We start from the raw sequence: 113,533 nt of genomic DNA, 5'->3' as shown, positions 1-113,533 counted from the left end.
GCCTGCTAGTGTATCCACCACTCCTCCCAATTTTGTGTTATCAGCAAACTTGCTGAGGGTACACTCTTAACTCTTCATCCAGGTCGTTGATGAAGAAGTTAAACAAGACTGGGCACAGTACTGACCCTTGGGGGACACCGCTAGTTACCAGCCTCCAACTAGACTCAGCGCCGCTGATGACAACCCTCTTGAGTTCTGCCATTCAGCCAGTTCTCAATGCACCTCACTGTCCACTCATCCAGCCCACACTTCCTGAGCTTCCCTAGGAGGATATTATGGGAGACAGTGTCGAAAGCCTTGCTGAAGTCTAGGTAGACAACATCCACGGCCCTCCCCTCATCTACCCAGCCAGTCATGCCATTGCAGAAAGCTATCAAATTGGTCACGCATGATTTCCCCTTGGTGAATCCATGCTGACTACTCCTGATAACCTTCCTTTCCTCCACTTGCTTGTTGATGACCTCCAGGATAAGCCGCTCCATCACCTTTCCCAGGATGGAGGTGAGGCTGACCGGCCTGTAGTTCCCTGGGTCCTCCTTCTTGCCCTTTTTGAAGATTGGAGTGACATTGGCCCTTCTCCAGTCCTCGGGCACCTCTCCTGTCCTGCAGGACCTCTCAAAGATGATGGAGAGTGGCTCAGCAATGACATCCGCCAGCTCCCTCAGCACTTGTGGGTGCATTCCATCGGGGCCCATGCATTTGTGGACATCCAGATCACTTAAGCGATCCCTCTCGCAGTCCTCCTCGACCAAGGGAAAGTCATCCTCTCTGTAGGCTTCTTCTCTTACCTCTGGGGCCTGGGATTCCTGAGGGCCTGCCTTGGCACTGAAGACTGAAGCAAAGAAGGCATTCAGTAGCTCTGCCTTCTCTGCATCCTCCGTCACCAGGACACCTGCCTCATTCAGCAGCGGCCCCACGTTGTCCCTAGCCTTCCTTTTGCTGCTGATGTAGTTGAAGAAGCCCTTCTTGTTGTTTTTGACATCCCTTGCCAGCTTCAATTCCAGGTGGGCTTTGGCCTTCCTCGTCGCATCCCTGCATGCTCTCACCACATTTTTGTACGCTTCCCAAGTGGCCTGTCCCTCTGTCCACATTCCATGGACCTTTCTCTTCCACCTGATCTCCGCTAGAAGCTCCTTGTTTAACCATGCAGGCCTCCTGCCTCCTTTGCTAAATTTCTTTCTCAGGGGGATGCACCACTCCTGAGCGTGGAGGAAGTGACGTTTAAACAGCGACGAGCTCTCTTGGACCCTCCTGCCTTTGAGAGCCTTGGCCCACAGGATTCCTCCCAGTAGCTCTTTGAAGAGGCCAAAGTTAGCCCTCCTGAGGTCCAAGGTTTTGATCCCGCTTATCGCCCTGCTTCCTCCGTGCAGGATCCTGAACTCCACCATTTCGTGGTCACTGCAGCCGAGTCTACCTCCAACCTTCACATCCTCCACCAGTCCCTCCTTGTTTGTTAATACAAGGTCCAGCAGCGCGCCTTTCCTTGTTGGTTCCTCCACCACTTGCATCAGAAAGTTATCATCGATGCTCTGTAGGAACCTCCTGGATTGCACCTGCCTAGCTGTACAGTCTTCCCAGCTGATGTCAGGGTGGTTGAAGTCCCCCATGAGAACTAGGGCCTGTGACTGTGAGGCTGCTTGCAGCTGCCTGTAGAAGGCCTCATCAACTTTCTCCTCCTGGTCAGGTGGCCTGTAGTACACACCCACCATAATGTCACCCTTAGGAGCCTGTCCCTTAATTCTAACCCATAAACTCTCGACTTGTTCCTCATTTGCCCCCAGGCCAAGCTCAATGCATTCCAGTTGCTCCCTCACATATAGAGCAACTCCATCACCTCTCCTTGTTGGCCTGTCTTTCCTGAAGAGTCTGTAGCCACCAATGACAGCATGCCAGTCATGCGAGTTGTCCCACCACGTTTCTGTGATGGCGACCAAGTCGTAGCCGTCCTGCTGTATAATGGCTTCCAGCTCCTCCTGTTTATTGCCCATAGTATGTGTGTTGGTATAGACACACTTGAGCTGGGCTGTCAATCTCACCCCTGGCCCTGGCACGCCAAGCCTGGGCTCATCCCCAGTGAGCTGGGCGATGTCCCCTTCCCCCTTCGAACCTAGTTTAAAGCCCTCTCAATGAGCCCTGCCAGCTCGTGGCCAAGAATTCTTTTTCCCCTTTGAGATAGCTGAGTTCCACCTGTCACCAGCAGGCCCGGTGCTGTGTACACCTCCCCATGATCAAAGAAGCGAAAATTTGACCGATGGCACCAGTCCCTGAGCCACCTGTTAACCAGGTGAGTTTTCCTGCCCCATTCAGTGCTGTTTCCTGCAACTGAAGGGATGGAGGAAAACACCACCTGCGCCCCTGATCCCTCAACCAGTCGCCCCAGTGCCCTGAAGTCCCTTTTGATGGCCTTGGGACTTCTCTCTGCGATCTCATCCCCGCCAACCTGCATTACCAAGAGGGGGCAATAACCAGAGGGCCGCACCAGACCGGGGAGTTTCTTCGCAACATCCCTAACCCGGGCCCCAGGGAGGCAGCAGACTTCCCTGTGGGATGGGTCCGGTCGGCAGATCGGGCCCTCTGTTCCCCCCAGAAGGGATTCACCTATGACAATGACCCTCCTTTTTTTCTTAGCCGAGGCAGTCGTAATATGTGGGGCTGACTGACTCGTCCTGGGCAACCCCCTGGATGGAGCTTCACCTTCGCCCACATCCTCTGTGGCCGGTCCCTCACATTCCAGAGCCCCGTATCTGTGGCTTAATGGCAACTGGGCAGGTGAGGGAGGCCGGGAGGGGATTCGCTTGCCACCCCGAGCAGGGACCCATTTCCATTCCCCCCTGTCTCCTAGGGCCCCTCTTTCTGCTCAGTGGCAAGAGGGAAATTCTCAGAACTGACTTAGGCATGGTACATAAGAACTCTGAACATGCTTAATTAAATTTCTTGAAAATGTAATTTAATGAGTAGGCTGGAATGCAATGATGAACATGTTGGCATAAACTCCTGTAAAAGAAGAGGAGACGGGAACAGGCATTTCAAAAGCACGAAAGGACTTGGGAGCCATAGACCTGACATGAAGTCTCCCAAGCGGAAGGGAGCTTTTAATTTTTTGATCCTAAAATCCCAGAAAACAGGCATGAAGCATGCAAAAAACCCAACAAGCAGTCTGTGAATTTCATAATTTTGATTGTCTACCTAATTGGACTTAGTGTTTTTGCTATATTTGCATTGCTATTATGAAATTGGTTTAAAACAATAAAAACTCGTGAATAATTTTTTTAATTCATCCTCCTGTGGCTTTGTATAGCTCACCCTTGTGCTAAACAGCTAAAGCATATAATTCATCACAGCAACACTGGCAGAGAATCACTGATGTCCTTCAGAAAGATCCAGGGAAATGCGGAATACCAAAGACAGAATAATTTTGTTGCTTGCAACTGGTATTGCTTGTATCTGGCAGCAGGCCAGGCCAGAATCTGAAATGCTGTTGCTGCTGTAAATAGGATGAAAGGGATTCGTAATCCATCTTCATGCCCACTGTAGCTAGGAAAATCATAAGCAGAAAAGGCAATTAAAAAAAAACAACTGGATAAAGCATTAAAAATGTGGAAGATACTCATTTTTTGTGTTGATATTTATAGATTAATTGTGATGACTAGCCATTTGGGGCTTGGTTAGCAACTAACTAACCATTAGTTGTTGAATATAGATAATATTGAATGTAGGCAGTATGACTAGTTAATACAGGTATTGAATACAGGTATTGAATTATAGTGAATACAGGCCTCTTGTTCAGAACAAATGACTTCTCACTAGACTTCTCCATCGACTGCTCCATCCAGAATGATGCTATAACGTACTTGAATCAGCTGCTGCACTGGCATAAATTGAGATATTGCGCAATACCGGCATAGGGATTAATTGATGGAAGTTTGTTAATCTAAAACCTACAAACAATGTGTTTAAGGTACTGTCCTCTATATTAACAGTTGATGCGGTGCAGATAAACGGTGCGGTACTTCAGATTCCCTTGGACAGGACAAATGTATGAACCACCTGAGCAAGAAGTAACGTTTTGCAGTTTTCTTCTGTCTCTGTAAAGCAAGTCTGGTGTCTTCACTGCTTGCTTGGAGGCGACAGTCGCTGAAACAGCGTGTTTCATTCAGGAGCTGGATGGGGAAGTAGAGGGCTTGAAAGGAACGGCCCTAGCTTCAGAGCTTAGCTGAGGGGAGGGCTGCTTCGGAAAGGAGGGTGGAAACCTTCAGAAACTGAATCAGGTCATCCTGATATTCCCAGAGGTACCAACAGGGATAAAGCCGCCGGGCTTATTCAGATGAGTGGAACCCGTGCTCATTTAATTGTTACACACAAATATCGATGGGAAATTCCTGATGCATAGAAAAACTGCTGTTGATTTGCGCTGCGCTGTAGCAATGGCTGTGGCACACAGGGAAGGAACCGTTACAATGGCTGCATCCAGGGTGATGGATAAAACAGATTCCCCGAGTTGCCTGAACAAAGACGGCATTCAGATTCGGAAAGGGAAAATCTTCATGGCATTGCTTTGAATACCACGACCTGGTGAAGAAGGGGGGACTTAGAGAATGCGCGATGAGATAAACGAGGGAGCCAAAGCGACGTGCTGCTTGCTTTAGCCAGGAGCGCAGCACGGTGTGAAACCTGGCTGTGAGATTCAGACTTAGACACTCAATTGCTGCGAAAGACCAAAGGCTGGTGAAAACCGTGAGAGTACGAAATACCAAAGAAGCTCCCTTTTGGCTCCTTCAGCCTTCACCTTTTCTGGTGCTTTCCCTCAGAATAGGCTGTATGGTACTGACTGCCTTGCACGTTGGACCGGGTGCATCAACCTGTAGACACATCTCTCTACGTATACACCGGAGGTAGTTACTTGCATCCAGACTTGCAGAAAAGCTTTGTTCGAAATCCGGGAGTTCATCCTAAAGAGATCGTGGCTCAGAGCAGTTCCGCAGATCTGGGTAGCCAAGAGTGCCTGTTCAGGCTGCGGTTTGCAGGAGCAAGGTGGATATTTGTTCCCTCCCTCCACTGCCCCAAGGGTGGCCGGCGGTGTGACTAAGATCTCTGTATTAGAGCACGAGTGTGGATGTAGTCAGGGTCCAGCTGAAGGTTTTTACCTTAACATGTGTTGGAATAGTCTCCTGCATACAAGATAGGTTGTGTACCAGCACATACTTCCCTTTGCTCGCAATTATCTGCAGTCATGTCATCAAAATATTTTTAATGCAGATAAAATTAAATGTCAGTTTGTTTCAGTGCTGGGAATATTCATGGTCTCCTTGTACTTTTTAATGCATTTGTCAAAATAAGCTATGGTTTTGCTGGAGGCTGGCTGCTTTTCTTACTGCATGCTCACCTACTTGGAGAAATGAGAAGCCCAAGATCACTTTCAGAGCTTGTCTCCCATGCCCTGGACTCTGAAGTGACCTGAAGTCTTTTCACTGTTCCTTTTTTCAAGTGCTCGCGAGTCATCTGCTGAGAAGTGGCCGCTCACCTTTTACAATTTAGTGTTACAGTTCTTTGAGTGAACGTCTTTTGGTGTCACTTGTCATACTGTGACTAGCTGCAACCCCCTCGAGGGGGTTTTCTTGAGCATTCTCTGGCTGCTGCGCCGTTACTGACACCCCTTTTGTGTCTCGGGCAGGCAGCGGAGAATGGGCTTCCGTGGACGCAGCTGAAGTTGAAGGTGTATAAAAGCAGCAAGTCAGGCTTTGTTCATGGCAAATTGTTTTTAACAACACAATTTTCCAAGGCTGTGAAATATTGAAATGTTAAAGGGAGAATATAGTGCGATGAAAGGAACGTTTAGATATACTTCACGCCACTAGCCGATTTCAGAGATTTTACGAATTTGTTAAAATTCTTTGTTTTAGTATACCTGCTTGGATTTGAGCTCACAGCTGCCTTGTGGAGAAATACTGGGTGAATAACAGAAGTGGTTGCTGGTGAATCACAGGAATGTGATTTGCAATGTGGTGAATTAACTCTTCTGTATAGTAAAATAAAATGCTCCATTACTACAATGTGAAGCTTTAACTGCTCATGTTGTGGATATAGGTGTGTTTCAACAAGGTCTCAAAATAAGTTAATTATTGCTTATGGGCTAGCAACAAGTATTTTATAAGCAATTTAAATAACAAAAAAAAACCAGTAAAGCCTGGGAAGGTGGAGAAGATGCTGAGTAAACAAGCATTGAATGTTTGATTAGAAAAAAATGTTATTTGAAGGAGATATTTTGGTTAAGGACATCTTTCTCCAGAAGACATATGCTACTGGGAGGAAAATTTCACGCAGATTGTTCAGGATCTGGCAGTTTTATATTAAATGCTGCATTTATTCTTAGTAGATTTTACTAACGTTGTTCCGGAAAACTGCTTTTTGAAGGACAAACGTGATATCTGTGGACTTGTTTCTACTGCTTCTGCATAATCCGCAATTTCATAGTCACAATATGTATATTAGTCTTCGGCAGAAAAAAAAAATGCGGTGGCCAAATAATTTTGACATATCCTTTAATCAGAGGCAATGTGTGCTGCTTCTGAACATCCATCTCTGCTGACTTTAAAGTTAATTTCTATTGCTAGGATAGCAAGTGAATTTTGTTCTGTCTCTGTAGAGTTTAGTGATACAAATATATTGTAGAGAAATAAGGCTGAATGTATCTTTGAAACCTGTAAATAGAATGGATGTTCTATCAAAATAAATTTGGCCTCCGTGTTGAACGTGACTGCTTTGAAAACATTTTTATTGTCCCAGTTACACAAGCATCATATAGGGACGAAGAAAAATCTTCCCCTTACAAAAAATCGTAATTCAAAATAGAAACAGATCTTCTTAGTGTTAGACTCAGAAAGAGACCTAGGCAACTCATGCTGCTTCCAGGCACCTGATCGTATCATCAGGGGTTTTTTTATGATTTTTTAATGCAAAATGGGATGCTTCCAGTGAGGGGCGAGAAGTGCCAACATCTCCGCCCACAGTCTTACGTGTCACAGAATTTGGGCAAGGAGGAGGTAGGGATTTGTGCCCACTCCATCAGAGGAGGGAGTTGGAACTTGGGTGCTTGGGTTTCTGGCTGCGCCTCCCGAGTCGAGCTGTGAAGGCAGTGCAGGCAGACCGAAGTCACCCACGAGCTGCGTCCCGAGCTGCCCGCCACTGCGAAGGCTGAGGTGCCTCTGAGCAGAGCACGTGCCTTTGGGAACTTTGGGCACCGCTGATTGGGACAGCAACTTGGAGACAACGTTCTTGGCTTAATTACCTGAATTTGTTAAAATCCTGTTTAGGGTAAGTCTGAGCCTTTACAGCTTGAAGTGTATAAATTCTTGCAATGTATGCATCAGCTTACTGGAATTCTCTTGATTGGAATTAAATAACCTTAAACCAACATCCTTTTCATCTTCTCACGATTTGCAGTAGTTCAACTTCTTTTTGGCAGTAAAAAAGCTAGAATATTCTATTACTCATGTTGTGCCTCCATACTGTGCTTCAAGGATGCTTTGACTGATGAAGACAGCTTTCTGGATGTTTTTTCCCTTGCTGTTTTTATCACCGAAACTGTCAGTCCTCTCCTGAGACAAAGTAAAGAGTGAGATCAATCACCGTGTAGTCGGCGGGAAGGCAAGAACAGTGACGGAGCCAAACCTGGTCTGTGGGTGAACAGACAGGGGAGGGATGTTTCAGATAGTTGAAGCAGAACCATGGGCCTGCTCAGACAGGTTGAAGGACTGCACGAGGGACGTTTACACAGGCTAGCGCTGGGCTGGAGGGGCTAATCCTCTGGGCAACCCCTGTCGTCAGTGGAAAGGAGGAGAAGCCCACCCAGTTGGAGCAGGTGAAGTAGGGTTTGCTCTCAGTTGCTTTATCTCTTTGTGTTCACCATGCAGGGAACCTTCTAGCAGCCCAGCACAGCGACACGAGCTGCCTCCCTGCTGGCCGCACCATCTGAGGTGTGGTGTGACAGCTACTGCAAGGTGGGAGGAGGCGGTGGTGGGGAATGCTTCCTTGGGAAGGGTTGGGTTCACTTGTACCACAGAGCAGATTCTGCTCCTTTCTTTCTGTCCTGCACCTTTCAGGCTCACGAGTTTACTGTGGTTCTAGAGCTGGAGAAAGGGTCAGTTTCTAACTGGGGCCTTAAGTCCATTTTAGTTGAAGTAATAAAAAAAAATGTTCAGAGGTGGTGATCGTTGGGGTTTCAGTCCAGTTCATTCCATGGCTACCACCAGGAAATACCAGTTTGGAGAGGAAAGTGGCATCACATCTTCCTGTGCCAGAAGTGAAACCTGTCAACTGAAATAAGGTAGGCAGTTAAAAACTAAAAAGGCTTCACAAACACGTTTCAAGAATCCCTGGGGTCCATAATACTTGATGTTAGAGGGAGAGACACCCAAGAGAACATTCGATGCATAAAAGGGTTGAGAGTCATTTGAGAGCAAGTTCTGTTGTTCCTAGTGGTAGATGGCTTTTGGTCTAGCAGTAAAAAGGTGCAATGAACCTTAGTGTTCAGAAGTTGGAGCTAGTTCAAAGCAAGAAAGTGCACATCTTTACCAGTGAAAGGAAGTGGTTTTACCCAAAGGGACTGAGCAGAAAAGATGGGGGAGTTTTACGTCGTGAGTATCCCGAGCTGTCTGCTCTGCTCTGCTGCTGCAGGTGACGGCTCTTACAAGAGCCCACAGAAGGAGGTGAGGGGCTGCATCTCAAGGACTTGAAAGTGAGTCTGGTAGTCAAACTCATCTTCACTGTTAGCTGGAGCTGCTGCTCTGGGGAGGGGGGAATTGTATCACACTAAATTACCGTAGCAGTGTTTGCCAGAACCGGTGGGTTGTGTCCTCATTACACCGTGAGAATGATGTGAAACGCCTGGTTGACTCTGACTACCTGTCACCTGGTGAAATAGGTGCGATGAAGCAGGCTGGAGTAGTTCTCAAAAGCAGGGTGGTGAGATCAGCTAACCTTGTGCTTTTAACTGTGTCCTAGCTCCAGTTGTTTCCAGTCTGGACCAGCCTCTGTGTGACAAGGATAGTTGGGTACCTGTGCCAGGGAGATAATTAGGTACTGATCATTTGAACACAACGTATAACGAAGTGCATGCTAGGATACATCACGCGTGATGCGTGAGCGTTAACTTGAGCCAGCAATGCACCCTTGCGGCACAAGCAGCCAAAGGCACCCGGGGCTGCAGGAGGGGGAGCGCTGGCAGCAGCTGAGGGAGGTGACCCTTCTCTGCTCAGCGCTGGTGGGGCACGTCAGGAGCACTGGGACCAGGTCTGGGCTCCCCAGTGCAAGAGAGGTGTGGACAAACTGGAGCGGGCCCAGTGAGGGGCCGTGAAGGTGATGAAGGGGTTGAGGCATCCAACGCACAAGGAGAGGCTGAGCAAGCTGGGACTGTTCAGCTTGGAGAAGAGAAGGCTCAGGGGGGGTCTCGTCAACGCTTGTAAACACCTGATGTGGGGAGTAAAGGAAAAGGAACGAAACTCCTCCCAGTGGTGCTCAGAGACAAGACAAGGAGCAATGAGCATGCTTTGAAATGCAGGAAATTCCATGTAAACATCAGAAAACACTTTTTACTGTGCAGGTGATCAAAGAAAATAAGTTTTCCCAAGGAGATTTTGGAGTCTCCATCCTTAGAGATGCTCAAAACCTGACTGGACATGGTCCTGGACAACCCTGTGGTTGAGCCTGCTTGAGTTGGGGGGAGAGGTGTGGACTAGGTGATTGTACTGGGTTTGTGTGGCAAGGTTTTGGTAGTGGGGGGGCTACACAGGTGGGTTCTGTGAGAAGCTACCAGAAGCTTCCCCCATGTCCGACAGGGACAATGCCACTGGCTCCAAGACAGACCTACCGCTGGCCAAAGTCGAGCCCATCAGCAATGGTGGTAGCGCCTCTGAGACAGCATATTTAAGAAGGAGAGAAAAACCTGCACAACTGCAGCCAGAGAGAGGAGTGGGAATCTGTGAGAGAAACAACTCTGCAGACACCAAGCTCAGTCAAGAAGGAGGGGGAGGATGTGCTCCAGGTGCCAGAGTAGAGTCCTGCAGTCCATGGAGGTCCACAGTGGAGCAGATCTCCACCTGCAGCTCATGGAGGACACCACGCCGGGGCAGGTGGATGCCTGAAGGAGGTTGTGACCCCATGGGGAGCCCGTGCTGGAGCAGGCTCCTGCCAGGATCTGTGGCTGCGTGGAGAGAGGAGCCCACACCGGAGCATGTTTGCTGGCAGGGCTTGAGACCCCATGGGGGACCCACGCTGGAGTAGCCTGTTCCTGAAGGACTGCACCGCATGGGAGGGACCCATGCTGGGGCAGTTTGTGGAGATCTGTCTCTCATGAGAGGGACCTCATGCTGGAACAGGGGCAGAGTGTGAGGAGTCCTCCCCCTGAGGAGGAAGGAGCAGCAGAGACAGCGTGTGATGAACTGACTGTAACCCCCATTCCCTGTCACCCTGCACGGCTCGGGGGGAGGAGGTAGAGAAAATCAGGAGTGAAGTTGAGCCCTGGGAAGAAGGGAGGGTGGGGGGAAGGTGTTTTGAGATTTGGTTTTGTTTCTCATAATGCTGCTTTGATTTGACTGGTAATAAAGTAAACTAATTTCCCTGAGTCAAGTCTGTTTTGCCTGTGACGGTAACTGGTGAGTGATCTCTCCCTGTCCTTATCTCAACCCAGGACCCTTTCGTTGTATTTCCTCTCCCCTGTCCAGTTGAGGAGGGCAGTGATAGAGCAGCTTTGGTGAGTGTCCCGCCAGGCTAAGACACAACGATGATCTCCAGAGGTCCCAGCAACCTCAGCCGTTCTGTGATTCTGTGATACCATGGTGCGTGTGACATGCGAGGAGTGCTGGGGCTGACGACACTGGTGCTAGTAAGATACCTTGTCATTTGGATTCTCACGTATGCGGTGTTTTGTTTAGGACTGTTCAGTGTGACATCAGCACCCAGCTGCTGCTGAGTAACCCCTTGGGGTTTCTTCTGATGGGGTTCTTTCTCCACGTCCTGTTGCATTTTAGGACTCAGCCCCAGATCTAGGTATTTGATTATGTTTTTTCTTCTTAGATGCATGAGCTGGCATGTGGGCTCACATCTGCGTTAACAAAACTGGACATTTTGTTATCTCAGCAAACAATCTGTCAGTCTGTATAATAGAACTGTTGTTTTCCGTGTTGGCAATTTGTGGGTCATATTGCAAATTTTATGTGTGGTGATGCCATGTTTTCATCAAGGGCAGTGATAAAAGTATTGAAAAAAGTTGTGGCAAAACAGATCCCTGCATAAGCTCACAAAATATGCAGTCCTTTGGAATGAAGACACTTTAACTATAGTATATTTCTATGACCTGGTTGTTAACCAGTTTTAAAAATTATCATTTAATATGTGTAACATCATTGATTTTGTTTAGAGTTATTTTCTTATGTGAGATTATGCCGTGTGTTTGGTAAAGACGCTATTTCAGCCACAATCTTCACTATCAGCCTAACGCTTAACCTCGTCAGAACAGTATCAAATTTGTTTGACGGTCTGAGTTCTGGGAAAACGCGTCAACTGAGATTAATACGTCTGTAATCCGTTAATTCTGTCACCAGCGTCCCGTGTCAGCATGGCTGCTCGTTTGCCTGATGACGCTTGCCGGCGAAAGCTGCCTGTGGTTACCCAAGCCGCTGTGTTTATTGCCTGAAAACCTTGGTTCGGCACGAACTTTCCCCAGACGAAAAAAAAGAGTCTGAAATTCAGATTATCGCGGTACGGTCGCCGGGCGGCCTGGCGGCGGACGCACGGGTTGCCGTGGAGGCCGTGCTGCCTTCAGTGCCTTCACCCTCCTCCGGTCCCGCGAAGGCGATGGACGGGGGTTGTCGCTCCCCCCCGTCCCCGCAGTGCCGCGGGGCGCTGGCGGGGGCGGGGCCTGGCGGGGCGGGGCGGGCGCAGTACCGCGGCCGTGCTGTAGGTGGGGCTGCAGCCCCGGCGGCGGTAGCGAGCGGGGCCGGGGCCGCCTCGGCGGGAGCAGAGCCGGGACGGGCCGGGACGGCCGGGGCCTACCCCGGCCCGGCGCCGGCGCGCTCGCGGGGCCGCGGCTTTCTCGTCGTGCTTGACGAGCAGACCTTGTCGTCTGGTCTGCCTTCCCGTGGCGGCCGGCCAGCGTGCGCGGCGGAGGCCGGCGCGGCGGGGCGAGGGGGTGGTTCTGTGGCCTGAAGGTGCGTCCGCCCGCAGGTCCCCGGGGCTGTTTCGGAGGTCTCAGCCTCCCATCGTACTGCGCTGGCGGGGAGCTGCGTCATCGCGCTCCGGCACGGAGGTCTCTGTTACGGAGCTGGAGGAGGGGATGGAGTTTGTTAGGGCTTTACAGAATCATAGGTTGGAACAGACCTCTAAGAGCATCGAGTCCAACCATCCACCCAACACCACCCTGGGTGCTAAACCACATCCCGAAGTGCCACATCTACACGTTTTTTGAACACCTCCAGGGATGGGGACTCCACCACTTCCCTGGGCAGCCTGTGCCAATGCCTGACCACTCTTTCAGTAAAGAAATTTTTCCTAATATCCAATCTAAACCTCCCCTGACACAACTTGAGGCCATTGCCTCTCGTCCTGTCGCTAGTTACCTGGGAGCAGAGACCAACACCTGCCTCACTACAGCCTACTTTCAGGTAGTTGCAGAGAGCAATAAGGTCTCCCCTCAGCCTCCTCTTCTCCACACTAAACAGCCCCAGCTCACTCAGCCGCTCCTTATAAAACTTGTTCTCTAGACCCCTCACCAGCCTCCTTGCCCTTGTCTGGGCACGTGGAGGGTATGTGCTCCCGCTCCCGGGGTTTGGCTGCTGGGCTTGGGGCTGGCTCCGTGCCTGTGCAGCCAAGAGTGGCCGTGGGGAATGATACCTGTGAACGTAGTGAATGTAGCAGATATAGCCCATGGAGATCAAAGTTATCACTTTAAGTCCTCAGAATCGTTGCACTACAGATTAATTAGAACCCAAGCAAGTCTTGCCCCTTTGTGAATAATTGGGAAGGCTGTAAGATGCAATGGCTTTAAACTAAGGGAGGGTAGATTTAGACTAGATGTAAGGAAAAAATTTTTTACCATGAGGGTGGTGAAACACTGGAACAGGTTGCACAGAGAGGTGGTAGATGCCCCATCCCTGGAAACAGTGAAGGCCAGGTTTGACGGGGCTCTGAGCAACCTGATCTGGTTGAAGATGCCTCTGCTCACTGCAGCGGGGTTGGGCTAGATGACCTCTAAGCTCCCTTCCAACCCAAAGCATTCTATGATTCTGTGAAGGTAAGAGACTCCTGAACAATCCCACTTAGACAGCTCAGCCTTGGGAGAGCAGATGCGCAGAACCGTGGAGATAAGGAGGTTACAAGATGACTGTAAGACCGGAACGGAACAACCTTGAAGGACACGATATACGTGATCTTAGAACTGAGTTTGCACAGAAGCAAAAGTCAACCAGCAGACACCATGATGAAGAGCAGGAGCCTTCATCTGAAGACCCCCGGTGACCACCCAGAGGCACCAACAGACATGCATGAAGGATATTAACATATGCTAATGAGCTCTCAGAAAAAACATGAATATGATAAGCATTTCTCGGAAATATAATGAATATGTGTGTTAACAGAGCATGAATACCTAGTAGTTGTGTCTTTTCGGCATGCACACGTGGGCAGAGCTATCTCCTGTGTGTCCAGCGCTGCAATAAAGAATGTCTGGTTTCTAAAACTCCAAATCTTAAGTTTTAGAGAGTGAATTATTTTGCCACTTTCCGGTAACAGGAATTGGCAGGGGGGCTCTCAGGTGTGCTGAGGAGGGCTTGCAGCCAGGGCCCACCCTTGCTGTGGGGAGCTGCTTTCAGCCATGTGTCACTGACCGGCAGATGGGACCTCTCGACTCATCCGTAGGCAGCCGGCTGTGGACCAGCCTGGTGACCAGGGCTGGCCCCAGCCAGTGGGACCTACTGAGGGCCCCACTGTCACCCTTGGGGATGGGGTAACCCCATGTGGCAGCGCACGCAAGGCGAGCATGGGACAGGGAGCAGCTCTCCAGAAAAGGCCTGGTGAAGCCTGGAAAAGTTCCTGGTGGGCAGCAGCTTGAACCCGAGTCAGCGGTGCGCCTTGGGATCCCCGGTACATGACAAACACCGAAAACCTGGAGTGAGTCCTGCAGAGGAGCACCGAGCGAGGGAGGGGCTGGAGCATGGAATGGTCGAGGAGAGGCTGAGGCCTGGAGAAGAGACGTTTTGGGGAGAACTTACTGCTGGCTATGGTTACCTGCTGGGAGGGTGCGGAGAAGGTTGATCCAGACTCTTCCCTGAGGTGCCCGGTGGAAGGATGAGAGGTAGCTGGACACATGTTCCTACAGGGGGAATTCTGACCAGATGTTGGGAGAAAATTGTTCACCATGAGGATGGCCAAACACTGGAGCAGGCTGCCTGGAGAGGTCACAGAGTCTCTGTCCTTGGAGATATTCAAACCTTGACTGCAGGCAGCCCTGAGGAACCTAATTCAGCTGCCCCTACTTGGAGCAGATCGTCTGGCTGACGATCTCCAGAAGTCCCTTCCAAACTATGCTGGTCTGTGAGTCTGTGATGCTGGAATTGTGTAGCTGTATCCAAACCGGCTGCACTCCCTGGCCTGTGCTGCCTCCCGAATCATCCACGGGCATCCCTGGGGAGAGGGGGAAAGCCCCTGCGCTGGTCACGGTCACGGCTGAACAGTGGAGGAGACAGAGTTCCAGTGTCTGGAATGGTTTAAGTAAATAAACACAGTTTCCAAAAATAGAGACATAAAATGTAAGTATGGAAAATAAAAATGCTGCTTTATTTCCATGCAAATACTGTTAGCTTGTTCATTCGATTAATTTCATTTATGGCAATAGTTACAAATGTGAAATCCTGATCCTTCTCGGGCTGCATGCTGGGCAGGTATCACCGAAGGCTTGTGCACACCATTACGACTATATGCAAATATCTTTTCATTAGCAGTGGTATTTCATTTGCACTTTTGTAGATCAAAAACCCTTATTGAAACTGAAATTTCAGAACCAAACTAAAGAGTTCTTAACGTTTGACTGATTTTCTGTAATAATACATATATCTAATTATTAATTCCTTATTCCTGGGTAAGATCCATTCATATCAAGATTTATAAAACATGATGACTTTTAGGATTGCTCAATTTTTTGCATACAGAAGACAGTATTTACTTTATAGATATTTTTAAGCAGGTTTTCTGGAAATACAGGAAGCTGAGAATCTTTCCTGTGCCTTCAAAGTTCACAGTGTCATTCCTAGGGGGGGAACATAATCCCAAGGAACTGAAAATACCCTGCCATCAGCCTTTCTCTGTTTAATCTATTAGCCACTCAGCTGTATAATGTATTATCTGACACACAGTGATAAGCAGCTTAGCTGTCCGAGATCATATTAAATATGTTTGGTTTAGCCTAATTCTGCAGCGCTCCATGAGGAGACGCCCTGATGTCCATCTGGAGCCCTTCTGAAATCAGTGCACAGGGATGGGGACCCTTCTGCATGGCTCATGGCCTTGGAGGAGAATATACTTTCTGATTGTCCGATCCTTCCTTCTTTTCTAAAGCCCTTTCTTCAGCTCCTGGTCATGCATTTAAGAAATGAAACATTCGAGTGAGCCCATGCCCTAGAAAACAAAAAATCCCTGTAGCAGATCATCCAGAAGTTTATAGGTTAGAATGGAACTGCCTTGATCTCTCATTTAATGAGTTCTGCTGGAAAAACACACTTTAAAAAAACTCCTGCCCTGCATTTTCCGTACTTTAAAAATACGTCTTTTTAGTATTTTGTTAATAGTTCATTGGAAGATTGACAGTCACTTCTACTCCCTATATTCTCTCTTTAATTACTTGTAAAATTAATGTCACCTTGGAAAAAAAAAAAAAAAAAAAAATCAGGTTTCTCTTGAGTCTGCCGAAAGCCCCAACACTGATACACAGGTGAGGTAGCAGTCTTTGCCTCTTTTTGACACCTGTCCGAGGGTGAAGGGATAAAGACTCTGTAATGACAGATCCTCTCAGCCCCTTCTCCGCTGTGGCTCCAACTGTTCCTGGCATGGATGCGTGTTCGGGGAGCTCCATCTGCAGCTCAGTGATCACAAGCTGAATTTTAACTGATAGATATAGATAGATTTGATGGGGATGATGAAAGTGATAGTCATCCCTAGACAGTCACTGCCAAGAAAACAGTGATATTATTTAAAAAAAAAAAAATCAAAAATTTTTGGCTTTTTTTGAGGGGGGAATTGAGGACAAACTAGGTGGAAGGAAACAGTTAAGACAACTGTAGAACATTGGCTAAATGTAATAAATACAGCACTGGCTAAAACACAGGTCTACCAGTATTTGTGGGTGACTCTGAAGTAAGAATTGCTGATTACTGTGTGTGGTAGGAAGAGGAGAACCAGCATGAGTTTCTGCCTTTTTTGTGCTTGACTTTTCTATTCATTCTTTGCAAATTTTTAAACACAATCACAGCCCTCAGATCATCAGCTTTAAGAAAAAAATCTGCTCAGGCTGCTTCTCCTTATGAATTCTAAAATGCCTGTTTTAAGGGGATTGCTTGTACTCCTTTTGGTGGGAAATTACACTCGACACTGGAGTTAAAGGTCATATGACCTCAAACAAGATGGGTGCCAGTGCTGAGAAAACTGAGTAGAGTGGTACAATTTCCACAGGATTTAAAATTAACCTCATTGCATGATTGGCTTACATTTCTAATCCGATATATCAGGCTAAATATAGACTTTGAAGACAATGCCTTTCCATGCAAATGATCACTGCAGGCTAAAAGTGAGTAAAAATGTAAATTAAGAAAGAAAAATGTTAAATTAAATTATAGACAAGCTGTTGTCTTCCTAGAATATTGACCTGAAACTGCACATATAGAAGACACCTACAAGGGAGAGAAGGCAAAAGGGAAGAATAAATAGAGAGATCAGCATGTTTGAATATATATTTATAGAGGGAGAGTTTCTGATGCTGTCAGCAATTTCTGTCAAAGATCTACCTTCAGAGGCACCACTGTTGACTTTCAAAGATTTCATGTTTTATTACTGCATTTTAATCATTAACTATGAATGGTGTCCCTGGATGATCCGTAGGAGCTATGAATCATTCATTATAACTAAACTAAACTCTTTCTTTTCTTTTTTTAAATAACCAAACACAAAATAGTTTCAAAAAAATCAGGACAGTAAAACCTTTAGAAAAGAACTAATATTTTAGGAAATGCTACAAAGCAGTACTGCAGAAAGCTCCAAGGTCAGAGAAGGAACCAGAGTGGGGAGCTGAGATTCAGACTGTATGCAGGTTTTTTTGTTTTCTTCTCTAGTCTCCTAAATTCCCAAAGAATGTAAATATCATAAAATGTATTATGCAGGCAGGTGCAATCCAATTTAATAAGCCCATACTAATATTTTTTAGATAAGAGAACTGCTTCTGTGTGAGAACCAGCTCTGTGGCACTAAACTCATTTGGGAAAAGTCTTTCATTTCCCATATTAGAGCAAGACATGATTTTCCATGTGACAGACGAAAAAGATTTGGTTCACTGGCAAAGGTTCCTATCTCTGCTGGAATTCAGCGAGCTCCAAATGTAGGAGAAATATTATAACCCAGTTTACTTGGTTTTATTTATTTGTTAGTGTAACTTGTACCAAAAAGTATAAATAGCCCTTAGTTGCTGGGGAAGTTCACAGCACTGTTTTTGATCAGCCTCACAAGATACTTGCTCTGAATCCCTAAGGGGTTTATTCTTAATACATGAGTTCCAGCATATGAGAGAAACTGCATCTTCAACCATGATCTTCATCCTATCCAAGTCCTATAAAAATCAGTCTCCTTAGTTCAACATCTAGATGCAGCTTTCAGATAAACAGGTGAGACAACCCAGGCTTGGAAGTGACAGCAACATGGAGATAGACTGAAGATACCGCAGATAAAGCTGAATCTGAGCAAGATGGAGATGTCTGTAGTTACGAAAACCATGACTAACAGTTATCTACTGCCTCTAATGCTTAATGACTGCATCCTAGTGAGTGACAACATGGAAAGATCCTAAAAGAAATATTGAAAGGAAGACTGTCTCTCAGAAGTTGCTTTAAAGAAGATGTAAGTATTACACACTAGGTCAGCTGCAAAACTCAGCACCAAGCCAGGTTTCTTGGCCTGTAGGCCAGCGTCTCACCACTGGGTCGTGCTGTGGAAGTTTTGTAAGGCCCTCACCGGTCGTATCCCAAAGAGAAGTCTGCTGTTTGAGTTCCTGTTGATTCACAGCTGCTATCTCACAGCCTGGATCCACAACCCACTTTGGTGAGCATCGTTCATTCGCACAGATAGTCCCATTTGTTTCACCGAATGCCACTTGTCTGAGTGAGGTCTACTCAGTGGGAATAAGGACTGCAGCTACGGGCTTTAGTGAATGGATGGGGAGGCAGGCAAGTGAATGGAAGTGAAGAAGCTGAACTGGCTCTGGGGGCATCTGAAACAATATTTTTCCTTTCTGTGAAGCCTTCCATGAGGTCTTTGCTGGACCTTTGCTAGTCTTTGACCCACTGATGATGTGAAGGATCTTGGGAGGAACCCCTCATGCTGGACTCCAGTGCAGCCTATTCTGTAGTCCAAAAACTCTGAGAAAGGGTCTGTTGTATGTCCTATGATCTAGATGCCATTAAGAAATACTGCATCCAATTATGATGCCAAAGTATCCATAGTGCTGATTTTAATATTTCTCAGGCTTTCCTGGACTACAGTCATCAACATTAAAAAGTTGATGCTGAGTCAAGTTATCTCCTGTTATTTTAAATAGAACTGTTTTTTCAAGTGTAGAAAGCAGACTGAGCATCACAGCTATTTATCCATTTAAGGTCTGATATAGCTGTGGTATCGCATTTGTCCGTTTGTGGTCGAAGGACAACTTTCTTTATACACGTAAGGAAATATTAATAAAAAATTAGCTTTTTTAAAAATTGTGGCTTCTTTTTCAGGAGTTATCTAAGAGCAGCCTGTGCTGACCAATTCATGGCTAAAACAGGTTATGACTGAGACAGGTATGCTGTCTAAAATTGGCTAGTTTGCACACATTGCTCTTGTAAATCTTAAGATTTGAGATGTATTTCTACTTGCCAAACAACCTCCTTCATAATTTTCTCTTTTGAAATTTTGTCCAATCTTTAGCATTTTTACACAGCCCAGGTTCATATTCTGCACTCAAATTCATCCCCAAAAGCATCTGAGAGCAAACGATTGCTGTGAGGTTTAGCAACATAGTTGCTTTGCCATACCTTCATGAGTTATTTCGCATCTTCTGTTCTGAGAGTAATTCTAGTTCAGTCCAGCTACATTTAGAAAAAATCAATAGCAGCTTTGACGTGCTTACCCTTGCCGTGCCATTCGTACAACAGCAGGCTTGACCCTGCTGGCTGCATGATATGTCTGTTGCATAGTGAAAATCAAAGTATGTATCTTGAGAAGACGATTTTCATGAATCGAGCAAGTAATATTTCTTGCAGCAAGATTAATTTTGCTAACCTCTCATAACTTCTCGTTTGGCTTGCCGTGTTTGTTTTACAGGTTTCCGATGAAGGCCCGTTGTGTTCCTCTCGCCATCCTTTTCCAATTAATTAAAAAAAAATGGATTTAATTAGTTTTTTGTTCTTTCCATCCAAGTCATGCTCTAAATAGTCTGGAAGCTGTCCTAAGCTGTGCCTTCACTGACAAAAGTAATACATACTTATTGTGTCAACCAGCAGTTCTCCCAATGGAAAAACATGGACACAAAGAACATCATTTTTTCTGCAGAGAAGAGCTGATAAGGTCAAATGTGACCAGGGCGAACAGTACTGAGTTTTCTAGCTAACTTTTGGGAACGGCTAAAAATGCCACTTAGCATTTTCACCACTTTACGTTTTAGAACTGAACAACAGTTGTAGGTTAATTAGTTCTCCATGGAAAATATTACTTCCCAACCGCTACCTCCCGAGTGCTTTTATGGTGGTAGAAAATAAATCACAGATAGCTCTGAGACAGAGTAATAGCTGCACTGAAGATCTGGTCTGGGAAAACACGGTGCAAAAAACAGGACATGGAAATGCAAAATGTAACAAACTTTATGCTACAAATCTGAAAGCAGTAAATAAATCTTAGCAAATTTTGCAGAGTTGCTTTACCAAAGCATACAACAAGTGTATCTGTTTTGACAGGCAGGTCGTGCTTAGCACAGAAGAGCCTGGGCTGAGACTAAAAAAGACACTGCACAGAAGGGCAATGATTTGTCTACCCATCTCTTGAGAAGTTTTATGGTTTCTCATTTATTTAGCTTCTATTTAGCCTGGCTTACATTGCCTCCTACATGTTCCTTTGCTCAGCGGATCAGTTGCCAGGTTGAATCTACACTGACCTGATGGTGCCAGGCCAGGCATCTGGGTTCCATCCAGCAGGCTCCTTCTCTGAATCCACAGCTCTTCCACTTCTGTCCAGGCAGGAGAGGGTCCTCTCTGTTCAAACCAGTTCATGAAGTCTCAACCAGTTCCCGCATAGGTCAGTACAACCTGTCTGCAGCACATCCCTAATCGCTACTGCCACGTTTTCCTTTTCTGCCTTCTCCCTCCACCAGCTCCGGCTCCCACTTGCTAGTCCCCTCTCCCATTTTGGGAAGCAGGACCCATGTGCTTTCCCCACCCCGACCTCTGTCACTGTTCTCTTTGGCCCCTGCCCACGATGCCTGCGATGCTGGCAGGGCAGCACGTCCCTGGTCTAGAAGGATGCCGGCAGGTTGGCTGCAGCCCTCTGCGCTGCTTTTACAGAGCTAAATTCACACCGTTTATGCACCCTGTCTGTGGGGAAGCTCTGAGCTGAGGTTTAGTGCAGGCCAGAGACTCTTCCCTGCTGGTTCCTAAAGGCCACCTCAAACCCGTGCCTGAGTACCATCACGTGTCCCTGCGAAGTGAATGTGGTCTCTGCTTGTGGGCTTGAACCCTCACTTGAAATGCAGTGCACACAGAATCTTTATCCTCAAATTTATGTCAGTTTTCCAAGTCTGAGATTTTTTTTCCCCCTCTGTCCTGTGAAACATCTAAAAAACTCCTGAGCACTATAAAAATAATAACTGTTCTTCGTTTATTTGGTGCATACACTTTAGGAAAGTTGCCAGCGTTCGTGTACGCAGCTGCTTCTTATTCTCCACAAGATTGCTTGCTCTTTGTCCTTGTATACATAAATATTATTGCTGACCCACTTCTCCTGCATCCTGCAAGAAATGAATCTTCTGAAGTGCCTTGTCAGAGTGGAACTGGACAGATATGGAAAACCAGCTGGAAAACGTCCAGAATGAATGTGGTGGTAGATTGCTTTTCCAAGGGCTTGGCAGAAGGTCCCCCAGAAAAGGGCTGGCGGCAGTGTAATGCTCTGTGACTGCTCCCTGTGAGTGCACTTTGCATCTCGAGTGCTCGCTAATTTAAGCTTTGTTGGAACTGCAGATGGGGAAATGAGATTTGTGGGGGCTTTCATCTCTGATCCCTCTGCAGTAATGCAGATTATTAAAGGTTGTTCAAATTAGCAGAAATAAAGGTGAATCCTTTCCCTAAATGGCAAAAAAAACCAACAAAAAAGGGAAAGCTGCTCACAAGATTATTTTTACCAAGAAATGCAAGCCAACTGGATGTTGTGAGCCTGAGTTGTTTGCGAAGTCTTGGGCTGAAAAAGCGGAAGGGGTACAAGGCTGGGCACTGACTGAAGCCTGCCTGGATTGCTGCTCCTCAATCACAGTCACCAGCTTCAGCAACAGTGGGAGCTTTAAAGACATGAGTGCAAAATGATTTCTGGCACTTCTTGCACAATATACCTGCAAGTGTAAGGAATGATGAATGATTTAATACAGAGCGTGAAAGATGTTGTTACCTCCAGGTTCAGTTATTGCCAGTCAGATGACTGAGCCACATCAGATGATGGATTTCACAGGGAAATGTTTTTCTTCTCAAAGGTCCTTAGTGTTAGGAGCTCATGGAGGGAATCAAAGCAGCCAACTAGTCATGCTTCAGCTAAAGGGCAGCAGCTGAGAAGAATGGACTCTTACACAGCTTTGGAATTACCTAGGTGTATTTAGATTTAAATGGCATCAAGGTAGGTTTACTCAGCTCTCTGTGGTTTTCTTTTGTTTATTTTTTTTTCTGTCTGTCAGTTGTAAAGAGATGGTACAAAGAACAGCCATACCTTTCTGCTTTCCTCAACATGCCACAAATTTGTGAATGCAAGAATCAAAACTTTTCTCAAAATTAATCCAGCTCTGTCTCTTCCCAAGAGCTTGTTTTAACACCTGCGCTTTGTAGTATCTTCAGAGTAATTCAAATCAAAAGAGAAAAAGCTTTATCTTGGGATGCTACCTCTAATATCTGACAGTGTGGAAAGCTGTGAAGTGTTCTGAATGTAAATCTCTGGCCACAGTCAAGGTTCTGGAAAAAACAAGAGTTCTGCATGAAACCGAGTTTGCTATTGGGACACTCCGGTGTGATATACAAAACCGTTGAAGCCATTTTTGCAAGGGATAGGGTGACCTTGACCTGTTGTGCATGTGGGGGAGGCCTCGTAATAGTACGCACAAGCCACAGCTGCAGGCATTAATGCACAACTGAGAGAATGTACCCTGGAGGTTCCTTCTGTGATTGAACTGATACCTTAAAAATACAGTGGCTGCTAGGCCATTATGTGCGGAATCAGGCTCCAAACAGCACTATCTCCTATGCTGTCAAGCTATGTCTAGCCAAGACATTTATAGACCATCAGCCACCACACTTGGTGCCATTACTCAACAACTGGAACAGTCCCGTACTTACATCACATCACTCTGGCCATTTTGTATGTTTTAGAGCCTGGTAAGCTATCTGTTTTCTCTTGGGGTCTGCAGTGCAAGATTGGCTGATGATACACTGTAGCTCTATTGAAGCAGGAGCATTCTGTTTTCTCTGCTATTTATCTTTTGTGGCTCCCTAGCACGACAGTCACATTTCTACCAAGGAAGATTGCTTAGGACTGTTAGAGCTTTTAATAACACTCTGAAACAGTAGTTTTCAACATGTTTTGATACTTAGAATTTTTTAAAAGTGCTGAAGGCCCCTTTAGGATTTTCAAATATGTGGATTGTTGCAGAGTCTATGTGAATTTACTACTTCTCAGCAACGTTTCACAGAACCCAGAGAAATAACTGGTGGGTACCAACAACTCACAGACCAGAAAACCTCTAAAATGCCTCAGACAGACTGCTGCTTTCAGGTGAGAGATGAAGCGATCTTAACCACTTTTTCAGTCCTGAACATAATATTCCATTTTTCCGGGATTTTTTCTTCTGTGCCTGTTGCATCTTGCCATACAAATAATCTTTTATCGTAATTAGAATCTTCTTTGTCCAAGGTTGTACTTCTATACTCCTGTTTTCACATATTTGCAAGCCTTGGGTTTGTGTGTTCTTTGTTACCTTAGCAGCAGTAAAGTTCTGTTTAATCTTCTGTGAAGATCTGGCATAACAATGAATCATTTGTACTGTGAAATCTTTAGAAACTACCCCCTGCCCCCTGTAAATTCACATTTTCCACTCCAATCTTAGAATGCAGTGTTTCTGTACCTGCTCTAAACAAAGGAAAACCACTCATAAATCATCTTAGTGGTGTTTTTCATGTATTGCATTTCTTCTACTTAACTAAATGTTTGCACCTTTTGGTCTTCAAGCCTCTAGAACTGTACAGCAGAAATGGAGTTAGAGGTGTGGCCTGGGGACATTTACCAGGAGCGGCTGCAGGATGGAGGGTGATGGCCAGTCTTCACCCATACACCACCTGAAAGTGCAAAATCACACGTGGCGATGTCCGATTGGTTTTATCCTCCACAAAGTAATAGTTCTCTGCTTAGGAGCCACGTAAAGTAAGAGGCCACTCTACAGGCTTTGAAACCTTCAGCTTCTCAGTGTAATATTTCTTTTTCCTAACTTTCTGGATTACTTCCGTGACAGAACTAGCTTCTTTGTGTGCATGGGAACACTAGCAAAAGAGAGGAATGAAAAAGCTCTCTGGATTCTCAGTGCCCATGCTACATAAAGGTTGATGCTAAAAAGTTACAGGTGCAAGATTTTTAGCCCAAAATATTACAAAATTACTTCTAAAAATCAAGAATTACAAGAAAATTCATTGAAATACAGCTTGAGATTGTTCAAAATCTGTTTCAAAGGGTGTTTGAAAGGACACTTTAATTAAATTGCTGTATTTATTGCCAAGTAGTTGAATGCAGGTAGGAAGCCCCCTGCTCTGTCTTTGATGGTGTCCTGAATATGTGTGGAATAAGGATGCTGAAGCATTGGCTAGAAGCTGTGTTGAGTGTGATGGATGGAAGATCTCCATGAGCTCCGACACTTTAGCTCAGTTTGGGTCTATCAGCTCTGGCCATGAGTTTGGCGGCTCAGACTCTGTTTTGAATTTCAAGCTGTAGGAGTCTACTCACCCAAGAGCTACAGGAACAAAAGAGAGACTCTGAAAACAATTACAAGAAAAATGTACATTGGCTTGGATGGCTGGGGATCAGTTTGAGGCATTTGAAATTGAATAGTGGGCATGGATTCTTCTAATTGGTGCTGGTTTTACCTGCTTTTACCTTTCCTACCACCCCTTTTTTTCCCATAGCTCTTGAGAATTTATGCAGCTCAGTAACACTTTCCAGTGAATGGAAATGAAAGTTATTTGCTTTCAAAATGGGAAAGGAGACTAAATTTGTGGCTTCTGGAGCTGACAAAGTAGAGGACTCTTACAAGCAGAGGAAAAAATCTTAAAGAAATCGTAGTTACAGTTTTTACAGTCCCATGGGAATATCTTAATTTTCTTATTTACATCTCATGCTTTTTTCAGTCACTGCCATTGTTACGTGGTTTTTCTAGGTTATTGGTTATGTGTCAAGGCTGTCTCTGAGAGGTAGGAGCATCCTCTTCCTCTGTTTAGTGAGGGTTAAAGATGTTCAGTACCCTTCAGAATCAGACTTTGTTATCTTTTTTTCTGTTTTGTTGTATTTAAGAAATATATTAAAAGGCAGGAGTTATCAATATTATAATTTAATGCTATGTGTTAATGCTGTGAGAGGATCAAATACAACCAGCTGCGGTGAGTTGCCCTGATTTTATTTGTTTCATGTAATAACAGTATGGCCAAACTACAATATTAAAACAAATATTTTCTAGTAGGGAGCAATTAGGGAAGTAAGTGGGAAGTAAACATCTCCATCTTTTAAAGAAAATTTAGTGAAACGCAGGAAAACATGTTGTCAGAAATAATGCTGCAGTGTGGAGGAAATTCACTGATTAAGATAATGGGTATTTTCCAGCAAATTCCTGTAATTACTCACCTATCACAGAATTTTAACAAGTTGCTTGGAGTTACCTTACAAACCACCATAAAAAAAAGTTTGCCTCCTTTCCTCCTTTTGCTGGTCATTCGGCAGCAATTAACCAGTAAATGCTTGTTGGTCACTGGTTTGTGGTTCCCACAGTAAGAGTTGCACTCAAATGAGGGTGGGAGCACTGAAGCCAGAGAATCTTAACCTTTGTACCTAAGTTTCCTCCGATGAAGTTTATTCTTTTCAACAAGCACTCTCATGAAAGCAAAGTAATGCATAGTTACAAATCTTTGCAAGATTTGTACCTGAATTCCCATTAAAGGGTTGGACTTTATACTGCTGATATTGAGCTCCGCTCCAGAGGACAGTGAATTCAGTGGAAAGCCTCCCAGTGACTTCCACAAGGCATAAATCAAGCTCAAAATGAGCACTGAGCTTCCTGATTATTTTTTGTGGGTCTTGCTAGGTACCTTCCATGAGACCTGCAAGCGTGTCAGTATTTCAAAATAAATGATCAATACTAAAATGTAAAGAAAGCCTTAAGGGTGTATTTGGCAGCGAGTCGAGATCTGCGCTTAGTCTGGGCGGTGGAAATTCGCCCAGGGTGGTGGTGAAGCAAAGGTGTGAAGAAGGCCAACGCCGCTCACTTCACCATGGGGGTGAAACGGTGGGAGGGAACGAGCAACCATCTGGCTGCATGTAGGAAAGTAAGAGGTGGAGGGTTACGACTGTAGTAACACGTATAAGGCTGCCAGCTACGTGGTTCTGAGTCTTTAAATAAAGACGGGCTGCGACCTCGCAGACCCAAAAGCTGATGAGGGCCATAGGGATTCCCCTCAGTCACTTGCAGATGAGCTGACTGATGAAGGGTTATTTGGGGTTATCTGCTGATCCTGTTGATTAATAACATCTGTTCCACAGCTGACAATATTGAGAACTATTGAGTCTATACCAAGGAGTGAAAACAGTGCATTTTAACCACTTGGAGACGTATGGGATAGCAGAGCCCCCTTGCCCAGTGGCCCACCTCAACTGTACACCTGGAGTACTGTGTTCAGTTTTGGGCCCCTCACTACAAGAAGGACACTGAGGTGCTGGAGCATGCCCAGAGAAGGGCAACGAGGCTGGTGAGGGGTCTGGAGAACAAGTCTTACGAGGAGCGGCTGAGGGAGCTGGGGCTGTTTAGTGTGGAGAAGAGGAGGCTGAGGGGACACCTTATTGCTGCCTACAACTACCTGAAAGGAGGTTGTAGTGAGGCAGGTGTTGGTCTCTGCTCCCAGGTAACTAGTGATAGGATGAGAGGCAGTGGCCTCAGGTTGCGTCAGGGGAGGTTCATATTGGGTATTAGGAAAAATTTCTTTACTTGAAAGAGTGGTCAGGCATTGGAACAGGCTGCCCAGGGAGGTGGTGGAGTCCCCATCCCTGGAGGTGTTCAAAAAACGTGTCGATGTGGCACTTTGGGACATGGCTTAGCAGGCAGGGTGTTGGGTGGACGGTTGGACTTGATGATAGAGGTCTTTTCCAACCTTAATGATTCTATGATTCTATGATCTATATCGGTGACGAAAACAGCCAGCGCGGTGTAAACTGGCGGCCAGCGCCGGGCCCGGCGGAGCGGCCACGGCGGCTCTGTGCAGGGCAGGGGTGCCGGGGGCAGCCAGGCAGGCCGGGCCGTCAGCGAGGGGCAGCCCTGGTGGCGGACGGGGTGAGTTTCAGCGCGTTCGTTGTCCACCTGGACCTGCAGGCAGCGCACCCGGAGGGCCGCACAAGCCCCTGCTCAGCCTCTCGGGCGCGGATGGTGGCACCGGGCAGCCCCGGGCGCCGGGGCCACGGCACCTCGGGGCGCGCAGGGCTGGCGGCTCGGCTCGGCTTTCCCGGCGAAGCGCGGCGCAGGGCGGGCCGCCCGCCGCCCGCCGTGGAACTACAGCGCCCGTCGGCCCCTGCGCGCCGCCCCCGCCTTTCCCGCCTCTCGCCGTTGCCGCCTGCCTCCTGTCAGCGCGGAGCCGGACCCGGCTCGCCCGAGAGGGGCTGGCGCCGCGGGGAAGCGGGGTGCTGCGGCGGGGCGGCTCCGGTCCCGGCTGCGGTCCGGCGCGGTGGAGCGGCGTCCCCGCAGCCTCGCCTCCCCGTCCCGTCCGGTGCCGTCGCCGCGGCTCATGAGGTGAAGATGGTGATCCGCGTCTTCGTCGCCTCCTCGTCGGGCTCGGTGGCGGTGAGTGTGTGTGAGGGGGGAGCGGCGGGGAGAAGGGGGAGGTGCGGGGGCTAACGGTGCCCCCTCGGGAGGGGGTTCGGCGCCTCGGGGTGGGGGGAGCCCGGGCAGGTGCGGTGCCTCGCTGCCCGCCGGCCGCCGCCAGGTGGAAAAACAACGGGAGAGGAGAGCCCGGAGACAAACTTGGGGCCGGCGGCACCGCTCTGCCTTGGCGAGTGCCCCGGGGAAGGTACAACTCCTTCCAGACTCGGCTGTGAAAGGCACCGCTGCGTCCGCTGCTGCACTGAAGCTCTTGTAGCAGTCCCCTGTTGAATTAATTGCGCTTGTGACCTAGGGATTTCCATATTTTCAGGTGAAGTGGCAGCTCTGATTTCCGTGAAGACAACGTGAGCGTAAGCGTTCTAGTGAATCTGTTCTTTAACGAGAAACGCTGGAAGGGTTTAGGTGTAATTGCTACTCTTTACCCTTCAGCAGCAGAGCGGCGGCGGTTTTGCATTGCAGAAGGATGTAGGGCTGTGTTTTCCCACCTGAGGGTTCGTTGTGGTTTTCCCTCTCTTCAGCCTTTCGCTGCGCGATCCTGGTTTTCAGTTCAGTGGCGTGGCGACAGGTATGTGTTCTGATACGTTTTGGCATGAAGCGTTCAGAATGCTTAGTGGCTGCATTACGGCTAATAAAAACCAATTATCCACTTTGATAGCCAACTGAGTAAACACAGAGCGTCTCCAGAACCCTAGAATCCACGTTCATCGAGCATCCGTAACAGAAACATCTCCTTCCCTCTATGGGCAGTTAGTTCATGGTGTGGTAGCTCAGTATTGCTAGGTTTAATTTCTGTTTTGGGCCTCATAGCTTGAACAATAATGCATGGTTTTGTATTTTGTTTTTGTTGATGGGGGGGGAAAAGGGCGACATAATTAGCTAACCCGTATCTGTTGTTCTGACCAGTCTGCAGATAGGATGTTGATAGGAGTTTTTAATTCTGCCCTCTCCTTCCCCTGTCTCTGCCTGCAAGGTGCATCTCCTGTTAGCAGCAGCAATATGACCCTCTTCACTATCTGTCAGCCCAGCAAACAAAATCTGAGGTTGACAGGCAGTTTAGTTTGCATATCAGTTCATTTGCTGACTTTTTTCGGGGTTGGACAAGAACAAGATGACGTTTAATATGGTTAACAGTTTGCATGCTGGTGGTAGTCAACTTTCTTCGTGTAGACAGCAGTCTGTCCGAGTACAGCCTAGCCAGAGGAGAATAGATAATTTAGTGATTGAAGGTACCGTTAAACAGGACCAGAGCTGTGACTTCTCTTTTCTGTCAGTTTTTCTTCATCTGTGTTATCATGGCGTTTGGGAACCTTCATTATGGGCTAGGTTCCTGCTGTGCTCAGTTTGGCATCACTGAGGGTTTTTTCTGTGGGCTTTGCAGGGGGTGTCCGTAGATCACGACTAAGTGATTGAGGAAAATGACAAAGAAAAAACTATTTTCAGCTGGTTATGTGGGAATCTGCATCTGGAGAAAAAGGCTGTTACTGTATTGCACATCTCTAAGCAGGGAAGTTTTGAACTTATTTTCATCTTCCTAGAACTAAACATTTGTGAAGGGAAACAAAAAGGGTTTTGAGTCATGTAATTCCTTGTTGTCTCTCCCAGCCTTCTGCACAACTATATCAGCTACTTTCTGGGATCTTGTGTAATTCATGAGATAGGATGATTTCCCTGTCTAGAGAAATGACTATCCGTTATAGATTCCTACTCTGCCTCCTGGAAAAACAGTGTCAGAATCCATGGTTTAATTTCCACTTGTAGGTCAGCTTCAGTGAAATTGTAGGCTAGCTGCTTGGGAGAGTGGACATGGCTGAGATTAGTATCTGACCTCCTGTAATTGATCAAAGACTTCTGTGTGTAATATTTGCTGATAAACAATGTCATAGTGACATGATTCACTTTCCTAATCTCACTAGAGATATTTTGTTAAATCACGCTTTGTTTTAAAATGAAATGTCCATCTAGTCTCTAGTGGAAGCTTTTTGTTTCGTTTGTTACTTCATCAGCTGTGTGCTGCTAAAGCATGGACACTTCTCAGCCCTCTTTCCTGTTTGTGCCTGGAATAATACTGGTTTGAGCTTTGCAGAGAGGGGAGGGGTGAAGACAGTGAATTGTTTAAATAAATATGAAGCAATTTCTTTATTTTAACTGGTGAAAGGTATGATATTACCTGGCAAATATAATGAGCTAAACTCTTTGTGTATGACTCCTCCTGAAATATTCAGAATACCCAGGTCAAATGATAGGCATCTGGCTGAAACATTCCTGAGAAATATACTGGTGGTGTAGTCAGCAAAAGCTTCAGTTTGCATAAATATAACTTTCCACGGAAAATTTTGAAATGTTTATTGATCCTGATACTTGGTGTAATTGATTTTGTGCTAAAGAAGATAAAAATATGTAATAGTCATACATAATTATAAGAGTTCATCACAGAAAATGTTTTGGGGGTAATTCCGGAGAACGAGAAAAGGAAACAATTGCAGTGGATGAGAAGAAGCCAAGAACAAAGTGTATCTTCCCTCCATTTGCTCTTAGACTTCTCGCTGCAGCATCTTCCTCACACCTGAAGGTTCTTAGACCCCTGAGAGGTTAATGGTAGTAACTATTTTTTGCTGATTTTTAAAATAAAACTTGTGAATATAAATGCCTCATGAGCTTAAAAGAGCTCACAGATCCCAAAACCTAGTTGTTGCTGGAGTGGAAAAGTTCATCTTCAGCGTTTACAGAAGCTGGACTGTGGGTTTACCCTGTAGCGATGCTGCAGACAAGTTCCTGAGACCCTCTTGTGGGAAGGGAGGAGAGAGGCATTGTGTGTATGTGTACATTCCTAAATAACATCGTGTTGTTTTAAGCATGTCTGAGCATGTCAGATCCAACTGAGTCACAATGGGAAGCCTCTGAATAGGCAGGCAGGCGTGTTTCTACAAGCCTTACCGTCTCCTACTTTTTCTGACCTGAATTTCTACCTGTTGGTAAGCTGTGTCTCGAATTCCAAGCGTCTCTTTGTAGGACTGGGGAGGCAGGCTTTGCTACTCCTCGCTGATAAGGACAATCAGTGTTCTTTTGTGCTGAGGAGAAAGGCTAGCTTAAAACTAGCCTTTACTTTTCTCCCTTAGCAGTGCTTCACTGTTTTCAGCAAATAGTTTGTGCCCTCATTTTTTCGCTAAATCGTTCCAAGGTGACTGTAACTTAACCTGTTTCGCATTTTCCAGTCAATCTAAAAATTAGCACTTGTATTGACTCAGTTTAATGGTTTTCAGTGTTTTAAAGCTGCTCTGCTTTTGACAGGAAGCTGGTAGTACGAACTAAGTAACGCTGTGCCTCGGAGTCCTCCAGTTACCTAGAAATGTCAAACCAGAGGTGACTTCAGTCCTTTTGCTGTCAGAGGACTGAAGATCAGGTAAGGGGAGTGTAATTGAAGAGCTTTCAAATAATGGAGCAGCTTCAAACAACTGTCTCACTTGCACTCTCTCCTCTGCGGTAATAGTTTATTACCTTGGAGCTTCATCTGTTAAGCTGAACAGATAATATAGGGGAGTTACTGAAATAATGGAACAGCGGGTAGAATCTACTCTGACTAGTGAGAGATGTGAAACACTTTCCCATGGAAATTTTTGTGTGTTCACGAGATGTGAAAAACACATCGCATTCTCCACGAGAACATGTTTAGGGCGACAGGAGGGCTTGGGGAGGAACAGCACCAAGCCGGAAAGACTTTTTTAAAAGACTTTTTTTATACGACCAAAACTTGGACTTTGACTCTTGCTGCTGAGAAGAAGTAGGGGTTTTTTATTAGGAGGCTTGATAAGATAGGTGCAATTATAGTGACGTTGTTTCTATAGCAAATATTGGTTTTATGAGACTAAAGCTCTGCTTTTGTTTAAGCATATTATAGAAGCCAAACGAGTTGGATTTTTTGTTTCCTGGAATGACTTTAAATCACAGTATAGAACATCAGAATGTCAGAATAATTACAGTTATGTTTGTTTGCTTCATGTGTTGTTGGATATGAAGACAAATGTAATGCTGACATTCTTCAGGCTAAGATTGTCTCCTAGCGATAACAATTAAGTTTAACTCCACCCTTGTTTGTACAAAGTCATTGTAACTCAACATTTCTCACAGCACTTCTCCGGAAGAATGTGCTTCTTGTTGGGAGGTGTGGAATGAATTAATTTAGAATATGTCACTTCTAGAATGTCCACCATCTAACAGGTTTTTTGCCTCTCTGCACCCCAGAAGCACAACAGTCAAAATGAAAGTGATACAAATGCCTCTTGTGAAAACTGTATTAGTTATGGTGGTCGTTTGGAGGGCTTCACAACTTGCTGCATGTGATTTACGGAAATTCAACTACCTATGATGTAAAATATTAAGCTTTGCAAAATATAAACATTATCATGATTGTTTAATATTAGAAGTTTGTGAAATCAGATCAGAGCAGCAGATAAGTTAGATTTTCAGAAATGAGACAATAATCTTTGCAATTAAAAGTGATCCTGCAGTACATACATGGGAAATAGAAGTATTTTAAATGCAGAACCACAGTATTGTCTAACATCTGTCAGCTTGCTAAGGATACACCTGTTGGACTGGATCCTTGAAGCCTGATTGATGAATCTCACATGAACATTGTACTCTGTCTCTTCACTTGGGTCAAGACGGTGGTGCTTTTGGTTGTGCACCTACAGAGTAGTGCTGTAGAAACAGCAGAGATACTGGAAGAAAAAAGTTGGATGTTCATTCTTGCTCAGTTACAGAACATGTCATGTGTATCCATGTCTTGGACATTAGCAATTGTATCATGCCCATAGGAGCCTTTTTGACTGACAGAATTAGCTCCCTTGTCCTTCCTCAAGTTTCCTGTTGTCAGGTCAGGTGGCGTCATATTCACCTTTGCTGGCTTCTCTCAGTCCTGTTCTGCAGGGTTCACGTCGCAGAGGGAGCCTGGGCACCTCGCCCTCGACTGTGAATTCTGCGAGGCAGGGAGGGCAGTGCTGAAGGCTTTCGCTGTTTTGCACCCTAACGACCTTCTGTGGGTCTAGCTCTCAAGTCTGTATTCCAAGGAATTCTAAAGTCCACTTGCATCCTCCTGCCTCGTGATGGAGAGAACTAAGAGACTCTGAACAGCGGTTCGGATAGCTTAAGAAACATGTTCAGGAGGGAGCTGGGTGAGAACCCTAGTCACAGGAATACAGGTGGAATTTAGACCATCCGTGTATGGTATTCAGTACCTAACTGTTGCACCATTCTTGTGTGCTGTAGCGCTTTCCAAATATTTACATTTCTTCTTGGCAGGTAGATTATGTCAGAAATAATGCTGCCTTGAAGAACATGCTTTAGAATACATAATGTCATGACCAGTAGGACCGTTACTGACCTTTAATTACAACTGTAGCTGTAATAAAACTTCAGAGGAGGTATTGTTCTGCGTGGGTTTCTGAAGACTGTTTGGAGTGTGTGTTTTGACTCTCCATTTACTGATCTGCTTTGTACAGGCATATGGCTCAATGTCTCTAAAACTGCATAGGGACATTTTCATTACAGATTTAGCCCTCTGTGGTGGTTTAGCCTGGCTGGATGCCAGGTGCCCACCAAAGCTGCTCTATAAATCCCCCTACTCAACTGGACAGGGGAGGAAAAATATGGCAGAAGGCTTGTAGGTCGAGTTAAGGACAGGGAGATCACTCGGCAATTACCGTCATGGGTAAAACAGACTTGACTTGGGGAAATTATTTTAATTTATTACCAATCGAATTGGAATAGGATAATGAGAAATAAAACCAAATGTTAAAAACACCATCCGCCAACCCTCCCTTTTTCCCGGGCTCAACTTCACTCCTGATTTTCTCTCCCTCCTCCCCCGAGGTGGCGAAGGGGGATGGGGAATGGGGACCGTGGTCAGTTAATCGCATGCTCTCTCTGCTGCTCCTTCCTCTTCAGCAGGAGGACTCCTCACACTCTGCCCCTGCTCCACTGTGGGGTCCCTCTCACGGGAGACAGTTCTCTATGAACTGCTCCAACGTGGGTCCTTCCCACAGGTTGCAGCTCTTCACAAACTGCCCCAATGTGGGACCCTTCCCACGGGATGCAGTCCTTCAGGAACAGGCTGCTCCAGTGTCGGTTCCCCATGGGGTCACAAGCCCTGCCAGAAAACCTGCTCTGGCGTGGGCTCCTCTCACGGGTCTGCAGGCCCTGCCAGGAGGCTGCTCCAGCGCAAGCTCCCCATGGGGCCACAGCCTCCTTCAGGCATCCCCCTGCTCTGGCGTGGGGTCCCTTCCATGGGCTGCAGGTGGAGATCTGCTCCACTGTGGACCTCCATGGACTGCAGGGGCACAGCCTGCCTCACCGTGGTCTTCATTACAAGCTGCAGGGGAATCTCTGCTCCGGTGCCTGGAGTATATTCCATTCTTTGGTCATCCCCATTTTGTTGTCTGGTGATAGTACATCGACATATAAACTGCCACATTTACACTTGTCATTGTTACATTATTCTGTGCCAGCATTGCTCCTGCAAGGCAGGCAGCTCTCGTGCTGGAACACACTGGATCACTGCAACTGCTTGCTTCAGTGCTGCTGAACTGGAGCTCTTGGTACCAGCGACTTTAATCTGGTGAATTCAAATTGAAAGCAGCGTGTTTTCCATATACAGCCTGCTGCAGGCTTGGTGTCTGGTTTCTTGTCACTGCAAAGGTCTCTCAGCCAAGGGACAATGAATTGAATTCTGTTATGTTTGGGCATCACAGAACTGCTTTCCCAAAATTTGTTCCATCTGTTCTTCTGTAAACCTAGGTTAGATATTTGCTTCCTCTCTAGTGTTTTTTTTTTTTTCTCTCAAGAAGTCTTATTTTGGCAAGATATGCTAAGCGCCAGAGCTTCAGTATTGTGTTTTCTTTTGGAGCTAAGATCTCTGTAAAAAGAGGTATTCAAAAAGGCTGTTGAATTCAAGTCACTGCTGGACTGATGCGAATCCTGTGATCTGCAGTCATTTACTGGGATCTGGTGTCTCGTGGAGTAAATTGGAAGATGTGATCCAAAGCTTGTTGAAATTAGTGAAAAAATTTTAATTGACCAACTGGGCTTTCGTCTAAGCCAGGTGGCTTCCATGCTTACCATTAAACCTAAATGGTGTTGTGTGTGTGATAACTTCAGAACTTTAATAACTTGTATTGTTCTAAATGTTTTTGTTCATGCATATAAACTGTACAATGCTGTTGGCTCCAACTTGGAATTGTTCAAGTACTGTCTGCAAATATAACATGTCCTCGTTAGCAGTAAGAAGAAATGAACCTTAGCATATAATCTTCTACCTAAAATGGAAGAAATAGATTGTTGGTAGAATGGTTGTGTTGGACTCCTAAGCGTTTGTCCTTGTGCAAAGCATGGCAAGTAAATATCAGTTGCATGACTTACAGGCGACATTCTAGGGAAGAAAACTGAATTTCCAGCATTCTAGTGGACAGTGAGGCTAGAAAGAAATAACTAGCTCTTGCGAAGTTATGTCTCCATTCCATTCCTGAATACTTCCCCATTTTTAAAATTTAAGGATCTACAGATAAAATTCAAGAAACAGTGAAGACATACCAGTAGATGTGAAAGTGTGCTAGTCGAAGTTACCTGATAGTACCAAAGCCCAGAAAGCAAAGCTTGCCTGTGTCATGGGACAATATTTATTTAGAGCAAATTACCTTTCTTAGAACTGGTAGGAGCTTTAAAAAAATCCTATATTCTAAATGATGTGTTGAATATTCTGGTTCTAATAGTCTTGTCAGAGGTTAAGTGTACTGTTGGATAAGGCCATTTCACTTGTTATATGAATGCTTTAGATTTTAATTAAAATCAAAGGAAAAATTAAATCTAGAATGCAATATGTTTCAGTTGACCTATGTGAGATTCTCTCTGGTACTCTTCTGTACAATGTGTCTTCCAATTTAATAATTTCAGACACCTTTATTTATCCAAAGAGAGAATTGTTGCAGAAATTGGGATTTGTGGAAAAGTAGTCAACGTTCGAGGAAGTTCCTTATTGTATAAAACCAGGATCACTTGTGTCCTTAGCAATTGGAGATAAAGAATTGCCACTAAGCTGCTAATCTAGACTGTATCATTTTACTAGCAAATACACTAAGGGCAAGTTTCCTCACCTGCAGCCTCAAGTGCTGGTCTCCTAAGGGAGTCTATCCAGAATGAAGTACCTCAATCTTTATTATGCTTGCAACATGACAGATTGGTAAGAAAGGTAATGAACACAGAAGTGCTGTAGTCCTTGGAGTCTATTCTTGGTTGAAATCTGATGTATCCAAATCCGTGATCATGTTCCAGCGTGTCAGTGTTTTTTACCAGCTTAATGTTTTAAAGAAGGTAGTTAATGTTTTGCAGGTCCCTTAAGCTGGTGGATTTCCTTCTTGGCAAGTGAGGGGAAATGTAGAGGTGGTGGTAGTTTTTCTTACCTGTGACTGTCAATGAAAATAGTCTGCGGTTAGCTGCAGTAGCTTGGAAGAGCTTCTGAGTTCCTCGGTAGCGATGAGCGTGTTTCCTTAATCTTCTCTCCTGGGATTGGTATTGTTGCTTAGTCAGCACCTGTTGGATGGGCAGATGGAGTCAATTCAGAAACCTAGGTCACTGTTGACTCTCATTTCCAAAAACAAACATCAGATTCATTTCAGTGGGACTCATGTAAGTGAGCAAACTGTGACCTTGGTCTTTCAAGGAATGACTCAAACTTGTTGGTGAACTTCAGGTGCTTTGACTGGGAGGAAAGGGTGACTGAGATAGATACAAACATAGTGCAGGCAACTCATTTAACATAGTTTATCTCATAGCAAGGCAGCATGGATACAAAATCTGCTTTCTTGTCTTTCTTAGACTTTAGGCTCCATCTGTGAAGTATTTTGGGGTGAAATCTTTTGATACTTCTTTTCAAGGCTGTGGCAGTCCTTTCATTCAGGTGTGCTACTTTATTGTAAGAGTTAATTATCACCACGCTGAAGGGGCTGAGTCTAAAGCAAGCAGATCTTCTTTTGGTGTGGTATGAGCTATAGTGACGAGGAACCTCTGTAAAACAAGTTATTTCTATGTCTTTAGTGGGGGAAGAGAAGAACAACTGGATTTTACAACAGTAAACAAGCTTATTTAGTCTAAATTTAATATTGTACTTCACTATAAAGTAATTAAATTTGGCATGGAGGAAGGAGAGTAACTGTCTTGCTAGCTGATTTATGAAGAGAAGCTCTTAGGAGGTGAAGGTTGTTCAGTGACTCATGTTAATCATCAATAACAGCATGCCCTTCTGTTGTTGGCCACCTCTCTTGGGTAGGATAGAGCTTGTCTTGGCAGTTAAGAGTTCCAGGATATGTTGTTGTTGCTTTTGCGCTTTTACCTCTGGATAACTAATCCTCACCATTCCTAGTAAGTCAACGTCGAAAACTGTAAGACGTTTCTTATTTTCCTGCAAGGAATAAACTTGGCAGAAGTTAATGCCTGGGAGTGACCTTTGCAAATGTATCAACCTGCCTTTTGTTTGCATATGTGTATGTAGATGTGCATTTTTGCATATGCACATATATATTCATATATATACACATTTATATATAGTGTGTGTGTATATATTATGTATATTTATATCTCTGTGTGTGTGTGTGTGTATGTTTCTTAACCTTGGAATCACCAGTAAATGCTGATTATCGTAATAGTGGTAAAAATAAACCACTGATTTTTGCATCCCCAGAAGAGAAATAATGTCCTGGTGCCTCACACTGGTTGCTTGAGATATGTCAGCATCTGTCAGGGCCCTGTCAAAAATGACTGCTGCTTTATTTGAGTGGCTGGACCTCACGGAATTGTAATGATGGATGTCTGTCTTCTGTGTAAGCTAAAGTGCTACAGTCGTGGTGCTTGCTCAGCCATCTCTTGTTATTCCATATGTCTGGCCGACGCTTAAGAGCTTTATTTATGTAACTCATTTCAGATAATGAGGAGCTTAGAAAACATCAAAATAGTTATACCAATAGAAGATATCCACCAATATAATTGTGCTGGCTAATGGGGACATACTGTGGCATAAATATTTCCCTTCCTACCTAGGGAAAAGGTAACATCAGTGTGAAGAGTGTTATGAAGATTTTTATCTGAGCGCTCTGGCAGGGCTAGTGGTGGCAGTTTAATACCTTACTGCTGATAACTCCAAAGTTGCTCTTCTGCCCGTTGCAGAGCTCCAGGGCGGAACGCGTGCCTGCATTCTAGCCTCTTTTCTTGCAGCCTTGTGTGTTTGCCTTCATGGGTGCTGAAGGTGGGCTAGTAATACGTTGGACTGAGAAACCGAGCATCTGCAGTAGCAGGACAAGTCCAGTTTGGCCACTATTGCAGGGTAGCAAGCTTCTGCTTGTGACAAAGCCTTAAACAGCCACAGTTTCTGTCTTTCTGAACGTCCCATTTCATGGGATTGCTGTGCTGCAAACTATGCCATCAGGGTTACCCTCAGCTTTTGTTTGTAGGCAGAGCCCTGAAACCATGAACTTGTACTCCATAAGAAATACAAATCAAAACATGATTGTGTATGTTGCCTTCACACATGCTGATAAGTTTTGCCTGTTGGCTTTTGGCTTTTTATGCTTTTACAAAAAGACAGAAGTTTATTTACCTTCACATGCTAGGAGATATTGCCTGTTGGGATCCTTTTCACCAGTCTGCTATGTAACACGGGTCCTCTAAATTCGCTGGATAGATCCCAGTTGAAGCAAAAGAATGTGACTCAGAAAAAAATTAATTAGAATTTAATTGTGGAAATTCCATCGCAACCCTCACAAATTTGTTTTCTTTCCTGACATTTTCATATGCTGCAGAGGATGATATTGGGTATTACCTGTGCTATTAAAACCTTTATGAGTGATTATTTGGAAGAATTTAATAGAAACATTACAAATCAATTAAACATTTGTTTCTTAATCATGGCATTGGGGTCTGTGTTTTCTAGAGAAAGGCAAGTGAATTTTTGTGTGTCTCCATTTTGAAAGAAAGCTTCCTTTGATCTGATGAACAATAGAGTATCAGCAACTGAAACCGTCATTACTTTGCTGCAGGGTTAGTGAAATTATCATCCCTGTCTAATCTAAAGAAACACAATTCAAGTATGCATTAAACCTTTGATCTGGATCTGCATCTCCTAAGGTCAATCTTTGTGAAGCACCTCTAACTGAGTGATCTGATATGTTTATGTAGAAGCAGACACAGGAGTGGCATTTAAAGGATTTAGATAGCATTAAATTTGTCAGTAGGAACCTGCTGGGAAGCTGAGACTAGTTAGAAAGGAGATACAAAACTAGTCTTTGATCAGAGAAGACAGCTGCCGCGAAGGCCCTGATGTGCAAGCGGTCCCTTCCTACTCAGTGAGACTGGCTTGCCTGTGGCACAGTCTGTTTTCTGGTAAAGGTTCCCACACCAGGCCCCAGGAGAGTCTGAAAACCTGTGGGTTTATTCAGAATGGTATTGAGTGATGCCTTTGGCCATGTGGAGGTGACTCCTGTTGACCTTACAGGAGATGTGTCTGCAGTTTATGGGATAATAACCAGATGGCTGCTGTGTTTGGGGATGCAGCTAGTTGTTAAGAAATGGGGTTGCAGAAGTATAAAAGAAAACGTAATTTGCACATAAGTAGGTGCAAGAACACACAAGCTACACGGATGTAGTTGCATTTGTTGAGTGAGAAATAACGTTGACATTTGTTGATAAAGTTAGAAGCCTCATTCTGCTCTCAGTTGAGTCAAAGATAATTCTGTTACTGGTCTGAGTATCAGCAGGGGTAGTCAGCCCTAGTTTAGAGAATGATATCGACAAAATCCATCATTCTAGCCTTACAAAAACATACTGATAGGACTTTGCAGTAATACAGTCCAATTTTATCTGAAATCTGACATTTGTCTAGAGCTGCAAATGCATTTTTCTGTTGCTATTTCATATACTGCTGGGAAAACCTGTAAATATCCGTAAAAACTTAGCACAACAAATTCTGAATGACTAGCACTGCTGTTACTGCTGTTATTTTAAAGTGTGTTGTCAGGGGTGTGTATATCTGTAGTTGGCAGAATGACACATCTGTGCTGTGTGGATAGTAGCTGTCAGGAAAAATAGTGAAAGTATTGACAGCTTTATTTCACAAACTTGTTTTTCAAATTCTTTGGAGCATTTTGGAATCATAATATCTCTGATGCTTCAGGATGAGAAAGCAAATAAATGCAAGCATAGTCCTTCTTAGAGAAAGGCTAGATGTTTTTTCCAAGCATCCAGTCATTCTCAGAAATTCATGGTGAGGGATTAGTAGCTGTGTGGGAGAAAGAGGGGTGTGACCTTGTGTTTATGTGGGAACAGGATTCTCCATGAAACCCAGCACGCCACTGCTGGGCTAGGCAGCACTGCAGTCTTGGGAGTTTGCCTTAGTGTCTCTTTGAAACTCTGCCCCACTGTCAGGAGACTCTCTGCTGCATGTGGCATCTTAGGGCTCCACGTTCTTCATCAGCTAGCTCTTCTTTCAGAAAGAGGTGGAGCTGCAGTTGGGTGTAACTGGGTGCTGGGCTGTGGGTCTTGAGTGACAAGATACAGAGGGTGCAGCCCCTCAGGTAGGGCAGGAGGTGGCCAGCAGGATTCAACATCTCGAGCCAGCAGAACTGAGACCCCACCCAGATGAAAGAGGGCTAATTACTTCTTCCATCTCACGGGCTGCTAGGTTTTTTTATCCATTCTAATAGATAAATATTCCTATGCCACTGGGTTTTGATGCTTAAAACTAATGAGAAGGAAGAAGCATGACCTATTTTTTTTAGTGCTAATAAATTTGCTTTTGTATCTCATTTGCAGTAAGTACAGAAAATACAGCTGGGGATGCTTTATTCATTGTTACAAAGCCATGTGACTGATAAATACATAGAACTAGTTCACGACACTTTCAGTGCTCTGCTGACTCACCATGTCACAAAAAAAAGACAGTTGTTTGTTTTCATCTTAAAAGTTTAGGTGATAAACATGTTACATAATAGGAAATGTGTGTGAATTCCTTGTTAGGGGGATGTTTTGTTTTTAAACTTCTATTTTTCTTTGCTTTTTTTCTTTGTTTAGAATAGAATAGAGTATTTCATTTGGAAGGGATCTACAATGATTGCCTAGTCTGACTGCCTGACCACTTCAGGGCTCACCAAAAGTTAAAGCACGTTATTAAGGGCACTGTCCAAATGCCTCTTACACGCTAACAGGCTTGGGGCATCGACCACCTCCCTAGGAAGCCTGTTGCCATGCTTGACCACCCTCTCGGTAAAGAAATGCTTCCTAATGTCCAGTCTAAACCTTCCCTGGTGCAGCTTTGAACCATTCCCACATATCCTGTCCCTGGATACTGGTGGAAGAGCTCAGCACCTCCCCCTCCACTTCCCCGCCTCAGGAAGCCCTAGAGAGCAGTGAGGTCGCCCCTCAACCTCCTTTTCTCCAAACTGGACAAACTCAAGAGTCCTCAGCTGCTCCTCACAGGAGATGACTTCCAGCCCTCTCACCAGTTTTGTTGCCCTCCTCTGGACACATTCAAGGACCTTCACATCCTTCTTAGATTGTGGGGCCCAGAACTGCACACAGTACTCAAGGTGAGGCCGCACGAAGGCTGAACACAGCGGGATGATCCTTTCTCTTGAGTGGCTGGTTGTGCGGTGTTTGATGCACCCCAGGATGCAGAGGTTTGCCCTCCTGGCTGCCAGGACACATTGATGACTCATACGAGTATTACAGCATTTGCTTACTTTCCAAAACCTGCTTATAAAACTGTTCTCTTCAGGGCAATTTCAGTGAACTTTGAACAATTACCAAATATTTAACACAGTTTAAGAAAACAAAGAAACAAACCATATTTATTGTGTTTTTCTTCCATCCACAATCATAATTCTACCAAGCAAGCTTGATTCACATTAACGAAGTGGTATCTCTTAAATCTCTGCAGATTTTCAGCTATAGCAGTGTTGGACTTCTGTGTCCAAGGCATCAAACTACTCCCCGCTCTCGTAACTCTGCAGGAGGAAGTGTGAGATTCAAAGGTCAACTTTGTGTTCACCACTGCAGAACTAAGGACTGAGTTTCCAATAGTTCAGAACTTTACAGTTCTCAACTGCCTTGCTGAACTGGGACTTTACTGTGAAGCAAAGGATATTCTTCAGAATCAAATAACCTACAGAAATCAAAAGAAATAAACATATGAATAAACATAATATAGCATGGAGATCAGAGAACAACTTGCATTTAATTAGGAGGTACTAAAGAGTAGCTGAAAAAGGGTTGCAGTTATAATACTTGTATTTATGTGTAGTATACATTTTGAAAAGGAAGATAGATGTTGCTTGTTGAAAGGGTTTCCTTCCTGATGCAAAATACTTGCTATAAATATGCCACTTTGACAAAAGAGAATAGTACAAGCAGGAGTTAAATGTAGAATGCTAAACAGGAGATTTAAATTATTCTCTGGCAACTTTGAGAGGTTTCTGTTGGAAAAATGCGTGAAAATAACACTTTCTTTTTAACCACTCTTGAATTACTGAAACATATGGTAAATTATAAACAAAACCATCTATCTATTGCAAGAAGTCAGCTGCCAGCTAAGGCTTGAATTGTTAGTCTTTTGAAATGAATTATTCTAGTCCTGCAGGGTGGTTCCATCAGGAGAATTTTTTGATAGCTGAAAATATGCTTTATGAATCCCTGAAACCTTCCAGGCTGCTCAAAGATTGTCTTGTCTTTTGTGCTAGCTACTAGGATCCCAAATCGTCTGGTTTTTTTGTTTTGTTCTTTTTTTAAAAAAGTCCTAGCACATAATTCTAGTAATTTTGAAACTTCTCATCGTGCTGTTGGCTGAGACATTTTTAAAGACAGACGGTGTTGCCAGCATGCTGTGGTAATGTGCCCTCTGTTCTAGCTAGAGGCCCAGCCGAAGAAGAACCACTATGCCTTCCCAGTGTCCTCACAAGAAAATACTTATGACTAGGAAAGATCCTGTATCTGCGGCACAAATATAATTTCCAGCATGCATTTTGTCAAATAGAAATGTAAAAGTTCTCAGGGTAGTGTAATTCCACCGAATGGAGCTCTTGCTGTAGGTTACGATCCAAACTGGCAGCAGGTTTTGCAAGCTTCCCTACCAGAACCACCAAGAGTGCATCCTGACCTTCAATCTGGCAGTCACCTGCCGCTTGCCAGCCTCGGCTGGGACTCCTCTCGCGAAGTTTCTCAGTCTGCGTGGAGTCCTCTGGCTGCTAGTCTGGCAGGGTCTCTCGGATTTGGAGCTGCCTGCGTGTACACTCAGTGGGGCTTCTACGTTCTGGTTCAGCTCCTGTTGCAAAGTCTTCAAGTTTCACTTTGTTTTCGTCATTTTTTATTTCCACAAGCAATGCTGGTTTTTTGGTTTCGCGTTGATGCAACGGAATACAAATTCGCGTCATTAACTGGAAGATCCAGCTTCAGTGGTATTCTTACTCTTTTGATGGGAAGTAGTTAGCCAAGATTTGCAGCATCTGGTTTCCTCCAGTCCATCCGAGGCTCCCATGTAAGTGGATTTTCAACACTGTAGGAGCACATTATTCCTACTGCAAGAAGAAAAGGAGGATAGAATCACTTACTTCATTTGTGTACATCATTGACAAGTCTTGTTTCCTGAAATACAGAAGAAATCAAAAGAATTAGACTTGGGAGTCACTTTATAGGCTTTCACAGCTGCACACAGCTCAAAGGTGCTCTGCATGGCACTGCCTGTAGCTGACATTTCTGTAGAATGTTTTATTTTTCCTCTATTGGTCTTTCTCCTTTTTCTGTTTGTTCTGTGTCTGTCTCTCCTTTTCTCTTACATGCTTACTGAAATAATGCTAAGTAAACACCTGAGCAAACTCCCATCATGCTCTTGTTTTGTGCAGTGATAGATGTATTTGTACTGGCTAAACTCTCCTTCCTGTTTCTGGGTGGTACCTTGTTACTTGCACAGAGAACAATGGTTTCTTACAAACTACCTCAAATAAGAAACCTTTCCCTTCAGCTTCTAATAGACATACATGCACAGAAATAGATTTAACTGCAATATCTGACAAGGCAAATACGAGGTTAGTGGGCATTGGGCATGGAACAGTTTACTGTCTTCTGTAGCTTTACAGAAAAAGAAAGTAACAGATTTTCCTTTGCTGACTGCTTGTGATTAGGAGTTTTTTTTAAAAAACAATGTGGCTGAAATTGTAATTGCATGTCTTAAATACTGGGCTTTTTCAAAGATACCATACATATATTGCACAGAGGTAAAAGGTGTGCAGATTGCCTGGCTACGCAGTGTCTCAGAAGCTCCCAGGGACCTGCAAACCTGTTTTGCATAAAGCTGAACAGATTGCCCTCCCAGTTCAATAGAGTGTTTCATATGGCATGTCCTTAATTACGTCTCTGTATGCAAGCAGAAGATTGCTGCTAGCAGGAGACCATGGCAGTGCAGGCTGCTTGTGGCCACTGTTCAGGGACTGTTCTGTTTCTTTTCAAATTGGAAAGTTCCGTGGTCAATTTTTAGGATATTGAAACATTAACATAGTTTTTCTGGAGGATGAAGCATTGAAGATTTTTTTAGCTATTTGGAGGTCTGTTCTGAGGAGACTGTACTCTCCTTCTATCACTTGTAATGCAATATTTGCAGCAGCAGGTAGCCACTTACTTTACTTTAGGGAATAGTTACATAATGCTGATTTTTTTAATTTTTATTTTTTCACTTTCTTCTTTATTAGCCTCTTTGGCCTCACCACAGCTTCTCATCTCCTTTTTCCCTATGTACATAGCTGAGTTGTATTTTCTTGTGCCAAGAACAGTGAATCCATCATATGAACTTTTGTAAAAGTCTGTCACAGGACTACCATCCCTCCGCAATAAAAATTGCCAGGGATCAGTTGTGCTCTCCTTTCCTAAGCCAGGCAAAAAAAGAGAATTTTGGCAGGAAGTCTCTGTCGCTACAGGCTGCAAATGGGACAGGACCATGAGGATTTACATGTCAGCCGTGGTGAATGTGTGAGATTGTTTTTCGTTGCCTCTGTACGAAAGCAGAAACACAGTGGAAACAGAAGAGAAGGAATGCAGATGCTGCTTAGTGTGTTTGTGAGAGGCATTGCCGCCTCCTTGCTTTTCTAAGGAAGGTGTGTGCAGGTTTGCCCTTAACACTGTTTAAAGTTCCATTCATTTGATGTGGTTAGGGCTTGCATCTCTTTGTTAGAGCATAGTATCTCCTTATGATCTGGGAGTATGTGTTAAGCCTCATCTGTATGCGAAGTGAAGATTAGTAATCCTCTGCAGTAACTATATTAGATCTGCATTTTACACTGCAGCAATCCCTTCGGCTATGTTTGCGTGACTTGTAAAGGCAGAGGCTCCCGTTTGCTATTTTCAGCTGCGGGAGTGAGCTGGAGCTTGTGTTTATGTAACACAAATGCTGTTTATGCAGTTCATATTTCAAATACCTGTAGCTGGTCATACTTCAGCTTCTGCTGAGCCATTTTCCTAGGGTGTGGTTTTGCTGCTGATATAAACCTATGAGACTGTGATGCCGACATTATTGATGCTCCTTCCCTTGTTCCCCTGGTTCCTGCATTATGCTTGTGCAAGGAAAGCTGCAGGAGCTGCTTGGCAGGAGGGAGGAACACTGCGTCGTCTCGGGGACAGCCAGCGGTGAGATCTGCTTAGCTGTATCATCAGACTGCACCCTGACAGTGCCCCTGCCAAATGCAGTACATTCAGTTTTCAGCTGAGTCAGTGAGTGCGTAACGTGGCTGCTTCAGTTCTGGAGTCAGGGGCAGGGGTCAGGAAAGAGTGAGAAGACTGAGAGAAGGAAGGGAACCAACAGGACCACCTCCGTCTTTAGAGGCACAGGTCTAGATAGACATATGCCGGTCCGTGAAACAAGTCTCTGAGGTGGACTTAGACATGCATTCTGGTATTTTTTTTTAAATGGCAGACTTCTAAAATCTCTTTTGTGGTCTGACAAGCCAGCTTAGAAGATATTCATCATAAGGCTTTGTTCTCAGCGTGTGTGGTCTGAGTATTTTTTGTGGTGGGATTTTGTGTTAGAAAGCAGGCTGTTTGTTCTCGGGATCTGTCTGCAGTGGGTGGACAGTTCAGGTTAGGCTTTCAGTCCCTTCAGTTATGGGATGAAGAGACAGGAGGACAGTCAGTGCTACACATCCCGCTCACCAGCCAGTGCACTGAATGGGACCTGCTGTCGTTCCCTCCACTTGCGGGCAGGAGGACTGAAGCCCAGAGAATGCTTTATCTCCAGAATGAGAGGATTAGAGACCAGAGCAGAAGACCAGCCTCCCATGTCCACATTGTGGGCACCAGACACTCAGCAACCTGCCTGATGACATGTGAAGAGATTTGAAACAGAGACGTGCCTGCTATGTCCCATTTGTATTAACTGGGCCAATGAAATAGGCAGAGAAGCTCTCTTTAATCGTGGCTATTTCACAGTTTCTATTAATACCGCTTCTTGAGTTATCTTGCCTACGGTGTAGTAGAAGTGATACTCATTTATCCTGTCTGGATTAGATAAATCCTGGACTAGTGATGTTTTTGCAGTGTATTGAATATCTTGGTTAAAATAGTACAGAATAATGAAATACTGCTGCCATTTAGTAATGGGGAGACCACATGATAAACTCCTCTGGTTCAGCAGCTGTCAGTAGGCAAGCCTTTCTAGTACAGAAGACCTGAAAACAGGTTCTGGAAACATAGAGAGGGGAAAAAAGAAGATTGTGACCTGTTGGAAGTGATGAGAAGCTTACAGGGAATTTTGGATAGAGGATATGATCTGATTTTGCTAAACTTCTGCTCCAGTCTGGACCTGATTTATGATAGTAACATCCTTATTCTGCTGTTAAATGAGTGATAGGATTTAACTTTTTACTGGAGATCACTGTTCAGGTTAGCTGGGAGGTCTGTTTCCTGCCCCATATTAGCTGCGTGGGAAACAGAAATCTTATAACAGAAGAGTTTTCAGTCTAGCCAAAGATATAAAAAGTGGCCAAAAGCTGGAAGTGAGGTGAATTCTGAACAGAAGCAAGCAAATATTTCAAGTGAATGTGGTTAATTAACTATGGGAACAATTTACAAAGGCTGGCAGGTTCTCTGTTACCAGTTCAGGAATGGAGCTTGAGGGGGGAGGCAGGAGAGGGAATCCAAAGAAACTCTTTACTCCTAAAAGGAATTAATTCGGGGATGCTCAAGGTCGGAACAGATAATCCCAGTGGTTCCACCTGGCCTGGCCTGAGGATGTCTTTGAAGTATTTCTCCAAAGCAGCCTGAAGGTGTGTCCTCCCGTTACCTGTTGCAAATCAGTACAAAGAAATGCAAACTAGCAGTGAAAGCCAGGATACTTTAGCTGAGATAGACTTTTGTAAGTTGGGCTACTGAACAAGTGATTTGCTCATTTTAGCAGTTCTGTATGTCAAAATGGACATCCTACTTTTCTGCTTTTTAATCCTAACAAGGAGACCAGCTCTAAATACTGGGATAAAATGGAGATGTCTCCTGGAGTTTTTCCCTGTCTTACTTTTGTGAATAAAAATAAAAATTAACAGTAAAACCAAACCCAGAGAAATCATGTTCAGAAAACAATCAGCCTGCTAAAAATATGGGAGACAAACATTGTATTAAGATAGTAAACTGCTAGCTCTGTCAGAGTTTTCTTCACCATGTTAAAGATGGATTAGGATCATATTATGTAGAGGGACATGGATTTTGTTTCAAAGTCAGTGTCACTGCTTGTCGTGGTTTAACCCCAGCTGGCAACGAAGCACCAGGCAGCCGCTCACTCAGCCCTCCCCTTCCCCCTCAGCGGGATGGGGAGGAGAAATGGACAAAAGGGAAAACTCATGGGTTGAGATAAAGACAGTTTAATAGAAATAACAAAATAGTACTAATATACTACTAATAATGCTACTACTAATACACAAAATAAAATGCAATTCCTCATGAATTCCGCCTGTGTCGAGCAGCCAGTCTTGGGAAGAGAGCACTCCGGTCCAGCGCTGATCTCGCGAAGAGACAAGAAAGGCAGGGATGCCCAAAGGCCGACTTCAAACAGAACTGAATCGGGACGGTTCTGCCTGGAGCGGTTCTCCTGAAAAGGTCTGTTCTGATGAGCCGGAAAAGCTGATTCCAGTTATATACAAAGCATGACACTGATGGTATGGAATACTCTAATTGATTAATCTGGATGTCAGTCACGGTCTGTCCATCTGTGCCCTCCTTCCTAGCTGCCCCACACCTGACAGATAGGAAACCTCGGAAGACCTTGGTTTCCCTGGTAATGGCTAAGATATCAGTAAGTTCTTACATTCCTTCTTGAACTAAACTCAAACAATGACCATGCTATCTATGAGAAAGAGAAGTTTCCAAGTGCATGAGGAAAACTAATTCAATTTCAGTCAAACCACTAGGCTGCTTAACAAAAAGAGATGATATTTCCTGTTTCTAGTTGTATTTATGGCTAATACTCTTTCATGACTGCAAGGAAATTTTAAAATAATCCACATCAAACTGCCTGTTTGAGATGAGATAAATAGGATGCATGTGGAAGCTGTGATCTCTTTATGGAATACAAAATTAAGTAGGGGATGTGTTTTCCTTGGACACTTCAAAATGGGTATATATTTTGATGGTATATCTCACAGTGTCTTCTTGTGTGCTGGAGTGTATTAAAACCAAAATATTTTGATGCTAAAGCAGTCTATCCTGTAAGAATACAGATGCTTTCCCAGAGTGGTGTATAGATAGCCACAAATCAAGTTTTTCTGAACATGCTATCTCTGATCATATTAATACTCTTTTCAGGTTCCTTTCAGTTGTGTCACACTCTGGAAACCTTGGAAGCAACAAGGTACAAGGCTAAATTTCACAAAGAGGATTAAAGTATCCATCTCCGTAGTGTGTCAAATGAGGATGTATTTGTCTCTACTGGGCTCTTGACAGGGGCTCAGATCCTCTGCATGGGCTAGTGAGGAAGGCAGAACTGACGCTGCTCTTCGTGCCATGTTGTCTGTGCTCGGTGTTTCACGTGGTTGAACACTGGAAATTTTTAGAGCTCAGAGTGACAACAGATGAGAGCTGCGGGCAGGATTCTGAGGCTGACGCACTCCTGCGGCACAGATCCAGTTGCAGAGGAAGACAAAGGTCCTGTGGTTTTCTTGGGGAATAATCAGCTGGCTTCTGTTGTGGCAGATGCTCTGAGCATCTTAAAAAACATAGCAGAATTTAACAGGATTTTTAATGTAACTAATGCTCTTGTTTACGTTTACAGGCTTGAATCAAATCACTTGGTGGAGGAGAAGATGCTACTTTTGGGCTAAAAATTTTCAGGGTGTTTTGTTTAAATTTATGCAGCTGGCACATCCACAGCTGATAACTCATGCAGATGTTGTGTGGAGAATTGCAAGGCTTCTGGCTAAAAAAGACATCCCACAATTTATTTCACTTCAACATCTTAATTAGTCTTATAAAAATAAAAAGGAGAGATTAGGAAATGTGGGTATGTGGGAGAATTCTCATGATGTGAACAATAAAATATTAGGGATGTGATTAAATCTGAGTTGCAGTTAAACTTGTGCCAGTGTACAGACTACTGGAAGACAGCAGATGGAAATGGGTACATGCAGATACGTGTGTACTGGCGCGTGGCCTGGGCCTGAGCAACGGAGCTGTCTCGTGCTCTGAAACTGTTAGAAGAGCGGTTGCCGGCATGGACAGCTTTGGCCAAGGCTAACTGACAGTCTCACAAACAGCTCATGGCCGTGATTTAGATGTTGCAGCGCGCCAGGGATCATTCCCAATGTACAGTTTGCATGCAGCCACCCTGAGAGGGTGCGGGTTTAACAGACTTGGCCAGATGATGCCATTTGGCCTCAGGGTCAGAGAACTGGCCTAGGCACCAAGTAGTTTGCTGGTTGCTCTGACCAGTGCAGCTGCTCAATGCCGTCGGAGAGAATTCATGTTGTTTTTAGCAGTACTCCACTATAAGGAAATTACCTCACCCACACATTTTTGACATCTCATTTCTGTTTGTTTTGTTTTAGACATCTCATTTCTGTCTCAATTCTGTTTTTGAAATGAAAACTTAATATTTTTATTAAGAATATTTCAGTCTCTGTCTCTTTTGGGCTTCTTTTACAGCTTTTTTTGGCGAAAGAGGAAAATATTTTTGTCTTCTGCTTCTACATTGACAATAGAATTTGTCTTTGCAATTTTTAGGAAGATAGTAAAAGGCATGTTGTCTTCAGTACCAGCAGTGATGATGATGATGTGGTAATTCTGCTATTGTTGATAATGCATTATTGGCACACAATTTTAGGAGCTGCCTTCTGTATGAAGAAGTGATCCTTCCACATATACCTAAAAAAACCCCACCACTATATGTAAGAAAAGGGAAAAGAATAAGATGCTGAGACACAAACTTACTATGCAGCCCACTTCTTAAGAAAGAAACGAGTCATTTAAGAGCTTTGTCTTTGCAGTTTCTTGGGATGGCAACCTCTTATTTCAAGGAAACAGTAATTCCGTCAGCATTATCGCCAAAAGTCATGTATTTCTGTGGTGCTTTTAGGTAGACAGAATGAGCTGCGTGACAAGAACACCTAGAAGAACATGCACTTTAAAAATCCTCTGATTTTCAAATAGTATCTAGGTCATATGATACCCACAGGCATGATTCATCCAGCTGGGCTTGATGCCAGTCAGCAACTCCGTGGATCTGACACTCCAGGAATACTGTAAAATTATTAAAGCTGTGGTTTTTTTCTTCAAATAGTGCTCTTGATGATAGCTGTAAAAAATACAGCGTATAATTTATAGTTCTTTTCTGAAAGAATTAATTTCATTAAGTACATGCAATAAGTACAGTATGCACTAAAGAGAATGCAGAGCAGACCTGGCTGAATGAGCCCAGGTAGCTTTCCTCAGCCCTGCAGACTTTCATTTCAAAGATTGCTATCTTGATATGAAGTCCTGTTTGAGGGAGAAGTAGTCTTACCTGAGTGTATCTGCTTGAAGCCCAGCGAGCTGTTACGGGTTGATCTTAGTTAGCTACAGTGAGCTAAAAACTGCCAGTGTTCTACCTCTTTTAGGCTTTTGTATGAAGATGATAGTTGTCTTGAGGGGCAGAAACCCCATACTCACGCATTTTCATTTTTTTTGCAATGAAGTTAGTTTCCAAGAGATGAGATCATGCTTATTTTTAGACATCTGTGTTATGCAGACAGACATTCTTAATTAAAGATTCAGCAAGCCTTGTTCAGGAAACCATCAAGCTGCATTTTTAAAAGATGCGCAAGTGTCTAGGAAAACAAAAATATGTGTAGCTGGGGTGGGGGTTTTTTTAAGATGTACCAACATGTTTATTTCAGTGAGCACTTACAGGAGTAGATTCTTCTGCGGCTTGCCAGGGTGCTTACCTTGCATTTCTAGGTGCCTGTATACTTTAAAAATGTAGGCCCTAGTGATTTGGAAAACAAGCTACCTCTTTTAACTCCAACTTCTGAAGAGTCTCATACAGTTGTTTTTTTTTTTAAAGCTTTTTTAGAGAGTAAAGGCTGATGTTCCCACACGTTCCCCCACGTTGAACTAAAGAGACAGCCTTCTAGAAATGAGGGGAGGAAGTATAACCTTTGCCAACTTGTAAAGAAATAACAGTGTTTAACTTTTACAGATTTAAAACTAAAAAAATAATGTTTTCTCCTTTGTCTTCCTGAGTTTGTGACTTCCCATCCTGTGAAAGTGGGACAAGAGAGGAGGAATGTTCTCAGGTTTGCAAGCATGGCTGGATTATGGTGGACTTGCTCTGAGCATTGTTTTCTTTTTTCTTTCTTTCATGTAGATAAAGAAGAGGCAACAAGATGTGGTGAGGTTTCTGGAAGCCAATCGCATAGAGTTTGAAGAAGTGGATATCACAATGTCGGAGGAGAAAAGACAATGGATGTATAAAAACATTCCTGAAGATAGGCAGCCCGCGCAAGGCAATCCACTGCCACCACAGATATTCAGTGATGATCGGTACTGTGGAGTAAGTAGCTGTTATCAACAGATAATATGTTAGTACACCCTGTTGACCATTTAAAAAGTTGGGACTTCATGTTGAGCTTTCTGTAGTAGTATCTGAATTAATAGGAGCAGGTGATGATCATACAGTGAAAATTAACATAATTCATCTGTAAACCCTAAAGTTGTCTTCATCTGGCGGATTCCCTCCATGAATGTAAGAATTTGTAGTGACATATGCTTCATGTACAACTTATTGATGGTAAAGTGCCTTGTGAGACCATTATAAGCTGGGGGTTTATGGTTTTCTTGCTGCTTGGGTCTAGTCCAAGCATGAAAGTTGAGAGGGAAGTCTTTGGCACAGTAAATGAGAACATTGGCTAGATTGAGTTATATTGTCACTGTAATTAAGCTCCTTCTCTGCTGCTGTCATAGTGTAAATTTCATTTATTCTCAGAGAACCTTTATGCAATCAGAGTCTCTAAGATAAATGAAAACTATTTGCTGTTTGAATTGTAGAACAGTTTTATTTTTCCCTAAAGCAAAGCAGCTGGAGGCTTGTCTTCCTCTGCTGAAAGACTGCTAAGCGTGAGAGCCTGTGAATCTAACAACAGATTCATGGGTGGGCTGGTTTCTCTGACAGTGTAAGCTGCAATAACTTCTCCATCCACTGGTGCAAGCTGAAGTGGTAGCCTTTGACTGGTATCTTGAGAAAGACACCACACGAATGTTTTACTCTCCTACTCAGCCAGCATGGTACGCTGCAGCCCTGAGTCTTGGGCACTGTTGTAGTGTGGGAAAAAATTGGACTCACCTTTGAACAAAATGTTGTAAAGAGCACAGCTGGGCCCTCTTTGCCTTGCTGTGTCTTTTCATACTTCAACCATGTGACCTGTACATCCCGTAGGACGCAGGTTTGAGGTACCTGTTAGACTGACTGGTGAGAGAAAGGGAGCTTTGATGTGCGGCCGTGGCTGCATCAGGAAGTGATTGGGTACGGTTAGTCTGGTAATTCAGTAGGAGAATGAAACGGGAAGAGGATCTCTGTGGTTACAATAGCTGCACCAGAGTAAATGTGGGCATTGTGTGGGTTTCTAACTACAATGTGGTGAAGATACATTGAAGCTGGTTCTAACTTAGTCCCTGCCAGACTGAACAGTGCTCTAACAAAGCTGCTTCTCGCTGATGGATCGTTCAGGTCTGCTGATTATGTCTTCCTACTTCGAGGTAAGAAAAGTCAGTTAAAGAAATGTATCTGGGACGTGGAAGGGATTTTGACCCTCACTGATGGAGCAGCCCCTCACCTACAAATAGGAACATTTACATTGTTCTGTGTGATTTTATTTTGCCTGGGAAATACAATGTTTTAAGCTGTTGTTTCTTACCCTTTCAGCTTGTCTTTATAGCGTGTTTAGTCTTAGAAATTGCTGTTTGGAATTAGCAAGGAAGAAGATGCCATGCAACATGTGAGATGATCTTGTTAATCCGTCTGCTCAGCTGACAGCCGTTTTGGTTGAGCAGAGTTAATCTTATTACTAGACCTCACTGTCTGCATGAACATCTTCAAAGAGCAAACATGCCTTGAAAATAACTGTATTTTCTAGGGTGAAGGAAGCAGTACGTGCAGGATCTGCAACATTCATCAGTTCGCCTGCTGCATTAGGTAATGAAGTTCTTAGGTAATAGAGTAGAGGCAAAACATTAGACAGGAGGCAAAGGAGGTCAGCGCTGGAAAGGAGGTTAAAATATCACAATTGGTTGAAGTCAGCAGACATTGCCCATCTTGTCTCTCTCTGTCATTTCCATGGTGAGCTTTTTCAAATGTCTATCTTGACATAAATAGCTAAAAAAAAATCACTGTTAAATAACTTAAACTGAAAAAATGCCCCCCGAGTTATCTGTTAGTTGAGTTAGTGAAAACTGTAGCTTCTCATTCCTGATTTGTGTCCAGGCAATTTCTAACCCAATTTGCTCTGTTAACAAACGCTGTCTGTTTTTCTGCCTGCCAGTTCTACAGTCTCACCAGGAAACTGCTTATGTACTTATTCTGCCTTACATGTGGTTACTGACAGTACAGGCTGACTGACTTACAATATAGACTGGTCAGATCCATTGCTGTTCCTCTAAATATATGAGGGCTAGACAAGGCAAAGCAGAATAGGTACACTCTTTATTTCGGTCATGTTATTTCAACAGAGGTTCACAAGCACGTGGTGTATGAGCCATGACCCAACGTCATGTTCATAGCCATACTGATTTTTCTGTGTTAGTAAAAGCATTAATAGGTTGGGTTTTTTTTCTCCCCATTTACTTTTTAGTGGAAAACCTCGGTAATGCACAAGGGTATTATCTCAGAATAGATTTTTCTGACTAGGACATTACTATTTGAAATAATCACTTTTCAGAATGTAACTGCAGTACAGAGGAAGTCTGTATTCAGTGTTTTCAATAAGTATCCAAAATGAATTGGTGTCAGGCATTTGAACATGTGATAGCTGGTGTAAGAGGGGAGAAGGGTACAAAAAGATGACTGATGCTTACTGGTTCACAAAACACCTTATACCACAGGAGGAGGGATCCTCCTGGTACCTACAGACAAACTCCATGTTCTGAAGCGTGAACAAGACCTTGAAATTTTTCTGAGTTGATGTAATGGCAAACATCATCATTAATCTATCTTGTCCTTTTCTCAGTCTTCTGGGATGCGTTCCCCAATTTTTCAGTAACAAATTCTGCTAATGGACTTTGAAATAAAGTACTCAGAAAAAAAGAAAACATTTTTATTTCCTGCGAACGAGATAAGAGCTGTGAGCACACAAGAACACAAATCATTTGATTGATAATCCAGTGCTATGTCGTAGCACTGACATGACAATAATTTACATATTTTTATGACTTTATAATCTGTTGTTTGATCTTAATGACATTGCTACAATATTGTAAGTGTGTGAGAAGAGACTACATTTCAGACAAATCAAACACATGAATCTGATTTTCTAATTTACTGTAGAGTAATTCCAAAATTACTACAGTTATCTCGCTCTAGTTAGTGCTATGTAAGAGTAAGGAAATGTTAGTGCCTAGTGCTTGTTCCAAGAGGGAACTTGTACAACTCAACTCATGGATTATTTTATGCCAAGATAAATCTCCTTGAGGTACACACTGGGTTTCCCCCATCCTGCTTTACCCACCAACTGCACGCTGGCCCTTGAGCAAAAGGGACCACACGAATGGGTTTGCCTTTTCCTGAGGGAAGAGCAGCCCACATTGTCTTTCCCAGCCACTGTTCTCCATAGCAGAGAGGTTTTACTCACTTGACTTGTTTGGTGATGACGTGTGTTTGGCATTCATGGGTAACCTGTTCAATGCATCCTGTTTCATCAGCGGCGCTGAGTCTAGTTGGAGGCCGGTAACTAGTGGTGTCCCCCAGGGGTCAGTACTGGGCCCAGGCTTGTTTAACTTCTTCATCAACGACCTGGATGAAGAGTTAGAATGTACCCTCAGCAAGTTTGCTGATGATACCAAACTGGGAGGTGTGGTAGATACACCGAAAGGCTGTGCTGCCATTCAGCGTGACCTGGACAGGCTGGAAAGTTGGGCAGAGAGGAACCTGATGAAGTTCAACAAGGGCAAGTGCAGGGTCCTGCACCTGGGGAGGAACAACCCCATGCATCAGTACAGGCTTGGGGCGGACCTGCTGGAGTGCAGCTCTGCGGAGAGGGACCTGGGTGTCCTGGTGGACAACAGGTTGACCATGAGCCAGCAGTGTGTCCTGGTTGCCAAGAAGGCCAATGGCATCCTGGGGTGCATCAAGAGGAGTGTGGCCAGCAGGTTGAGGGAGGTTCTCCTTCCCCTCTACACTGCCCTAGTGAGGCCCCATCTGGAGTACTGTGTCCAGTTCTGGGCTCCCCAGTTCAAGAAAGATGAAGAGCTACTGGAGAGAGTCCAGCGGAGGGCTATGAGGATGGTGAGGGGACTGGAGCATCTCTCCTATGAGGAGAGGCTGAGGGAACTGGGCTTGTTCAGCCTGAAGAAGAGAAGGCTGCGAGGGGACCTAATATATGCTTATAAATATCTGAAGGGTGGGTGTCAGGAGGATGGGGCCAAGCTCTTTTCAGTAGTGCCCAGTGACAGGACAAGGGCCAATGAGCACAAACTGAAGCACAGGAAGTTCCATCTGAACATGAGGAAGAACTTCTTCCCTCTGAGGGTGACGGAGCACTGGACCAGGCTGCCCAGGGAGGTTGTGGAGTCTCCTTCTCTGGAGATATTCAAGACCTGCCTGGACAAGGTCCTGTGCAGCCTGCTGTAGGTGACCCTGCTTCGACAGGAGGGTTGGACTAGATGACCCACAGAGGTCCCTTCCAACCCCCACCATTCTGTGATTCTGTAATGGCTTCTGTGGTCAGATCCACCCCTTGATCACGAGCCCATCTATACATTGCATCTCTTCCTAGGTGTCCTGATGTGTCATGAGCTATGAATAGCTCACCCTTAGGTTCCCAGTCCAGGTCCGCCTTAGCCATTTCAGCTCTGGCAGCCTGTTTCCCTGTTCTTTGGTGGCACAGCTCTTGGGCATGTGAGTATCTATGTAACGTACTTTTACAACAAGGTTCTCTACCCGGGCAGCAATGTCTTGCCACAGTGCAGCAGCCCAGATGCGCTTACGTCTGTGCTGCCAGTTGGTTGCTGTAGCCAGCCCCACAGGGCATTTGCCACCATCCGTGAGTCAGTGTAGAGACAGAGCACTGGCCGCTTTTCTCTTTCGGCGATGTCCAGGGCCAGCTGGATGGCTTTCACTTCTGCAGACTGACTTGATTCGCTTTTGCCTGTGACAGTTTCTGTGGCTTGTCTTGCGGGACTCTGCACAGCAGCTTTCCACTTCCAACGTTTTCCCACAATATGACAGCACCCAACAGTAAATAGAGCATATTGTTTTTCATTTTCTGGTAATTTATTATGCAGTGGAGTCTCTTTCTTGGGTGTCACCTTCTCACCTTGAGTCACCTTCTTGGGTGATGCTTCGAAATGTCTGCCTTTGGCCAGTCCATGATCTCTTCTTCCTGCTCTCCCTCAGGAGGAGCTTCTATCTCCTTTACTAACTAGGTTGACCTATGCTTCCGTTGTTTCTTCTGGACTGCGGGAGCAGCTGTTGTACTTGGGGGCTGGGTTTCTGATTTAGCCACAGTGTCTGTCTGTGCATCCTCAGATCCAGAGACTCTCTCTGGTAGGTATAGGCCTACCCCAGGCCCCAACACAGTGCTGGAAGTTGTGTCTTTATGGTATACGCAAGGCATCCTTCCTGCAGGTGGTCTGCCAATTCAACAGGATCCCATGTCTGTTCAGCAGTGGAGTCCCAAACCATCAGAGGTGAAAACTGCTCTCGGCACCTGCCCAAATTCTCCCACGCACCTTGCCACCTGGGGATTCATTGCCTCAGGGCACGTTCCTGTGTGGCATTCCCATGTGGTTGTTTAACCTCATGAGAAGCCAAAATCAGTGTCACTGCACACACCAGTATAGCCTTCTGGTTATACTGGCATGTTCAAGAAAGTGAAGGGCCATTGCAGCAAGGGTGGAAACCTCTGTCCCGGAGGAGAAGAAGATGATGCCATTCTTCATTTCCTCCTCAAAGTGGCTCCTGGAGGAAAAAGGTCTAAGTGCTAATGGTCTCCGCAAGATGGTTCCCAGACTAATGGAATGGCAGCAGTGCAGCGGACAAATACCAGATTAGGCTTCAGGCCAATGCTTTTACCATGGCTCTCCCAGGCAAAGCAAAAGAAAGTGATAAGCAACACAGCAAACAGCAAAAGCTGAAAACAGCCATTAACAAGGTCTCAAGTTTGAGCTACAGGAAGAAAGGGAGCATGCAACAGAGCAACAGAGGGGAAAAAAGAAATCAGCATCAAGAGCAAGCAGGTCAACACTGAGACTAGCAACATGAAGTAACAGCCTGCCAAGTAACAGCTAAACAGGTATAACAGCTGTAAATTCAGTCTAGCACACTCTGATCAAATCTGTCCTTATCTTGAGCCTTTTCGAATCTCTGTTCAGGAGCCAGAAAGGACTGTTGTGGGTTGACCCCAGCCATCAACCACATAGCTGCTTGCTCCACCCAGCTCCCCTAGCAGGACAGTGGAGAAAATAGGAAGAACAAAAGCAAGAGAACTCATGGGTTGACATGAAGACAATTTAGTAAGTGAAGGAAAGGGAAAAAAACCCAAGCGATGCAAATGCAGTCACTCACCATCTCACAAAAGCAGACCGATGCCCAGCCAGTCTTCAAGCAATGGCTACCCTGGAACACAAACAATCCCCGGTTTTTTAGGAGCATGACATTGTATGGTATGGAATATCCCTTTGGCCAGTTGGGGTCAGCTGTCCCAGCTGTGTCTCCTCCCAACCTCTGGTTGGTGGAGACCAGTGACAGGTGGTGTTCCTCAAGGGTCGGTACTGGGACCAGCGCTGTTTAACATCTTTGTCGGTGACATGGACAGTGGGATCGAGCGCACCCTCAGCAGGTTTGCTGATGACACCAAGGTGTGTGGTGCGGTCGGCACACTGGAGGGGTGGGATGCCATCCAGAGGGACCTAGACAGGCTTGAGAAGTGGGCCCATGAAAATCTCATGAAGTTCAACACGGCCAAGTGCAAGGTCCTGCACCTGGGTTAGGGTAATCCCAAGCACAAATACAGACTGGGTGGAGAATGGATTGAGAGCACCCTTGAAGAGAAGGACTTGGGAGTGCTGGTTGAGGAGAAGCTCATCTGGCAACATGCACTCATAGCCCAGAAGGCTAACTGTATCCTGGGCTGCATCAAAAGCAGCGTGGCCAGCAGGTTGAGGGAGGTGATTCTGCTCCTCTACTCTGCTCTGGTGAGACCCCACCTGGAGTCCTGCGTCCAGCTCTGGAATCCTCAGCACAGGAGAGCCATGGACCTGTTGGAGTGGGTCCAAGGAGGGCCAAAAAAATGATCAGGGGGATGGAACACCTCTCCTGTGAGGAAAGGCTGAGAGAGTTGGGGCTGTTCAGCCTGGAGAAGAGAAGGCTCTGAGGAGACCTCATAGCAGCCTTCCAGTAACTGAAGTGGACCTACAGGAAAGCTGGAGAGGGACTTTTTACAAGGGCGTGTAATGACAGGACAAGTGGTAATGGCTTTAAACTAAAAGAGGGTAGATTTGGATTAGATATAAGAAAGAAATTCTTTACAATGAGGGTGGTGAGGCACTGGAACATGTTGCCCAGAGAAGTTATGGCTGCCCCCTCCCTGGCAGTGTTCAAGTCCAGGTTGGATGCGATTTTGAGCAACCTGGTCTAGTGGAAGGTGTGGGCAGGGAGGTTGAAACTAGACAAAATTTAAAGTTCCTCCCAACCCAAATCATTCTATGATTCTATTCTTTTGCCCACTCCCAGCCTACTCTCTGGGGGCAGCAGCAGGGAGCAGAGTGAGAAACAGAGGCAGCCTTGATGCTGTGTAAGCAGTGCTTGGCAATAGCCAAAATATTGGTGTGTTACCAAGGCTGTTTTAGTCACATACCTAAAACACAACACCGTAGGCATTACTGTGAGGAAGGTTAAGGTCCATGCCAGCCGGACCCAGTAGAAAAGGGAAGATGAAGATTGCGGTTCATTTTCTAAGTTTTCACTAACTAATTCCTTTGCTTTCAAGATTACAGAAAAATTTCTAAATGCTCTACCTCACATTGTGAAGTTATTTTACACAGCGAAATCAATTATTTTACATGCGAGTTACTCAGATTTTTCTAAAGCACTGCTGGTAGCATCCAACATAGTACTACATATTCAGTATCCTGCAGGTTAAAAACACTATTTAAAGAATAAACAAATTATTACTTATCCCTTACTCACGTGTTACTATTACCTTTTTTGCACAGACTATGAAAAGTCCAGACAGTTGGAGAGATCACTGCAGATTGGTGCATTAGGGCCAGCTTCACAAAGTGTCTATAGGATGATGCCAAGTACTGAAATGCCTAAATTTTGGGCATGTGGCTTCCAGAGTGGAATTTGCAGCCCCCAGCTAGAGCTCTAGCTTCTTCACGTGGTAGGTGAGCAGCCATAGGTACATGTATCCAACCAGGATCTGCAGGAACCAGAGCTGGACCTGGAGAGCTCTTAAAGCAGAAAGCAATAAATGCTGGAGAAGTGATGTCTGAAATTAGGCCTATGCCTCACACCTCCCTCTTCTGCTTTCTCTGAAATCTCCACAGTTGAATACACAACCCTTCTTAGACTTTAAGCACCTCCTGGATCTTTCAGAAGATTGGAAATCTGCACTTCCCAGTGAAACTGCACTCTAATTTTAACCTTACAAAGCTGAAAGATAGCACTTTGAAACAGTGACAGTTTTATATGCAGAAATCTGCCACTGATGTGAGATCACCTGAAATTTATGTCAACCAAAATTAAAAGGAAATCTGTTTCCAAGTGGGTGTTTGAGCTGAAGGAAAAAGATTTACGTAGAGGCTAACTCTGTTTTTGTTTTTGTTGGGTTTTTTGTCTTAGAAGCTTCTCTGATGTTTTAGAGTGTTAGGGTAAGCCCTGAGAGAGTGCCTAGTGGGCACAGCAGTAGAAACAGAGATATGTGATATTTATTGTCCTTCCCTGAAATATAATATATGGGTATCAACTCCATCAAAACAGTGAAGGCCTATAGACAAGAAAGAAATAAAATAGGCTGCTGAAAGAGGTGCAGTGTTCTTGAGAAACTATTCAGTGCACAGGCAATTGCTGTGGCACGGATTTCTTTGCACTGTTAAGTATCAGTCTCTCCTTTTTTTTTCTTAAAGATCCTGGAGAGATTCATACACATTTCTTTGTCTTCCTTTTTGTACGTGTCAAATGACATATCAGTAACTCCTCACTGATAAGAAAAAGAAGAGGAAAGAGAGAATTTAAAAAAACTAGCTAGAGGCCACATCAGAGTTTCTGAGGCCCTGGCCTGTTGAGGGGATTTGTCATTATCCTGGTGCCTACAGATACAGAGAGCTTGAAGTCCGGCTCTCTAGATTCTCAGGCAACATGGCAGAATTCACCTTAGTATGCCTGTTGTAGTGTGTTTGCTTCAGGAGCTAGGGCAGTTGTGAGGCTCATCTGGTATTCAGCAAGTCTGCATTCGGTTCCCTGCACACTTGGAGATGTCTTACCCTCAGCATTTTGGTGGTCCAGGTCTGTCTTTAGAAGAGGGAGAGCCTTGCTAGATACAAGTTAGTGTGAATTGCTCAGAGGTCACATAACAGCTGTTAATGATTGATCATGCTGAATCTTTCTTGATTAATTATTTTTTCTATTAGGGCTAGAGTTTCCTGTACGGCCAGTTTAGGCTATTTTGTTTGGAGTTGTTCTTAATTACCTTCTGCAGTTGCATTGGAGTAGTTTGTGGCTCATGGGCATCCACAGATCCTAGGCTGAATGTGAGTGACTTGGGGCCAGGGACACAGCACTGCTTACCTTCCTGACTAAGCCAGTTTCTCAGGCAAGGAATATAGAAGGCAAAGCTGGTGTCAGAAAGCAACCCCTGCCCATGTGTCTTCTGCATGTTGGCACGATACTGTTCAGACCATCCACAAGGTCTGTATGGTTGTAACTTGCAGGCTATGCCTATGCTTTTGCTGTCCACTTCTCCAGTGCTTTTCTGTGTCCTGAGGCAGAGCTTTAGTTCTGTGTGATACATATTTAATAAAAGGTAGCGTGGTACCAGAGGCAAAGTGTAGAGTGGCCAGCCTGCCTAGTGTTAGAGCTTAAAAAATAAAAATTCCACAACTCAGTGAAAATAAAATAATCCGGTAATTTTATCTTCCCCAGAGCAGTTAGAATTGATATCAGTAACATCTTAGTGCTGCTGTTTACCCTGTAGTGGAGAGAGTACATTCCTGTTGAGCACCGCAGTTTTTATTTGGGCCCTTTCCTCTCTGCTTTCTAAACTTCATGAATAGCTGTTTCATGGTGAAGAAGCAGGTGTTTTCTTGTAAACCATCACAGAAAGAAGATAGCTGTCAAGATTTGGTACATGTCTGGAGATAATTTACTCTGTTTTCGTACACTCTGTTTCCTAAGTACAATGATGTAGGGTGTTTATGTATTTTAAAACATTTAATGGCGACCAGTATAAAATTAGAATTGTCAGCTTTACAGGAGATAGAAAACACAGCAAATTTTTTTCTTCTAGATTTTTATATTTATTACATTGATGTTCTGCTGAACTGATGAATAATCAGTAAGTGTGGCAGAAGGTATTAACAATTTTATCTGGATTCCTAATTCTCCTTTGCATGGAATAGAAACTTCCTATTGTGCCATACTTTCTTGGGGAGAAGGGGGTTATTCTCGAAGGCATCATGACTACTTTGGTTAAAGTCTTTTATAAAGGATCTGTTCTATTAAAATGTACTGAGGAAAGGATAAGAAAGCTTACTAGATGACAGAAATACTTTGAGGGCACATAGTATTGCACAGGATGTGGAGGCAGAATGAAATAAGAAATTTAGTGCACCACTGTTTCACTAGTAATCATGATAATATGATTATGTTCTAAGACTTACTTTGAAGATATAGCAAAGTTATAATCCATTTATAAGTAAAAATGCTGTTAATACATTGCAGTGCCATTACAATTAGCATGGCTTTGTTCTTTCTTTAGATTCATATTTCTGTTCTTCTCTGAAGGAACTACAGAAAATAAAGGAAAGACGATTCTGCCAGTGTCCAGTTCCTAAAACAAACAAATGGAAGGGGGAAATTTGTATTTCATTTAGTGCTTTGAGATGTCACTTAGTATTGATATGAGTAAAATGTTCTAAAAGGAAAAACAACCGACATGTGTTTGTCATGCCCGTTGTAAAGATACAGCTACCTTAAAACATGTCCGAGTTAAAACATGTGCATGCAGAGCTTCTGCGCAGCACAATCAATTTATGTCTCCTAGCCATGATTTCATGTAGAAGGGTGACAACCACAGTTAACTCCCTGATATTTCAGTCCCTCCCTTTCTCAAACTCCTGTCATGGTCTGATTTGATAAAATTCTTCTACAAACAACTTGTAAAAAATTATAATGAACTGGAAGGTGCCCAGAATGGGGAGGTGGCACCTGTTACTATCCACAGTACTTACTGATTCTGACACTGACTACCCCTGAATATTCCCCTGCCCCAGGTGGGCACTGCACCAGATTGAGGTCTTCAGTGCTTGGATGGGGGAAGCCCTTCTGCGCTTGGATTCCCTGTCTTGGAGGGGAGGGGTATCGGTTCTTAGGTGGTTGATGTCTGTGTACCTCGTCACGGTTGCTGAATGAAATGGCAAACATCACATCAGCCTGAGTTTGTCATGTATTGTCCAAGCAATAGAGCTGCAGCTGACATCTGCTTCCTTTTATTAAAGTGTTTGTTTTCGGAAGCCTACAAGAGATTACTGAAATAAACATCTGGTCCATAGAAGAGGAGTGACAGGTTGCTTTGTAGAGTCAATTGTATAAGCTCTTTAAAAATCCTGTCCAGAGATCTTATCAGAGAGTTAGCTAACTGAAAACTGTCATGTTTAGACTGTCCTGTGTTGTGCACACAAGATCTTATTTTGTGTGTTTATATAATATTAAAAAAGACTCACACGTGCACACGCACTCATTCTCCTAGGAGAGCTGTGCTGAGTAAGAGCTCTCCATTGTAATCCTAATCAGATCAATAAATGAATGTCATCTGTCCTAGAGAACTGAACTGCCCTTTTCAGGAAGGATGCTAACAGCTCATTCCCTGTGGCATACAGTATTAACTCAGTCAGTAGCAGAATGCTGATTCAATGCATTTAATTTATGAGTTCCCCATTATTACTTGTAAGAGCAATTACCTTGCCCCTTTTATAAAAAATGAAGATATTATAAACATATATTAAAAAAATTGTTGCCAAAGAGAAACAAATTCAAACAGCATGCTATAGACTTACCTTTAAGTGCTGTCCAATAATTAGTGCATTTAAAAAAATCTGTATAAAAAGCAGTACAAGCTGTATTTGGGCAGGTTATTTGTTTTTCTGCTTCTTGGTGTGGTAATCAATAAGGATTTGTCTAAGATGTGTAACGAGCTTGCTCTTTCTCTGGTTGCAATCTAAAAGCAAACGGCGACAAAGCCAGCTGGCTCTTTTAGAGAAACTCACTGGGAAGATTTTTATTCACTGTTACTGTCTTTGAAAGTCCGTTAGATATAGCGTTCTCCTGATCTCAGTTGCACTAATGGATAGACAGTGTCTGTATAATTGCTAATTGTAAATGCAATCTACTTTGTGTTAATGTTTTACTTTGACCCAATGCCGTCATGCTTGTGTTATGTTCCTTGAAGCACAAATAATTATTTATGCCGATGTGCAGTGCTGCCAATTTTAACTTTGATGTGCAGTGAATAGTTTCTCCCAGCAGTGACAGTGTTTATTTAAACAAGCCTCAGTGTACCTGCTTAACAGAATGCTGAGCCAAATTAATTACAGCAGTGTCTGTAATCACATCACTACAGTGATCTGGTTTCCCAGCACCAGGAATGCAACACACTGAAGACCTCCACATCACAGCTGGGATACAGCTACTGCTGTAGCCAAGTTGAGCTTTGTGAACTTGGCAGTTGCTGTTGAGAGAAGGAGAAGCTACCGTGAAAGTGGAATTTCTAAGGAGGAGAGAATTCCCAAGGACCTACAGTTTTCCTAGTGGAGTAATTGGCAGAAAACCCACACGAATGCCAGAAGGACAGAAGGCATTTGTGTCATAATGAGGAGTTAAATCCAGATTTCTTGAATGCTTGTCCAGTATCTCAAAGACTAAGTTGCTCTTAATTCACTGTAGAATTTGGGCAGTGGATGGCTTTTGGGATTTCTGCGTAATCTAGACTTTAAGAGGGTTTTCCTGCCTTTGATTAATTTGATTTTAAAGAGGTGCAGAGCAACCACAGCACCTTTTGATTTCAGGATAAACTGCAAGGACTCAGGTTTTGAAAACAAAGCTGTCAAAGTGTGAGGCTTGGTTTTGGGTTTTTTTTGCCTTTTACCAGCACACTAAGTGGATAATATCACTTGACTTTGCTGATTATTTTAAAACTTTGTGTAAGATACAACTTAAGATAACACAAGTCGCCTTAATTGTGCTTGGGCACTGTGCACCACAGGTCCACTGAGCTCTGCATCTAGTACCAAATCATCCTGCCACCACAGCGAGCTTCATGGCCTTCCTCGCGTTAGCACCCGGGGTGACTTTGCTCTGGAAGGCCTTTGCAGCCACAGCCTGCCTCTCTATCCTGGTTTAGAGTCACTTAGCAGAACCAGGGAAAGCAAAGAACTTTATGCCATGCAAGGCCAGCAAGATTTTGCTTGTCTCTGTTGGTGAGCTGTTGAAACTTCAGTACAGTTAGCTTTGCTTATTTTCAGCAAAGCATGCTGGTGGTAAAGCAGAGGGGCTGTGTCTTGCTCACACTACTTGACGATCAAGCTGCCATGGGCTTTAAAGGTGAGGAGCCAGGCCTAGAGCCTTCAGATGGCGTTATCCTGCTGAGAAACCTTTTCGGACTTGAAATAGCTTTTTATTTGCCTTATTTGTACTCCTGTCACTTCTCTATCCCCTCAAACCATCCGGAGATACATTTTTTTCTCCTAACTGGCATTTGTCGTTCTCTGTAACATTGCATACCCTTGTCTTTGTGATTTGTCACCTGTATTTTTGTGGCTTTTCAACTTTTCCAGAGGGACTGAGCATCTGTGCATCGCTGGTGATTCATGTCCACTGTCTCTCTGTGTCCCCTTAGTTTTAGTAGCCTTAATCAGCTACTAACATTGCCAGAATTTCGTACATTAATAATGTGTAATTAGCAGCTCTGGAAAGCACCAAGGATCATAATTTAAAGCAATACCATCAAAATTGTATTTGTGCGCATAGTTGCCTTTTGAAGTGGGGCAGTGGGTGGTGGTTTGCCATGCTCGTATATCTTGAGGTCAACAGCTGGTTTCTGAAGGTCTCCAGGGCATCAGTGGGAGCCGCTTCCTTGCACAGGAGCAGGGCAGCGCTGCTCAGCTGATCCCAGCAAAGCTGCAAATCCCACAGGCTTGGTAGAGCTGCTTGGCACCTTTGCAAGGGGATTGCAGTAGCTTGCTGCCGGCGGTGAAGCCTGGTGCAGAAAGAGGGAACCTCTGCCCTGCCAAAACCAGTGGCTGGTGGTGTCCTTCCTCTGTGGGAGAGGGAGTGTCCCACGGAGTTTTTCCAAGTGGAACTCGTTGGCTCGCAAGCGTTGGGTGTTTGCCTGTGTATGAAGCTCTCCGCTTCCGCTGAGCTTGGCACCATTTTCCTTCTTCAGTCGTTGCATCTACAGCTGGTAGCAGTGGGATGTTCTGTATGTGAGACAAGGATTTTTGTGTCCCCACCCATTGATTTAGTGTCTTTACATGCGGCCCAAATCTGCACAGACTTTCTCTCCTTATAAGGGTAGGGTCAAAGGCGGGATGTTTTTGGAACACGTTGTCTCGCCTGTATCGCAGGGAAAGCCATGGATGCCCACTTTGAACTCCTACCACATGCCAAAGCAAAACCAAGGAGTCCTTGAGATTACATTCCTTGAGATCATGTTTCTCAAAAATCCCTTAAGAAACTGCCATACTAAAGCAATTTCTTTCAACTTTTATAGGACTGTTATGAATTTTTGTGTCTTTTTTTTCACATTTGAATATTTTGGGATCATGTCGTTACAGAGATTAGTAGAAAAATTCTCCTATTTAAATTTTTACTGCTACTTTATCTGAAACCATGATGCCTCTCCCCCCATGCCCCATGGAAGTAAGAAATTATCAATAACATTTTAATATGTTTTGCAATGCAGATATTTCAGAACATCAGGAAGATTGCTTTTGGTGGATAATCTCTTGTGGTTATTAAATATTCTGCTCCTTTTAAAATGCATTAATCCGCTGGATTTTGTGCGCTTTAAAACACACACTTACTCAGTTAGCTCATAACTTTCGTGACTTTTTCAGTAAGTGAATAAGGTTTTGATAATATGTTAAAATATGGAAAAAACATACTAAATCAGGCCTCAGTACTTCTGGAAGTGAAAACTGGTAACTAGCACTTGCAGAAAGCTATTTACGATTAAGTCTTAAATTACTTTACAGAAGTTGAGGTAAAGCGATGTTCACAGATATTGGTGGATTAGCTGAGTCACAAAGTCATTGTGAGAGCCAGGAATGCAGCCGTATTTCTTACGACACTATTTTCAGGCTATGAATCCTTCCCTACTCTGTTTTTATTTCCAATTTATTAACAAAGAGTGAAAAAAACATGGTCTTGGGGCAGTGATGGGTTTAGAGCTAATTGAAGTACTAGGACTAAGACACTTCAGGAGAACCCCAGAACTTGAAAACGGTGATGAAAGATGATGTCTCACCCGAACAAACAGAGTGCCTTCTCTGGGACAAACTGTTGAGACAAACAGGGGTCTGGGCGTTCCTGAAAACTGCCAGTGTGCTTAGGAGGAAAGGGTGCTGCTGGTGGAGAGCAAGAACAACGTCTGTCTCGAGCTGTGCTGGGGCAGAAATGCTCACAGTAGCTGCCTGCCCGCGGGTTGGCTGCTTTTAGTTTGCAGGGTTGTAATGAGCAGCTCAAGGCCATTTAAACCTACCCTGATATTAAAGGGGTGCCCTTGTCTCACTGTGAGTTGTACTCATCCACTGCTCCCCTACCTTCGACTCCAGAGAGGGTGTGACTCATGTGTAGATAAACCCAGTGGAGAAAGTTAAGGTTATTTCTCCGTTAGATCAGGCACCCTCTTCGCATGTGGTTGCTTCCCTAGCTCCTGTCCCTCACGGCTTCTCATCTGCTTTAGCAGAGTCAGGCTGGACCTTTTTCAGGTTTAAGAGCATCTGTGAAGTTTTTCGAGTCAAGGGCTTAAACAAACATGTTTCTGCAGAGTTTCAGTATTGCTTATTACTCCTCTAGGTATTCAGTGATTACGTTGTCCTCTTTTTATCCGTGGCGTTGTTGGGATTGCTTTCAGTAGTGTTTCAGCTTATGGCATGGTCTGCTTGTGAGATCTCTCTATTTTATTTGGATTTCCTGTCTGGCTATTAATTGTGACTTTACATTAAATCAGAAATTGGCATCAGTTCATCACATTTAATGATTTTTTGATTCATGTAGATGTGTCTGTTTCCTCTGTTTAATTATATGTTTGACTTCAAGGTTAGGTAGAGCAGACCATACCTAAAATGAACAGTGAGGGAACTTAAAACTGGGTCTAATATCTTCATATGTTAGCATTTTAAAAAGTAATGGTGATAGTTCTGTCCCCATAATGATAAGCAACATTTGTCTGCAAAGTCTGTTTTCCAGTCTGTGATGCTGATCATTGTGGGAGGTTCTACCTTCCTTTGTTCCAGAAGTGCTTTATTTCTTGAAGTGTTTCGTTCCGCTGGCAGTGAAACCAAATAAACTTGACTCTGCCATAGAGTGAAGTGAGTAGATGGTATTCATTGGAAATTATGTATCGCACATAGAGAAAAACATGGAACTGTAGATAGAAAAAATGCGTGTTCTCTCTCTTGTACTTGGCACTGGTGAGGCCGCACCTCGAGTAATGTGTTCAGTTTTGGGCCCCTCACTACAAGAAGGATGTGGAGTTGCTGGAGCGTGTCCAGAGAAGGGCAACGAAGCTGGTGAAGGGCCAAAAGCACAAGTTCTATGAGGAGTGGCTGAAGGAATTGGGATTGTTTAGCCTGGAGAAGAGGAGGTTGAGGGGAGACCTCATCACACTCTACAACTACCTGAAAGGAGGTTGTAACAAGGTCAGTGTTGGTCTCTTCTTCCAAGGAACAAGTGACAGGACGAGAGGAAATGACCTCAAGTTGCGTCAGGGGAGGTTTAGATCAGGTATTAGGAAAAATTTTTTCACTGAAAGGGTTGTTAAGTGTTGGCACAGGCTGCCCAGGGAAGAGGTGGAGTCACCATCCCTTGAGGAGGTATTTAAAAGACATGGCACTTAGGGACATGGTTTAGTGGTGGACTTGGCAGTGTTAGGTTAACAGCACAGCAATATGCCGTCTTTTAAGAAGGCGACAGCAAAAAGCCATCTTAAGAAAGTCTGAGGCCTGATGACCATCATACACTCCTGCTGACCTCTCTGTGTGTTTCAGGGCAGATGCTTTCAGTCCCCAGTGAGTTAGGCTGTGAAACTGCCTCTGTGCAGCTGTGTTTTTTTCTGGGCTGAGGTTGTCTGAATCATTATGCAACTGCAAAGTATCACTTTGTGAGGATAGTTGTGTGCACATTGGTATAGCAGTACATGATTATGGAAATGCTAGTAAAGCATCTTTGTGTAGTGCACCAGAAAGTTTTAAAGAGGAATTCTGCACATCTGCAGAATTGGTTATGGATCTCTTGGGAGGTATATTATCCCTGCAATGGTGACTATGTATTTTCTGTCTGAACAGTCTTTTATTTTAGGTTGGTGAAGAGAAAAAAAGAGAACAAAGAGAAGTAAATCTTCATCTACAAGCACACGCTTTATTTATAAAGTTATTTCACAAAATACCAACCATCCTTCTGTAAGGATATAATTTGGTATATTTTACAATTGGGTCTGGCAGGTGGGATGAAGGGCTATTCAGGGACTCACACTGCATTGCAAAGACTTGGAGAATTATTGGGAAGCAGAATGCTTGCCCAGACTAATTTTTGCTTCCTGGGTGGGATCTGAGAAGCCAAAATGTAAGCACAAGTGGATATTGGCTAGGCACAAGTAGACTCTGGTTGGAAGATAAAAGAAAGTTCCTAATGTTTGCATATACCATGACAGCCTTCCAAGAGTAGCCAGGTCAGAGAAAGATTTCTGCTTTTCAGTTAGGGCTTCTTCTGTTTATCTTACATGGTCCTCTGTGATTGTGGGGTGGTTTGTGAGGTTACAGGTTCAAGAGAAGGCAGGAGTGGAAGGAGACAAGTGATCAAAGCAGCTGCTGCTGGGGAAAAATTGAGGTCTAGTTTCAGGGAAAGCACCTGAAACTGGCGGCCACAACAAAATGTAATAATGAGAGATGAGCTATCAGAAAGTAATGAGATTAGAGGTCAGGAGCCAAAGAAGTGCTAACTTTGGGCGTCAGGTGCATTGGGAATGACTTTTACACAGATGGGAAGCATGTGGGGGCACAGAGACTGCCTGTTACTATTCTGTATTGAAAGCACGTATGTGCACAGTCAGTATTTTGGGAAATACACATATATATAACGTGTATATTTTGGGAAAAGGGATTTCTCTTGTTGAATGCTTTTGAGTGAAGTGTAACTACTAATCTTAGCTATTTAGAGATAATTGCTATGTAGTGATGAACACATACCTGAAATTTCCTGACATTTACAGAGTATTTTACATGTCAGAAGTGGTTAAGTAAGGATTAATATTTCCATTTCGCAGTTAGGTGGTGGAGGAAAAGAGTCTGAACTGGGTGTTTTATTGGTTGCTGGTGGTCGTAGACAAAATCTTTGGCAAACTACGAAGAGGACCTGAATCTTCTGGGATTCTTGCCATATGCAAATCCATTCACTAAACTGCTCTATTTTTCTCTCTTTCCCTTGAAAACTGAATATTGTCACATCATCTGATGATGGAAGAGTAGCAGGTGTCCAATGCAATAAAAAATCAGTAAAAGCAGTAGTAACACTTTGAGATCAGAACCTGATCTTAAGCAGCTGAAACCTAAAAGGAACTTAATCATGATAATGAAGCTTGGTTTTCATCTTTCTATACTACAAGTTTCTTTGTGGTAAAATTTTATATTTAGCTATGTGATTGTCCAAGGCTAGATACGATTGCTGATTTCCAGGGGTACAATGATGATGAAGTCTCTGTTCCACCACAAAAAAAATGAAAGAGTTCAGCTGCCTTAGGACTTCTTGGAGGTTTCCGTGTTAGGAAGCATTTTGTTTACTAAAATGCAAATTGGAAACCTGGTCAGAAACTTGTTTGCATTGTTAGGCACTTACATACCTTTAAAATACAGCACAGTAGATTTCCTTTTAATGCAAGCCCATGTTTATATTTTCCTGTCAAATAAAGTAGTGAAGGATGTTGTAGTTAGAGAATTTATGTGTTTTTCTTTGCCATCATAGTTGGTAATACCATTGCAGTTTAGAATAGCTTTTAGCTTTGCATAGGAGAATGTGGGTAAGTATCAGTGTTTTCCTGAGCATTATTACATATCACCCTTAAGTCTAATACATGGTGTGTAAAGATCAATCAGGAAAACACGAATGCAAATGTTGACTCATCTGGTTTTTTTCTTTTTCTCTAGGATTATGATGGTTTTTTTGAATCAAAGGAGAGCAACACTGTCTTCTCCTTTCTTGGACTGAAACCTACTTTGGCATCAAAGGTCAGTGTAGTATTGCAGAGTTTTCATGGAATTCTTGAAATACGGAGGTTGAATTTTCTTTGAACTGAAAGAACTCTGTGTGTTTGGATGTACCACTGCCCTGATCCATACCTTGTCCATATCAACTTCATGCTGATAAGGTAATTGAAACAGTTGCCTTGAAAAGCAAAGCATTTTAAATGAAACTAAGCATATACATGGGAGTGAATTTGAGACAGCAGAGAAGTTTAGAGAATACATACTCCTTCTCATTATCTATCTAAATTGAAAGCAACTGACTTAATTATAACAGGAGACAGAACTAGGATCTTAATAGCTGGAATATCTGCAACTTACGCCACCAAAACATCATCTTACTGGGCCAGCCTGGCATAATGGCTTAGCCAGGACAGCATTTATTCATTAGGCATTTTTTTTTTTCTTAATGCTAAAGTGCTGGAGCAGTCAGAAGCTATATCAACTTTTTGGAGAAGAGTTCAGTTTTAGCAAATATATATATATAAAGGTCAGAACACAAAGCCAGATAGCATCTTTCTGTTGAGGGAAGTATAACAGAGGAGATTTTATTGCCATATGGAAGCCTGGACACTTGTTCAAAGAGACTGTATGGTTCACCTTTGGGCAGTAGATCACACATAGAAGAGGATTTTTCTTCCGTTGACTACTGTAGATATAGCTGTGTTTGGTAGTAGTACTATTTCGTGCCTGGACACTAGTCCTTGGGTATCTATGGAGTTCCTTTTCTGCCAGGAATGCATTTTATTTCTGGACCCTATGAGGGACAGGAGTGGGAGGGAACCTCAGCAGGGAACTGCAAAGGCAGGTTATTTTGGCAGCCTGCCTTGCTTCACAGCTTGAAGAGCTAGTTCTAGGAAAAAGAGGATGTCCTACTGCAGTCAGAAACAGCAGCTTCTGTGGAGCTCTGTTCCTGGGAACTAACCCGTTGTAGGCCTGGAGGAGTGTCTCTGCAACCTTGGCCAGATCACTGCTTCGTCTGGCAGTACTTCAGAGTGATGCATCCTCAGCTGCTGTGTGGAGCAGGTTTAGGGGCACCTTACATGTGAAGGTCGCAGGCACAGGAGATGAAAAGGTATTCATAGCACTAATAATCTTTTGGTTTGTCTTTTCTTTTAAATAGGAGTCAGAACCTTAGAAAGCCTATCTGAAGTATCGACAAGCACATCTCCTGGATGGATGACCCTGTTCTTCAGCACACAACAACTTCCCTAATGGATCACTGTGACAGAACAAACACGCATCGTTAGTAGTAGTAGTCTGCTTGCCATGGGAAGGTGCTCTCCAGTGGTGTGGAGCTAATAACACATGTATGAAACAGGATTAAGGCTGGGCTACTCATCTTCCTTTTTAAAAATACTCATTGTTGGTGTTTCCCTTTTGTCTTTGCATTGCTGTTGCAACTGGCACTGGTGTTCTAACAGACAAGTATGTTTGAGAATAAGGAGTGGAAGTGTAGGGCTTGTATCGTTTGTGGATATACTTATGTACCAGATTCCCAAAGCTGGAGCTCTGTAGTAGAACTGTCTTAAAATGAAATTTTGCCAAAACCTGGAGTTTACCTTGAATAACACACAGCTCCACCATTAGCCACATGAGAGTCGGGGATACTTTGAGAGCCAGACTCAGCCCCATAGATGGTTAAACACTCTGCTGTGGTCCGTCTGACTCAGCTAGCTGTTGTACTGGTTATATCTCCAGCTGTGGAAACGTGGAGGTGCCTCAAAGGCAGTGAGAAAGCTGAGCATGTGCTTTGCTGGATGAGGCCACAATGGTTAGCTCAGCTGAGGAATAGGAGCCAAGTAAAGGAAATGGAGATTGTTCTGGTGGGACTGCATTGATGCGCATAGCAGAACTGAGGCCCGTGACTTGCCAATAACCATTACAAAATGCATTCTAGACAGAAGTCAAACTGCATTATGCATTTTGAATCAGGTCTGGCTATGAAAATAACAGCTATGCTGTAATGTAGTGTTTACTCATTTTACTGATTTCGTAAAGACAGGGTAGTGCCATTCCAATAAATGTCCTTATGTCTTTGGGTAAATGAAAGACAAGCATTATGTGGGAAATCTTCAATCACAGCATTACTTGGACTGTGTGGCTTGAAGGAAGCCAAACTTGTTGAAACTGTCAGAAAGCAACCCTGTCTGTGCAACAAATCACATCTGATAAACTCAGTAACCATGACATCCGAAGCATGTTAGTCGGAAGGGACAACTGGAGGTTGTCTGGTCCAGCACTGTCAAAATCGGGCTCAGGTGAGATATGGATTTATCTAGCAGAGTGTTAAAAATATCCAAAGATGAAGAGCTCATAACCCTCTAGGTAACCTGTCCCAGTGCTGCAGTACTCTCCTAGTGAAAACTTTCTTTCTAATGTCCAGCCTCAACTCCCAAGCTATGATTTGTGGCTGTTGCCTTTGCTTGTTTTCAGGCACTCACAGCAAGAGATTGTCACCATCCTTTGTGTAACTGCCCTCAAGATAGTTGTAGGCTACCATTAGAACACCTCTTAGACATCTCCTTTCCAGACTAAACAAATCTGTGTTCCTCAGCCTCTCTTCACAGGCTGTGTGCTGTAGGCCCCTGGCTGCTTTGCTTTGGTGGAGGGCTACTCTTTCCAGTTTGTTCACATCCCTCTTGAACTGAGAGAAGGTCCCAAAATGGTATTTCCATGTGGCCTCACTGGTGCTGAGTAGAGGGTGATAAGAACTTTCCTCAGCCTGCAGGCCACTTCTGAAGTAGCGCCCTGCGTGCTTTGCCCTATTTGCAGTGAGTACATTGCTGGCGTGTGATCAACCTGGCATTCACTAAAATCCCAAGGTCCCTTCAGCAGGAGTATGACTCTGTTGGCTGCTTCCCAGCCTGTATTGATGTCTTGCTGCCCCCAAGGGCAGGACTTTCTACTTGTCCTTGTCAAACTTCATGAGGTTTCTGTAGGCCTGGTCCTCAAGGTTATTGAGATGCCAGCTGTTACCAACCACTGAAGCAGGTTCAGGTGTCATTCACAGATTTGCTGAGGGTGCATGCTGGGTCATCATCCAAGTCTCTGCTGAAGATGCTGAACAGTAGGAGAACTGTAGTCTCTCAGATTTTGGACAGTTGCTTACTCATGACGACAGAGGTATGATGTGAATGATGTTCATGACTACCAGCTGCTGGAGTAAAGAGCAGGTTACCTTTCTGTTCATGTAGTCTCAGCTGCAAACTGCGTACATCTAGCACAAAGGTAGGAAAGCTTTAAAAAAGGAGATGTTAAAGGAGTTCGTCCATAAATCAGTTTCTCTTTGGATCCTCTGGTGCCTCCTCAGTTCAGATGGAGCAGGAGCATACAGATTTCAAGTCCATGGTTGTATATACTAGTCAAAATCTTAGCTACAGCACCTTCTCTAGAGGAATCCTGAGTGGGAGTTGAGAACATGCATATACATGTATGTATATACATATATGTATGTGCATTTTTAAGAATTATGTTGTCTGTGGTAAGTTACTATGGCATTGTTGTAACCAATCCCATATTTTCATGAGACTTGAACCTCACTATAGGAAGGAAATGTGAGGAGGTAGAGCTGTACATTGTTAACTTTGCCAAGTTCTATATGAATATTTAAAAAAAAAGTTAAAGAAAAATATTTAGCTTTGCAGATGAATACAGGTATAAATTTACATAATTACTTATGCAGTTGATTACAGAGAAGCCATCCTGGATTTATCATGTACTTGATATGTTGTAAACTTTGAGAACTGCCTGAAGTCCCAGTTTCAAAAAAACTTACCTAAGTGTCGAAGAATATCCACGTGAGTAATCCTGGGTGAAATCCCAGGCTTACCGATGTGAGAGGCAAAACCACACTGATTTCCCCAGGGGTGAAATTAGTGTCACAAAACTCCTCTTGAATTTTGATAATTGTAGACCAGAAGCCTCCTGTTCAGTGGAGAGCTAGTCCTGTTACAGCTGTTAGGTAAACCTGGCTGGTTTCAGAGCACGCACGTGGGCGTGAGCAGTTGTGTGGAGGACAACGCTAGCTCCAAAGAGATCTTGCTTGCTTGCCTGGATTGGCAGTGTAAGTCCCTTACAATATTTGCTTTTGAATTACAAGTGGCTAGCTTTTTTAAAAAAAAAAGTATATATGTTGCTTGAATGTGAATTTGGTCTGTTGTGCGACAGCCTTATTTTTGTAATTAAAGCAAGCAGAGTTCTAGTTTGTTACACAAGGTGATCTGGGATTTTTTTAGTAATTACAGTTTTGTAACAATGGAATGTAGCTATCAGGTAACTAGAGAGGTCTGTGGAAACTAGAGCTATTTATTGAAAGAAATAGCAAATTCTTAATTCCGTTTGAAGTACTTGCATGGACAGCTATGCTTGAGTACCAAATGATCCCAGTTTTTAGCTAATACTTGTAACTATGCCACTTTTTAAAAGGGAAAGCAGTGTGAATTAACCTGTAGATCTTTGTACCTAGCGAAAGTTGCTGTGCGGGCTGAAGTGCACGCACACATTCACTGTATCAGTGGCTGTGATAGAGGGGTTTTTGTTTGTGCCACACACTACTGGATAGTGCCTTGCCAGAAAGAGGACTATTTCTGTGAGGTCTTCTTAGGTGTGCTTAAACTTTGAGCTGAGAAAGGAGTAGTTTCTAGATTGCTATTTTTTTAATCATGCAGTAAATTGATCTTGAGGCCTGAGTCAAAAGACACACGCTTTGCAAGACTGAAGCAGTTTTTGATGAGTCTTCTGAACTCTTGATTTTTGTTAGTGTGGCTTTCTCTTTTTTTTTTTTTTCTTTTTCCTTTCTGTTGACTGTGTAGAATCAGACCTTCCAAGGGAAGTGGACCTGGAGTAAAGCTCTTAAACCCGTGTTTACACTTTAAAGTTACCCTCTGGTTCAAGCGTTGGGCAGCCCAAGTGCTATCACTGAAATGAAGAGGAGCTGCCAAGCTCTCAGTGGATTCCTTGGTTGTCCCTCCCTGCCCTCTCCCCCCATGAGTACATTTATTTAAGGAGTCCAGTTCTGGCAATACTGTGATTCAGAAGTCAGACCCCGAGATTTTAGGCAGTGCCTTGTGGCACTTCACAGGAGTGCAAGAGTGGGGTCATCGCCAGGAGAGTGCCACATCCCATTAGTTGTCGGTGGCTTGTCCCCTGGTTTCATGAGATGTTGGTGCGAGGGGCGGGAGGAGGAGGGAGCCCGGCATGTTCGCCCTGTGCCGAGGGCGGGAGGGGAAGGCACGGTGCGGGACGGCCCATGGCTTGTCGACGACTCCCGGAGCGGGGGCTCTCACAGGGGCCCTTGGCCGGCAGCGCTGCGTGGGGAACCACACAGCGCCGCTCTCCACGGGACTCCAGCTGCAGCGTGGCCTGTCCTCCCTCTTGCTCCCTAAGGAATTTGGGAGGGGAAATGGAGAACAGCTCCTGGAGAGCAGTCCTTCAGCCAGGGCAGATCCGGCTTACTCCCTGCTTCCTATTCTTTACCTGTTCCTAATGTGCTTCATCCTGTCCTGCGTAGACCTACCTGCGTGCAAAGCTTCCACGCCCGACCATTTGTGACACCCCTGTGTGGTCGCGAACGCAGAGCTGGTGTTCGCCTTCACGGCGTCGCTGAAGTCACTGTAGCTCAGTGTGGGAGGGAGCACGTTGCATCCTAGGCCGTGTACACATGGAGTTTTAAATTATGTATTAAAACTGTGTTCGTCTAATAAAAAATGTCATTCCAGAAAGGCATTTGGACTGTGTGGTGTGTGCCAAAGAAATCAATGAAAAAAGTCCGAGTCTTTATTCTTACTGCAGCTCCCTCTGGTGACAGCCTGGTCCTTCGGCTGGGGCGGCCTGGGCAGGTGGAAGCAGCGCGGTGCTCTTCGCCTGGGATGGGTGAGCCTGACTCTGTCAGACGCTGAGCGCCTCTGAGCCTGGCTGATTCGGTGGGAGTTGCAGTGGGCAGAGTGCCTGCTGGGTTAGGGTCTAGGTCACAGAACCGTAGAATCATTAAGGTTGGAAAAGACCTCTAAGAGCATCAAGTCCAACCGCCAACCCACCACCACCATGCCTGCTACACCACGTCCCGAAGTGCCACATCTACACGTTGTTTGAACACCTCCAGGGATGGGGACTCCACCACTTCCTTGCCAGGTAAACAGCAGTGAAGGAAAAAAAAAAGGGGTGATCTGTTGTCTTCCATTGTTGAGCTTGGATTTGTTGATGAATGCCGTGGAAATAAAGGCCAGATCCTCTGGGGCAGCCTGGGCAGTGGAGCCAGGAAGTTTTCTTGCACTGAAGTTTCTGCTTCTAGGGCAGAAGTCTTCAGGAGCACTGCTTTTTTGTGTCTGGCAGGAATGTGAGTTCCTGGTTTGCCTACATCCACTTTGCCAACCCGCAGAATGTATTTAAGTATGTTTCACCCAGTGAGTGGCTACCCAGAGGTACAGGTCTGCATCACTGCGGTCTTTCCGTGATTCTCAGTCTCACGTGTAGTTTTTAATACCGTACCGTTCCTGCCTGAGACTTGCCCGCTATCTCCAGTGTGAGCACCGCTGTGAAAACTCTCCGCGTTTGCGGCTGCTGCTGCACCCTGGAGCGAGGTTCTGTGCCACCTGCCTGGAGACAGGGCCAGTAAAAGAGGCGCGGGTGGGGAATGCCGGCCTGAAACGCCTGAAGCGGGATCCTCAGCCGGTGTAGGATCGGCTGCAGCTCTCTGAGGGAAGCGGAGCCGTAGCAGCTCAGCTGTTGTGTCGCGGTGGGTGGGAGCAGCCAGGTTTTGCTGCAGGGGCGGGTAGAAACTTCTCGATTTCCAGAGGGGAAGATGAAGCGATGTTCTGTATCGCTTTGCTCGTGTAGCATCAGCGCCTGCGCTCCGTGCGTGAACCCGCGGCACTGCCGTTCGTCCCGCGCGGCTGCCGGAGAAAGCGGTGAGGGCAGCCGGCAGGCAGAGGTCCCGCGACGCGGGATGCTGTGCCGCTCACTGCCAGCCTCCCGTGCGTCCCCAGCTCCGCGCGTGCTCCCTGTGCCCGCGCAAGCGTCCCTGGGCGAAGGTCATCGCTGAGTCTGCACACATGCATGTGTCTGTCAGTCCGTCTGCATCTCCTTGCACCTACCCCAGAGCAGTCTGTCTGGGCTGTGAGAAGGTTCTCCTGAACTGGCACGTTCACTTCATTTGCTTTTTAGGTGCCAGAAGGACTTTTTTCATTCCATAGACTTGCCAAGCTGTCTCTGATGGTGTCTTCACGCTCGTAACATCCCTCAGGCTGCACGGTGCAGCACAGGCAAACGTGGCTCTGGCTGCAAGTCCTCCACACGTTGATTCCTTTCAAGGTGGCCATTGCACGTAATTCAGTCCCATGATGAATTTAGGAAACGTTAGAAAATTATAGGATGAAGAAACTAGAACCCTAAAGAAAAGGTCATCTGCAGCCTTGAAAAAGGCCATCTCTTGCGTTTCTGTTGTCACAGAGTCTGCTTCATAAAACTACCCAACCCCAGCTAGAAGCACCAAACTGGGTCAGGGCTGATATTTTTTTCCTCTGTGTTTTTTTTGCTCTGCTATGCCAGTTCACAGAATCACAGAATGTTTGGGGTTGGAAGGGACCTCTGTGGGTCATCTAGTCCAACTCCCTTGCTGAAGCAGGGTTGCCTACAGCAGGCTGCACAGGACCTTGTCCAGGCGGGTCTTGAATATCTCCAGAGAAGGAGACTCCACCACCTCCCTGGGCAGCCTGTTCCAGTGCTCCGTCACCCTCAGAGGGAAGTTGTTCTTTCTCATGTTCAGACGGAACTTCCTGTGCTTCAGTTTGTGCCCATTGCCCCTTGTCCTGTTGCTGGGCACCACTGAAAATAGTCTGGTCCCATCCTCCTGACACCCACCCTTCAGATATTTATCAGCATTTATAAGGTCCCCCAGTTGCAAGGTTGTCTCAAAATCCCACTTCTCTTGCACCAAAAAATAAACCTTCTTCCAGCTTCCAGCTGAAGTTTATTCATGGCCAGCTTATCTCCATCACCCTTGTTGTCCTTGCATTTAAATAAGCCTCTCTGGCAGGAGTTACCTGTCCTGGGTGCCTCTGTAGTGGTTTCCTCTGCCACCTTCGCTACGCTGCTGTCAGGTGGAAGAAGCGGCTGAACCAGCGCAGAGCCTGGTTCTGCTGCCGGTGCCACTGAGCTCCAGATACAACTGAGATCCCTGGGATGAGGAGGGATGCTACCTCTGTACAGTAGCATGTAGTAACTCCGTGAGGCAAGTCCAGAACAAGCTCTTTAATTACTTCAGGTAGCGGAATTCATAATTTAGAGATGATCCTGATACTTGCTTTCAGTGTCTTGGCAGAAGTGTTGCCATTTAACAGTTTCTCGTTTTAGGCCTCACTGAGCTATTGCTCCAATTTAGCATATTTCTTGGGCATATTGTGTGGGCAGATGAAAGAACTGCACTTGCTAAATATATGAATTACACATCCTCTTGACAGACTTTAACCTCCGATTAATTCAAAGGTGTTAGAAAAGCCGATAACCGGGGATGTGCTTCTTGAACTTACACAAGATGCAGGAGTGAAATACAGATCTTGGAGACACCAGGAGTAGCCAGCCATCTTTTAAAAATTAATTTCAGTTTAATATGTGGACATATATATTAAAAAAGGTTGGTAAAGGAAGATCCTAATTCCCCACGAATTCAAAGGAGGAACATGACTCTCTGTGGCAGAGAGCAGTTACAGCGGCATAAAAACCCGTACGTGAGGGGCCTGAGACATGCTGCGGTCGCGGCTTTACTTGTGTGTGCTACAAGAAGCGGGATAAGGGCAGCAGCCGCTTTTCCCTGAGCACGTGCAAAATCTGCCTCCTGCCTTTCAGCAGCCAGATGTTGTCTGCTGTTTCTGCACGGGGCTTGGGCTCTCCACCTTCCCGCTCCTCTGCCGGCTCTCGCTGCTGTGTCTCCGTCACCTCCCGGCGCAGTCCCGCTGCCTGACTTTCCTGCATGTCAAGCCAAAGTTGCCGTGTTTGCCCCAAAATAGCTCTTGTGGTGTTTGCTTCCAGCTGCTCTCTGCGTGTGTCCCTTGGCAGGCTCCCTCGACTGAATCCTCCCTTCTTGTTGTACCGTCCTAACTGGACTCCCCACACATTTATGAGTGTATTTTACGGGCTTCCCTCCTTGCTTCACACCTTGTAGTATCTTCGAATACAGCCTTCGAGCTGCTGGTCTCTCCCGTTCACCTCCCTCCTCAACTTCATGTCCGTCTCCCTGCCTTGTATCACCAGCCGAGAAGTTGTGAAGATCTGTGAGATAGTTTGAGATATGTGTTAAGGGGAAATGTAAAAAACATCTTGATTGTCTTCTTCCAAGGATAATTAATTGCCGTTACAAAGCACCACCCATCAGAAAACGTCTCTCTCTGTGTCAAAACCCAGAGCCAAAACCCCACAGAGCAGATGCATCGCTGCCCAAGGTCTGCTACGGAGTTTATGCTCTCCAAACCCCAATGGGACAGAAAATTGTGTGATTAATAATAATAATCATGATCATAATAATAAAAACCCAGTGTTGCATATGTCCTAAAACCACTGAGCATAGAGCATGAAATCGTGACTTTTTCAGCAGGTTTTTCCCAGCTAAAAGACTGGTGAGAGTTTTGGTCACTGTAACTTTACATGATCTTCTTTACCATGAAGACCTGCTCAGCATCATCTCGCAGTTACATACATAAATTGAATTTAATCTGTCTTCGTGGATGGTGATGGTTTTCTCAGCTTCCCCTGCCCTGCCCAACAGTGCATCACAGTACCTGTTTCTCAGCAATGTCTTCAACCTATCAGAAACAACAGTCCTTATAAAAGATCCCCCTGTAGAGACTTAACACTGAAGGGGTTCAATAAAGGCAGACTGAATGATGATTACACCTTCTTGAAGACCGTTTTGACATCCCCGGGGGGATAGAAAGAGGTGGGGGTGAAAAGAGGGTGAAGTTAGACATTGAGGTCTCTAGTGAATATGGTCTTCACATTGTGCTGACTGAAGATCTTCACATTAGAGATGTTTAGAAAAATGTTGTACACTTCCTTTGAGAAGAAAATGATAGAAAACAAGTCCATGCAATAAATAAATTAATTATTTTTCATATCCTCCTTGAAAGATAGAAGCCCCGAAGAGAGTAGGTACGTTGACCATTTTTTTGTGCATTTTCACCCACCTCATTTTTCACCGAGAAAGGCTTTGATAGAAAATTCTTTTACCAGCAGCTCCACTAACAATAAGTTCACCCTCACATAAATTAGCATAGCAAGTTGTTGAATAGCCTTTTGTTTCTCCTGCACCTCCTTGTCTATCTGTTGAACATCTTCCTGTAACACCACCAGCGCGTGCTGACCTGGCATTCCCCATCCTGATCAGAGGGCTGCAGCGATCCTCCTCCTCTGACCTCTGAGGAGAACACACCACCTTTGGCAGAGCACCCCTGTGTTAGCCTGGTGACCTGGATGGCCTGGTCCTACCAGGGCATAGCGAGAAACCCTATTACCAACCATTGGTAACCCAAGGGAAATTTGGAAAAAATTAGGTCACAGATTTGCATCTCAGCTTAGTTTGGAGGATCGTCTCCTTTGGTGCTTCCCCGAAGGGTCAGTTCCATCACCGAGACAACGAAGCTGGGGAAGGGGAAGGAGGGAAGAGCCTGGCCCAGCCATGACGGGGTGTGGGTGGGAGCAGGGACTTGGGGTGCGCTGGCTGCCGCTGTCACCTAGAGGACTTCGCAGACAGTATATGTGTTGTGAAGCATCATAAAGTAACGCAACGTGGGGCATGGCGAGTCTGCCTTCGCCCTGGTGCCGCTCGTGGGCACAGCAGAGCTCGCAGCTGAAACTCGCTGGCTTTTCAAACTGGTGCTCCAGCTGTCTTGAAGCATTTTACAAGTTCAGATACTGACATTGCGTTTTCATTGTTGGCGAGACAGCAGCGCTGCTGTCTTCTGCGGAGCCGTTCTCGTCTTCCCTCTCCCCAGCAAACACACAAAATTTGAGCGGGGCTGGCGGCTGGACGTGGTCCCTCTGGTTGGAGGACTGGCCAGGGGCGTTGTGGGATCCTGTCATCAACCATTTTTATTAGGTGTATTTTGCGCCTGGCTATAAAGAATACGTTGTTCAAGCCCCTGTTCATGCAAGGTAAACCAGCTTTTAAAATTAAAGAAATAAGTAGGGAGGCTCCTGGGAAATTAGTTTTAATTTTAGAGACATGTTTTCACAGCAGGCTCCTCTTCCTGGCACAGCTAAAGAGGATGAAGATTAAATTTATTATAGACAGGCTACCTTTTCCGTGTCTTTATGCTGGCACCGAGCCTTTGCAGGTGTAGGAAACAATCGAGGAGGCTGAAACAGCGCTTCACACCATTTCCAGAAAGCTTTCGTGGGATTAGTTTTGACTGTTTGCAGCTCTTCGGACTGGGATGGTTCCTTTTGTCCCAGGAGGCGATCGGTAATCACTTCAAGCCAAGGAGCTGCTTCTTCGGCTCAGGGTGGCTGAGCGTGCACGCGGCAGCTCATCGCCCTGCTTAGGCCATGCCAAAATGGCATTTGAAGGGGCAGTTTCCCAGGATCAGCAGAGCACCCCACACCTTGGTTTTCCAGTGCTCCTGAACAGGCTGTCCTCATAAAGAGACCGTGAGCAGAATAGGAAAAGGATGAGTAAACTGTTTCGCACAAAGCTAATAAAAATTTTTAGACGGATTCTAACTGAGTGCTGCATTTAATTAGCTTTTCCCATGCTTTCAGCTTTGTCCTCTGGATTTACGGGGCTGAGGTCAGCGAGGGCAGGTGACGCAGTAGGCGTAGCCCGTGCCACCACTCCCCAGCTGCTCTGCATGTCAGCTGAGCAGCCATCCCACCAGCCACCCCCATTGCTGCCTGCTTTGCGACTGAGAAGGCTCCTACCTGTGTGCTTTTGCAAGCAGTGGACCCCAGTGGCTGATATTTCCAGGGGCTTATTTTATTTTGTTATGTTGATGAAGGATATCCAGTAGAGAGAGAGGTCATCAGTGAGCGTGGTTCTCATGCCCATGGTGTTAGAGATGGCCCTTCTGCTGCCCCTGCACGCCGTGCCGGGAACAGTAGACAAACACAACCGGAAAAAAGGGCGAAGACCTGTTCGTCTGCAATGAAAGTGTGTTACGTGTGGAAAATAAATGGGGCAGTGGACACCTGGTGGTGTTGCAGTAGAGCTGGATGACACCGGGACTGACTTCTTCACAAAGCTTTAAGATTGCAAGGTCCTTCCAGTTGTGCCCTGGGGAAACCACCCCCCCCTCCAATCTTTTGCAGTTTCACTTTACAAACCAGGCAGCAGCCACTGTCTTTAGACCGAGGGAAATTATGGTACCGGGTGGAAAGAGAGAAGTTACTTTATTCCTCCTTCCTACTCCTCCAAATGTGGGGCTGCAAAGTACGATTTCAGCATGAACCCTGGGGAAGGAGATGTACGGACGAGGCAGAAATGCCCCCACCTCATGGGACAACACTCCCCTGGCACTGGGGCCACCTCTCTGGAGCGCTCCTGCCTGAGGATGATGGTTTTGGGGCCGTTTTGCACCACCTGAGACAGCCGGCGTGGAGGACGGTGTCTGTGTGCCCAGGGGAAGGCTGAGCAAGGTGGCTCCGAGGGGCTCAGCTTGGTGCCACGCAGGGACGCCCCAGCGCTTAAGCCGGTTGCTAAAGCAAATCAATTTTAAAAGCCGAGGGTTTAATTAGAGCACCAGACTCCCTCGTTGTAATGCTGTGGCTCTAGATATTTTTACTCTTTCATTAACAGTCTCTTGTACTTATTTCTTTCTCATTACTTGACAAATGCTTTCGTCCAGGTTATATAAAGTCCTATTTTCATCCCTGCTTTGCCTAGAAATAGATTAAAGAAAAGCTGAAATACAGATTATTAATGATATGCAGAGTGAAGTATTTACAACATGCATTTTTTAAATTAAAAAATGCAATTTTAAACCAGTTCTGCAAGAGCTGATGCTCCGCAGCAGTATCTGCCTGCCTAGGAATGGTTTCTCCAGGGAAGCAGCTGCTTCGCTGCGGCTGACAGGAGCTCTGCGCTCCCGGGGGACAGCTGGAGTGAAATGCCTCGCCTTGCGCCGGCACGCAGAAATGGGAAAAATCCCTCCAAGAATTTCAGTGCTGCTGTTGTCAGACAGCAAATTGGGCTGAGGTTAGATGGGCTCCCATTAAAACGTGTGGCTTCTGCGAGATGTGTTTCTGAGCAGTCAGTCCAAAATTCTATAGAACGACACAAGGTCACCCAGATTCGGTGGGTACAGTTAGCCCTCCTTAGTGCTGGGTTCAAAGAAGCGCTCACAGAAAGCAGAAGCTCACTGGCAAGGGTGTCCTTGCACCCTCGCTTGGCTGCACAGTCGAGGTGGCCAACAGATGTTACAGGTACATTTAGAATGCAGCTATGTGCTTGCTTACAACCCAAACCACTTAAAGTACAGGTTCTTTTAAAGCAAACCATGGTCACAGCAGCCACAAGGCATAAGTAGCACTATTTTCAATTCTTTAAATATTGGTTACAACCCTTCAATATTAACAATGTCATCAAGATCATAGCAACTCTATAAATACCTTCTCAACCGCCCTACCTCATCCGTTGGCTTTATCACTGAATAAATGTCATCTTTCTGTTGACACTAATTGCAGTCCAACAACTGAATCCTTTGGCTTGGTGGTTTTTTATCCAGTTTAGAAAACATAAAAAAGAGGGATGTGATTTAGCTCCATTCAAAATATCTGAATGCATGTTCTTATGTGAGCAAGGTGTCAAAGTTCTCATTGCTGCCACTGGGCATCTAGGGAAGGCTCAGCTCAGCTTCCTGAAGGCAGGCATTTGGATATTTAAGCCTGGACCCAAATCCTGTCTTTTGTGGGAAGGATAACTAATCTCTATATTTCATCCCATGCCCATCGCCGATGCACCAGCTGTCACAGCTCCCAGATCTCCAGGGACGGATGTTCTTTCTGCTTGTTCTACCACAAGTGCCCAAAACTTAAATACATTCACTCTGAGAAAGGCTTTGGGGATTGAGGGAAATGAGAAAAAGTCGGCTTGAGGTCATATAGCAGTGGTTATCTTTTTTAAAAAAGACTTATTTCAGCACAAAATGAAAAGCCAATGAAAGTCAAATTTGGTCTTGTAATAACTTTGAGGGTTTAAGAAGATCTTCTTCAAACCTGTATGTTTACATTACATTGATCAAAATATATTTAAGTTCAGAAAATATTCAACTTTCCTTTTATTTTAACTGGCGTAACTATTGTTGCTAAACAGGCCTCATGCATCATTATCTTCTTTAAATAAACACCTGTAAAAACCAGAACTAGTCTTTTGGCAGAAAAGTCCACTCTTGCCAGATGCAGAGGTACCTCCCCGTAGCACCTGGAACCACAGATCCTCACCATGCAGTGAACGACTCAGACTTTCTCCTACTGCTGCCTTGACACCAGAACAGGCAACGCATGAGCACATGCCACGGTGTCACTGACGGGCAACTAAGGTCCCACCTTCTGAGTGCTAATGTGGAACCCAAAAAATGCGTCATGAGCATGCTTCCCTCTGCAAAGGGCTGGATTTCTTTTTGACTGAAAATATACTTATTGCTAGTAAAGTACTAACACGGTTGTGCTTGGTTTCACACATCAAAAAAGAGCAGAACACCCTTGAACTGTTCTTGAGGGAAGGACCAGAGGCTCAGGGAACAGGGTGATGTCAGCATTCCCAAAGAGCAGCTTTTAACAAACTGCATTTAATGAGCAGCAAGCAGTATAAGTTACAGATTCTGTGTAGTTTAACGAAAAGAAACCATAACCCTCTGGAGTTTACAAGTGCTTTGTATGAACTAAAACGACTTGGCTGACATCTGCCTCTATAGCAGATTTTCCCGTAGCATCCCCCTATACCAGTTTGTTCATAAGTAACATCAGAGACATCTGCTTTAAAAGTTTGTCGTGGTTTAACCTGGCAGCCGGCAACGAAGCACCAGACAGCCGTTTGCTCACCCTGCCCCTTCCCCCGCAGTGGGGTAGGGAGGAGAAATGGACAAAAGGGGAAACTTCTCTGTTGAGATAAAGGCAGTTTAATAAGATGACAAAAGAAATACTACTACTACTAATAATAATAATGACTATGCAAAACAAGCTATATATGATACAATTTTTCTCACTGCCCAATGACCAGTTGCACAACCAGTCCCTGAGCAGCGATCCCAGAATCTGCGGGTTTCCCTGAGCTCACAAATTTTGCAGACTTCACCTAACTCCCTCACGAAATTTCTCAGAAGTCGCCAAACTCACAGAAAAAAACCCAAACTCACAGAAAAGTTCAAACTCCTGGAAAAAGAGGATTCCTGCCCCCCCAGCCAGCCCCTATTTATGCACTGAGCATGATGTCTATGGTATGGAATATTTCCATTGCCCACCTTGGGCTGCTGCCTGGCTGTGCTCCCTCCCAGCTCCTGCACACCTGCTCATCAGCCGAACATGGGAAACCGAAAAAAGTCATCGATTTCGTAGCAACAGCTAAAAACACCAGTGATATCAACATTCTTCTCATACTAAATCCAAAACACAGCAGCTACTGGGAGGAAAATTAACTCTATTCCAGCTGAAGCCAGGGCAAAGTGGAAGCAAACCTTCCAAAATGGTTACAGCTGCATGGTCTTGATTTTGTTTTTCAAAGCAATAGGACCATCCTCTTTTCAAATTACCTTTAATTAGTCTCCTTCTTCTAACTACCTCTATAAATGCTGCTATTTCCCATGGTTTGTTAGCATGGTAAATTACTGCACTAGAAACAATACAGAATGACCTTCTTTTAGAGCAGATTACTGGGGATGCAGCAGCAGCAGCAGGAAGGACCATGAGAAGTACAGTGCTTAGCAGGAATATCATTGACAGAGCAATGATAACCTTTAAAAATGTTTCCTATTAAATGGAAATCAGGTAAGAACATAATCAGATCTTTAGTGACACAAGATCATAGGAAAAAAAAAATCTTACATGGACAACACTCACAAACCTTTCTATTCAACTGGCTTTTTATCTGGCTTAGGTGTTGGGAAGGACGATCAAGCAATGGAGCCAGTGACCCTTTCCCCCTGGCCAACTGCCTTCATATAGTGTTTTATAAATGATGATGCATAGAAGTAAAGTCTTGTTCACTTGGGAAGTGAAATATCGCTGCCTGTTTTTTCTTGATGCACTTCTGTTTCAAAGGAAGCCCAGGTTTTTTCTGTACTTTACCGTTTCACCTGCTGGCCTGATCATAACGCTCTATTCTCATCTTCACGTAATCACTGGTCTTGAATTTGCAGTCAGTGGCTTTACCCCTCTGAGAAGGTAAGTGGCTGTCTGCAAGGATGAGAGAAGCTGCCCAAAGCTTGTGTTCCTACTAAAATTGCTACAATAAATTGTTTATCACCTCCGAGGAGAATATCTGAAGAAAAAATTAGTACCTTTCCCAGATACTTATAAAGGAAAATCAATTAGCTCCATCAGATGTCAAGTAATGTGGCAAAACGTTTTGGTTTTTCACTCCTCTCTTCAGCCAAACCCAGGCTTGGCCACTTCTCATCAAAGGTGTATCCTCCACAAAGCGTGTTTGCTCCCCCAAAACGAAGCAGCAGTCTGCTCAAGTGTAAACCTTGAAGCAGGTCAACCTCCTCCAGCAGTGACAGATCCAGGCAGACATGAGCCTCAGAGACCTTCTGCGTAGCCTCCAGTCGACAGGGGATTGTACCTGCCCCGTTGCACTACTCCTGGTGTGGTGCCTGGACTGATGCTGTGCTCATCCTGGACGTCCCTCTAACACCAGCAAAGCGTCGCCATAGGGCACTGGGTTGCAGAGGATCGGGATGGTGTTGAGATGGTGCCTCTGCGGGAAGTGGGATTGTGTCCCAAGAATATGTCCAGGCTAATGATTTGTGACTGAGCAGCAAAGAAAGAGCAGGATGCGCTGTGAGGACAAAAACAGAGTGAAAAAAATGTGTTACAGGCTGAGCTTTGAGATGGTTTGCGTATGGGAAAAGACAGTGCTTGAACTCACCTGGAGCTGAGTAGAGGAATCGAGACACAAACAGGATGGCACGTCTCAGAAAGCGCATGAGGTAAGCAAACTAAAACCAGTGTGAAACAGATAGTTCAAGGGGAGTTTGGAGGCTCCTTTGGGGAATGGAGACTTGCAAGAGTAGCTGAACTTAGGAAACCGTACCATTAATGCCACTTAACACTGAGATCACACACATAATGGTATCAGAAATACAAAACTTGGAAATGGCTGTAACAAAATAGGGATAACAGGGTGGATTGTTTGGGAGGAGACTGGGTGGAGAAAGGAAGGTAAGGGTGGTGAAAAGAAGAGCGGAAGTGGAAAAAAACAGATAACAAGGCATGGAATCAGAGAACAGCAGGAGGTGGGATGTTCGCTGGCAGGAGGGTGGACACCTACATGCAGTGCTGAAGCTGATGGGCACATCACAAGCCCACCGGGGCATTGGAGAAAACCCCTTGGATATCCCACTGGACTTTGCTCTACCCCTTCACACAAGTCTTTTGGACATAGCCCTCACGCAAAGCGGGGTGGAACCGCACTGCAGTAACATGTGGCGTGGGAGGGCACAGGGAGGGGTGGCAGAACTGGGACCCTTTGGAAATGACCAAGGTGTGATCTGCCAGACTGTTGCAGCTTCCCATTACAGCTTTCAGTCACGTAAACAGATAGATAAATCTGCAGTTAATCACTGGAAAATGTGCAGTGATACCACAGTTTCTAAAAAAAGAATGTCATAAAAAAATTAATATCACCTATTCTAAAAAAAAAAAAAAAGAAAAGATATTTTGCATGAAGCTTTGAACAGCTTTTTTGTTGCTGAAAAAACATCTTTGCATTCAACAGGCATTTCTTAATATACGCGCCGTTAAGGTGAAATATTTGTTGCCTGATACATCGTTAGCTCGGCTTTTCCTCTTTACGATGAATGATGATGAAACATGCATGCATTTAGAAAGTGACAGAGTAGCGCTCATCATTTATGAGCTGGCTGGTAAACTAGGAATGTGGGACTGTTCCCTATTAGCCATCTGTTCTGGCAGGTAATGGCTCAACGCTGAGCACCGTCTCATCAGGAATGCAATGGTCTCTGCAGTCTCGCACATCAGCGTGGGCCTGGGAGTGCAGAATACGGAAAGGCTCTCATTGGGTTAAGCAATCAGAAACTCTCCAAGTGCGCCCGTAAGCTGCTTACTGGTTAAGCTGGTTGGGAAGAAAGCAGCTGAGATCCTGCTGACCTTGCCCGGGGGTCATCCCAGCCCACACAAATTTCGGAGGGTCTTCCACTGTGCTAACGCAGCGAGCTGGCCCCACTCTAAATTGCTGCTACTGCGTCAGTCAGAGACATGTTGTTCTCTTGGCTACATGAGTGCTTAGAAGAAATCTGGGTGCGATGATGATGTTAATTGACTGCTAATTTGGAAAAGTTGACAAAATAGACAAAAGGTGAATAATAGCTGCAGGAAGAAAAAGTGCATTTTCTAGCAGTACTAATAACACTGAATTCAAGCAAAGAGCAGGGTCAACTTTCCCATGGCTCTCACTGAATGCCTTGAAGCACAAAGACTTCTATGCATCATATTATATTTCTATTTTAAAAATATATATAAATATGAGTGTGATCCAGTCAAGGGGGCTGGCTTGGGAGGGGGGAAGGGGGGATAGGGTTATGACTCTATCTTGAAAATGCAGTGTGATATAATACCATTGCATGGTTGTTCAAGTTATCACTGAAAATCTGCCATTATACGACTTTTTATTTCCTTACTTGAAGTATTTATTTATACCTCATATGTGGATGCTATATTGGCCATTCATCTGGTGTAATACTAGTTCTTTTACACTTCCTTTTCCTTTCCAGGAGGAAGCCACATCCAGTCTCAGGGATTCCCAAAGGCTGGTTTGACTGGGAAAGAGCACGGCAAAGAAGACATTGAGTACTTTAGCTTTTTCCATCACCTCCCCAGGGATTGAGGTGAGGCTGACGTGTCTGTAGTTCCCTGGATCCTCCTTCTTGCCCTTCTTGAAGACAGGACTGACATTTGTTTTCTTCCAGTCCTCAGGAACCTCTCCTGACTGCCGTGACCTTCCAAAGATGATCAAGACCGGCCTTGCAATCACCCTGGCCAAGTGCCCTCAACACTCGCGGGTGCGTCCCATCAGGTCCTATGGAAAGAAGTGTGTCCAGTTTCTTGAAATGTTTCCTAACTTAATCCTCCTTCACAAAGGGTAAGTTTTCTTTGCTCCTGACTTTCCCTCTGGTCTCAGAGACCTGGGTTTCCTGAAGGCTGGTTTTACTAATACAGGCAAAGGGAAGAAGGCATTGACCGTGGCTTTTTCTGTGTCTTCCTGCCCATTCATCAGCAGGCTCACACGTACCCTGGTCTTCCTTTTGCTGCTGATGCACTTCAAGAAGCCATTTTCTCTGTCCCTCACCGGTTTCAGCTCTGGAGGGATTTAACCGATCACCTCGCTTTCCATCTGTGCTGTATTCCCACAGAGACCATCTGCATTTAACCTTAACAGAATCTAATTTTGCATGATTTTCTGTTTTTTATTATTAACATATTCCACATTGCATTTATTTTAAATTGGCACTGTACTAGGGGCAGATATTTGTCTGTGACTGTTTACAGATGACTCCTCATTCCTTTAGAAGAAGTGTAACAGCAGCAAGCTGTTACCATGTTAAAGGTTCCATGTTTACATCATCACTTATGCTTAATGTATGTTTTCTGTTTCTAGGACAAAGACAATAGAGGAGAGTTGGAATTTCTTCCTTCACATGTACTTGATTTTTTGTGAAGGTGACCAAAATGGATTAGAATTTCTCTGCAGAAATTTTTCCCAGTTTGGACTCTCTCTAGCTTTGCAGAGTTCTTGACCCTGTAAATAAATTTTGTATGAAAAAAATAGAATTAAATGTTCTTACATTTATATTTGTTATTACCGAACTATGAACTTCAGACTTGTGGGAGATCAGTGGAACGAGACCGTCAGAGATGTCTGTTGCCCTGTGTTGCTCTGACTATGTGTGGGTGACCCCCGCACAGCTATGGCTCTTGAATGACCTTCTGGAGTTTATTGCCATCTCACAGTGTTTCCTGCAAGATGCCTTTCTTTTTGCTGTGATGTTAGCTTGAGCAATTCCCATCCCAAACGACTTGTTCCCCTCCTTGGTTTCTCCACCCCCAGGCACTGCATTTTGTTGCCAGTGGTGTTGTTCCTCGACTCCCTGATCTTGTTTACAGTGTGGACCTCAGTAAATGGGAGACAGAAAATGAACTGGAGAAAGGAAACGGTGGCACAGACAACTTTTTTTTGGCTTGAGGAGGACTGACTTAATCCAGTTTTGGATTAAGTCAGTCTATTACGCAGTTATGATTTTGGAGGTCATCTGCTTCTTCAGAGGGTGTTGAACTAGCCACAAAGCCTATAATCTTTTGAAGAGTTATTGTTAAGTCTTTACCCTACCAAGTCTCTCATTTTATCCTAAGGAAAAATCATGCTCTTGTGGAATGAAGTCATACTCTGTTTCCCGTCTTACACAGAAATGAGAAACCAGCATGCGTGGGAAGTGGAGAATGAGGACAGATTTCCATCTGTTGGACCCCAGGAATGATTGAGTTTATTTTTAAGATGGATTTGGTAAAGATTTGGGCAAGATTTATTCACTGTTTTACTGAAATTACAACTCCTTCCCTAATTTAAATACATTGCTGTGTCTCACCCTGTTCACCTTTGGAAAGAGACTGAATTCTTTGTGCCGGCAGCAGACGTCAGCCCTTCCCTCTCTGGCAGCTCACCCAGTCACCACCACAGAGCACGGCTTCTTACAGCTCCACCAGGGAAAACCTGCGCATGCATCCACCAGGGAGGTTCAGTGTTTCTCAGTAGGCAGGAATGGCCATCGCCCATGACTCCTGATACTTAAATGGACCTCTGGCCATTCTGAAATTGTGTCCCCACCATCAGCCTTGCTCCCCTACAACCTCTTCTCAGGGGTCATTAGTCCTCCCTTTAGTGCTTTAGCATTGCACATGGTGGACCAGACTGCTAGGATGTACTCCTTGCACTTCCCTGAGGGTCCGGTCAAGAAATGACACAGATTTCCCCTAAAAAACTTGGCGTGATGGGAATCACTGATTTTTACCAGCTGTATACTGACCCTGAGTTAGCTTAAATCTGCAAGAATCACACCTGAACAGAAGCATAGGGGTTAGTTCTATTTATTATGTTATTTTTCGCTGTCTCTAGAGGTTTTCACTGGTATTCTGTTTTTTAAGTCCTGAAGTAGTAAATAGGCCTTTGCTTGCACATAGCTCACAGTTCTGACTTGCTTAGTGATGTTCCTTCTGAATATCCTCTAGGCAGAAAGCATCATACGTCCATGGGTCCGGTTCATGTGAATTCTGATAATAGCTTCGTTTGAAAAATTTATTATTTCTAATTTACAGTGTAATGACCAAGGCTACACATTGGTGCGTATTTTTGTATACTTTCTATAATTTATGACATTATATAAATAATGTTGGTGTTTTCACTTCTCTTCTAGCTTTCATCAGACCGTTTATCAGATTTGTATTTCCAGCTTGATTTTACTAAACTTTGTATTCCTATGCTTCACTTTTCTGGCATCAAGAGGAAATACAACACTAAAAAAAAAAATCGGATAGTTGCGCTTGTTTCTTATTTAGTAAAGCCCATTTCAAAATCTGGCAGATAAAATTTGGTGAGACTACTTTTCTCCAGTGGCAGAAGAAGCAGCACTTGGGTCTTCATTAGCGTTCAAAGCAGTTACTAAAACAGAGCAAAACTGCAACGTCACAAGGCAATGTACTGGCAATGCCCAAAACAGTTTCTGCAAGACAGGTAACTCTGGAAAGTCTTTCAGCCTGGATGTGTTTCTGAAGAAAATGTTCAGTAATGTACAGATTCCAATCTAACAGAAGGAGCTTTCCCCTCTCCTGTGCAGTGACATTGCTTTCACCAGTGTGGACACAAGAGCACTTGCTAGATGAGAGGTGTGTGTGGAGTCATTATAGATCATAGGACGCTTGTGTCTCTCCTGCATATAACACTGTCTTGTTTCTGAACAGATTCTTAATTTTTACTTTATAAGATAAGAAGGGACTTAAAGCCAAAGTAGGCATTTCAAGCATTTCCCCTATAATCACTGCGTCAGGTTGCATTTGATAATGCTGGTCACTTACAAAAACCCCCACCAAGTCCCTGATAAAGAGCATAAAGACTGAGATGAGGTCTCTCTGCCTTCAGCGGGGGCATTGCTGCTCACATGCCTTTAACCAACCAGTTTCACAAATTTTAAAAGCCCTAAAAACAATTCTGTTTTCCCTTTCTTAGAATCATAGAAACATTAAGGTTGGAAAAGACCAAGATCATCAAGTCCAACCGTTAGCCCCACACCACCATGCCTACTAAACCATGTCCTGAAGTGCCACATCTACACATTCTTTGAACACCTTCAGGGATGGAGACTCAATCACTTCCCTGGGCAGCCTATTCCAACACCTGACTACTCTTTCAGTAAAGAAATTTTTCATAATATCCGATCTAAACCTGCCCTGACACAACTTAGGCCATTGAGTAGTTTGAACCAATGAGTTCAAAGTTTAGGGGAGAGGAAGGTTACCTGAAAGAAGCAGTTCAGGCAGCCAAGCCATCTTCTTCTCTCCTGGGCAGTGACTCAAACAGTCTTATGGGAAAAAGGGTTAAAAACGGGGGTTCTGGTAAGCCCTGAAAGTGAACACCAACTTCTTATTGCATTTCAAAATGGACAATGCTGCATAAAAGTTTGTCTCACTGATACCATTTTTTTCCAAAAGATAAATGAGTTTCTGTACAAAACAGGTACAATCAGATTGTTTTTTCTTCTAAAAAATACATGTTCAAGTTATAAATTAAACAAAAGTTACTTTGGAGTAGGATTGATTTTCCATATCAAGATAAGAATTCACTGATAATAGCTCAGGGTGGACGACTAATTACTTCAAACCCGATACAGAACAACCAATTCAGACATCTTTAGAAAAAGCTGACATTTATTCAGCCTGGGCTGATTTATTCAATTCACGAAGAAAATCCAGTGATTTATTGCAAGATGCAAAATGGTGAAAATTACATAAACGATTCAAATCCTAAGCTCTCATTTTCAAAAGCAAATGGCTGAATGCTGGTGAGAACTGTGAGCTCAGTGCCCCCCCATCAACTCGGGAGAGACGCTGCATGCTTCACACAGCGGGCACCAGGACAGCTGTGTTTAAAGAATTAAGTTCCAATATTATCCACAGTTTATATTTGACCACCTTGCATTCAAAAAGCACAGAGTTTGAATGACAGATTGAAACTCCGGGTGGAGGCAGGATACAGCCGTGTCCCCAGCAGTACCAGGCAGGCTGATTTCCATGACCGAGCACGTTGCTACTGAGAATTGTTACTGTGAGTCTTCTGCAATGAAAATCTGACAAATTTTGGCTCGGTCCCATCTCTTACACCTGATGACCAAGTAATCCTGAATGACCAGGTAGCAGCTCCTGAATGGCTAAAATTAATTACATTTTGTGCCTTTTTATTTCTAGTGATATACTAAGATTTTATTGTAGCTGGGGAAGATCATGAATATACAGCTAGAGAAATATGCTCTTGGGAGCCCCTTTAATCCACCCTCCAGCTCCAGAGAAGCTAAGCTATACCTAAACCATCCCCAACAGAGGTCTAAGTAACCCAAAAGCCTTCCAGTGCCAGAGACCCCTTGTGCTCCCTGGGCGATCCACGCCAGGTCTTCACTATCTTCACAGCTGGAAAGCTCCTCCTAGCTCATGCTCTCCGTCCTTCTCACGGCAGACGTGAGAATGGGTAATAGCCTTTCTCTTTGTAAGAGTCTTTTAGAAATTTTTATTTGTATCTTCCTGCACCTGTCTTCATCTTCAGGTAACCCTCTCAGACCTGCGGTCTTGCCGGGTCACTCCTCTCTCCCTCCTCTGGGAGACGATTCCCTTCAAGTCTTTTCCATTTTCCAAGTGCATTCATGATTTATAATCACAACTTTGAAATCTTAAATCCAGTTGTCTTTTACAGGTCTGGCTATCTTCCACTTCTTGGCAAATGACTCGAGAAGTTGTTTCTCAGGCTGGGTCTATGCCACTCTATTATTCTAATCCATTTTGCATGATTTTTAGTTGACTGCCATGGGTAAAGCAGCATGAAAGTAAGCTGTGTGATTGAAAGGTATCTTTCACGAAAGCGGTGGATACAACCTGCTCTCAGCATTCCTCTGAAAGCTCTGCTCTATTAGCATGTGTTATCTCTGCTGGAAAACAGTCAGATTGCTTCTCCGGGTGATTTGCTCCTGTGAGGGTTTCTTGTGGCTAAGTGACAAAGAAATGGCAATGCTGGGGCCTGGTTTTGCTTGAACGACAATGCCCATCTTGTAAAGTATCATACTTCTGAGGTAGTTAGAAGGAGGGGAAAGTTCACTCCGTAGTGCCAATTTCAATACCAATTTTTATTCCAAATACTGTTATTTCAGCCATTTTCCAGTGATCAGCCCTATAATGTGAGGCAATTTTGTATCTCATTTCACTGTGATTTTAAATGCACTTTTTGAATTCCCATGTTTTCTTTTGCTTTTCTTTTCCAGTGAGAGAAGCAAAAGAAAAATCAGAGAATTTTAGTGGAGTGTTGACCTTCTTTTGCCTGAAATACTTGTAGCCAAATCTTGCTGTCCTTCCCAGTCCAATGAAACCAATTTTTCGTCCACTTTAGCTATAATAATACCACTATATCCTAAGTATAGAACTCAGAAGTTTCTCTCTTTCTTTTGGATAAAACTTCAAATTACAGAGAAACAGAGTTAAACGTGGTGTGTACAGGAGCACTTCTGCAAAGCGTGGCAATAGAATGCACAATTTTGTTTGCACGATAAACATGAGCTTCTTTGCCTCATATGTGAAGACTAGGGAATCAAGTGCCTGCTACTCATCTAAGTAAGGAGGAGACAGAGGGTATGATACTTTAGACAAGTGGCTGAGGTGTCAAGGATATGTGTGTTTCATATTCCCCTTAAATAATTACTGGAGATACCATTGGAAACCACGTCCCTGCATGTCCCAAGGAGATACTGTGGGGAAGCCCAGCGCTGGAATCGCCTCTTGGTTTGAGCGTTTACCAAAGAGCCAGTATGTTCCAGGTCCTACTTCATCAGTGGCAGGAACTGAGAGAAGGGCAGTCTCCTCCAGGACACCGGCTTCTTCTGCCAGTGGGGTTTTGCAGAGGCTCAAAGCAGCTCGTGTGCTCTGAAATGCCTCTGGGCCAGGCCTGGCAGGTGAATAGCAAGCAAATTCACCACCTGCCAAGGTGATGGGTGGCCAGGAGCTGCTCCTGCCTCAGATGGGAACACGCCTTAAGTGCTGGTAAGAGTTATTAGCAGAAACTGTGCTACAGCCATCAGAGTGTCCCAAAAGCAGGTGGCAGAGGCATGTACACGAGTATCTGAGGGGAAAAATACAACCAATCTGTATCTACTGGAGGTTAGGCAGTATTTATGTGAGTCTTTGTATGGAACAAGTTTAGCCAAACTGGAAGATATTTTTTGTACCACACTCATTCATGCTCTGTTGCGAACACGGCTGTGGTTGCAGGGACATGGGGAATAGGGGTCTCAGGCTGCCTTTCTCCCTCTTTCTCTTCCTCAGTTGTAAAGTTTATTCTGTCAGACTATACTGATAAGAAAAGGCAATCCACAAACAAATATATCTGATCCTCCTAATACTCAAAACCTTGTTTTTCCTGCCCCCGGTCTCTCAAGTAGGTGTTCCAGGCACAGACACCTATAACGCACCGAGGAATCCCTGGGCATGGGAGGGTGGTCCTTGTAGTGTCTCTCCAAGTCACATCAACAAAATAGTTAATATTTTCTAGGCTACCCAACAGGTTAGAGGGAACAATCTCTTTCTGGAATTCAGTGAGGTTATTGCAGAGTAAGGTTTGGCTATGCATCCTCATACTCCTGGAAAGAGGTGGCAGTCACAGTTCTGGCCTTTCCTTCTGTCCAGTTCCTGACAATATAAAGTCCCTTCATTGCTTTCTGTCAGCAACTTTTTCAGACTTGGTTAAGGGGACCCATTTGCATGTGGACATTGTATATAAAGATCTGTATTAAGTACATTTTTGATACAATAAATATAACAGAAACTTACCAAAGAAGAATAAACACAGCCATCCTTCTGCTTATAGAAAATTCGAAGTGTTGCACGACATAGTTGCATGAAAAAAGCCAACTAATCTGGAACTGATTCTTGTTTCCATAAGGGTGAGCATGAAAAGTAGATTTTTAAAATCTTTGGGTTGGAAATTGCAGGTCAGATCCCTGACAAACTCCACTTCCATCCCTGCGAGGATCCCCTTGTCCTCCTACACCAGCATGGGGCTGACACAGCAGGGGGAAGCTCAGAGGCCTCCGAGGTCCCATCCTTTCTTCAGGGACGTGGTGGCAGCTCCGGGTGCATCCGTGTGCTGCCTGGAGGGCGGCGTTGGGTTTGGGGCCTGGCACAACCCTGTTGCTGTCAGAGAAATACGAGGTGCTGCATTTTTTAAATGAAATTATGGTGCCTGGTAGGGGGCGGTTTTCATCACAGCCTCCAAACTTTTCTGAGAACCGCGCAGGGGAACGGGGGAGTGCTCAAAATGCAGCACAGGCATTGCTCACTGCTATTTTTACTTGCATCATTACCAGCCTGCCTTGCTTGTCCTGCTGAGGTGTGCTGGGTTCTTTGAATTAGCAGGAGACTCGGTGGTGCAGAAGGCAGAATTACAAGTCACGGCAGCTCTTCTGAGCAAGCGCCCATAAGCATCACTGTTGAGCAGCTTGAGGATGGTACCGCTGCTCACATCCAGCTGCCAGAGCAGTATGGCAGTGCTAAAGGTCATTTTAATCTGACACGAGTTTTGGAACAGTAGATCACTGTTCCTGAGCATTATCTGGAATTTAAATTTGTGTGAGCGGTCTGGGTTTGGGTGATACTCATGGTCTCAGCCAAGCTTTGTTCCTCCTTTTTGAGAATTGCTAGTAAAAATATGGGAAAACACAGTCCCTGACTCAGTTGATCTTCTTCCCCATCTATTACTTCAAAACCCCATCCAGGCCCTGTCATCTGTTGCCTACTTTGGGGCAATATTTCTAGCCAGAAACATGCATCTGAAAAATGTAAATCACAGAATCACAGAGTCACAGAATGGTAGGGGTTGGAAGGGACCTCTGTGGGTCATCTAGTCCAATCCTCCTGCCGAAGCAGGGTCACCTACAGTAGGCTGCAAATGACATCCTCAGATGAACCTTCAAACTACCCAGTGGCCCACCTCTGCCACGTGCCTTCTCTGGGTCTGAAACCAGTGGCTGCTCCTAGGGTGAAGGGTTAAACCTACGGTGCGTGCCGGAGTTGTGGCACGCACCCTTTGTCATCCTGCCCCTCGGGGACATGCTGTGCCCAGCACATGCCCAGGGTCCCTAGGGGAGATGGCCCCGGAAACCATCACAGAGCCACCCAGCCAAACCAAAAATTGCCCAAAACAATAAGTAGGAAACACTAGCAAGCAAGTAAATAGACTTTGTTTGGCATGCCTTGTATAGTCCTGGTCTTCCACATCTATGAACAACAAAGTTAAACTGGAGCAGGGGCAGAAAAACACTACGAGGCTCTCTTTCCCCTCATGAGTTTCTTGTCGCATGCCATTGGAGCAGCTTGGTGTGTTTTACGTAGCGAAAATACGGCAGAGGTGGGATGTGTTTACTGCATTCAGGCACTCCAAGGGTGGGAGGGGATAATCAGAAAGGATGAAGTTATTCAAGCTATACACACCATGGGCACAAGAAAAGGGATGTAAACTGCCCATGAATAAACTTATACTAGGAAACAAAAGGTTTCTGACCACTTGTGGTAGAAATTCTGGAATAACTTTCAGCTGAACACAGAAAGCATCTCTGCTTTCAAAGCAGGATTTAAACAATACATGGGAGGGATGAGATAAGGTAAGCACATAAGCTGCCCCACTTGCAATGACCTACGTGTTGGAATCGACGGGGTAATCCGAATCCTGATGCGAGGAGCACGTCATGCAGGGTACATCGCTGGCTTCCCGTTGGACACTTTCTGCATCAGCAGTGCCTGACGTGGCAGTATGTGCTCAGGTGGAGAGGTCCACCCTAGACAGTGACCAGGGCAGCCGGGTATTTTTTGAGGACCACTGTTTCAGATTGAACTGGGAAACCAGAGTTTCAAACCCATACTTCTGTGTGTCAGGTGAGCAGCTGCGTCTTCTGCTTGGATCAGCAGAGAGGCTCGGAGAAAAACTTTTGGCTCAGTAGGACCTTGCAGACAAGGCAGGGAGGGAAATGCTGGATTTGAAACATCCTCCCGTGGCTGCGATGGGAGATAAAGCTCCGAGCAGCTCCATGGCATCAGGCCATTTCAGGCTGCGCACACGCTCGCTGGAAGAAATGTAGAGGGGTGGAAGGGCGGCTAGGAGGGCACCTCTGCTTTGGGGGCTACTGCTGCTCCATCCCATATTCAAACGCCCATGAAGCCTTCGGGAGGGAGATATTTCTATCATTTCACACTCACCGATCCAGATATTTCCAAGGTGTCACACCTGAAAAGTGTCTTTCCTTCACATTCTGGCTGCTCCTCCTCTGACTACACTGGAAGAGCATCGTCTGTGTAATAAAATCAGTCAAGCATCCCCGACTAAAATGGGGCCGGTGTTTGAGGACTCGAGCTGGTGGTCAGGTCTGGCACCTCACAGCGGTGCAGTCCAGGTCCCGAGGGCTGTGGACCATAACAGCACTAAAACCCTAACTGTGTATATGGCTCATGCAGAATGTTTCATTCTTCAGCCAAAGAAGATATAATCATGTTTCCTTTACATGCTTTTAAAGGCCCCAATCCCTGTAGGAATAACAAGAAATTATTTTGTAGATTAATGTAAACACTTCATTATACAATCAGAGTTTTTATGTTTGAGCCAAAATATTTATGTTTTCCATCAGTAGGAAAATACATAACACATACCTGCCCATTATTAATCATCTTTATGTTAAGAAAGCCTTTCATTTATGGTTACCAAGTACATATTGTACGATTAGGCTATTTTAAAATGTGATGAATGGGAATTTTGCCTCTGTTCTGCCAATGAGGCAATTTTTATACTCAGATGATATTTACATTATAAATAGCACAAGCCGACTGCATTAATACTAATAGAATCATTTGTTATTGCTCTCTCAGCACTCCTCGTGAAAGCTGGCTTTGTTGGATTTAAATCCAGCCGGAGCGTTTGCCCGAGAAGGTGTTTGTGTGCCACTAACTCCCGGCTCCGCGCCGGCGCTGGGGTGCCAGCGGCGAGGCATGTTTCCCTGCCCGTTAGCTTGACATGGAAATGCATCGGCCATATTTCACCATCGGACTTAGACTATTTCGCCCCTCCTCCCCTTGCGGGTTTGAAACGTGGTTTTCACATTAATCCGGTGAATATAGCTTGGAGGCACCTGCGTTACATTTCCTTGACCTTTTATATATCCAAATTTCCATGCAAGGTAAATCCGGACACCTGGCTCGCTGCAGTCACACCGCTTCTCCTTCCCCGCTTCTCCACACAAACAGCATTTCCTAGGGAGAGCTCCAAGTCTAATGAGATGCTACGGTAGTTAGGCAAATGCTGCTGGGGGACAGTGCGAAGTACGCTGCGAGCATGATTAACTCACCGCAAGCTCTCTTCGTCACAGAAATGCATTTCTACACTGAAACACATTTCTACACTCAACCCCCTCAGCAAACAAAAGACTAGTTACAGGGCTGAAATTACTCTTTCTCGTATTAGTTTCCAACAGTACTTAAGACTGTGTGACAGCCCTGATGTGACTGGGGACACGGAAAATCCCAGTGCTGGACCTTCCTGTGGACCTCCAGCACTGTTTGGCACCGTCCCCTGGCCCGTGGGGAGTAGGAGGTTGTGAGCTTCAGCAAGCTGCTCCATATTTTGTTATTCCTCTGTCAAAGGTATGGCCCCAGGCCTTACCTACTGCGCCCTAGCCAAACCCTGCTCTCAGATACTAATTTCCTAATATATTTTTTCCTGTGGCATTCATTACCCCATAATGTGACTGCTTCACAAACATTAATTAACTTTTTTTCACAACACGTCTGCAGCAGTGGAGAGGCACCGCTGGCCTTGCTTCCAGCCCTTCTGAGGCACAGCAGGATGAACACAAACTGCTCCTCACCGAGGGCTGGCCCGAGGCGAGCTCGCAGCAGGGGCAGAAGGAGAGAGGAGGAAACTCTGGTGAATTTTGCTCAAGTATCTGTGTACTTAAGAGCCTCCCTGAACCCCTCAGGTAGTGTAGGATTGGCAAAACCCTGCCCTACCTGAAGTCAGCAGGAGAGGTCCTAGCTGGGCGCTATTCTCTGTCCTTTCTGACACGCCAGCGCACTGAGCTAAGACCACAGCTTCTGGTACCCTGGGGTCAGCACCATAGTGAAACCAATGGGGACGCCTCCGTCCTCCTTGTAACTCCTGCAGCTTGGTCATCACAAGCATCAGAGTAGCGAATGAGACTATTGGCAGGAGACGGCATCTCCATCGTCTAGAACAAGACCCCAAACAACTGAGCAAAAGCAAAACTACAGAGAGCTGAAATCCTAAATTTCTGCTTTCAAGTGTCTTGCTGTATTAACTAACAGAGAAATAAATATGAAACAGCCGGTAGTCACAAAGAGATGTGTTCAGATCGTCTGCAACAGAGCCAGCTTTGAAGACAGCAATGACTGATGTAGACTCTCTTTTGCCGTGTTCTACCCCTATGGTTGATGGAGGGAGTTGGGCAAGTTGGGTTAGACACGTAGGCATGAGCTGTGTGGACATGGCCTATTCAACTCTGGGCTGCAGAGACCAAGATTTTTGGAAATCTGAACAACTCGGTGCTTTCTGGTGTGGGAGATGCTATAACTTACCTTTGTGCCACAGCAGGCAGTTTGGCTATGGCACAGTGCTATCAGAGACAGGGAGCGACTCGCAGTCTCTCTGTGAAGAGAAAATGTATACGGAATAACGGGAAAGATGCTGCAAATGGAAAACAGCGGCCCTGAAATCAGCAAAACTGAGGTGCTGTGTTCTTGCTCTGTAACGCTCTGCTTATCAGAAATGTGTCTGTATCCTGGCTTTATGGGTCCTCTCACATTTGGACTCCAGACACTTCATTGCTTTGATTATTTAGTTCCATGTGCATAGATGCTCAGTAACAGTTAGATTCTAATTAGACAGTATTATTTAGAAATGTAAGATTTCCCAAAAGATGGCATTTGGAGTGTCTTGCTACGTTAATTGGTGTTTTTGCTCATTCCTAGATTACAGACATCATAATTATTTCACATCATCTTCCTTCTAGTTGGAAAAAATCTGTTTCTTTTTTTGGGGGGGAAGGGAGGATGGAGACCAGTTGCTTATTTATATATATTGATCTGTTATGCTGAGGAGACATACGATAGCACAAAGTGTCCCATTTCACTTTTTCTTTCTTCTCTTAGGGTATGCGTTAGCTGCCACAGAGATAATCACAGCTTTGTCCCTTCCAGGTGTTTCAAAATTTATCCCTTAATATAGTTGATGTACAATCAATGGGCATTTCCTAATCAATACCTGAGCAAAATATGTTTTAGGGTTATTCTTTCTGAATAAATATTGCCATCATTTTAACACTGCATCAAACTTGCTGGCTTTTGCAATTACAGCACTAATCTGATTTGTACAGCTGCTAAAGTAAACTCTTCTGTGTTACTTCTTTAGCTCCATTAGAGCAACAGTAACAAAATACCCTTTGAGATGTTGTCTTTATTCTCTAAATCGTAGTGTTCGATGGAGCTGAGATGAGTGTACGTGGGTCTTTATTCCATGGGATATTAGATTGCTTCACGGGTAAGTTCTGAGCAATGAAAAGTTCAAATAAATACGTCGCAGCTCACAAAATCCTCTCATCATTCTACCATGCTATTGTCTTCCAAAACCCCAGCTTGATTTCATGGTCACAACTGCAGTATCAAGATGTGTTCAAAGCAATGGTTTAATTTTTTTTTGCAACTGCAGAACTTGGCTTCTGCTTTCATGTGACTTTACACTGTCCACAACTGCCTTCAGCTTCCCAATGCCCACAGTTCATCCAAAATTTTTGGGGCAGGGATCTTTTCTCGGATATGTACAATGTCTCTCATGAATATGGTGTCCCTAAACACAAAGGTACCATGCATCATGATTAATAAAATAGCCATGCATGCGGTCAGGCTATGACAGAAATTTCTGAAGAGACTACTGGAGGTTGCAAGCATTTCTTTAAATCTTTGGGCTTTAGACAGAAATCTGGTGTTTTCTTAAACCCATGAATTTTAGCCTTATTGCCAACCTCCATCATCTGTCATTAAAACTGTGCTTCACAGAAGCTCATCTGCCCAAATACGTCAGCTGTGGTTTCATTGTCCGTTTTATCACTACCCAGCAAGCATAGCAAGCTTCAGAAGCTTAAAAAATTAGATTCCCAAAGACTTTTGGGGCTAGAGATAGGCAATGCTACCTCTTGTCATAAGACCCAATCAAGTGTTTTGAAATAGTGCCACTCCTTGACACTATTTCAAGGGAGCTCCTGGAGGAGCTCGTTTCAGCAGCAGCACGTTTTGATGGCTGCAGTGCACACCCAAGGTGTGTGGGTGTTCAAAAGAAACAAACAGGTAAAGTACGGCAGTGCAGCATTAAAAAAAGGTTTCCTGATGCTCCTCCCTTAACTCTGAAGCTGATGCAAGCATGATGGTGCCATCGTAGAAACCCAGGTGGGAGGGAGTAGACGTGTATGTTTCCAGATGTCAGCCCATCCTACCATCGGCTCTGTTGGATGAAGGCTACGGGGAGATATTTGGGACCTGTGGTGCTCTCCAATTTGCTAACAGATGGTGTCCTGATTTTGGTCAGAAGAAGCAGGCCCAAAGCTTGCTCCTTTCTGCAGACACATCCCTAAGAGCCTCTTTCAAGTGACTTGAAATCAGTCTTGAAATTATAGCTGTCAAAACCTCCAGCATGGACTCTTGTGGGTTGTAACTGATGTCCAGGATCACTCAGGCAATATGGGAGAGGCTGAAGAGGTGAGGGCCAGCCCAAATGTGCAGGTGGAAATGGAAAGGTGTCACAGAACCACCTCACAGGACCCCAGGCAACAGCCCAGGTGCCCTTAGAAAGGGTCTGGATCCTTTCTAGAGACTGCAGGGTTTTTTCTCCAACAAACAGTTTTGCATTTCTGCGTGTATCAAGGTGATTACAATATTCCTGCCTTGTGCCTTGGACCTTAATTATGCTTTCAATCTTCCCTTCAATCTCTATAATTAGTTCATTATTTCTCTCTCTCAGATATTCAAAGGACATGTCTGTCAGAGTAGATAAAATGGAGCTGGGGAACTGGATCAAATCCTGGCACGTGCTTATCTACCATTCTTCAACTCAGGTCGGGGGAGCAGGAATCTAGGGAATGTCCCCTGTGAACTCTGGTAGGCCACTTGAGCATCAGGCCAGAAAGTGAGCTCTAGTCCCTTTAATTTACTAACAAAAATGCGGCCACTGAGTCCAAAACAGTCCTTCTCCCCTATGGCTGGGGCTGGGGAGCTGGCCTGTTTGCAGTCACTTCCACCATAAATGTCCCTAGTGAATTCTGGACAACGTGCTTGGATGTATACTTCATTTCAGTAGCAGTTCAGCATGCCAGGTGTTTCTGCAGATTTAAGAAGTGTTCATCTTTGGGTGCCAACGGGCTTTTTATAAGTCGACCTCTTAGCTCTTAAAAGTTTGGTGCTTCTTTCTGTGAAGGTACTTCCTTATCCCATGGTGGCCTTGTCTGGATGAAACATGTAAGTGAGCAGAAGTACTGCAGCAATAGGAGGTTCTGTTGCATAACTATTGTCAGCTTAAATGATTTATGAGTGCTAAGACAATGGATAACTCTTTTCAGATGCTATCTGCATGTCCTGTGTTTGTATGCAGCGAGGTGGAGGGGATTTGGGATATCAAAGGTTGTAGATCAGGCAAACCTGAGCAGATTCACATGAGTTGGCCATTTGGGTGAAGGCCATTATGTTTTATTTATGTGTTTATTCACTTATTTCTTGAACTCATGAATTCTGTAGGTTACTCTATAATCAGTTACAACAGGTAATAAGCAGTACTTACAGCCAGTGGGAAAATCACACCAATACTTCTGCATCTCAGGCCATACAGTGAACCAGGTCGAGGAAATGATCTGGTTAAGAGTAATCCATTAAAGAAAGTTCTTTTAAGACCCACATCGGGGTCATTTTACGGTCCCCCAAAAGCTGTGAAGGCAAAACTGAGGAGGTGACATGGGACTGGGATTGCTGAGAGACAGGGCAGAATGGGAGCCATCAAAGGGAACCTTTGTCAGATGGCAGCCTGGCAGGCGGTGTAGCTGGTGTCTTCAGTAAGACAGCCAGCTGCGAAGTTATGGGTAGTCATTGACCTAAAATGTGTTTTCAGTAAACCTATACATCTATCTAGTATAAGCTCAAGCAATTTAACTGTACCCCACATCAGTATCTGACTGGTGCAACCAAACCTGCCCAGGCACACTGCGCTGGGAAGGGGTTTGGGATAACACGCTACTGCATTAAAAGGTAACATGTGAAAGGGAAATTAGTATTTATTCACAGCCAACTTTAATTTGTTCAAAATAGCAGAGGTTTTAAGTTCTTAAGGCTCCCCGGGTGTTTAATACATATTAAATACATGATGATTAATTAAACATTCCAATATTTTCCCTTTCTCATATTGACATGGGTCTGAGGGGAGACAAAAAGTTGGATGCGATGTCATTGTTATGTAATTAGACTTGTTTGGGCTTTCGTTAGCCAATGCAATTGCTCCCTCAGACCTGTCCAAGTAGTGTGATTTGTAACTCAGCACAGAATGGGTTTCCTCAGCTTCACGTAATTGCTCAAATTTTGATTTGTCAACGGTTGTAGATCACAAGCATTTTCACTTCTGCATAGACAGCAAATACTGCTTATAATAGCCCACATCCTGCAATTCTTCCCTCAGGAGCTTATCCATGAACATCTTCAGTGTACCGATTAATGAGACCAAGCTTCCCCCTCCCCCTCTCCTGATTAAAATATTTAAAGGAATACTAGACAAATTCAGATTGTCTATAGTAAGTGCTAGACATGCTCTTTTCTGCATTAGTAGACTCTTGCTGATCTTGATAAAAGAGAGAGAGGAAATCTCAGTAAATCAGAAGTCTGCTACTGCCTAAGTCAGGAATGCTCTCCTCCAGTGAAGGGGACAAGCTTTCACACCCAACAGATAGGTGTCAGTTTGGACCAAATATTATGAAACAAGTGACGAAATCAGCAGCAAAGCTATTATATTGTGTAAACTAAGTATCTGTTGCAACTGGTTTTTAAAAAAATAACAAATGGTTGTGCCAAAATGGATTAAAAGTCTGACTCAAATGGAAAATGAGAAGTCCCAGCATTAGAATTCGGGGGTCTTGGCATGAAAACTGTTAACTTCACTGTTTGCATGTGACAAGCACGTCTGTCGTTTGGTAGTGGGGTGTTATGGCATGCATCGGGTGCTGCCCATTTCAGCTACTCATATATGAATCTCACAGATTCTTCTTGTCAATGTCAATGGTCTCACATCATCTGATCATTGTTTTTGATACCAACTGCGCTCTTAAACAAGGGATTAATCTACATATTCCCAGGAATGGTATAAAATTTACGAGAGTGCAGAGTGAACTGCATCCAAGTGGGCTGCTCTGAGGCTAGTAGTTAACAAAGAAAAACATTTCCTCTGTAACGATGATTTAGGAATCCCAATTTTCATACATATGGACATGAAATCAGTGGGCAGACGTGTGCTATGCTCAGCACTTGTAAGTAGCTATGTTTGGGAAGGCATGAATACAGAGCAAGAAACAGTGACTTCTGTTACAACTACAGCTCCTGCAAATATATATCCATATACTGACTTTAAACCACCTTTAAATGTGTGTGATTCTGCATCCTCTACAACCTTTAGTCTGCTGAAAATCATTGTGAACCCCAGTCACTTCGTGAAGCTGTGAAATACTGTTAGTATTTTGGAAATGGGAAAGAGGGAGACTGAGGTTTGAATTCGCAAAGGGAAGCTGGAGCTGAAACACAACCGGTATCCACGCCAGTGGCACCCGTGCCATGCCCCAGGTTACACGTGAAGTCTCCGACAGAGCTCAGAAATGACCAGGAGCCTCCCGAAGCCAAAAGAACCTCCTCCACAAAATGAAAACTGCTCGGCAAGCTGTCCCCTGCTACACCTGCAAGTGGAGAGTATGGCTTCTCACCAGCCCAGGAAACCCATGTGCAAGGGTGGGCTGGGGCTGAGGGTGGGCTCCAGCCCCTTTGCACCAGCCAAGTCAAAAGAAGTGAGGCTGGTGAAGCAAGCGCTACAGAAAGCAAGAAGCAGACTTTCTTATTGGAAAGCTCTTCCTGTATTTTAAAAATACATATTTTCAGTACCTCTAGTAAGGAGATTAATGGGAACTTTAAAAAGAGATTTCAGCCCTATAATTTTCCTCTGATTTTCCTGCTAAGAAAGAAAAGTGACACGTGGGAAGAAATGCTGACGGGAGGTGTTTCTGATGGAGTCAGTGGTGGCCAGGAACAGGACACAGCTGCTTGACCACAACACAATTGTTTAATCTCTCTATCAAGAGAAAACCTTGGTAAGATAGTATTGACCAAGGAGGGAAAGTTTAAAGCTCTGCTGATAAATGCTGAGTGGGAATGAGACAAACTGCTTGGACAGGGTATCTCCATGGAAGAGGGCGCATGAGATGACAGTGACATCCAGGTCTTGTTGCTTGGCTCTGGGTCTTCTCATCTTCCTGCAGAGATGTCCTCTCCGTGGTGGGTCCTGAGGTTCGCGGGGCAGGAGGAGGTGGCAGGAGGAGCATGGACAATGCGGGTTTTGACGTGAGCAAGCTGAATGTGAAAGTGAAGGTGTTAATGGTCCTACCAGCTTTGGGATATTGAGGCATGAACCTCTACCCTGTTACCGCAGCGGCACGGAGCCTTTGCCATCCGCCGGCCAGCTGAGCTGCCCTGCAGCACCGCAGCCTGCCCTGGATGGGCACATGGGCTCTCCACACAGTCCACCCACCAAAATGGGCGGGAGGAGGAAAAGTGGAGGGAGAAAGGAGGGTGAGAAGAAAAGGTCAGGAGAGGTTCATTGACAGGAGGTGGAGGGCAGGCACTGGAGCAATACGGACACAGGCGAGCAGGCAGAGCAGCCAAGCCACGTACGTGCGATGTGCCCGGCACAGCTCCCATCCCTCCGGGTCAGGAGAGGCTGCTCTGGTTAACAATTTCACCAGCACATGGGAGAGATGCTGAAGAACTTTCTCCTTCATCCACAAGCAAGGCACAAACAGTTTCTGATGGAAAACAATATTAGAATTGTTGATTTTTACAGAAAAACATAACATCCATTAATCAAACAAATGGCACGCTCAGGAATTGAGCAGCGTGGGAGAGCAAACTGATTGCAGGAGTGTTCTGTTCCCGCTACGTCTCTCAGCATTTCAAAGTGTATATAATAGCCAGCTTCATTATTTGTCGGCCCTTTAAGTTGGAATTGAAATGCAATTAAAACAGCACTTGAGGGAGTCATACATTTTAATTAATGGCCTGCATTGCTGAGAAGTTGGAAAATAAAGAGAGCATTGCCCACTTGCAATGAGTAAATCAAGACAGATGCGTTCCTGGGCATCCATACATCAATATGACGACATCATCTAGTAAAGCCAGAAACCCGTCTCTGCTGTAATATTACTCGTTTTGCTTCAGAAATTTAGCCCAATGGGTGTGTATGATAAGTTGAATGCCAGCTAAATAGCCTCAGTTTTTTTAAAAGTAGGACAAAACACATCTGAGGGGACGCAGTTCTCCCTCAGGGCTCCCAAACCGAATGCTGCCCCAGCGAGACTCAGCCCACCGAGCTCCCCTCCCCGCCGTGCTGCTTCTCCTCTTGGTTTCCAGCTCCCAGAGCTCTTGCCCCGAGCTGCCGAGCTGGTGGCTCAGACACGGCAACTGCAGACGTGTGTGGGGGGTGACAGCTGCCAGCAGTGTGAGAAAGGTGTGAATCCCACGATGTAAAGGCTGGGGTTTGCTCCAGCTCAGCGAGCTTGTCGGAGCCTGGGTCATCACATGCTGTCCCCAGCAAGCGTGGACGCTGCGTGGACAGGAGCCTGCCTCATCCCTGCAGCTCCCCGCAGACAGCTTGGGTCCAGCTTCCCTCTTTTGGAGGGTACCTAGGTTACACAGTCTGTGTCTGTATATATATGTGTATATATATATCAAAGACTGGTACTGGGCAGGTTTGCAAGCGTAGGTGTGGACTTTCTCTCCCAGTCCCGAAGTTCATGAATATTTTACGTGATGATCATCTTTGTACACAGCATTTACCTGGAAACATGTTGATGCATTGAAACAAATAATGCCGCTAAATTTTGCTAAACAAACAGTAAAATGGGAAGCAGTCCACGTGATATAAGTCACAGACACTTTCAGGAGAATGTATATCCACCCCCAAATCACACACCAGTTATGAAGTTGGCTAAGGAGCAGGGGATGCAAAGAAGAGATTTCTTCGTCTCTTTACAAGGGGAAAACCAAACCAAACCAAACCAAAATAAAAAAGGTCAAACTCTTAGTAAATGCAGAAACTGAAATTAGAGACTGGAAAAAAGCAAACATAGCAACCATTTTAAATCACATTTGGAAACCCTGAAATTACAGACCGCAGAGGTAACAATTTGCAGAGGACAGCATTTTTTTAGGTGAATCGGCCTTTCCCGGGCTAAGGAAACTCCAGGAAAAAGTGGCAAAAGAAAGGCAGCTACGAAGCAGGATGACAGAGGAAATTGGCTGTTGTCAGTATGAGATAATGAGCCTGAACAGAAATAAGTTGAGCTGTCCTGCCCCCTCATTCATTTCTCAGTTAAATCTGACCATTTTGGAGAAGACGTAGATAACCTTTGGGGCTATAATTCAACAGCAAGCTCTGACCTCGGCACCCTCAGCTAAACACAGAAAGTACGGGGATAGAGAAGTGAGAAAATGTCACTTAACAAGTCAGTGGTCCTCCTGTATTTTGAATGCTTTAGCCAGTTTTGGTCACCTCATCTTAAAACACATGAGACTGAAACTGATGGGCTCCAGAGAGGGGTCAGCAAACTAATGGACACAGGGAAAAGCCCTCCTGACTCCCACCTCAGGTTGGAGGTAGCTGAAGGCTTTCCATTCATCTCAGAAGGGCAGCTCAGCTTTTGACACTTGCTCAATGTCATGGAGGGCTGCAAATGACAAACTGACCTGCCACACACCTCAGCAGCAGTACGTTCTCCCCTGAGCAGCCTCCTAAGAGAGACACGGGTGCAGACCAGCCAGCTGCCTCTCAGGAACAGGGACAGCAAAGGGTATGCTTGTGCAGCCTTTGGCAAGGTAGTGCACTGGTAGAAACCGGATCAGAAAAAAAAAGGCAATGCTCTGGATATAAGGAAATGTCCAAAAGCTACCAAGAACATCTAAATATTCCTAATTTTATATCCATTTGTTGAGATGTATGGATTTTATGGTGAGCAAATGTGGAATATCTGCTCCTTTCTTTAACCACGATGCTACAAATTCAGGTTTTATTTGTATATGTCCTCTTCCTTTTTCTGCTCTTGGGAATACCCAGACAGTAAGTTGCCAGTGTTGGCTGATGGGGCCATTGACTCTTCAACGTTTCTTCATTTGGCTCCCACCACGTTGCTGAGCAACCCAGCCCGGTCAACCCAGTTGGCACATATGTCCACAACGAGGGGTCAGAGGGGCTGTGGGGAGGCCTAAGCATCCCTCCGCCTGGACTGTAGGTCTTGATTGCAGGCAGCAGACATAGAGACTTACGTGTCCAGACCAAGGAAGTCCTTGGCCCGTGTGTGTGCAGGAGAGCTGCATGTGCGTTGGTTGGGGGGACTGGGGAGAAAGAGAATTGCTGGCTTTTTGAAGGCTGGCTTCTATCACCTCTGCCTTTTCATTAAATATGGTTGGAAAACAATTCTCAAGTGGAAAACAATTGTTTGTACGTTTTGTTTATTTTTTTTCTGCAGCATTTAATAGCTCTTTTTAAATTCATCACTAAGGTTTTCTAGCAACTGGCAGTTATAGTAACATGTGCCCACTTCAGAGTGTGTGATTTACCCCTGAGATCGGAAGAACGTGGGTGGCCCTTCATCCACACCTGCGTATTCACTGGGGAAGCAGCAAAGCTGAAACACTTCATCTGCTGGGAAGTGTGCTTGAGCGAGAAGATTTCCCCCTGACAGAATCTTAGCAGAAACTGGAATATCATGTTGTCACTCAGCCTTGTGAAACGAAGCCCAGACAGGCCCCTTGCCAGCCCTGTTTTATCTTCTGAGGTATCTAAAAGCCGGAATGGGGAGATGCACACGAAAGGTTACTGGCAGCTGAAGCAAAGGGACCTAATTAGAGGCCTAGATAAATGTGCTGAAGTGAAGGCAGGGAATTTGGATGAAACAAACAGACACTGTGTAATTATTAAAATAACTAACGTGTTGCTTTAGAAACCATCATGAACCACATATTTAGGGTTATGCTGTATTCTGAACTTTGATTGACTCACACAATTATGTCTTAATTGCCAACTTCTATAGCATATCGAAACAAACACAGTCAGTCTGAGTCCCCAAATCTACATGCTATCATTGCATGCAAAGGAGAAAATCCCCTTCTCGAATGATCGAAGACTGAAGGTGAACCTGAACTTTCCAAGAACGTGAGGTGCAGTTTGAATAAAAATACGTAATGAAAATGGCATGAGCCCTTGGATTGGGTACCCAAGATGACGTACTAAAAATAAAGAAGGATGTCTCGCCTTCTTTTGTCATCTGTCCATACTGCTGTGGGCACTCAGACCTGACTGCTTTCCACTTCAGAGCACCATCCCACTGGCCGCCTTCTGCACATTTGCTGCTTTTCTCCTGCCTATTCTGGAGGTGAAAACCATGAAAACCAGCCAGCAGTGCAACTGGTGAAGAAATGGCAAGTTCACCCAGCTGGCGTGGGTGGGAAAAGTGCACTGTCCTGAACTAAAAGTGGATTGGTCGGACCAGATCACTGGGACTGGCGTTGTTTAACATCTTTGTCGGTGACATGGACAGTGGGATCACGTGCACACTCAGCAAGTTTGCCAGTGACAGCAAGCTGTGTGGTGCGGACAACACGCTGGAGGGGAAGGGTGCCATCCAGAGGAACATGGAAGGCTTGAGAGGTGGGTCTGTGAGAACCTCATGAAGTTCAACAAGGCCAAGTGCAAGGTCCTGCAAATGGGTTGGGGCAATGCCAAGCACAAATACAGGCTGGGTGGAGAATGGATTCAGAGCAGCCCTGAGGAGAAAGACTTTGGTGTGCTTGTTGATGAGAAGCTCAACATGACCCGTCAGTGTGCACTCACAGCCCAGAAGGCCAACCGCATCCTGGGCTGCATCAAAAGCAGCGTGGGCAGCAGGTCGAAGGAGGTGACTCTGCCCCTCTGCTCTGCTCTGGTGAGACCCCACCTGGAGTCCTGCGTCCAGGTCTGGAGCCCTCAGCACAAGAAAGTCATGGACCTGTTGGAGTGGGTCCAGAGGAGAGCCGCAAAAATGATCAGCAGGCTGGAACACTTCTCCTGTGAGGAAAGGCTGAGAGAGTTGGGGTTGTTCAGCCTGGAGAACCGAAGGGTCTGGGGAGACCTTATTGCAGCCCTCCAACACCTGAACTGGGCCTGAAAGCAAGCTGGAGAGGGACTTTTTACAAAGGCATGTAGTGATAGGACAAGGGGTAATGGCTTTGAACTAAAAGAAGATAGGTTTAGATTAGATCTAAGAAAGAAATTCTTTACTATGGGGATGGTGAGGCACTGGAACAGGTCTCCCAGAGAAGCTGTGGATGCTCCCTCCCTGGCAGTGTTCAAGGCCAGGTTGGATGGAGCTCTGAGCAACCTGGTCTAACGAAAGATGTCCCTGCCCATGGCTAGGGGATTGAAACTAGACATCTGTAAGGTCCCTTCCAACCCAAACCATTCTGTGATTCCATGATTCTATGGACATAATCCATTCACTGCATTTAACCTTGACTATGCCTTTGCTTTGTCCCTGAGTTTTGAATCCAGTTAGTAGGTGTATTTAAGCA

The 113,533-nt window shown here is 44.7% G+C and overlaps 1 protein-coding gene across 1 annotated transcript; it reads left to right on the top strand.

Moving 5' to 3' along the window:
- The first annotated feature begins 27,393 nt into the window (after positions 1-27,393).
- On the top strand, positions 27,394-76,852 carry SH3BGRL2 (SH3 domain binding glutamate rich protein like 2). Its single transcript, XM_075414464.1, has 4 exons — positions 27,394-27,610; positions 51,549-51,734; positions 71,030-71,110; positions 72,249-76,852. Exons 1-4 carry the CDS (start codon positions 27,566-27,568, stop codon positions 72,261-72,263), a joined length of 327 nt encoding a protein of 108 aa, XP_075270579.1. The 5' UTR covers positions 27,394-27,565; the 3' UTR covers positions 72,264-76,852.
- Positions 76,853-113,533: the final 36,681 nt, after the last annotated feature.

This window comes from Opisthocomus hoazin, chromosome 2, assembly GCF_030867145.1.
Source record: "Opisthocomus hoazin isolate bOpiHoa1 chromosome 2, bOpiHoa1.hap1, whole genome shotgun sequence".
Taxonomy (NCBI): Eukaryota; Metazoa; Chordata; class Aves; order Opisthocomiformes; family Opisthocomidae; genus Opisthocomus; species Opisthocomus hoazin.
Note: the sequence above shows the minus strand (reverse complement) of the source record. Positions and strands in the feature narration are given on the sequence as shown.

Excerpts from the sequence above, each read along its gene's own strand:
- SH3BGRL2 (XM_075414464.1), top strand. The coding sequence starts at position 27,566 with ATGGTGATCCGCGTCTTCGTCGCCTCCTCGTCGGGCTCGGTGGCG. Across the intron at positions 27,611-51,548 it reads CCTCGTCGGGCTCGGTGGCG|ATAAAGAAGAGGCAACAAGA; the intron begins GTGAGTGTGTGT and ends TCTTTCATGTAG. Across the intron at positions 51,735-71,029 it reads GTGATGATCGGTACTGTGGA|GATTATGATGGTTTTTTTGA; the intron begins GTAAGTAGCTGT and ends CTTTTTCTCTAG.